The sequence below is a fragment of the Neolamprologus multifasciatus genome, chromosome 5, assembly GCF_963576455.1.
Source record: "Neolamprologus multifasciatus chromosome 5, fNeoMul1.2, whole genome shotgun sequence".
Lineage (NCBI taxonomy): Eukaryota > Metazoa > Chordata > Actinopteri > Cichliformes > Cichlidae > Neolamprologus > Neolamprologus multifasciatus.
In genome coordinates this window covers 1,258,247-1,402,425 of record NC_140443.1, presented here as the reverse complement: position 1 = coordinate 1,402,425, position 144,179 = coordinate 1,258,247, and the positions used below count along the sequence as shown (strand labels likewise).

The 144,179-nt window shown below is 44.9% G+C and overlaps 1 protein-coding gene and 1 long non-coding RNA gene across 4 annotated transcripts; both read right to left on the bottom strand.

Annotated features, from left to right (window-relative positions):
• Positions 1–50,871: 50,871 nt before the first annotated feature.
• Positions 50,872–100,976, bottom strand: LOC146517749 (uncharacterized). Its single transcript, XR_014874213.1, has 2 exons — positions 93,805–100,976; positions 50,872–50,990 (listed from the first exon to the last, which is right to left on the bottom strand). It is a non-coding gene; the product is annotated as an uncharacterized LOC146517749 (long non-coding RNA).
• On the bottom strand, positions 56,649–115,319 carry dag1 (dystroglycan 1). Of its 3 annotated transcripts, none has more exons than XM_085160393.1 (4): positions 114,795–115,319; positions 82,473–83,158; positions 60,792–61,253; positions 56,649–60,601 (listed from the first exon to the last, which is right to left on the bottom strand). In XM_085160393.1, the coding sequence occupies exons 2-4, from the start codon at positions 82,878–82,880 to the stop codon at positions 58,760–58,762; spliced, it is 2,712 nt and encodes a 903-aa protein (XP_085016519.1). In that variant the 5' UTR covers positions 82,881–83,158; positions 114,795–115,319; the 3' UTR covers positions 56,649–58,759. The 3 variants fall into 3 exon arrangements, with proteins under 3 accessions (XP_085016519.1, XP_085016521.1, XP_085016520.1); XM_085160395.1 differs by lacking the exon at positions 114,795–115,319 and adding an exon at positions 85,340–93,153; XM_085160394.1 differs by lacking the exon at positions 114,795–115,319 and adding an exon at positions 85,432–93,153.
• Positions 115,320–144,179: the final 28,860 nt, after the last annotated feature.

Sequence of the window (144,179 nt, the reverse complement as noted above, 5' to 3'; positions counted from 1 at the left end):
GCGTGGCGTTAATGTATGCCGAGGCCTGATGCAGAATACGGAGTTTCCAGGATGGTTTGAATGGAACGTGGAGGAAGTGCGAGGGGATGGGGAGCGTGGGGGTGATGGTGCACAGCCCAGAGTTGACTTCAGGGGAAAGAGAGCTTGTTCCTGGGAAGCAACGGAGCACATCTAAGAAAGCGCAGCGTGTGTTTGCACAGCGGTCTGTGTACCTCGCCGAAATCTCTTCCTCTCCATCTCCGTCCCCGCTGGCCTCTGGACGTGCCGGCGTCTATCAAAGACGAACCGTCAAAGGCTTTGAAAGATTTTCCACTCTGTCTTTTTCTGCCGCCTCCTTTTGAATCAATGGGCGTCGTGTCTCAGAGACAGTCGGTCAACAAATGCAGATGATGTAAAGGGAGCGATGGGGCAGAAAAGAGAGAGAGTGCAGGTTTAAAAAGATAGTGCACTGCAACATTTGGCAAGATGTCTGAAAGTAGGCCGTCTCTTTGCCAGAAATATTAAATAAGATCAACTTTAAGTGGATTTTAATTCAGAGGATAAAGTTCAGACGTTCAGCTTTGAGTCGAAGGGTTTAACAGAAGTAGTGCATGAACTTTTTTGTGTTTTTATACAAAATGAATTCAGTTCAGTAGTCTCCTGTAAGGTACAGTAGACCCCACGATGTTACAGAGATTATGTCCACATGAGTTTGTTCCTCTGTTATTAGACGATACATGAAGCAGATCAACGATGTGGAGCTGATTCCAAGCAAGCAAAGGAGGCTGGAAAACCAAAATAAACCAACGAGTGAGCAGAAACTTTGGAACGCAGCAGCTCAAAGCCCGAAAGACCGGAGAAGACAGCTGAAGTGCACGATGACAACGTTTGTACTGTGGTTCAGAAAAACGGCTTCACAAAGGAAACTGCAAACACGACTCAGCAGTTACTCGAGGCCCAGAAATGTGAGATGCAAGACACCCAAAGCAAGCAGCAGCTGGAGGTGCTGCAGTAACGACCTGCAGAGCATCTCTGGGAGGAAACAGCATCTGTCCATGAGCTCCAGACTTCATCACGGACTGCAAAGGATTTTACTTCACTTTGTCCAAATATGTTTGAACCTCTGAAAGTGGAAATAAAGTGGAAAAATCCTCAAAGTGTGCATTTTAATCACATTTTGATTGATCTGAAGTCCACTGTGTTGGTTTACGGGGGAAGAATTACCCCAAAAATGATATTGGACCCAACTGTAGATGATTTTTATGAAAAAAGATCGAACAACTACAAAAGCTGTGAGGTTTGAAGAGCAAAATAGAAGGTTTAGCGGGAGAAGGGGAATTTAATTGAGCCAAAGGAGCGAAAGGTGCTGGACGGTGGTGAAAAGAACAGATGTGCGAGGCTGTAACGTTATTTTCAGGCTCTGATTTTTAGTCCTGAGACGGCTGAGCTGAAGCTCCCCTCAGGCTTCATCGTTTCATTTTAGCAATTCCCTTCCAGCAGTTAATACAATTTAACAAACATTTAACCAGCTTTTCTTTTCTAACCGCGTTCATTTCCAAAGGAACCTTTAACTTAAACTTTAGCTGCATAAATTAATCGGACGTTAATCTCCTGTCTGCGTGCAGACGTCTCTGATCTGTGAGATTAAAGCAGAGATCATCTCTGAGGTTCGGGGAGTCAATTTAACACAAACATTAAAACCACTGGCGTGAGAGCGAAATCATATTAAAATGGAAAATCTGAAGCTGATTAATGGATGGAAGGTGTTTCTTCCTGGAAATTAGACGGGACATCAGGGAGCGTTTTTCTGATCATTTTCCGTATTTGATCTTTAATCAGGAGAAAACGTGTAATCCTCGAAGCGTTCGAGGCCTCAAAGAAACGAGCGAAGAGCTTAGCCCACAGCTCCGGATGCTTTGAATGCTTTTTAAGCACCGCTTAATTATTTGTACTGGATATAGTACAGCTGTCATTTTATACTCGGGTGTTGTAGACTAGTGGAAGTCTCCAACATGTCAGAAACCTTTACGGCTCTGACTCGACAACGATTTGAAAATGTTCAGGAGAAAAAATCTGCCAGACTTTCAGAAAAGCTGAAGAGTTGTTGCTCCAGAAACTGAGCAGAAAGTCATTAAATATAAAGACCTGGTGGCTCAAGACTTCTGCACACAGCAGCATAATAATTAGAAAAACAGAAACTAAATAAACTGAAATGAGCCATCCAAATTGTGAGTCATAACAGGAAATAAGATTTTACCTCCTCGCTGCTGGACGCTGAGCAGCCAAATGACCCGGGTTTGCATCATTTAGGACATCATGTCTTACCCTCTTTTTCTGCTTCCTCTCTTACAGTGGCAATAAAGTGCTATTCTATTCTATTCTTTTCTATTTTATTCTATACTCCACTTGCTCCTTAGATTTTGGCACTGAAAAACACTTGGTAGGTAAAGAAAGGTTGGCTGATGCTCACTTGCATCACAGCACCTTAGCTGTAAGTAGGGATGGGTACCGGTATCCGGTACCATGATGGCATCAGTTCTGACATAAACGGTAGTAACCAGACCGAAAAGCAGCGCACATTTTGGTGCTTTATTTTCCTGAGATGTCATACACTTTAGATTCTAGCCAATCATTTTACGTTTCCGAGGATAGTAGGCGGGTCCAGGTACGTACGTTCTTTTAGAGCAGAGCTACAGATTAAAAATGCCCAAGGTGAAGCGGTCACAGTCTGGCTGTACTTCACAGCAAAAGATGCAAACTCAGCAGCTGCAACAAGTGCTTTAAGCTGATACTGTGATACTGTCAAAGGAGGTAACACCTCGAATCTGATGAAACACCTGGCGACGCATAGCATTTTTTTAAAAGCCGAGAAATGCGCCGTATCTGATAGCTTGCTGCGAGACCTCACACCGAGCACATCTACTGCGGGTGTGGTGCCTGTTATCGACCCGGAGTTAGTAACATCCCCCAAAAACCCGAAGAGGAGAGTCCTGGCCCCTAGCCCTGCCAGTGTAGCAGAAATGATGAGGATGATGATGCAGCAGCAGCCGTTCTTCTCTGCGTGAGTAGCTTAATGTTGTTCGTGTGTAATTTACGTTGAGTAGGCTAACCACGTTATTACATTAATGCATGTAAGGTGAACTAGCAAACATCATCATAGCTACATGCGGCTGTCTTCTTGTTTGATGGCAGATACTCCCTTCACCCTGGACAAAAAGGCTAAAATGACCAAAGAAAAAGTGGGAAACAGTTAAACATGAGAGGTTTTTGGACAAAGTTTGTGTTCTTTAAGCACCGTTTAAGCACCGGCACCGTTTAAAAAGTCACCGGTATCGGATAAAACCTAAACGATACCCATCCCTAGCTGTAAGTTAGCCACACCAGAGGGAAACACACAGTTTGCACTGGGGGTGAGAATGAGCTGAAGCTGAACAGACTTCCAGGATCTGGACAATTACTGACATATAAACCAACACAGAGCAAACATCCGGTTTATTCTACTTCAGGAAAATCAGAGCAAAGAATGAAAGAAGGAAAAAACGGCGCGCTAAGTTAACCGACATGTTAAACAGCAAACGCCGAGTTCACTTTAAAATTCTCCTGATGAATAATTCATTCGCCTCTCACCAGAAAGAGCGCTTCCTTCCTGTAAAGAGTGAATGCATCAGATTCTGTATCGATATACTCTTTTGGTGCGCTTCATTGTGAATCAGCCTTTACATCAGCTTCTTATGCAACCACCTTTTGTGCTGCTCTATTAAACTCAGATGAACACATTTCCTCATCTTTTCTGCCAGTTCCTGTGTGTGTGTGTGTGTGTGTAATTAGTCTGGTATAGGGGTTATCAAACGGGCGCCTCCCAACACAGATGTTTCGTTAAATTAAACCCACGGCACCTCCACGAGAGCGGCGCAGTAAATTCTGATAAAACCGCATCGCTGCCACTTAACTGCACTGAGACTGCAGCACTTGGACTCTCTGTGCGCTGTAGTGTCATTATGGTTCATTAGTCGTACTAAGGAGGAACTGCAGTGTTATGGTAAAGTAAGTGTTGTACAGCCTCATTAATATTGCTCTGCTTTCACTGTCCCCTGTATGAGCTTTAATAAAGGAGACTCATAAATATACATAGGATAGTGTCTTCCAACAAACAGATATATTCTCATAAACTTGTGTATTTTTAATGCATTAATAATAAGAGCAGGTTTGTGGTTTTTGGGAGCGACCATGTTCCCCCACCATATTTGAACAGAGCAGAGCTCGCCTCAGTATCACTGTCTCACTGTCATCAGTCAGACGTGAGCTTCTCTGCTTCACTGACTTCTCTCAGACTCCTCCAGAGTGATGAAGGTGGGCGCTCGTCACCCAGCTGAGGTAAACAGTGAACTGATAGCTGCAGCTGTTAAAGCTAAAACATGTTTGTCCCATAGCAGCCACCGTAGGACCACACAAAACAGCTGATTCCATTCTGCTGTAACTGTAACATTAAAAGATGATTTGGTTACATTTTTTCAAATTTTCTTGCTTTTCTCTGTTGATTGTCACTTTGCTTTCATGTGTTATTGTTTCTCTTCTTCCTATGAGTATAATCCATGTCCCAGCTTTAATTTCAGTGCAGTACTGCGGATATTGCACACAATCGATTTGCTTTGACCTAAGAACAAACACCCAGAGAAAATAACTGTTACTAGGCCGACTCGCCGTTAGCAAAGCTGCATTTCTGCTGACGTCCCCCCACAGACTAGGAACCCTTAGAGGACCGCGCTCCAAATGAAAGTCTAGGAAAACTATTTCATCCCCTCAGAACAGATTCAGCTGGAAGCTGTAAAGTCCCGACAGCTGAACAGACACATCTTCAGCACAGACACAAATTTAGCTGCCAGAAACACCTGAGAGGAGGAAACTGACGTCCACTGATGGTCGCTGCTGCTGCTGAGCAGGACCGCATTAGCACAGCTTGGCCTCCTGCAGTGATGCTGTAATGGAAACACATGTCGTCGCGGCACGGCTCGGCACGGCTCAGTGTGGCGTGGCTAAACCAGACCGACCTGGGCAGGCTGGAAATCCTTTTTATGACAGCTGGTCAGCTGCTCGCTGCACGCCTACATTTATTGTACAAGCATGAGAGTTGTTGATCTTCATATCTAACCTTTGATGAGAAAACAATTGAGTCTGTTCTCCTTTAAAATGTTTTCAGGTTTTCAAGGTCTGGTTTGTAACTTAAGTATATTTCAGTGATCAGAAATAATAGAGGAAAAAACACTTCCATCGTTCAATCTGGGATCCGGTCAGCTTAGAGACTGACATGCAACGCACGACATGCTGATTATTTTAATAATCCAGTAATCTGATAAGAAATACCTTTGTCATATTAATCAGCAATAATAAATATTCAAAAGCAAACAAACACATCTTTCAAAATAAACTGCTCACTGGTTTCCATTTGAGAAACTGGTTCTACCTGCAAACAGCATCTGTCGAAAAAAAACGAAACTAAAACCTTTGATTGTATTTGAAAATTAGATTTTTTATATTTAACAATATATAAATAGTCTCAGGTCCAGTCAAAGGTCAAAGTCAGTGTAGATTACATATATATCTTATTTTATTTAAGGCATAAAAACTTCCTGACATTATTACGAGACCAGTCTTTGCACTGCTGAAAACATTAATTATTATTGATAATAATTTACTGTCCAAACCAACAACCCTCAGATTAGAGTGGCTCACAGTTTATTGGCTTGTAAAAAAAACTTAATGCCGTGTAATTAAAATAATATTGATTTATTTGAAAGGTTGGAATCAAATATTCAAACACGGGACGTCCAGAATTACATCCTCATGCTTTATGGACTGTGGTGGAGCTCCAAAGGCTACATTTTCCAAAGTGTGACAGTGTTGAGTTTTCCCACCGTGACTGTGGAAAAACGACATCGTTGAACCTGGGACAGAATATTTGTTTGAGCTCCTGCATCCTCCATCCTCATTCTTGTATTTTCAAAATAAACTGATAAACAGAAAATATGCAACTATATGTTTTTAATTTCTTGGGTCCATTTAATAATTGTAGCTGTAATGTGATTACTGAATTTAGTAACCTGACAGGTTACATTTCTGCATTTAAAAAAGGTGTGATTGCAATAATGTGTTACGTCCAACACCGATCCAGAGTTGTGCTTGAGTGGGAAAATGTGCCGACCTCAGCCGAGCAACCACGCGCTGACTGTCGTGGTGATTTTTCAGAAATGTCTCTGAAATGTCATTTTTCACCTCAGGTCTGCGGCGATGTCAGAAAGAAAGTTTAGAGAAATCAATGCTGCTTTTCCAGCAGCCAGCCTGCAACACGAGCATCAACTTTGGCAATTCACCTTGAAAAGCACACAGGTGTGTGTGTGTGTGTGTGTGTGTGTGTGTGTGTGTGTGTGTGTGTGTGTGTGTGTGTGTGTGTGTGTGTGTAGAAGGCTTGATGCCAAACAACAAAGCACCAGAGTGAGATTCAGGGTCAGAGAGACAGGACGGGTCCTGCTCTCCTCTGAGAGTAAAGACAGAAAGCTGGACAGACAGATGGAGACGGACGGGGAGCAGGCGAGGTAACAGGGTTGGAGGCTGAACAGGCAAAAATGAGCAACCTATCTCCTCTGCAACAGCTGTCTAACATCTGCTGCGTGCCAATCAGAGCGCTGGGAACACGAGAGCTGCAGAGCAGACGAGGAGAAAGTGGGAGAGAAGAGAAGAAGAATGCTTGAATTTGCCTGATGGGAATGTGAGTGGGTTGGAGAGTCGGAGAGAGATGGGAGAGAAGCAGGATGCATGAGAGTGATGGCAGAGAAGTGAATGAGTGGAGGTGGAAGAGAAGGGATATTTGAATGAGAAGAGAGAGAGAGAGGAATACATTATTGAGAGCACTGCAAAGAGAGAGAGAGAAGACTCTGATGAGAGGATAAGTCTCCAGAGCAGTCAACTTAATTAAAGAGTTTCTTTTTTTTCTGGCAGACTGACACTGAACACCGGTGGATGAGGCGAGAGGAGTGAAGTGAGGGGAAATGGGCAGGAGGCCTAGAAAGACTTAAAAAAGTTAGCAAAAGTGAAAAATACTGAGGCAAAAACAAAGTTTCCCCTCAGATGAAAGGTGCAGGTGAAAAATGGTCCTGGAAACATATCTGCACATCTCATGTAGGAAGGAGGAGTTACAGAGAGGGAGGAGTTACAGAGAGGGAGGAGGAGTTACGGAGAGGGAGGAGGGGTTACAGACAGGAAGGAGGGGTTACAGAGAGGGAGGAGGAGTTACGGGGAGGGGGAGGAGTTACAGACAGGAAGGAGGGGCTACAGAGAGGAGGGAGGAGTTACAGAGAGGAAGGAGGAGTTACAGAGAGGGAGGGAGGAGTTACAGAGAGGAAAGAGTTTACAGAGAGGGAGGAGGAGTTACAGAGAGGGAGGAGGAGTTACAGGCAGGAGGGAGGAGTTACAGACAGGAGGGAGGAGTTACAGACAGGAGGGAGGAGTTACAGAGAGGAGGGAGGAGTTACAGAGAGGAAGGAGGAGTTACAGACAGGAGGGAGGAGTTACAGAGAGGAAGGAGGAGTTACAGAGAGGAAGGAGGAGTTACAGGAGGAGGGAGGGGTTACAGAGAGGAAGGAGGAGTTACAGACAGGAGGGAGGAGTTACAGAGAGGAAGGAGGAGTTACAGAGAGGAAGGAGGGGTTACAGAGAGGGAGGAGTTACAGGCAGGAGGGAGGAGTTACAGAGAGGAAGGAGGAGTTACAGACAGGAGGGAGGAGGAGTTACAGAGAGGGAGGAGGAGTTACAGAGAGGGAGGAGTTACAGGCAGGAGGGAGGAGTTACAGAGAGGAAGGAGGAGTTACAGACAGGAGGGAGGAGGAGTTACAGAGAGGGAGGAGTTACAGGCAGGAGGGAGGAGTTACAGACAGGAGGGAGGAGTTACAGAGAGGAAGGAGGAGTTACAGAGAGGAGGGAGGAGTTACAGAGAGGAAGGAGTCGACGTGTCGAACACCTGGACACAGTTTCACATCATCATCATCACACACATATCTAATCACCCAATCAAATTGCAGCAACAAGACATGGTTCAGACCCTCTGCTGAAATCCAATCGAGCATCAGACGGTGGAAAAAAGGTGGTTTTAGGTGACCCACCGAGCATCGTTTAAACGCCGCAGCCTCCCTGAGTATTGCTGCTGACCACGCCTCTTCCTTTATCAGCACAGTGTACAATCTCCAACTGACACTGTACTCAGATGACCTCTCAGCACATCTCAGTCCAGGATGTGGTGAAATAAGCCAATCACTGGACGTGATGTCATCATGTCAACATGAATGAACAAATCACATTTTTCTGAGCAGTGAAATCACTGTTTCATTCAGATCAGCGTTACATTTTCTTGTTACGGGAACGTTTGGGAAACACAGTGTTATTTTGATGTCCTGGAGTAACATGTAGTGTAACGTAGAAAGAAAGAAAAGCATTCATTTTTAAAAAGAGGACAGATTTAATTTTTTGAGTAACAACCTCAGCACTGCCTGCTGCTGCATCCCAGGAACGAGCTTCAGGTTGGGGGACAAGTTGTTTGATGCGCTGCCGATCACCATGAACCTCCCTCTTATTTCCTTCAGATGTTAAAGCCCTCCATACTTTCACTGACGCTCTCAGAGGAGAAAGTTAAACGTGTGTGCGAGGACAAACAGTATTTAAATGAGCGCTGTGATCTCTGTGGGTGATGCATAAACCAGGGGAAGAAAAATAAGCATGGCCTCCACCCTCACATACAGACGCCTCCTGTTTGCTCTTCGCTGAGCAAACACTCGGAGAAACTGCTTTTTTTGTCGTGCATATGAAAGGTGATAATCCCTTTAACTGTGACATGATCGGTATTTCCATAAAGATCACGAAACCTCTGCAAAGCAAGCAGTGCTGCAGATTTTTCCCCTTCTGAAGCATCTGGAGGCCAAAGTAAGACAAATGCAGGATGATTTTGCTGCCAGCACAGCGTCTCTCAGGGGTAACGCACCTGCCTGCTCAGTCAATACGGGCTTGGGTATTAAAGATCCAAATCTCCTGCACAATGATTTTCTTCGGCATGTCCAGAGTTTATGATTCATGTTTGTGCTGGTTTTGTCATGACAGTGGAGCCTGCACGTTATGAGGCAGGATTAGTGATTTGTCGAGCAGTCTTGGGCTGCAGTCCATTCACCCTTAATAACCTCTGTTAAAGAAGCGAGCTCTGCCACGGTTACGGCTGAACTGACAGAAGACGCTGCTTTTAGTATAACACGTGAACGTTTCATCAGTTTGATACAGTTTCTGTTGTTCCCAACAATGTAGCTCATAATAATTAAATGCAAGTCTGTTATGATAGATGACAGACCCACTGCTGGGTTTATACACATAAACAAAATCCACCCAGTTTCCACTCAGCAGAAACAAAAAACATTCATTTTTTGCATCTTGTAGTTAGAGTTATCTGAATCATACAAAACATGTTCAAGATAAATTAGTCATATTAGCGCTGATCTCTAAAAACTGCAAGCTTCCCGATGGCCAGCAGGGGGCGCCTCTGGCTGTAAAGAGGTGAGGCGTAACCATCCATAACAAGGCGATTCTGATCCACCTTCATCTGTGACTATCGTCTTTATTAAAGTCCAGGAGAAAGTAGAAAGCTTTACCAAACTCAGCTTTTAGTTTCAATTAAATTTTATTTACATAGCAACAACAGCAGCTTTAACCCTTTAAAGCCGGTCAGAGCTGCACGCTCTGTTTTGCGTAACTATTTTTAAATCCCGGTAGCTCTGCAACCACGTGAGCTAGCGCAATAATTTTTTTTGCATATGAAACCGGAGGAGTTGTACTTACATCTTATGCCATCAGCTTGTCCTCGGTCACAGTTTCCTTCCACATATAGTTTTGCAAAAACTGCATAAAAAGCACTTGCAGCAACAAAAACATAATATTCCAGAAACACGCTTTGCCGATCCGATCAGCTGTTCATAACACTTCCTACGTTGGAATAGACGTCAGCACAAACTATCACATGTCCGCCATGACCTGCCTGAGACCGGAAGTGACGTCATTTTCGCAGAAATGTAGTTTTTTTTTACCATCAGTGCCTTGTAAGCCTATAGTGGTGTTTTTAAAAGTTATGTTTGACTTTATGACTTTCTGTGTCGTTTCTGGGATGCTTAGGACTCATATTGCACTGCTGGAAATAGTTTATTTTGATGCATATGCTGCTTTTTTGCAAATTTGCATTATAATATTTATTTTCGTTTTTCCTGCAGTGTATAAAAATTGGTGTATTTCATAAATAAAACTATGAAGACACTTAAAATAAATTTCCTGTGGTGGGAAACTATTTTGTGCAACTTTTTTGTATTTACAGTTTTGAGGGATAAGCCTCTTAAATTTCTCTAACTAGAAATATATGTTAAAAAACAAAAACAATTTTCAATTTTTTTGTAGTTTATTGCACTTTGTTGCAATTTATGTAATTACTATGCACTTAATGCAGACATATTATTAAAATCTGGGCTGTAATGGTTGTATTGATGTATAGCAACTTGAAATGCTCCCAAAAATGGCTCCACAGCATGTAAAAATATAATATAAGCTCTGGCGGACTTGGTTCTATGGCAGGTCTTAAAGGGTTAAGGCACTTTATATTGAGACCCTATATGCAGAGAAAAGCCCAACAACCGGTTGGGTTGAGGGGAGAAAGACAGGACAAAGACGCTGCTGAAGAGAGCCCGAGATTGATAATAATTTTTATAATAATTATTCATTCAAAAACAAAACTCAGATTTGTGTCACTCAGCATCAGAGCCAGGCTATGCTAAATTTCTTTGGGGTCAGTGGCCGAGTTCCTCCACTAAATAAAAATCAAGCTGGGAGGCAGCTCTGTCGCAGGGTGGAGGCGTTCCAGCTACATCAGGGAGGCACAAGTTCGCCACCGCTGTCTGGACCTGCTCCAGAACATGACCTGCAGGTGACTTGGGCCAAACTTAATGCAGCTCTGTTCATTGCAGCGTTTGATCAGCATCATAAGCTATTTTTAGACGGATATTTCCTATTTAGTCTCTGTTTTGCTGGGTTTGTTTGTTTTCAGGTGCTTCTTCCATCTGCTTTTTTGATGAGGTCAAAGCTTTTGCAGCCTGAGGGTTGAAACGTGGGGTTTATGCAGGAAAATGAGTGTTTGAGTTACAGGCTGTAGTTTAAGAGTTCAGGGGCTTCATCCTGTCCCTGATCAGTCTTAGACTTTAGTGTCTTAGTGTTCAGTTTAGTAAACTGTTCTGTCCCAGATTGATGTGTTTTAGTGCTCAAACTGAAATCTATCATTTTTAAACTGTGTCCTCACTGCTTCTCCTTGTGTGGAGCAGTACAGCTGAGAAAACTTCTCCTCCACCCTGTTGATCACTTTCTGGGAGTTTGGAAAATTAAAGAGGACCAATGAGAAGTCGTCAATTCTCCGGTTTGAAATTACTCTCATTTAATCCACTTTTCTGAGAGATTTTACCTACATCAGCTTTTAATGAATATTTGAGAGGAAAAAAGCGTTTCACTCAAAATCGAATAACCTAAATGAAGCCATAAATCTGAATAACCGTTTTGGTGACTCTGGGGGCCTCACAGTTGCTAGACTGGCACATTGTTCCTTTTAATTGGAGTAACTCCAGATTTTAATTAGCCAAAGTCTTGCTAGGCTTGCACAAAGTCTCTCACCTATGAGTCTAATTACACCATGTCTCGCTCCAGGCAGTGTTCAACTTAAATACAGATTACGATGGGGGGGGGGGGGGGGGGGGGGGGGGGGGGTTAACAAATAGTTCCCAGATCGTTTTGGCATAAAACTCTGAAAAAACTGTGTTGAAATCATCTGTGACTGCAGGAGTGATGCAGTCTGATCGCACATAGGGAGCAAAGGGAGCAGGAGCCGATGAGCGATGGGAGGTTCGGCACCCGGAAGTTTGCTCCTGAAATGCTTGAATGTCAAATAATTTATCATAAGAATAATAATGGTAATAACATTAACGTGTATCCGTAAAATCAAGGGAACAAAAGGATAACAAATGTAGTTTAAAAGTAAAAACAAAACAAACATTTTTTATGTTTTGCTGCCTCAGGACGATGCCCACATGCTGCAGTCAGAAAACTGCATCTCCTGGTTATTTAAAGCAGTGAGCTGTGGTAACACGGTGACACAGACAAAGATGGAGCGAGTGTGTGGTGGCAACCCCGAATCCCAGCAGAAAACCAGTCACACTGAAAACACAGCAGCTTAGCTGGGTGATGCAGTATTATGGTGTAAATGATTCTCAAATATTATCATTTTGCCAAAGTTTCCTTCAGTACTTGTTAAAAGAACTTTGTGGGCACCAAAAGTCGTTGATCCGGAGACCAGAATCAGAAGGTTTGGGGCAGCTCGGCTGTAACCGGCGACTGTTGAGCTGTCTGGATTCATCTGTCTCATTAGTCCGAGCCGGGGACTATGGGCTGCTTTCCAGTTGCGTCACATGACTGTCCACATGGCGTGTCGGCACCTACAGCAGCAGAAAGCCATCATACGGAGGCTTCCCTGAAACATTAAGTATAAATACACGTTTGTGGCTGTGACGTAGCGTCCTCGTCACTCATTTTAACAGTTCTGCCAGTGCATATGTTCACAAAAGTATAAATTACTCTCAACCAGCTGAGCTCCGTCAACTCTGAATACACAAGCAACACAGAGCCGAACACACAATGGCACGAGCCAAAGAGTGTGTTGGTAATTACAAAGTGATACAGGCTTGTAGAAAATGTCAGATAAGGTGGGCTTTATCACATCTGTTATTAATTGGATTTTATTTGAGCATAAAAGCTCTGTCTGTAACCTTGAGCACTTTCATTTCAGTCTTATTTGAGTGGAAGTGACAGAAAATGTAAAAGTTATGAAATGTTTCCATAAAATAAAAGTGTGAAAAATAACTATAGATGCAATCAGTTACTCAAAAATCTGAATAAGACAAAAATAAATAAATCATAGTCGGTAGAGTAAGCTGCAGTCGCTCTTTCTCTGATGATGAGATTTACAGTGGCCGAGCTTACTTCCTCAGGTACATGGATCCAGCAGCTCTGACTGCAGATCCTTCAGTTTTCCTCTGCTACCCTGCCATGTGCTGCTCTGTCGATCAAACCCACATTCTTTGCAGCCAGCTGGGTACGATCCAAAGGGAAACTGGCTGATGGAATCTGTGGCGTGGGTGTGGTTTCTGGCCGGCTGCAGAGGAGGGGTGACGCAGCGAGCTCCCGGGGCGGCGCAGGGACGGGGCGAACAGGTGTGCTGGGATTGAATGTGATTGTGACTCTTTACATGTTCACACTGACAGTCGGAGTGGGACTGTCTGTGTCCCATTGTGAAACCAGTAAAACCAGTAAAACCGAATGTCAAAATAAAGAAGTGCCGTCAGCACATCCAACTCCACAGAATCCAACAAGCATCTCAGTGCCTCGCTCTTTCTGTAACACATATGATGCACCATTCAACACATTTGCCTCGGATCATTTGGACAGTTGAAGAGGTCCCAGTCACACGGACCCAGAGACTGGTCAGCAACCATCTGGAAACCACTGGTCACTGTGGGAAAAGGAGTGTTCTGCAGCTGCAGGTCACTGGTGGACATTGTTGGCAGTTATTAAGAAGAAAGAAAGTGTACTTTATTGATCCCTGTGGGGAAATTCCTCTCTGCATTTAACCCATTCACTCAGTGAAGCAGTGGGCAGCCATTGGGCGCCCAGGGAGCAGTGTACCTTACTCAGGGGTACCTGAGGGTAGCTGTTCAGGGGAATCGAACCCCTGACCTTCCGATCATGGGGCCACCACTCTACCTACTGAGCTATTCCTGCTCAGTCGCTTAATCATTTCGCGGTGGAAGAGTGGAAGACCACTCACCTTCAAACTAAAAGCTGTCCCTTTTGCTTGTAGCAGTAAGATGCAACTTTTACTTTGAAGGTGAATGTTTTCCATTTTCATACAGTTTTAAAGTTTTACGCAGCTCAGAGCATGTAAACTGTGGGTGACCATGGCAACCTGCTAGCAATCAAAGCAATAGCAAGGTTGGTGGTGCAGCACAATCTTTGCAACTAATTTCACCCAGCAACAATTCGCCTGCTGGTCCGGGAGTACACATTTCCTTAGCGATGGGTGGTTGCCAGGGGTCATCAGCTGGTGTCCGGGCCTGTAACTGAGGCCAAAACTTTTACTGAGGGATTTTATAAAAGCAGTCAAGCTGCGAGCGCCCCACAGGTGCACGAGGAGATGACTTTGAAGTAAAGATCAGTGAAATTTATGGTTTTAGGCGAGGTTCAGGGAACTTTTCATGTGACTCAGTTGAATCTACATCAGCCTGATGGTTTTTAACTACTTACTTATTAATGCTCAGTCTGCACGAGCTGCAGTTTTTGGTGGAGTCAGCTAAAATACAGGTAAACATGGACACGCTATTTTTGTTTTTTCTCTTAGCCTGACCTTTAAATGCCATAAACATTTGGAAAGTCTTCACACTACCTGGTGATATATAACCACCCCATAAATATTGTCTTGCTGTAACCAATATCACATTCTGCCCCCCAGAGATATATCCAGCGCACGCTGCAGCAAACAGAGCTACGAAATCCTTATTTACAGCCTCGTCTTAAACTCTATTTCATTATTGCTGTCACAGATATTTAGATTGTGAAGCAGACATATTTATGGACCACAAAACTAGGTGTGGAAACAATCTGTGGAATTGCTATTCGGAGCACATTTGCAGATGTACTTGATTATCCGACCACAGAGCACGTCGTTCTAAAAGCTGCCTCCCCTCCCGATTGCCTCGTATTTGGCGTGACTGTTGAGCTGCGTAGTGATAACCTTTGCATTACTAAGTGGCTACTTCCTGAAAGTAGTTCCACGTGTTACGAGCCTTGGGGACACATTCAGACAGCATTCATACCAACGAGCTCCTCCTCGTTTCCATCAAGGTCATCGAGGCCAAAGACTAAACCGCGCTGTCCCTGAAGTTTTCTGTTGACGAGTTCTTGCAGGGCTGGGGGCATTCGGGGAGTTTTTCGACGACACGCCAGCCTCTCTTGATGCCGTGCCAGCATCGCTTAGACCCAGCCTGGCTGTGACATTCCTCCTGGCAGAGAGACTGTGACTCGGGCAAGATTTTCAAACATTTTTCAAAGCCCCAATGAGCAGAATTATGGCTAATTAGTCACCAGGCTGCCATGGTTTATTAGGAGTGACAATGGCACATCTATAGCTGACAGCGCATGTCTCTCGCCCTCCATCTCTCTGTACATCTCTTGCTTGCGGCCGTCAGCGGTGTCGTTACAGGAATGGAAGACATTATTGAAATAAATAATTCAGCATCGCATCTGTTATCTATTCACAGTAAACATTTCTGTCATCAGCACTGAGACGTGTGTGGCTCATCTGTCAGCACCTTTGACAGTCTCATAATTTTGTGCTGAGTGTACAGCAGCGCCAGCCACTGCTACGAGTACGTTTCTCTGCATTCCCGCTCCACAGAGCTTGTTTAGCTCACCGCGTTAAGCCGCGCTTGATGCGCCAAAGCGACGACGACTCTCAGAAAGTTCTCAACAACTCACAAAGTGAACAGGAATGAGGTCCGGTGTATCTCTGCCAGGCAAAGCTACCATCTGATAAATTAACTACGGCTATGCAGAGGCAGGTGACAGCAGTTTGGGGCTGTAGTTTAATGGCTCACCGTAAAAATCAAAGTGATTTCAGCAGCATCACCAGAGTGATGCTCGGACTTTATTTCAAAGAATTCCATGTTTTACGTGGCCGTCAGGATGTGCACTTTCCTTGTCTCCCTCACTCCTCTGTGCCTCTCTTATTCCTCACTATCCTTCTCCAGGCCCTTATAAAAACCATATTAGCTGGATGTCAGCAGCAGCACCAGCCTTTGGCGACATGCACGGGGCTAAGGGACCTTAATTAAGAGACCCATTTATGGCTCCTCATGCCGGAATGGCAAAGCTGCAGCTTTCAGTTTTGACACAGCTCTGCCTGTCTGTTTGAGTGGCTGCCTGTCTCTCCCCATCTGTCTTCTCTTGCCATATTGTTCTTGAGGGCCTGCCTGACCTTATGAGAGGCTGTAATGAGGAGGAGAGCGAGGCTTACACTGAATGATATACTGTGGCAGGATAAGAGTCGTACTGAGCTTTGAAAGAGAAACTCTCATGCCAGTAAAACTGTGGCAGCGTGAATAGTTATGATGTGAAAATGGCATCGGTGACTGCAGGAAACTGTTTAGCATAAACTCGGCGTGGTGGCACGTTGGCTGAAGGAAGGCTCACTAAGACATGACGTGACCTTAAGAGTTGGGAGTTCGCCTTGTAATCGGAAGGTTGCTGGTTCGAGCCCCGGCTCCGACAGTCTCGGTCGTTGTGTCCTTGGGCAAGACACTTCACCCGTTGCCTACTGGTGGCAACACTGGTGGCGCCAGTGTCCGGCAGCCTCGCCTCTGTCAGTACGCCCCAGGGTGGCTGTGGTTACAATGTAGCTGCCATCACCAGTGCGTGAATGGGTGGATGACTGGTTGTGTAAAGCGCTTTGGGCGCTATACAAACACAGGCCATTTACCATTTACGTAAAACATTCTTAGTAAAGCGTTAGGCTAAAGTTGGGTGGCTGTAGCTCAGGAGGTAGAGCAGGTCACCTACTGATTGGAAGGTTGGAGGCTCCTCCAGTCTGCATGCCAAGTATCCTTGGGCAAGATACTAACCCCAAGTTGCTCTCCGATGCATCCATCGGAGTGTGAATGTAGTTAGAAAGCACTACGTATCGAGGTAGTGCTTGTGTGACTGGGTGAATGTGCATGTTGTATAGAGCGCTTTGAGTACTCCGGGAGAGTAGAAAAGCGCTATATAAGAGTCAGTCCATTTACCATTTAAAGTTGCTAAACCAGTTAAACAAATAGAGCTTACATCAGGTCACAAGGCCTCAGTTTCACAGTTTCACTACTGCTTAGTGAGACCAAAGGTTTGTGTACCATATAAGTCTTTGCAAACAGTTTCATCGAGAGACTGCCAGCAACCACTTTCCTATCGGTTGGAAAGTGGTTGAACTAATTGATCTAATTAATTCTTATGCTGAATTTCCTGGAGGAACTCACCCTAGGGATGAATAAAGTTCTATCTAATCTAATCTAATCCAATCTAATTGCCATGTGACACAGACCTGGATAAGCAGAAGAAAATGGACTGATGGTTAAAACCCACGCAGGTTCAAAGGGATACATACAGGCTAAAACGTGTACATATAACTGCACTAGTGTTTGGTTAAATGGCCCTTAGCAAGTTGCACCTCAAAAAGCTTCTGACTGGATATTTGAATTATATTAAATATTATATATATTGCATTTGTCTCTAACCATCAGGAACCCTCACGTTAACTTTTATCGAGTGGAAGAAAGTTAGCCTTCATCCTCCAGCTTCACTGTGTTTATGCTAACACAGCTGTGTCGCTAGCAATCACGTAGCACATCATTATACACCAGCTAGCTCAACTTCAGTAACCCTACAAACGTCACTGCTGTTTAGTTTTCTGTTTTCATTTATGTTGGAAGTGATAGCAGAGCTGTACGTTTGAATGCTTCAGAAATCTCTCAGTCAGAACATGCTATATCATGCTTAGGTGGAAGCTAGCAAGCTAACTTCCTGCTAACTTAATACATTTTGTTTTCATGGATGCCTGGAAGTTAAACTTGATTGTTGCACCTGGTAAAGCAGAAACGCTGCTCATTTTATTAAAGATGAAAGAATTTAGACAGTTTTTAACTCTCAGTGATGCTGCAGTGTTCGTTTGACTTTGGGACCTGAAGCAGAGTTTGGACCCGGAAACAGCTAATGACGTCAGCCTTAAAGGCCAGATAGGTGTTCACTATGGCAAAGTCGTTTAGGTTTCTTGATGAAATTATCTCTATTGTCTCTTAAGCTCGGAAACAGGAAATAAAACAGTGTGTGTTCACTGCGAGCGGTCTATCAAAGGGGAACTTCTCTTTCATCCCCATACGTGGAGTCATAGCATTTGATCTCTACATTATTTATTCCTTTAGTTCAGGTGTAAATGAACAAAGACTGCAGCCTCGTATGTAAGGTGACAAATAATACATGAGCTACAAAAGAGGCAAGTCACATCATTTTTTTCTTTCGGTTGCGTTTTAGTTAAGAATTTAGGAGCTGCAGAAATAAATGCATATATATATATATATATATATATATATATGGGAAGCGGAGGCACTGGGGCTTCTTGTGCTATATTGGCATTCATGTATGTATACAAATCATCACGTGTCACGTTTTGATTCATGGGGTGAACACTGTCCACAGGCGGCAACGGTGCAGACTACCCAAACATGCACACACGCCCGAGGACGTGACGTGCAGTCTATGAATTATACAAATACCATAAAGTCAGAAACATTTGAATAATCGAGCGTGCCCGATATCCTTTTGTGGACCCGTGTGAGCAGGTAACAGTGAGCAGAATCTATGATATGGATCATAAAATGTTACCGTCACCGGTTTTAATAACGCACCGTCTGACATTTAATTATGATGCTGAAAGGATTTATGTGGCGTGGAGCACACGCTGCGGAGCGTCTTCTTCGTCTTCCAATGCTCGAGAGCCGGACCGGGCCGCACGACAACAGCAGGACATTCAGATAACCACACTTCCAGTTTGTTTCCTGACATTATTAAATCTGCCATTATTCCATAGGAACGCGCCCAGCAGTCGGCATCGCTGCTCTCTCATATCCTTAAATGAATTCTACATCAGTGTAATTGAAACTCGGGAGCACGCGTGGCGGTAACGCTCGGCACACCCAAAGGGTGGCTTGGATTTTTATCAGGGAACAAACACTGCGCTTACTCACAGTCAGAAACGGGCAGAGACAAGGTGGGCAAGTTTAGGAAAACAAATTAGCGCGGAATCACAAATGCACTTAAAGAGGAATTTCACTGAATTTCAACATCCACATGTTTTATTCAGCACGCCTTGGGGCAGTTTAGCTTGTTTATGTGAGCATGTATTATATTACTGCACCCCATAGGAGCAGATAATGATAAGGAAACAGAAGAGCTGTGGAATTACAAAGTGTGGTAAGGAAGCCCTGACTACACGATGACTAGTGCTCAAGTCGAGGGAATCTGTAATGAAAACGAGCGTAGACCTGTCACGAGGTGGTTGGTGTTTGAAAGATGTTTCATATCAGATTATAAAAACACTTGATGTCACGTACTGTTTAGCCCTCTGTAGAGGGGAGCGTGTACCGGCACAGTTACGACCCAGCTTCCTCGACTGCACCGCACCTCCTCCATCCCGCCCTCTGACAGTTCGCTCCTTATCACCTCCTCTTCCTTTGCCGCACTTATCCAGTCTTTCATATGTGAAGCAAACTACAACTAAATTATGTGGCAAACATGCTATCACAGCGCCTTCATCTCCCTGATAATATGTAATTTGGTCTATTTTCTGTAAATACAGGCGTGCCTTGAAAGTTGTCTTCCTCGTTGGTGTGTCCACAAAACGTTTGGACATTGATCTGTTTCATTTTGGTGTTTCCCACAGATTTAGTTTGTATTTGTGCCGAGGGAGGGGAGATATATGCATGTGCATGTAAATGCTTTCCAGAATGATTTAAGTATTAAAATATTGATTTATTGTGATTAACAACAGAGCAATAAAGAAGCTGTTTACAGGAGCTCTTGTGAAGCGATCCTCGCTTTCTCTGCAGCCTTGGTAGTTTTGGATGTGCATGTTTGTCTGTGCATAGTAGAGGTCTGTGAAGGTTTATTGTTTATGACTATGCCCTTGCTAAAATGATTTTTGCGTGGGTTCATTTCTGCACTGCTCTCATTAACAACAGGTGGGCAGCTCTGCAGGATTTGGCCATTTGGTCTTTGCAAATGGAAATAATGCACATGTTTATTAGCATATCGAGCAGTGACGTGAGACCCAACAACAAGCGGTCACTCGAGACAGATGTTAATGCCAGGACACGAGACCTGCTGAAGACTGCGGTATGTCTTTAAAGCAGGCAGCAGCCTGAGCGCGCAGAGCAGTAAAACGAGCAAATTTTATTCTTAATTTCGGGCAGTGGAAATACAGGTTTGCATTAAATATTTAACATGTTGGTTTAGAATCAGATGTTTATAAATGTGTAAATGTGTTGTTAGTGTTTAGTTTTAGGAACATTTTTGTGTTTTGGCAGATTTTATCTTTATTTTGAGGGTTAAACAGGATTTATAATAGAAGATGATGTCCACAGCGGTGTGCTCTTTTTCTGCTAAAAGGTTGGGCATTATTAAATCAAAGGGGTCCGCCACAGGAAAGTTAACAAACAGGCTCTTCTCATAAAGAAGGGCCAGCTGAGATAAGCTGAGTAAAGACCCTCGACTCCGAGAGACACCTTATGCATGATAGCATTCGGTACTGCGGCATGAAAAACCACACCAGGGCCTACCCAGAGATCTCTTGCCACAGTTAAGGTCCGACAAGGACTCGCAGGTCTTGCAGTGAAACCGAGCTGCAACCTGCAGGACTGAAAAGTGCAGCCGACACTGAAAACTGCAGTTCCTCTGACGTCCAGCAGAGGCTCCAGCAGTGAGTCAGTCCCCACAGACTCCCATGTTAAAATGTCAGACAGCAACTCACCTTTTTAAATTAGTAGTGAGCCTTAAAGTTTGCATTTTAAGGTGTGGCATCTTTAACTGACAGGTGGGAGGAGGTGGCTGTAGCTGCAGTGAGCCCCTGTACTGCTTGTGCTGTTAGAGCCTTTTTAAAGCCATTATCTGACCCATAATGTGTTTGCTGTGAGCTTCAACAGACTCAGAAGTCTGAGTCAGAGTTTCTTGCATAGTGAAATTTAAGGATTTTGATTTGATGCAGCAAAAACGCTAATTAGGCTAGAAAATAAGAGTTTAATAGAAGTGGGTGACATAATCTTTTATAAAGCACGAGTCTTTATTAACACAGACATGCACATGCACAGTTCACTTCTCACCTGGAGACTAACAGCTTTTTATTTTATGATTAAGACTTTTTTTTAAATCAAATAAATACCCTCACAAGTTCCTTAAGAGAGAGAGAGAGAGAGAGAGAGTGAGAGTGTGTGTGTGTGAGAGAGAGACAGAGACCGATAATAATGAGGAGGCCCTGTGCATGCTGCCGTCACACCTTGAGACTCACCACAGTTTCAGACATTCATCAATAAGCCATTTTTCTCAGCTCCAGTGTCGTTTGTCTGGATGTCAGAAACCAATAGGAATCCATTATATTGAGCACCACCCTGATTTCAGTTGGACAGTCGCCTCTGACAGTGACCAATTGAGCTCTGAGATACAGTCTCTGCGGTCCAATACAGTTCAAGGAGAACGGAGGGAGATCGGGATTCTAAATCACTAATAAACTCTTTAGCAGATCCTCTTCTGCATCCTCGCCGTGGAGTCTCTCTCGTACCTACTTTATACTTTATATCAAGATAAGTGTGACATTTAGTCTCTCTGTAGTCCCATGCTAGTGATGGTTCTGCTCATAGGGTCCCCCATAAGATGGAGAGATTTTCTGGATATGTGTCATTATGCCCGTTTCAGTTTGTCTTCCAGTGTGGCTGGTTTTATTTAGAGACGTAAATAATTTGGCCTAATGTTATTCCCCCCTCACCATAAGTGTGAATCCTCCAGATCCCAAAGGTTTTTTCTTCTCTTTACCTTTTCTGCAGAGTCAGAACCAGCTGTGAGGAGGGTTAGGCGACTTGCTCCATCGTCCAATCATCTGATCGTTCCCCTGTGGCATCGCCAATGACTGATGGCATCACCGCTGGGTGGCAGAGACGGCTAACGCGCCCCCACTATGGCAGCGCTGTCCACCTTCTTTAATGCAGAATGTGGTTCTAACGCAAAAGAAATAATGGTTTTAGGTCAAAACATTCATTGGCTCTTTATTTTGGTAAAACTTTGACCTATAATTCTACTATATTCTACTCAATTTCATAATTCTGAGTGTCATTTTTGTGTGGAGGTGCGACATAAAAGTAGAGCAAAGAAGATTCAGTTTATTATGAACCTCTGCGTTGATTAGAGAAGTGTCCTCAGTAACTTTGACATCACTGTCCATCAGCACAACCCGAGTCACGAGGAACTCGCATCTCCATTTCTCTAGTCCTGATGGACCATCGTCGCCACGACAACAGAAACTAGGAGGTCGGTTTGTGGTTCGGGTGAATTGGGTGTCAGCCTCTCTTTGGTTTGTAAAAAGGCAAAAGGCCCAACGTTCGACGTTTGTGGATACAGACTGTAGAAGTTATGGTACAGTTGTGTTTAACACATAGTCCAAAAAACAAAAGGCAAAATCAACATCCTCGAGAAGTAATCGTACAGAGAACTCGTGGAGGAAGATCTAAGATACACTGGAAAGCAACGTGGGACGACTCAACCAACGCAACAGGAGACTGAGGCAATAAATATCAAACGTAATGCAGCTAGAGGAAACGGGCGGGGAACACAGAGGGAACAAATCAGTGACGACAAGACAAGGGAACCAGAACTCACGGAGAACAGGAAACAACTGAATGCCAAAATAAAACAGGAAGTAACTAAATGATACAACAGAATCAATCAAATTCACACACCTAAGTCTGCTCCCTGTGACCTATGACCTTGGTGAACACTCTCCTCAAGCGTTTATGGTCTCAGCTGCTGATTTGAAGTCTCATTGAAGACAGGCCGAGGTCTATTTTGCAGTAACGTCATTAAATACTTGATCTAAGTTTGTGTAGCATCCAAAGAAAGAGGTTTTAAAAAGTTTAACACACTTTATCGCACTTACAGTAACATAACGATAATGATTTCTCCACTCAACCTCATCATCACTTCATCTGTTGCACCTCTCCGCTCTATGAACAGAAACCAAGCAAAACACTAGCGTGGCCATGAAGGTCCTCGGTAAAAGTAAGCAGCCAGACCGTCCATGTCCTGTTGGCAAATGTCAGACAGCACAGAGACGCATAAAAGAAGGAATCGAAAATAGCACAAACATTTTTCTCAGGATGTGTCACATTTTTCTGTTGAGTTGTTGTTGTCCCGTCTTTTTCATCATAGCTGTGTTTGGATCCTGGAATGTGAACATTTTCATTATTATTTTGGTTATTAACGCAGCCTGCGGCTGACTTTGGAAACCTGGTTTTCCAGAGTCAGCACAACATGTTTTTCCATCAGCATTAAAATCTGAAATATTTTAATTACACTTAAAAAACAAATACTGACTAATTTTTCTTTAAAATACAACTAAACAGACGACAGCACATTTTGTTAAACTTGTGGCTTGGTCATTAAAAACACACTGAAATATTTATAAAACTACTCCAACAGCTGCAGTTTCTCACTACATGTAAAAATCAAAGTGTAGCTCAGCAACAAGCTTGCCACACTCATTCTGTTATTCTATTAAGCTGCACAGTTCAGCTGCCCTAAAAAACCAATATCACCACAGGAAACTGACACGAACAGAAATAAAATACCTCCAACAGGATATAATCTGCATATAATCGACATAAAAGTGTTAAAACACACAAAATCTTTGATCTGAGCTTTAATTTTACTGCCCTGCGGGCGACACAGGTCACGTGATTCAGACATGACGTGTGGTCAGGATAAAATCAGCACGTGACTGCAGGGACTTACACTCTGCATTCACGATTTGTTTCCTGGCTGCTTAAAAATGTTTCATGTATGAAGCTGAGAGACTTCACCTGGTTGCACAGATGTGTCAGTGAGATGGCTCAACAAAGCCAAAAACAGACCTCCCACAGGAGAGGTGCACCATGTGACTCCCTCCCCCAGGACAGGGTCCAGCATGGGCCACGGTAACCCTGTCCAGGACAGGTATCATGGTCTGTTGGTCTGTCCAGACTAGAGATCGTCAGAACTATGCTTAGTCTGGGTCATCACCCTCCCAGCTCTTGATATCATGATCCACTTGCACACGAACCCCTAAACCTCATTAAGGCAGTGATTCTTGGTGGAGCTCAGAGCGTCACAAGGAGATAACGGTGACTACAACACCTGGACCTCCGCAGGTGGAGGCTGTCTCTGGATACCCTGGAGAGATTACATCTTCGAGCTTGTCTGGAATCACCTCGGTGTCCCACCAGAAGCCCCCCCGGGGGGAAATGTAACTGGGGGAGTGGGGATATACTATACTCTGTATAGAGTCCTTCCCCTGTGGCCTGGACTGGGATGAGTGGCTAATGATGGATGGATGAATCGTTAGATCAATCTTTTTAAAGCCCCCAGGCTACCTTTGAAGAACAGTTTGCTTTATTAGCCCTTGACAGGCTGCCGATGACTACGTGGGTCATTGCATATGGTAAACATATTTAATCTAACACTTCAAATGTCCTTTAGAAAAAATACTTTAAGGAGGAATGCCTTTGGATTGAGGTTTCTGCTTTTTACATCCAGGTACAGAAGCACCTTAAATGTGATGGTTGTTTGTGAGCAGACCAAACATTTGATGAAAGGGAAGCTTCACGTGGCAGCTGCAGGAAGCTGGTCTGTTCCCTCTCTACCTTCAGGTTATTTCAGCCGAGGAGCTATCTGAGCACCTCTTCAGCGACGCGTCCTTTACAGCGCTCTTGATGAAAATGAATGGGGCTGCTTTATTTGTGAAGAGCTGTTGTCGGATCTGCTGAAGCCCACACAGCGATGGAGCCACAGCAGTTCTAACTAATGAGTGAAGTCAGGCCCACCGGAGCCTGTAAGCGCTCCCCAGGCTTCTGTGCTCGTATGTAATTTGCGCTGTAAACATCTCCACATTTCTCTCGACCTTTAACACTCCAGCTGGGCTAAGGAAAGTCCTGCCAAGGAAAAACCGTCATCCTGCCAGCTAAATTCTGCCTTTCAAATATCTGAACGAGTTCTCTGAAGCGATATTTTCAGTTGCTTGAATTGCTAAGTGAGGGAACTGCAGTGTTAAATGATAAATATGTTTTTATCTCACATATTTAACAGAGAACATATGTATACAGAGAGGTTTTGTATAAGATTTCTAAAAACAGATTTAACTTCAGTTGATAAATGGTAGATTTATTCTTTAGCCTCTTCATTTTAATATCTTTACCAAACATGTTGAAAGGTCACGTTGTTCTTCAGAGTGATAAACTAAACATGAGACGATGTAGATGAATCCTTCTGTCACTCATGGACAGGATATTAACAAACCAGCAGCTGTGAAGTCACGCGAGGCCTGCAGTTTTTTCTTCGTCATGTTTGTTCGGTTGTTTTGTCATTGAACCCAGTTTCTTTTCACTCAGGTCTGACAGAAACGTTACAGCGGCCACGTTTTATTGTCCGTTTTACTCAAAAATGAAACAATAATTTAAACGTTAATGTTAATTTGAACATTTTATAAACTAAACATGAGACGATGTAGATGAATCCTTCTTTCACTCATGGACAGGATATTAACAAACCAGCAGCTGTGAAGTCACGCGAGGCAGTTTTTTCTTCCTCATGTTTGTTTGGTTGTTTTGTCATTCAACTCAGTTTCTTTTCACTCAGGTCTGACAGAAACTTTACAGCGGCCACGTTTTATCGTCCGTTTTACTTAAAAATTAAACAATAATTTAAATGGTGAACATTTGATAGACTAAACAGGACTTCAGACTGGAGACTGGGAACAGAAAGTGGTTAAGAACCACGATCATTTTTTCACAGATGTGTCAGGAATCTCGTAGCTGGATGATCATGTCCGATGCGGGACCTTTTTTTCTGCCTTTTTCTTTTGAGTCGTGTTTTTGTTTTTGAGTGCAGGCCCAGAACTGCAGCACAAACACTGGTTGCACAGATTGAATCTGAACAAACGTGATGAAACAGCGGAGGCAGACAGAGCTGAGAGCACGGGGCTGTATAAAGAGAAGAGTGCAGCGATGATGGGGTTTGGTGCTGAATGAGGTAACATGTTGACATTGTAATACATTTTTCTGATGCTGGTTTTCTCTTTTGACAGATATTGTTTCTTGACTGTGCTATTTTACACCCCCTCCCTCGGGTGCAGCCTTTTCCATTTCTTCCTCTCCACCCCTCCTTTCCTCCGCCCCTCCTCTGCCATCTCTTAACCCATGGGAGGGAAGGACGAATGAAAGACTTGGAAAGAGTAAAAAGCAGCTCAACTTTCTTTTGTTCTGCAGCTGGGATCCACTGCAATTGTTGCTACTCTAACTCTGCTTTCCAGTACATTTGGCTCTGCTCTTCCTCTTCCTCCTCCTCTCATCTGCCCCTTCTGCCCTGCTGCAATATGGCAAATCTTTTCCCTCTAAAATAATTTTCCTCACCTCCTATCCTTCCTCCTCTGCTCCCCTTCCAGTCTCATTTTGCCTCTTTCTGGTTCGACCCCTCTGATCCCGAACCCGCAGGGGGCTAACGCAACCTTTGATAACGGCTCCTCTCTGTTTGACACGACTCCTCGGGGGAACGAATGTACCCAGATGGAGGAAGAGCGAGCAGATGAAGAAGAAGAGGGGGGACAGTTGGATTCCACTGATACTTTAAACGCCACTGTCTTTGAAACAGATGACTTGGTCTGTATATCTCGCTGCCCCAGGCAATAAATGCAGCAACATGAGACATAGGTCACGCTGCTGTAAGTGGCGGTATGTGCTCAGAGGACACGAACACAGAAAAGCTTGCCATATGAGAGAGAAGATGGACTGTTTTTCTTGCCTTTACAATTTACCTCACATCGGGGCCTTAATATTAAACCAGCATTTCCGTGCAAAAGTCACGTTCAGCTCTAAGAAGCTTTACTGAACTGGTGCATTTGTAGCTTTGGCCTCAGCAGGACTTGTAAAGGTGATCCGGCACGTCAGATTTAAGATGTGAAGTCATAAGAGTTTCCTGGAATAATGTGATGTCCGCAGTGGAAACATTTACAGGAACACATTTCTATTTTTTCTATTTTTCAGGCAGACACGGCGTGATCAGATTATTCTCAGAGCAGATCCATAGAAATCAAATCGTACTTAAAGAAGGTCATCTTCTCGTGCACCTCTGGATCATTTTCAACACAGGTGCTTTCTTAGAGTCTTTAAAGCTGTTGCTGGGTCACCACTTTGCACTTCAGGAGTTTAGCTGCTTAGAGCCATGCAGCATTAAAGCTGTGATTGAAAAGCTTCCTGAATGCTCCTGTAACAGTCTAAAATGTGGCTCCTCTCACACTCGGGTTCATTTTCTCGTGCACCTCTGGACAGTTATCATCACGACTTCTATTGTTTGAGTCCCGTCCTCTCCCCTCCTCCTTGCAGGGAATCAGATCTGCTGAACATATCAGCAGCTGAAAGATTGTGTTTGCGTAGCCAGGAAACTCCTGTGTTTTCACTGCATGTTGAATATTTCAACATTAATGGTGCCCAGCTCCTAAGGCCACGTCCTGCAGGATAACAGGCTTGGCTGGAACGATGCACTGTAAACACTCCTATAGAATAACTGAAAGAGCGCAGAGAGATGACCAACATCAAACGGGACAAAACACAAACTATCAGAAGGAAAACAAAAGTTTGACATGCTGTAGAGAAACATGCACACAGCCGGAGTGAAAGGACAGAGAGGAAGGAGAAACAGTGCATCATGGGAATCCCCCAGCAGCCTACGTCTATTGCAGCATAACTAAGTGAGGATTCAGGGTCACCTGGTCCAGCCCTAACTATATGCTTTAGCAAAAAGGAAAGTTTGAAGCCTAATCTTGAAAGTAGAGATAGTGTCTGTCTCCTGAATCCAAACTGGAAGCTGGTTCCACAGAAGAGGGGCCTGAAAACTGAAGGCTCTGCCTCCCATTCTACTTTTAAATACTCTAGGAACAACAAGTAGGCCTGCAGAGCGAGAGCGAAGTGCTCTAATAGGGTGATATGGTACTACAAGGTCATTAAGATAAGATGGGGCCTGATTATTTAAGACCTTGTATGTGAGGAGCAGGATTTTGAATTCTGGATTTAACAGGAAGCCAAAACAGGAGAAATCTGCTCTCTCTTTCTAGTCCCTGTCAGGACTCTTGCTGCAGCATTTTGGATTAGCTGAAGGCTTTTCAGGGAGTTTTTAGGACTTCCTGATAATAATGAATTACAGTCGTCCAGCCTGGAAGTAATAAATGCGTGAACTAGTTTTTCAGCGTCACTCTGAGACAGGATATTTCTAACTTTAGAGATATTGATCAGATGACCTGTCCTGATCATTTCCTGTTAAAAAATAACTGCAAGGTTCTTCACAGTTTAAAAAGTCTACATCTTAAAGGCTAACTGCAAAGTGCTTCCGTTTGCGAATCCCACACAGATGTGACATCATGAAGGGTAAAAATAAACACCAGAGCTACAGGAACACTGGATCGTCTCTTAGCTCATTGCTATTCTGCCACTAAAATCCACCCTCAACAGCCTCTTATCCTTTCGAGCATCTATAGGCTGCCACGGATGCCAAAGTGAATCCAGCTTTAAGCAGAGACACAATAATACTGAGTGTTTGATGGATGTCTGAAATATCGCAGCACTTTAACTCAAGTGTGCTGTTGCATGACAGACCATCAGTCAGTGCTTTTAGCGTGAACACGTGAAGAAACTCTGAGAAGCATTTTACTCTGCTGGACGAGAAGTTAGATGCTTCAAATGAATTACAAACAGGACACGTTTCTAAAGGTCAGCATTGCCAGATAACACAATTACTTTCATGACACCAGCCAACAAACTGACCTCAGGTCAATGTTGGACTAGCACCCCTGTCCTGTCCTTGAAACATAACTTTTTTTATCTCATGCAGTGTTGCTGTGTGGAAAGGAAGCACGAAGAGTTTGTTTGCATCGATGCACAGGACCCGTACGTCTCAGAGTCGAGGCTAGGGATCGGTATCGTTTAGGTTTTATCCGATACCGGTGCCAAACCGGTACTTTTGAAACGGTGCCGGTGCTTAAACGGTGCTCAAACCGGTGCTTAAAGAATGAAGAACACAAACTTTGTCCAAAAAACCTCTCATGTTCAGCTGTTTTTTTTGTAAAAAGATAACAATGTTAGCCTTTTCTGCAGCTATGGGGCATATATGGTATCACTCTTGGCTGGAAGCAGCTTAAACAATGGAAAAAACACAAACTTTGTCCAAAAACCTCTCATGTTTAACTGTTTTCCACTTTTTCTTTGGTCATTTTAGCCTTTTTGTCCAGGGTGAAGGGAGTATCTGCCATCAAACAAGAAGACAGCTGCATGTAGCTATGATGGTGTTTGCTAGTTCACCTTATTGCATTAATGTAATAACGTGGTTAGCCTACTCAACGAACAACATTAAGCTACTCACGCAGAGAAGAACGGCTGCTGCTGAATCATCATCCTCATCATTTCTGCTACACTGGCAGGGCTAGGGGCCAGGACTCTCCTCTTCGGGTTTTTGGGGGATGTTGCTAACTCCGGGTCCAATAACAGGCACCACACCCGCAGTAGATGTGCTCGATGTGAGGTCTTGCAGCAAGCTATCAAATACGGTGCATTTCTCGGCTTTTAAAAAAAACGCTATGCGTCGCCAGGTGTTTCATCAGATTTGAGGTGTTACCTCCTTTGACAGTATCACAGTATCAGCTTAAAGCACTTGTTGCAGCTGCTGAGTTTGCATCTTTTGCTGTGAAGTACAGCCAGACTTTGACCGCTTCGCCTTGGGCATTTTTAATCTGTAGCTCTGCTCTAAAAGAACGTACGTACCTGGACCCGCCTACTATCCTCGGAAACGTAAAATGATTGGCTGGAATCCAAAGTATATCACAGCTCAGGAAAAAAAAAAAAAGCACCGAAATAAAGCACCGAAATGTGCGCTGCTTTTCGGTCTGGTTAGAACCGGTGCCATCATGGCACCGGATACCGGATACCCATCCCTAGTCGAAGCTAAACTGGACAAGCTCGCAGGTATTCGAGGTTTCCTCCTTTACATTCTATATATGGATTCTATCTGATCTATTCTATTAATGGATCGGTCACAGAGGATATTTATGGCCTTTATATGTAACAGTGAGTCACTTAATGACAGCTGTGCTCCCTTAAACAGCTGATTCAAAAACAGTCAAAGATGACTGTTAAGAAGGAAACAGAATGCAACGTTCTCCAGATCTTTTAAATGCTTAATTTGTTGAAAACTATCAGCTCGTTTTTAATTTGATGCCAGCGGCATGTTTCAAGAAAGCTGGGCATGTTTCCCACCGAGTGCTTCACCTCTTCTTTTAACAGCGCGCTGTAAGAACTGAAGAGGATGATTGCTGTAGTTTTAAAAGCTTCAGGCGCTCTTTTGGCATATTTTTTTCTTCATAATGGCACAAATCTTTTTAATGGGTGACAGGTCTGGATTGCTGTGAGGTCAGTTTGACATCTCGACTCTTCTACGAAACAGCCGAGCTGTCGGAATATGAAGCTGAATGTACTTTGTCTTGTGAGACCTCCCCTGAAAAGAACATCGAGGTCTGATTTCATTTTGACCCATTCCACATTTCTTTGCACTTTCATGACCATTTTTCATCTCTGTGTCCATTTCTGGATTTCTCTACTCGTACTGGCCTAGAAACTGTTGGGTGACTCCCTGGAAATCACTGCTCATCGGGGAAAAATATCTGTGTATTTGTTGAGTGATGGATTTTTTTCCTGAAAAAGTCGGCATCTTCCATGCAAACTGTTTGTAATACCCTCTTTGAGATTTTGGAGAATTCATCCAGTCAGCCAATACACATTTTCCCTAGTTACCGGATGTTGCCAGGGCGTTGCCCCCAGCCTCTAGGCCTGTGTGGCCGAGGCGTCATGCTCTGTGATGTGAATGATTTACTGGCAGACAACCCCCCCACCCCCACTCTTATATATAATAATTCAATAATTACTTCCTCCAAACCATCGTGTCTTTTAGACCCCATTCCTACAAAACTGCTCAAAGAAGTCCTGCCATTAATTAATTCTTCGATCTTATATATGATCAACCTATCTCTAATAATCGGCTATGTACCACAGGCCTTCAAGCTGGCTGTAGTTAAACCTTTACTCAAAAAGCATCTCTAGACCCAGCAGTCTTAGCTAATTATAGGCCAATCTCCAACCTTCCTTTCATATCAAAAATCCTTGAAAGAGTAGTTGTCAAACAGCTAACAGATCATCTGCAGAGGAATGGTTTATTTGAAGAGTTTCAGTCAGGTTTCAGAGCTCATCACAGCACAGAAACAGCTTTAGTGAAGGTTACAAATGATCTTCTTATGGCCTCTGACAGTGGACTCATCTCTGTGCTTGTCCTGCTAGACCTCAGTGCAGCGTTCGATACTGTTGACCATAATATCCTATTAGAGCGATTAGAACATGCTGTAGGTATTACAGGTACTGCACTGCAGTGGTTTGTATCATATCTATCTAATAGACTCCAGTTTGTGCATGTAAATGGAGAGTCCTCTTCACACACTGAGGTTAATTATGGAGTTCCACAGGGTTCAGTGCTAGGACCAATTCTGTTTACATTATACATGTCAAAGGAGCTTGCAAAGAAAAGCGTCTGGACTTCTTTAGGTTACTTGAAGACGTTTCACCTTCATCCGAGAAGCTTCTTCAGTTCTAAGGTCAAATGGTGGAGAGTCCCAGATATAAACCTAGTGGGAGTTTCCCCCCACAGAGGGACAAAAGGACCCCCTGATGATCCTCTAATCGCCTGAGCCAAGGTGTGGAACTGGGTGTGGGTCCCAATCAGCCAGAGTTTCGTGTGAGTTCATTGTGAAACCTGGCCCCACCTTATCATGCGAATTCCTGAGGTCAGATGTCCCAGGATGTGAGTGGGCGTTAAGGCGTCTGGGAAGGGATCTCAAAACTGGATTATAGATGGCAGAGAGTTGGTGTCGTAAACCACCGCCTCTGTTCAAAGATGGTCGCTCACAGTGGACATAGATGGCTTCTTTCACTCCTCTTTCAAACCATCTGTCCTCTCTGTCCAAAATGTGAACATTGGCATCCTCGAAAGAGTGACCTTTGACCTTAAGATGCAGATGGACAGCTGAGTCTTGTCCTGTGGAGGTCGCTCTTCTGTGTTGTGCCATGCGCTTGTGAAGTGGCTGTTTGGTCTCTCCAATGTAGAGGTCTGGGCATTCCTCGCTGCACTGTACGGCATACACCACATTGTTAAGTCTGTGTTTTGGCGTTTTGTCTTTTGGGTGAACCAGTTTTTGTCTGAGTGTGTTGCTGGGTCTGAAGTACACCGGGATGTCATGCTTGGAGAAAACCCTCCTGAGTTTCTCTGATACACCGGCTACATAGGGGATGACAATGTTGTTGCGCCTGTCCTTCTTATCCTCCGTTTTGAGATCCCTTCCCAGACGCCTTAACGCCCACTCACACCCTGGGCCATCTGACCTCAGGAATTCGCATGATAAGGTGGGGCCAGGTTTCACAATGAGCTCACACGAAACTCTGGCTGATTGGGACCCACACCCAGTTCCACACCTTGGCTCAGGCGATTAGAGGATCATCAGGGGGTCCTTTTGTCCCTCTGTGGGGGACACTCCCACCAGGGTTATATCTGGGACTCTCCACCATTTGACCTTAGAACTGAAGAAGCCTCTCGGATGAAGGTGAAACGTCTTCAAGTAACCTAAAGAAGTCCAGACGCTTTTCTTTGCAAGCTCCTTTGACTACGATGACCTGGATGACTGAGAACCTTCACAGACATACATTATACATGCTTCCCTTAGGCAGCATCATTAGAAGACATAGCATACATTTACACTGCTATGCAGATGACACCCAGCTCTATCTGTCCATGAAGCCAGATAACACACACCAATGAGTTAAACTGCAGGAATGTCTTAAAGACATAAAGACCTGGATGGCCGCTAACTTTCTGCTTCTTAATTCAGATCAAACTGAGGTCATTGTACTCGGCGCTGAAAAGCTTAGAAATATGGTATCTAAGCAGATTCTTAATCTGGATGGCATTACCTTGGCCTCCAGTAACACTGTGAGGAACCTTGGAGTCATTTTTGACCAGGACATGTCCTTCAACGCACATATTAAACAAATATGTAAGGCTGCTTTCTTCCATTTGTGCAACATCTCTAAAGTTAGAAATATCCTGTCTCAGAGTGACGCTGAAAAACTAGTTCATGCATTTATTACTTCCAGGCTGGACGACTGATGTCTCAAGCTCTCTCAGCGTGGTTGGTTTCTGTTGGCTTGTGGGCTGCAAAATTTAAAGTTTTCACCAGCGTCCCTCCCTCTGTGACACGTGTGGTACAGCAAGCGCTCAGTTTGAAAGGCCAGACTCATCTTATTGTCTGAGGATTTAATTCCAATCAGACATGATCATTACTGTTGTCTTGGTTTCTCCCACACCTCATGGGACTGGGAGGAAGTGTACACACAGATTCAAGGGTACACACACAAGTGCAGCGGTCTTGACTGGCACATGCAGCAAAAACAGTTAATGTCTCACACACACATTTGGCTGAGGAAACGCACACTTTCACCCGACTGGCAGAGAAATGTGTTGCTTGGCATTCTGCAAATGTCAGAAGGACAGTGTTCACAAATGCAGCCAGGCACCTGGGAGATTACATTTTATCAACATACAAATGAGCACTGCTTCATAGTAAACCGGGCACGGTGACAGAATACTAACCATGGCTGAGATGATAGTAAAATGGCTGTGACATTGAATTGTGGTTCCCCTGTGTGGAGTGTGTGTGTGTGTGTCCATGCACCTTGCTGTGTGTGTTTGCCTTTGCGATTCCCTCTGCAGCGTTGTGTGCACTGTGTATGTGTGTGTATGTGTGTGTGTGTGGTGGACGTTTGTCGCCTGCAGTGTTGCTGAATTTGAAAGGAGAATAATCAAATATGGAGACACTGATGCTCACTTGTATTTATTTTATCTGCAGACCAGAGACTTGAGATTAAGCTCAAATGGCTGCAGGACAAAACATGTTATTAACCTAATCTGTAAATGCAGCAGCGTAGCATAACTAGCCAGCATCAGCACAGCATCAGTCCTACTGCAGAGTGTGCAGAGGTAATCATCTGAAGCACCCAAAATTTATGTTAAATATATTCCAGGTTATTTCTAAGAGATTTATGTTGCTTTTTACAGATAAATAGTGATTTTGCATAAATCATTTCTGAGCATCTGTCCTGGAGACTTTATTAAGTACGCCTGTGAAATCTGATGCAATCCCTTTGTCACAGCAGTCTGGCGAGGAAGGAGCGGCTAGCAGGTCCAGCGAGCGTGTGGTGTGGAGGTTAGCCGGATAACTCAAACCCAGTCAGTTAAATCAAACAACAGACCTTTATTCGTCGTCAGCAAAATAAGACCATACGAGCCAGGTCTCCACTGCTCTACTCTGTCCGTACATACATGTGCGGGGATCTGTAGTCGCCGGCGCCAGCCCGTTACAACGGTAAGGTTTCTCCTGAGAACATAACATGAGCTGCATGTAATGACTCACACAGCCACTAGGAGTCTCCCCCCAACTACTACAATAGTAGGGCAACCACCCCCTAGTGGTGCTATAACACAATAAGGGTTGTTACACATTACAACAGCTCTATCTTCTGATTTTATGAACCTTCCACATTTTCTGTTTGCAAATCACATTACGGTACAGGATTTTTTTAGACCAGTAACATTACTTGGTGATCATAAAATCTAAGATTTGAATGATATATTTTTTTCTTTCAGATGCATGAAACATCAAGAGATTCCCTAAAAGTGGAGAGAGAGTGGGCCCAGAATACAGGCCTCTGCAGGCAGAAGTAAACTCACCTTTAGTTATGATGGAAAAAGACTGACTTCCACAGGAGACGCTGATGAAGAGACTGTGCATAAGGAACTAACATAATCAAACACAAAGCAAGAACTAGAAATTAATAATAAAAAAGCCCAGAGTCCAGAGTGCCCTCTTATCGACAAACTATGCAATGTCCACATTCATAACTGGGTTAAAGGGGGTTTCCCTGTCGTTTTGTTACTTTGCCATTCATCAGTGTTAAAAATGCAGATAAAGAGCTCATATTTACTGATATACTGGTCTCATCAGTGTGTTGGTGGGGCTCTAATCTACATTAACCATTAACATAAAAAACATGGATAACCTTTGATGTCTAAACTCTGCACCTGCAGCATTGCTTTATTGTTTTTGGAGCAAGAACTGACGTATTTAGACAAGACAGAGGAGTGTTGATTCATCAGCTAATTCCAGCTAGCTTTATTAGCAAGCTATGTCTAAAGACTGTAAGGGAGCCTCACGCAGACATTCAGAGAGCAACGTGCTCTATCTGGCCTTTAAGTCTGATGTCATTAGCCATTTCTGGGTCCAAACTCTGCTTCAGGTCCCAAACGAACACTGCGGCATCACTCAGAGTTACAAATTCTTTCATGTTTAATAAAATGATCAGCGTTGCTGCTTTACCAGGTGTAACAATGAAGTTTAACATCCAGGTATCCATCAAAAAAGAATTTATGAAGTGTAACGGAGTTAGAAGTTAGCAGGAAGTTAGCTCGCTAGCTTCCATCTAAGCATGATATAGCATGCTCTGACTGAGAGATTTCTGAAGCATTCAAACGTACAGTTCTGTTATCACTTCCAACATAAATGAAGACAGAAAACTAAACAGCAGTGATGTTTGTAAGGTTACTAAAGTTGAGCTAGCTGCTATATAATGATGTGCTACGTGATTGCTAGCAACACAGCTATGTTAGCATAAGCTGGAGGATGAATGCTAACTTTTTTCCACTCGATAAAAGTTAACGTGAGGGTTCCTGATGGTTAGAGACAAATGTAATCGCATGGCAGGATGCTGTAAACGGACCAAACTTCAGTCAGGAGAACAACTGAGATAATCCATCCACAATACGAGGTTAGTCATTCATATACTGCTGCATGGGCTGGCCAGCAGGCCAACTAATCCGGTCTTTGAGTGATGTCACATAAAGACCAGACTGGGGTCGACAAGGTGTGATTATTCAAGACCTCGTATGTGAGGAGAAGGATTTTGAATTTAATTCTGGATTTAACAAAGAGCCAAAGAAGAGAAGGGAGTACTCAAGAGTCTCTGAGGATTGTGTACTGCCGGACGTGGAATTCTCCTCCTCTTTGAGGGGTTCACCAAAAACTTCTTTATGCAAGTGAAATCCTGCCTTCAAGTTTTAATTTTCATTAATGCACTTGATTAAATGGACCAATATGTTTAATTATGTAAGATGATTTTAGGTCAGTTATCTGTTGTTCTTGGGAGACGAGTCTGAAATACTGGATTTTTCAGTGATAGATGCTAAACGAATGAACATTAACATTAATCAAGGTAGCATAATTGATTTTCTCAACCTGCAGATCCATCCTGAGACCGACACAGGGAGCAGGAGATATGAAATGTTGATGGCTGATTGATTCTGATTGTTCTGACACTGAAAGTTTAGACTTTTTCATAAACTCGTTGATCCAAACGGACACCTATGTCAGAGCTCTCAGCTTAATGGACTCCAGGTATTGATTTGAAGTCGAAAACGTTGACCTCTGTATTTAAGGTCTCCACTCTGGTGGTTGAACAATGAAGTTAGAGGTTGATTGGCCTTTCACTGACTTTAACTTTCTCAGAGTGCAGTCAGGATACTTGGAGAGAGCAATGAGCATACTAAAGCGTCTGATCTCGTGTACTGCTGCTGATGGTGTTCAGTTCAGTGAACTAACATCACGTTAATCGTGACTCTTTCCTTGTGAAAGTCACGGCGTCCCCATTATAATCAGTTACTTTATAACTCTTAGGGAACCGGGTTTTGATTGGTGATTGTATCACAGAGTGTAAAAGTTGGACATTACTGTCATGACGTTGGCCGTCCTGTTATAAATCCTCAAGCACGGCCTTTTTCCAGTTCGATGAGAGGTGAAACATCAGCGATGCTTAAGGCTACCACGACCTTGGTACCATGAGAGGATGAAAATAAGGACCAAGAACATTTCTACTAAAGACCAGCTGGTCACGGGAAGAAGGCCAAACAGAAGTTGAAAGAATGAGGTAGGAAGCAGTGAGGAAGATTTAATACTAATAATATTTACTCAGTGAATATCAGAGGATATGAAAACGTATTGATGTCTGTAGCGATGATTGTAGCATGTGATCTCAGAGGGTTTTTTGTTGTGAGCCACAACATCAGCTTAAGTCTCCACACAGCTCATGAATCAGATGAGATATTGATGTTGAAATATGCCCGAGCTATTTCACAGGTATCAATATGAGATTTATTCATTTCTATTGTACACTTGAGATATCTATCTGTATGTATGCGCTCTTTATTTTCCCATCAATATGCTAAGGATTATGGCTGCATATAGTGCTGTCTAATCATTTGATTTCAAAGAAGAGCAGCTTATACAACCGAGGACAGAGAGAGAGGCGCAGAGGAGTTCCTTCATCTTAAATCCACTTTCTTTACCTCCTGTGTGATATATATGATGCATGGCCACCACAGAGTCACAGAGGGCGAGCATCGTGGATGGATGGCTGGATGTAGCTGCAGTGGGTTCTTTTTCAGCACTAAACAAACATTTTACCTTGTCAAGCATGGAGAAAAGGCTTATCTGTGTTTCTACACAGACTGTATCACATACTTTGTCAGTTTATTAGGTACACGGCTAAAACAGGAACAGCCTGAGGCTACAAGTTTGAAGAACTCCCTTCATCCCATCCCTGAAATGAGCCCTTGGGTGCAAAAGGATATCTGAATCTGACTTAGTCTGAAATATCTTTTGAGTCTTTCGAACAGCTGTCGAGTATCAGGGTGTTCTCTGTTTTCTTTTTAAATTGATATATTTGTGAAAGTATGAAACTAAACGCCCTGTCTTGTAAAGAATCCTTCCAAACATCCCAGACATTCCACCACAGATTACAGATTACATGACCCAAAATGTAGTTTGCAACATATTCTGTTAATGTCTTGATGCATTCTCAATCATCCAGGGAAGTATATCTCCAAAAAGTTGATTCTGTTCATCTGGACGTAGCGTTTTGTGGGAGAAACGTTTCGTCACTCATCCAAGTGACGTCTTCAGTCTCAGCTGACTGCAGGTTTCCCCAATCTTATAAACAGGACATTTGCATAATAACTGAAACCAGCCGACTGAAGGAACAGTGGGCTGGGAGGTCAGTTCCTTGCATAATTAAGATTAAGGAACTGACCTCCCTACTGTTTAAAAGATTGGGGAAACCTGCAGTCAGCTGAGACTGAAGAAGTCACTTGGATGAGTGACGAAACGTTTCTCCCACAAAACGCTACGTCAACTTTTTGGACATATTCTGTGAAGTTACTCAATGTGAGTAACGTATTCTGAATACCTTGGATTACTTGATATGTTGTGATGCCTTTTAAAACTATATTTGTACGATTGCTGTGAGATTTATTACTATTACTGAAGGTTACTCACCACCGAGCTAACATTGTTAGCTGGTGTTAGCTGAGGTTAGTTCATAGACTGCTTTCAGAGCTGCACATGATTATTTGCAGCTAGCAGGTTGTTAATGCTATCCATCAAGTCTAACAGTCTGCAGTCTATGAACTAACCTCAGCTAACAGTGTTAGATTGCTGTGTGATTATTAATAGTAATAAATCACACAGCAATAGTACATCAAAGATACTGAAGTGGCACAGTTAGCTAACACAACTGAAACATGCTAGTTGCAGTAGGTTAACATACATTTTTAAAAAATAATTTACATCCAGATGTTTCTTTAGGTTTGAGTCTTTTGACGCTGAGAGCAGCTAGGCAGCAGCATTGAATGGTCAGATTTGGGTGCCTTTCTTCTTTAAAAGTGAAGTGGTGCCAAGTAAGAAATGCATTCCTGTGCACTGTTGGCTCTGTTGTGCTGACTCCGGGTCCATTGTGTAAGTGACAGCACTAACAGTGGGAGACTGACAGACGTGGTGAAGAGAAAGATTTCTGCTTTCCTACAGTCGGCCATGACTTGAGTTTTTGGCACATCTGCATTTTGAACGAGTTACTATTATTTTGTGTCTTCGTACTAATTAACAGGAATCTCTGTGTGTGTCACTGTAGCCTAGCTATGTGCCTTGCTAGCCTATGCTAACAATTTAGCACTTTGACCTTCTCTTCCAAATATGTTTACTTCTGACCAGAAAAAACATGACAAACAAAACATGGAAGTTTGAAAATGTGAAGTGTTAGCTTTATTTTTATTTTATTTCACAGTGGAGTCAGGTCTGGATAGGAAGCCACGTGTTGCTCTTCTGTTTTTGTTTTCAAATGGAGGTTGGCACTAGGGTTGCAGCGGCTTCGCTCATGCACGATTTATTTGAAGTTTGGACGCACAGGGGTGAACATCTCCTGCCCTGATAGCAGCTGGGGGAGTACTATCCTCCGCGTCAAAAAGTCGTCATAAATAAGTCTCCAATAACACCAGAAAAAGTTGCCAGATTTGTTGATAGTCGCTTTTTAGAAAAAAAGTCTGAAGGGGGTCTGAAAACTCGCTAAATATAGCGACAAAGTCGCTACGTTGGCAACACTGGACAGCACACTTACGCACGAGTATGACAATTCAGATTACCGCTTATCTCATTGGTTCAGGAAAAGTCGCTTGCGGAGAAGATACCGGAAGACAACAGATCGCCACAACAAGACGCATGGCCAACAGGGAAACAAACGCCGACACTGTGGTGCAAGTCTCGGACGACAGCACACTTTCGACCAGCAGTGTTTGTACCCCTCCAAGAAAAATAAAAAGGCTGCAAAAATACAGGGAGGAATGGGAAAAGGAAAACACCTGGCTGGAAAAAGTGCGGGATAACACCTATAAAGCGCACTGCACTGTGTGCCGGCGCACTTTTTCCATAGACCATGGTGGACTGACTGACCTCAAGCAGCATCCTTCTAGTGGTGGGCAGATGGAGAACATGAGGGACGTGAAAGCTCGGGGAACCCTTGACCAATTTGTTGTCCACCAGGCCACGGCAGGAGCAGATATGGTATGTAACCCTGGAGAAACCATGGGGTCAAATTGGACCCCATGGTTTCCCTAGTAAACCAATGGAGTCGGATCTGACCCCATGGGTTCTCCAGGGTTAACCTTAACCAGAGGGTTTAAAAAAAACAATGTTTACCCCTGGAGAACCCATGGTGTCAAATTCTACCCCATGGGTTCTCCAGGGTTAATATGGGCGTGTGCAATGAATATATTGAAATTATATTGAAAACATACATATATATGACCATACCCATTTCTTACAAGTTGCATGTGTAATTTATACTTTAAAGGCAGTTGATAAACTACACAAACTATACAGATATACTGTAAAATATATATATTTCTATTTTACAGGTGGCTGCTGCAGAGATGGCCCTTATCTACCACGGTTTAAGTTATAACTCAGCTGACTGTGCACTCAAACTGACTGTACAAACGCTGAATGACTCCAGTTTTGCCAAGAAGATGTCCTGTGGGAGGACGAAAGCTGAAGCATTAGTCACAGATGTCCTGTCTGCAAAGGCAATAGAAGAGGTGATCAAAAAATTGAAAAGTGGTGCAACTCCACTCCCATTCTCTCTTCACACTGATTCTTCAAATAAGGGAAATCGGAAGATGTTTCCCTTGGCCTTGCAGTTTTTCACACCAGAGGCTGGAGTTGTCAACAAGATATTGGATTTTGTTGAAAATCCAGATGAGTCTGCAGAGGGAATAGTAAAAATAATACAAAGCTCTCCTGAAAACGTGGGGCTATCCTTAGATCAGGTTTCTGCATTCAGTGCTGACAATGCAAATGTAAATTATGGCATCCACAACTCAGTCTTCACAAAGTTGAGAGAGACCAACAGTGAGATCCTTCGTGGCAACTGCCATGCACATATTGTTCATAACACTGTGAAAAAAGCCCTGGACAAGCTCTCTGTGGAAACTCTTGTCCTGAAGATATACAGCTTCCTTTCCCCCTCTGCCAAAAGAAGAGAGTCCCTGAAGGAGTTCTGTGAATTTTGTGACATTGAATTCCATGATATCCGAGCTGTATGACGAGCTGTCACTCAACCCTGCAATCATCCGCCTGCTGCAGAACTGGGACCCACTGAAGTCATATCTCATCAGCATTGGTGAGGAATGTCCAAGGCGCCTGAAGGAATTGCTGGAGTTGAGGGAGAGGCAGACATTGTGGAAGTCTACCTCCTCTTCTGTAATAATGTCATGTGTCTGTTTGAAGAAGTGGTGGAAAAACTGGAGAAGAAACTAACCACGTCTGTTGACCTCTATTCCATTATGGAGCGTTTCCTGAAAAGACTTATTCAGAGAAGCGATGATGGGTTCTGATGATGATGGTACCTAACAAGGCTCTCTCGCCATCTGATGCTGATGGTGCCAGGCAGGAGTTTACAGCCTTCCTACACACTGCCATCAGTTATGTCCGGAAGTGGTTTGACTTTTCAGAAGAAAACTGGTTTTTCCACCTGCAGCCCATCTCTTGGCACCCGGGAAGATTTCCTTTGATGACATGGAGAAGATCATTGAGTGACTTCAACTGGTTGGCAGGTAAGAAGAAAACATTTGCCAGTGAAATGATGTTTTAATATTATTGATGGCTAGAAACAAATAACTACAATTGATAGATAACATATATAAATAAAACCATAATCATTAACTTTGTTTGGAGTGTGTATACACAAACATGCAATTTTTATACACTATTTTACAAATTCAAACAGTTCATATACTTAGTGTAAGGATGGATAAATACATAATAAATAAACTATACTTGTATTGTTTAAATGCTGTACAATGTTATAAACATATATAATAATTTTTTTTCCATTTATTTACCATGTGCCACTTAGGACTCAGGTCAACTTCTCATCTCTATTGGCAGGTTAAACAGCTCTTTGGATGAGCTTTATGAAGAGTGTTTCGCTGCCTTCTGGAGCACTTCAGCAAAGAACATCAGGAGTCCAAGGGAACAGCAGCTGACCTGCCCAATATCCAGGCTGTTGGATCCTTTGTACTCAGCATCCCAACTTCCACTGGGTTTGAGGAGAGGATTTCTCTCCTATGAAGAATAAGTGGATGTGCGGAACAAATGTTCTACTGAATTAGTTAGAAGTGAGCTCATTGTCAGTCTAGCTTATGATATTTCTTGTTCAGAGTTTTACTCTGCAGTACTGAACGACAAACAACTCCTAACTGCAGCAAGAGCTAAAAAAAATACATGGCTACAATATGGCTTTGAGCTTTTGAGTTCCTGAGTTTGTTCTTTTTTTACTTCAACTTTCGGCTACAGTCGAGGCCTTTGAGGCACAAATATGGTGTTTACAGGTGTTCCACAGACTTTCTGTTTGCACTTTTCTAATTGCACTAAATGTGCACTGTTGTTTTTATTTCTTTTATTTTCTATTAATTTATATAATTTTAAGGTAAGGAGGACAGAGTTCTTTTGGTATAACTGTGTGTTTATTGAGTTTTAAACTTTACACTGACACCAAGATTAAACAAACAAACAACCAAAACAACCAAAAACAAACAACCAAAACAACCAAAAACAAACAACCAAAACAACAAAAAACAAAACAACAACAAAAAACAAACAACCAAAACAACCACAAAAAACAAACAACCAAAACAACCAAAAACAAACAACCAAAACAACCAAAAACAAACAACCAAAACAACCAAAAACAAACAACCAAAACAACAAAAAACAAACAACAAAAACAAACAAAAAAACAACCAAAAGCAAACAACCAAAACAACCAAAAACAAACAACCAAAACAACAAAAAACAAACAACCAAAACAACAACAAAAACAAACAAAAAACAACAACAACATAGCAGAACAAAACAAAACAGACAAAACAAAACAAAGAGACAGGCAACCCGACTCATGAATACAAAGAAATAAGTGGAAAATCCAGACATTTTGATTATGAGATTAACAACACATATATGTAGAATAGCAGTGATCTGCTTGCATTATACCAAGGCCCGTGAGAAAATAGCAGAAATATCCAAACCAACATACGCCATAAATGGGTCCCATATTTTATGAAACTTTTTGTCCCTACTATGCTTGCATGTTAGGAAATCTAGTGACACATATTCCAATACCGTCCGATGCCATTGAGTCTTAGACGAGGCCGTGTCCGTGATCCAGTTCAAGAGGACACATTTCCTTGCACTGAATGTTAACAGTTCATAGAGCTGCTTTCCAAACTTCCCCCTAATTTTGTTGTTTGCCACTCCAAGTAGCATACACAGTGGATTGCATTCAGTGTCAGTGGTGAAGATCTTATCCAGTTCACACTTTATGAGGAATCAGAATTGTTGTATTTTCCGGCAGGACCATAGACAGTGCGTGAGGTTTCCCACCTCTATTTTACATTTAGGGCACAGCGGAGAAAGGTCTGAATTGTATTTATGGCGTTGAGAAGGTGGTATGTGAGCTCTGTGTAGGATTTTAATTTGGATTGCCTTAACTTTATTACAGACGCTCAGAGATTTAGCATTCTCCCAAACTTTGCCCCATACTTCGTCACTGATCTCTATATTTAATTCCTTTTCCCAAAAAAAGGACAGAGTTCTTTTAAAGAAAGATTTACTTATATTCTCAAAAGTTAAGCATGACAGGCTTCTGTTTAAGAAAGAGACGTGTTTTATTGTGTTAATGTTGTCATTTTACGCTAAAAATAAATGGCTAAATGATCATTTGTTTCCCATGTGTTCATATCACAAAGAATATGCATCTACTTAAATCAACTTCAAGTCAAATGGTTAAAAAATAATTTCACACACAAAAAAAAAGACCTAAAAAATTCACCACACTGGCAAGTGTAAGGGTGAAGACAATCGGGTCGCCTAGCCCGGTCCACGAGGTGTCCCTTATTTATTTTTCAGGGAGTTGGCAACCCTAGTTGGAAAGTCGACCACTACCCAGCAGCGGTAAAAACAACAGATGTGAGATCAATTTTGTTTTAATGCTAAACGAGGTCGAGCCACACTCTGAAACAGCTGGGCTGCCGATAGAAACGTCTACGCTGTGAAGGAAAGCAGCGGGATGAGCAGCTTACATTCAGACAAATTCTAAATCTAAACTTTTCACTTTATTATTCAGCAGCGATATGGTGGGAAACACGGCCAACGCAACTGAAGAGGTCATGGTGAGGAGGAGGAGGATGAAGGTCCGGCTGAACAAACTAATGATACAGCTGACATCTCCAGGACAATCACTGCCGTCACCTAAAATATAATGAAATATAATCATTATACTTGTCTTCTGTAAATCACCACCTTATCGTGGTGGAGGGGTTTGTGTGGGATGATGATGTCAAAGGGGGTTTGCCCCCTCCCAAGGCAAACAGATTCAGACAGCCCCATCAAAGGAAATGTTTCCTCTGTATTGTTGTAGGATTTTAACCTATGAAGCACGTTGAGGCAACTACTGTTGTAGCTGATTGGAGACGCTTGAAACACATCACTCAGGAGGTGTCAGAGGTTGACGTGCTTCCTTTTGATGTGGAGGAGGAGCAGCTGTCCGCTCGTAACAAAGTCTCTAAAGATCAGATTTAAAATGAGTTATTTTCTAAGTTGTCTGTAATGTGTAGACTGAGGACTGGTTCATCCTTCATAGGTCAGACTGAAGTGCTTCAACAAACAAAACGTTATAAATGTGTTTAACCCTTTAAAGCCGGTCAGAGCAGCACGCTCTGTTTTGCGTAACTATTTTTAAATCCCGGTAGCTCTGCAACCACGTGAGCTAGCGCAATAATTTGTTTTGCATATGAAACCGGAGCAGTTGTACTTACATCTTATGCCATCAGCTTGTCCTCGGTCACAGTTTCCTTCCACATACAGCTTTGCAAAAACTGCATAAAAAGCACTTGCAGCAACAAAAACATAATATTCCAGAAACACGCTTTGCCGATCCGATCAGCTGTTCGTAACACTTCCTACGTCCATCAGCGTGAACTATCGCATGTCCGCCATGTCCTGGCCGAAACCGGAAGTGACGTCATTTTCGCGGAAATGTAGGGGTTTTTTTTGTTTTTGTTTTTTTTTACCATCAGGGCCTCATGAGCCTATACTGGTGTTTTTAAAAGTTATGTTTGACTTTATGACTTTCTGTGTCGTTTCTGGGATGCTTAGGACTCATATTGCACTGCTGGAAATAGTTTATTTTGATGCATATGCTGCTTTTTTGCAAATTTGCATTATAATATTTATTTTTGTTTTTCCCACAGTGTATAAAAATTGGTGTATTTCAAAAATAAAACTATGAAGACACTCAAAATAAATTTCCTGTGGTGGGAAACTATTTTGTGCAACTTTTTTGTATTTACAGTTTTGAGGGATAAGCCTCTTAAATTTCTCTAACTAGAAATATATGTTAAAAAACGATTAACGACGAAAAAACGATTTTCAATTTTTTTGTAGTTTATTGCACTTTTTTGCAATTTATGTAATTACTATGCACTTAATGCAGACATATTATTAAAATTTAGGCTGTAATGGTTGTATTAATGTATAGCAACTTGAAATGCTCCCAAAAATGGCTCCACAGCATGTAAACATATAGTATAAGCTCTGACTTGGTTCTATGGTAGGTCTCAAAGGGTTAAAGGGGTAAAAAAACGCAAGTTTGCTAAACTAAACAGCTATGTTATTATAATAACTTTATTTTAATTTGAATATGGCCAAAGAGCAAAGAAGAAATGTGCAAACTTGGTTCAGGCTGTAAGGACACAGTCACTTATGATGTAAAATATTTCAGCAGCAGCACAAACTGCAGCCTCCAGAGAGGCGTCCACACGGAGCCGGCAGCTCTCTAAACGTCGGCATTCATTTTAGCGAGGAGCGCCAAACAAACCGGCAACTGAGAGTATGCTCCTGATGTGTTGTGGAAAAGTGGTGCAAAGAAAAGACACATTTTCCTTGTCAACCAAAACATATCACGTCTTCTATAGTTATGTGTAATTCTCAAAATGGGTCATCCACACACACACACACACACACACACACACACACACACGCACACACACACACACACACACTCAGAATGATGGGTTTGAAGAGGACGGGGAGGAACTTGTCAGCAGCATTTCAGAGCAAAAAAAAAGAAGAAAACGGCAGACAGGAGCTCATTATGTGATTTACCAAAGCAATGGAGGGGTGGTGGGGGCCGCAGCATAGAAAGGAGGGCGGGGGGTTCTATTCACACCCTTCTGTTGGATGATGCAAGGCCAAGAACACTCAGCGTGACAAGACGCGTGAATGGAAAGGAGTTTAAAGCAGAATGTGTTCCATTAGAATAGCTGGGAACGAGGCGAGCGCGGCGCCTCTGAGAGCGTCTGTCCACACATCACACGGAGATGGACAGATCTGGATCGCTGGGCACACAAACAGCCACAGGTACAGCTCAGTAATGAGGAAAACTGTCTCTAAATGTAATCCGTTCCCTGCACTGTCTGTTGCATGATCACCACACAGCTGCACAGCTTCCAAACAAACATGAGGGTGTGCGAGCCGTGTCATTAAAACGCAGTGAAAGTGGCCTCGTCGAACCAGAATCTTCTGACGAAGCTTATGAATACATTCAGTAAGGAATATTCAGACGAGAGACACGTGTCTGTCTGCATTCTTATCCTCTCTTATCATGACTACCTTCTAACTACCTAAGAAAACATCACCAAACACTAGGGAAAACAAGTGCAAGTCACTTCCTTTGACTTCACAAAACATGTCAGAAAAGTTAGCAAAAATGCTAATGCTAAGCTAGCCCATGCTAAGCTACCACCACAGGAAACAGTAGGGACTCACTTCCCTTTACTTCAGGAAGCACCTCAGAAAACTTAGCAAAAATGCTAGTGCTAAGCTAGCACATTGCTAAGCTACCACAACAGGAAACAGTAGGGACTCACTTCCCTTTACTCCAGGAAGCACGTCAGAGAAGCTAGCAAAAATGCTAATGCTAAGCTAGCCCAATGCTAAGCTAGCCCAATTATAGCGATGAGAGAACAGCAAAGCATCATCTCCACCACCAGCAGTGGTGTCTAGACTCTGCTTTACTTCCTGTTAATGCTGGCGCTCCTCTCTGCTATGTAGTTTTATCTGAATCTGATCAGCAGGTCACTACTCAAACACTCTGCTTCAGTAAGTGATGTTAAGTTCTTCCACGTGAGCTCTGCTTAATGAAATGCAGCTGGTTAAGCAGCTCCAGACGACCAGTTCTAGCCACCATGCCACTCACTGTGCATGAAAGATGGATGGACTCTGAGACTGCAGTGCCTCACTTCCTTATCCACTGCTGTCATCAAATTGACTTTGGTTCTATCAGTCTGAAGTCGGTCTCCTATGACTCCGAGACTGAACGGGGTCAAGCTGGCTGTTTGTGATAAACCAGCAAAAATCGCAAATGCTTTGCTTCCTAACATTAAGAGTCCAGCTCTGAAACAGACAGTGAGGCAAGCAGGACGATAGTGTTACTGCAAAATGACAAATGCACCTGAAAACCTTGGTTGATTGCAATATAACCAGAATACAAACATCCATCCATCTTCTTCCACTTATCCAGGGCTGGGTGACGGGGGAAGCAGCCTAAGGAGAGAAGCCCAGACCTCCCTCTCCCCAGCCACCTCCTCAACTATCTGGGGGAACACCAAGGTGTTCCCAGGTCAGTCGAGACATATATCCTCTCCAGCGTCTCCTTGTTCTGCCCCGGGGTCTCCTCCTGGTGGGACATGCCCAAAACACCTCACCCAAAAACATCAAACCACCTCAACTGGCTCCTTTTCATGTGGAGGAGCAGCTGCTCTACTCTGAGCCCCTCCCAGATGGCCAAACTCCTCACCATATCTAAGGGAAAGGACAGCCACCCTTCGGAGGAAGCTCATTTCTGCCTCTAGTATCCACGATCTCGTTCTTTCGGTCACTACCCACAGCTCGCTCAGGATAGGGACATAGATCCCTACGCTGGTTATTGAATACAAACAGCTGAGCCAAATCCTCTGTAACCTGGCACATCATGGCCAAAAACTCTCTGAGAAGAATGATGCAACACCCTGAAAGTGAGCTGCAGCACAGTGGTCAACACCATCCAGCAGTTTAACAGGACAGCTTCCAGTCAGAACAAACCTCGCCGTGGTCGACATCAGTGCACATGCTCAGCGTCATATCCAGAGGTTGTCTTTTGAAAGCAGGTGTATGGGTGCTGCCAGCATTGCTGCAGAGGTTGAAGGGGGGGGGTCAGCCTGTCAGTGCTCACACCATACGCCCCACACTGCATCACATGGCTGTCGTCCCAGAAGGAAGCTTCTTCTAAAGATAATACACTACGGATACACATTACGTGTGGTCTGATGAGGCCAACATAAACTTATTTGGTTCAGATGGTGTCAGGGGTGTGTGGTGGCAACCAGGTGAGGAGTACAAAGACAAGTGTGTCTTGCCTACAGTCAGGCATGGTGGGGGGATGTCATTGTTTGGGGCTGCATGAGTGCTGCTGTCACTGGGGAGCTACAATTAACTTAGGGAACCATGAAAGCCACCATGTGACATACTGAAGCAGAGCATGATCCCCTTCACAAACCAGGCTACAGGATTCCAGCATGATAACCCCAAACACACCTCCAAAAAGACCAGTGCCTTGTTAAATCTACTGAGGGTAAAGGTACGTGACTGCACACGCATGTCTCCAGACTTAAACCCTATTGAGCATCTGTGGGGCATCCTCAAATGGAAGGTGGAGGAGCGCGAGGTCTAACATCCACCAGCTCCATGATGTCATCGTGGAGGAGTCTTCACGTCTTAAAACCCACTTTTATTCTTTGGCTTTTAACCTCAGTGAGACTTCGTTTCTCTTTTAACTGAAGTAAATATTTAATTAATTATTTTACTTTTCTTTCATTTGGTTTTTATTTATATCTAATGTAATTTTATTTTACAGTTCCAACGTGCAACACTTTCTGTCAGCTGTGGTTGTTTTAAAGACCTTTATAAATAAAGGTGATGATGATGATGATGATGATGAGTGGAGGAGGATTCCAGTGGCACCCTCTGAAGCTCTGGTGACGTCTGTGCCCAACAGATTTAAGGCAGTGTTGGAAAATAATGGTGGCCACCAGAGATGGGCAGTAAAAAGTAATCTGATTACTTTTTTCAAGTAACGAGTAAAGTAAGGGATTACTATTGCAAAAACGGTAATTAGATTACCGTTACTTTCCCGTAGGAACGCTGCGTTACTAAAACCGTGATTTTTTTGCGAGAATGTCTCATGACAGTGACGTAAGCGAGTGCGACGTTCGTGACAACAGCTGTGTGCAGATCAACAATGGATCATATATCGAGTGCAGAGAGAGTATGAGCGTGCAGCGTTTAAAGCGTGGAAGTACTGACCTTACTTTGAGTTTGATTCCATAAAAAGTGACACAAACATTAGTGTCCGTTGTGCGTGGGAAGAAAACTTCTTTTTACAGCGAAAAAAACCCCTAAACTTCCGACCAAGCACCGAGTAGCTACGACGTAATGGGAAACTCACAGAGAAACTCGCGGATTCTTCCACTGACCGCTGCACACCTGCACCAGGGTAACCCTCCGCCTACCCCACTCCTGCTTTACAGGTGAAAATAGAGCAACAGGACCGCTAGTCTTTTGACTTTATTTATTTTCTGCTGTGTTTTACTTGCATCTATTTGAAAGAGTGAGTGTAAACACACAAAAAAATATTTTATTTTATGTGCTGGAATGTGCAGAAAATAGGTTTAAATGTTAAACTAATTTCCATCACAACAAATAATGATGGATTATGTAGAAAAAGTAGAATTGGGCTGAAAGATCTATCGCTTTATCACCTATTCAGGTTGTAAATCGTGTTTTTAAAAAGTAACCAAGTAACTAAGTAACTAAGTAATTAATTACTTTTAAAAATAAGTAATCAGTAAAGTAACGTGATTACTTTTGGGGGAAGTAATCAGTAATTAGTTACTGATTACTTTTTTTAAGTAACTTGAGCAACACTGGTGGCCACACAACATACTGAGACGTGGGCACAGTTGGGACATTTTCACTCGCTTTTGTTGCCAGCAGTTTAGACATTAATGGCTGTATGCTGAGTTATTTTGAGGTGACAGCATATTTACACTGTTGTACGAGCTGCATACTCACTACATTACATTGTATCAAAGTGTCATCTCTTCAGTGTTGTCCCAGGAAAAGATATAACAAAATATTTACAAAAATGTGACGGGTGTACTCACTTTTGTGAGATACTGTATGTAAGCATCTTATTTAACACAATCGTCTCATGTTTGAATAACTTTAATAGTGTTAATTTAATCAGTTGTTTAAGTTGCTACCAGAGCAAATCATCTGTGTGTAACAATGTCCACTATTGAATGCAATAAATCCAACATGTTCTTTTTCTCAGTGAATTCCCAGTTAACCTAAGCCCACATGAACTCTCATTCTGATTAGCTCGCCTGAGTTTTTCCTCATGTTTTACCATCGACCTTACTGAATCTATACCACGTGCTGTCATTATTTGCTGTGGTTTAATTTGGCTTCAAAACTCAGTGCAGTTAACAGGAACAGAACCAGCGTTCTTACTCTACCTGTGTGGCTTCTCTCCAGGTACTCCAACTTCATCCCACAGTTCAACTACACGTGTGTAGGTTACCACTGGAACATGAACACTTGAAGTACTGTATACAATTAGTATTACTCTGGTTCAGTGACATCTATGGGAGAAAATCAATGATGGCAATCAAGTTAAAGGGGGGGCCAGTGCAGCATATGCCCCTGTCTCCCCACACAGATATATGTCCATGTTTATTCAATTCAATTCAATTTTATTTATATAGCGCCAAATCACAACAAAAGTCGCCTCAAGGCGCTTCATAGATACAATGAAAAACCCAACAATCATATGACCCCTTATGAGCAAGCACTTTGGCGACAGTGGGAAGGAAAAACTCCCTTTTAACAGGAAGAAACCTCCAGCAGAACCAGGCTCAGGGAGGGGCGGGGCCATCTGCTGTGATTGGTTGGGGTGAGAGAAGAAAGACAGGATAAAGACATGCTGTGGAAGAGAGACTTAATAACAGGTTAATAACAGATATGATTCAATGCAGAGAGGTCTGTTAACACACAGTCGCTGTGTCCCATTTCAGGGTCTGCACGCTTGAAATACGCATTTTAAGTGCGGTTACGTCACCGCCACGCGACGACGGCTGTCCCAATTCGAAGTGTACTTGAAATGCATACTCCAAATGCGCCGTCGATTTCCCCAAATATCAAGCATGGTCCGGTGCACGCTTCGTGGTCCCATATATCCCACAATTCATAGCGCGGCGGTGGGTGTGGATAATTTTGCCGCAAAATACGGCAGAAGGGAGCGGCCGAAAAGTGAACTGTCAAAAGTAAGTACTGAATATGACGTCACTTATTCATGTGCGAATGTTTAATAATGAAGAACATTAAAACATTGCTGTTGGTCACATGTGGCAAAGTCATGTGACACTAGTGATGTTTGTACTTTCAGCGTTAACTTGGTTTTAAAGCCTCTACTTCTAAATATACATATAGTCGACCTTAATCTTACAGAGAATCTGATGATTTTATGATTTTATGGACAATTAAAGTCAGTCATATATCCACAAATACAACAAGCTGAAAGTCAGTGATATATATATATATATATATATATATATATATATATATATATATATATATATATATATATATATATCAATCATAATAATCTGACAATACTATAATATTGGCCATATTATATTTACATTACCATAGTGAGATGACTTTAGTCTCATGAACAACATTAACTAATTATTATTTACTAGCTAATCTTAAATGACTGTTCAGTACAGAAATGAAGCCCTTGAATCATGTTTTACAGTCCTGTGGTCTCAGCCTCAGATACTCAACTAATCAAAGTGATGTCAGAACAAAAACCTGGCCAACAAAACAATTTTCTCCTTCATTTCTGTCAAACAAAGCTGTATGTAACGTGTCTCGCGGTTAGTATCATGGTTGCTAGGCAACCTGAACAGCGCGACGAAGCATATACCGTCCCATTTCACAAGCCTCTCACTTCCGCACTTCTCGTACTTATAGTACGCACCGTACGTAGTACGCGTAGTGCGCGTACTTCAAGCGTGCAGACCCTGAAATGGGACACAGCCAGTGAGTGAGAAAGGTGACTGGAAAGGAAAAACCCAATGCATCATGGGAATCCCCCGGCAGCCTACGTCTATTGCAGCATAACTAAGGGAGGATTCAGGGTCACCTGGTCCTGCCCTAACTATATGCTTTAGCAAAAAGGAAAGTTTGAAGCCTAATCTTGAAAGTAGAGATAGTGTCTGTCTCCTGAATCCAAACTGGAAGCTGGTTCCACAGAAGAGGGGCCTGAAAACTGAAGGCTCTGCCTCCCATTCTACTTTTAAATACTCTAGAAACAACAAGTAGGCCTGCAGAGCGAGAGCGAAGTGCTCTAATAGGGTGATATGGTACTACAAGGTCATTAAGATAAGATGGGGCCTGATTATTTAAGACCTTGTATGTGAGGAGCAGGATTTTGAATTCAATTCTGGATTATCTGTTCAGTAAGATGCTTCGCAGGTCAGACTGTCTCTAAATCTCACAGGGTGCTACTATCTTCGTTTTAAATTATTCAAGTCGTTAATCCTTTCTTTTCCATTTCTAAAATAAACTTCACAAATAGAAGAAAAAATAACTTCCTCAATAATAAAAAGTAGAAACTGCTAAAAATACGATGGAGTGGTGCTGCTCTCGTATTTTTAGCAGTTTTTTAGTTCCTTAGAACTCACCACCACTATTATTTATTCAGAACTAATTTGGTATTTATTTACTTGTCATGCACCTGAGAGAAAGACCATCCTAATTTATGAATATTTTCTTGCTCTTATTTTGAAAATCCCTGCTGACCCATCTTCCTGGTTTGTTTCCATGACAGCTGGTTGACCGTCAGTGAAGTGGCGGTCCTCGACATCATCTGTTCTGGAGGATGGAGGCCCACTCCAACCAGAACCTGCAGCAGGTGGAGGCCTGGTTGACGAGCAGCGACCACGTTTGCTGTTCGCTGTCTGAGCTGGTGTGAAACCAGAGGACGAGGGACTCACTGGAGAAGAAGCAGAGCATTGCTTCATCGACTGAGCCTGCTCATGTTTGCACGGTATGACACTATACTGGTACCAGTGTGCACATTTAGCCGCTAACACACTAATGCACCTCTGCAGTCGTCTATTCAGCCTGCGTTAAGTATCTGTTTGTGGTTTGCACATCAGCGAATGACCTCGGGGACTCAAACGCTTCTGCTAAGCGGGTCAGGCTGTAATGAAGGAGCATGTCATCGTGGACGGTCCTCATGACCGCACGGGTAATAGCCAGGCTGCAGCAGACCAGCTGAATTGTTTTCTGAATGACTTTTCCTGGGATTGATTGTCAATTTATTTCCAATTTAAAGTCCTGATCCTCAGCTGCACAGTTTCCACCCACCTATCAGACTCCATGCACCCCCCTCCCCACCACACACACCTTTAATAGAGACCCAGTGCACTCGACTGCATTCAGCCGGCCTGTGTGGCCAACGAGAGTTTTAATCAACCTTCCCTGCAGAAGAAGTGTGATAGTGAAGCCTTTGTGGCTGCGGCTATAATGTTCCCTCAAACAAAGCCCTGAAAAACTGTCAAAAGCTACAATCTTGTACCTTTTATGAGACCGTTCAATTACTGACAAAAAGAGATTCAGTCAGCTGAAATTACATCTCATAAAGTCTGTCACAACTCCAGAGAAAACTAATCATGTATCAGAAGGCTGACTCAAGCAAAAACGCCTTTCCCCTGCTCCGTTCTGTCCGATCCAGTTTTACCTGCTGGGAAATTTTCCCCGTGCTGTTAACGGTTTCTTGTCAAACCAGGGTGTGCTTTTTGTGATGTAGATGAAATCTGAAAATGATATAAAAGATACATCCTTCAGATCAGACTAGAGTGTTAAAAGAAGCCTAAACTATGCACGTAAAAGAAATGGAAATCATACGATGTGTTTAGGGAAAGTGACAGTAATGCACATGCTGATCTCAAAGCTGAGGAAAGGGCCGTTAAATGCTTTCTGAATGGGTTCATGGTCCCTTCTTGCACGTTTACAGGTTTAACTTCCTGTGTTTGTGAGCAGAGGGAGCTCGTAGTCTGGGAGCGTTTCCTCCTGAAGTCAGTCTGAGCTCCTCGACACGTAAAGCTAAAAAGCATCGCGAGGGTGTGCCTCAGACGTTTCAGTTATTAAAAATGATCAAGTTTTCTGCCCTTCACCGTTTCTGTGTGACATCTGTCACGTCCGGCCACGCTGTGAATTTAATTAAAAGCGTCTCTAATTATAAAACTTGTCCTGAGCACCGTTGCACTTCTTATCATAAATCCAGCTGCAGCTCAGCTGTAACAAAACTATTTATGACACAAATGACGTCGCTTTAAATGAAGGTGAGGATGTCTCTCTCTCTTTTTACCTGCTGCCTCGCCACCTCAGCTCTGGTAGGAGGTGCTAAGACATGAGGAAATAAGACAGGTGCTTGGTGTTGTCCCGGCGGGAAGACTGACGGTGCTTCTGGAGAGTCGTTTGTGAAAGTCGATTAAATTAAAACCCGCACAGTTCTGCTGATATGACAGTTCATTATATACAAGTAAATGATCTGAATATTGTTGCTTTTCTCTTTAGCGTTACAGCTACAACACTGGACTAAATTCAGTTTTTTCAGGGCCTCTGGCCTGCAGGAGTCACGGCAGTACCACAGATCAGTGTCGTGCACCTGAACTCTATTTTATAACGTACTGTAAACGTCACACTCTTGTTTCTCCTCCAATCAGAATCAGTATTAACTAGAAAAATTTGCATTTCCTGCGAAAATGCTGTGTGGATGCCTTAACGCTGAAGATGTCTGCTGAAAAAAGCTGAAAAAGTTGAAAAGTTGCAAAAAGTTGTCTGGCGGTGAAGAAACTGAAAATTCTACTGAAAAGGGGTAGAGAAGCAGAAAATGTTTGCTGAAAAGTGGTGAAAAGCAAAAAATTCTACTGAAAAGGGGTAAAGAAGCTGAAATTTGTACTGAAAAGAAATTTTGCCATGAGCAGGATTCAAACCCGGCCCTCCTGTTCTGAAGGCGGCTGGTCATCTCAACTGAGCCAAACTCATTCTCTCAAGAAAAGAGATGGAGAGACTTACAATTCTGCTGAAATTAGCAGAAGCTGCTGAGAATTATGCTGATAAGAGGTGAAATGGTTGAAAATTTTGCAGAAAAGTGGTTTTTGCTGAAAACATCTGAAAGAACTGGAATTTGTCCTGAAAATGGGTGAAAAAGCTAAAATCTGTGCCGAAAAGAGTTAAAAAAGTTCAACTGTGAACTGAAAATATTGTTGCCATAAGCGGGATTTGAACCCTGGCCTCCCACTCTGAGAACGGCTGCTCATCTCACTGAGCTAAAACACAGCTCAACCGGGCAAGGGAAACTAGTGACCCCACTGATAATGTGGCAGAAATGGGCAAAAATATTGCATAAAAAATTCAATATCTCAAAGTATAGAAGTTATGAGCACCAAAAGTCATAGCAATAATTAGCAGAAAGAGCAGAATTTTTCAAAGTTTGAACGGTGCAAATAGCATGAAAACTGAGGGAGTAGTTAAGCGGCAAAAAACGTACAGAAGCAACCAGAATAATAAAGAATAAAGAGAAACAGGAACTCCATAGTGGCCTTTGAGGGCATCCACACAATGAGCAGTGTACGACCTATGCCGACGTCTTCAGAGGGGTGTAACTACAAAGCGTAGCAGGAAAACAGGTGTGAGCACAGTTTTAAAGATGCTTTGCAGCAGGTTGGGATCAGTGAGCAGGTAAAATCAGGGGCACCTTTGTGACACTTTAGCCCACTAACCTTGTAGTTGTGCTCAGATGAATGTGTAAGGGTTGTTTAGGTCCAGATCTTCCCCTTTGTGTAATTTTTACCTGTGAAATGTCCAAATGGAAAGGCCAGCTTGCAGAGCTTGTTGAGCTTGTAGAGATGCAGTCTAACCCGTTTCTGAGACTGTGCTGGTCTACTTGAACTGAAGCCAGTAGCCTTTCACACTTCTTTCCTCACCCAGTGAGGTCTGAGTCTTCACCTTGACCCCGATCCTCGGGGCTGTCGTGAAACCTCTTCGCCGTCTCGTTGGTCATCAGAGATACTGCAGCTAAAGAGCCGTCAATTTCACCCTTTTTATGACCATGCTGCTCATTTTAATTCAAAGGTCGAGAGTCTTGTCATATATGCACGCACCGAGCCACCTCGCGGGTTGCCTCAATCAAACCCAGATCAATCCCCCGTTAATCTTTGTCATCAGTGCGACCCGTTTATCCATTTCAGCATCTATGGACGTCCCGGGAATACATCGATCATCGCTTCCCCTACCTCCAAATTAAACTCTGTCGTGAATTATCGCAGAGGGACAACAGAGCTGGCAAATTGTTTACATCTAATCAATATTCCAAGTAATCAATGCAAATTATCTGTATGCAGCGTGTGGAAAGACAGAGTGAGCTGAGAGACTGTTTTCACAGCGTAGCCTTTTTAATGGGAAGAGCTTTCAAACGGAATTGTCCAACTAGTCATTCAATGGCAGAATAATTTAGTACAAAAAGGACAGCGGTACAACCGTTCCAGTGAGTCCAAAGACCGTAGATGGTTGCCAGGCAGCGAGCTGTCTAGGGAGGTAAAACCTCTTGTGGACTTCAGACGGATTGATTTATCAATTCAAGGCTAAGTGGAGCAGTAGAAAAGTGACAGTGACCAAAAATCTCATCCATAAACATCAGTCGGGGTGGGATCGGGAGAAAATATTTTCCCGGCAGAAATGAGTTAAATCAGAATGAAGAAAGGGGGGATTTTGCTTTTGTTTAAGGTACCACTTGGTTTTATTATTACAATGCACACTCCAAAAGCAAAAAATAAAAGCCTTGGCATCTGCACACCCGACAACATCACGACCGTACGAGTCACTCGAGCCTGCGTCGACCCGTTGCTGGGTCGACCGCAGCGTACATTATTATTGCAAAGGGTCACTTTCAGTTGAACTCATCATCAAACAGAAGGACATAAAGAAATAAAAATTGTGAATACATAAAATATGGATCATTCAATTCTCGAATAGTGGGAAATACACTTTAAATGCAAACACACACAGAGTAAAATAAAACGTTAAAACATGTGACCCATGACAAAAAAATAATACATAACTGAACCAATAATTGAACTTCTAAGCTAAGATTTTACAAATCACAGAAGACTAATCTTGAATCGTTTTCTCGTTTTAATCATTAATCGATTTGAGGCTGTATCAAAAACTCTCGTAAAAAGAAAATTAAAACGTGATCTTATCGTTTCGGTGACTAATCGCATCCGCATCTCGGCCTCCGTCGTCTCCTCCGTGAAATCGAAAATGGGATTATCTGTACAGTCCCGCGTGGGGTTGCCACGCAGCGTTCCTCGTCCGAGCGGAGAGAAGAACTGCCTCGTTACATAAAAAAATAATTCTCCCTGGTCCAAAATAAATTGCAGGGATGTTCTTCCTGTTACTATACAACGTGGAGGTGTGTACAAAAGGGCAAGAGTTGTGTTGCTACATTTAATAATTGATCTCCAAATCTCGTCAAACTGTCAACTAAATTTCCTTGTTGCTTCCATCTGATTGAGTCTGTCGGCTGAACTGAAGGGAGGACGGTTCATGTTTGAATTGTGATATCGGTGTTTCATATATATATATGAACAGGAATAGAAAGCTCCTGCAGGTTATTTTAGTGAGGCAGTCCTTTTCTTCCACATTTCTTCGACCTCCAAAAAAATATAACAATCTATCATAACGTCTTCCAGATATACAGTGAAACTCAAAACCAACGAAACAAAAATTATTATTCTTCTCTAAATCTTTTTAGGCTACCTTGTTATTCTCATCTTTACTACACATTGTGAATAAGGATAAAAACAGACAACTAGTGTTAAAAGGCAAACCGTATTGAATCTGAATAAACACGCCCGCTCATTCAAACACACTCACACACACACTTCGGCCTCCTATTGTCTTGTGTCGTCTGCAGGGCTGAATTGAGATCCACGCGATAGCTTTTCTCATATTCGAAGGATCTGTCTCCCTTTATTAAAAATGCGAGCTGTCGCCTGCAGCGGTCTGATGACAGGACGCCGTCTTCTCGCATTATTTAAAAGCCAGGCAGAAGAAGAGTTAGGCAAACACTTCAGTCCAGAGGAAAAAGAAAAAAGAATCTTGGGCTAAAAGGTGAAAAATAATCCAGTATCCAAACTCGGGAGAAAAGAAAATGCTGGGACGGGAGCGCACGTCTCCCAGTTGTTGCTTCAGACCAGCTGGTCGAACCCAAAGCCAGCGTGATGAGAATTTGCTCGTCTTAGGCCACTGTAGTAGGTGGGCTACCACGAAAACAGTAGTCCCTCCCTGTGCACTGTAAAGCCCACCCAAATCATTGCGCCCCGACCCATCCCAAACCAAAGTCGCTTGAAGCCTTTTTGTACTATAGCACCTCTTGTCATCACTCCCTGCAAATGTCCAGACAGACGAACACCAGAAAGGAAACTGTCAGAGTTCCTCAGGCATCCTCACCCTCCGCCCTATCAGGGGAGGGTTAATCAAGTCTTAGGGCGGCACATAAGGAGGTGGAGATCTGTAGGGAGTTATGTTCTTCGGACGGGAGCCCTTGCCCTCCATAGGAGTGGTGAAGGGAGGAGGCGGTTGGTAGGGAGGCGCGTTGGGGTCGTCATCTTGCAGAGCCGTGTACTCCCCCAGAAGCTCCTGATTTAGGGGAGTGGTTTCTGGCGTGGCCATGTTGGGGTATTCAGGGGGTGGAAGTGGGGGCTTCTCTTCCTGGAGAATCAAGGGCATACTGGAGGACGGAGGTGGCTTGGAATCATCAAGTTCGTCTGCAAAGATAATCGGCACACCTTTCTTAATGAAGGTGGCCTGGTCCTCGATGGTAAGCTTGCCCTTTCGTTTCTTTCTATAGCAGATCATTGCAATAATTCCTGCTATTAGCAATATTGCTGCCACCACCACAGCAGGAATGACCGTGTGGAGGTAGACGTCATCCGCGCTATCCTGGCTTGATCCCACAGCTGGAGTGACAGCTGGAGGTTCTGGGATATCGATGTCTCCTGGTGGGATGAAGGAATACATACGGCAGCTTGCCCTCCCCTTCACCTTGACGTCCAGTGGTTTGAATTCAGGGTCCATTATGTGCTTAAAGCTCTGTGAGGGTCTTCCGTCAGAATTGGCCAGCGTCCTGCTCATGACTAAGATCTGCTCCTTTGGACATGGATGCTGAGGCAGGCTGGTGTTCGTCCACTCCACCACAATGGACCCTTTGGTGATGTTCCTTAGACTCACCGTGCTGCTGTTGCGGTCCCCGAGGACATATGCCAGCTTTTTAACCAGGAGGATCTTCTTGTGGATGTTGTTCGTTACAGACCGTGGCTCACCCTCCAATCGTGCCGTAAATATAACGGGGGTTTTGTCATTGGTTGGCCAGCGGTTTACGCGTACCTCAAAAGCATCAATTGCATTGAGGTCACCTTTGTCAGCTGCCTGCATGAAGTATTCATGTTTTCCCACATGCTGGACATCAGGCAGTCCATAGAGCAGTTGGCTGGTGGTGTTGAACTGGATCCAGGAGTCCTCTGGAACTATTTCATTATGGTTTTGTCGAAGGGTTAATCGCAGCTTATCTGTCGTTCCATCCTCTTTGTCAAAGAATGTATCGGATGGGATCTTGACTTCGAAATAAGTGCCCACCAATGCATTGACCTGGTCGATGGGGTTCCTTAACTCGGGCTTTTCGTTGAATGGATCTGGAACGGCACGTGATGTGGTGGTCATAGGAGACTTTGTTGTGGGGGTCTTTGGCGTTCTGAATGCTGGTGTGGTTGTCTTCTGCTTCCTTCCTGGTTTCCTGGTAGGTTTTCTGGTGGATGTGGGTGTGGAGGCTGTGGCTGGTGTGGCGGTGGGTTGTACGTAGGTAGGCCTGGTCATGCTCGGCTGGATAGCAATGCTGCTGGTGGACTCCATGACCTTCGTTGGCTGGGAAGGTCCCGTAGTCGGAGTGTGAGCAATAGGGTCACGTACTCTAAAAGTAGGCTTTCCCGGAAGTGGGACGGGACCTCTCACGGGAGGGGCAGAGCTTTCAGTCGGTGCAGCAATAGAGGGAGAGGAGAGGGTTGGGATAATTCGCACTGGTGGCTCCACTGCAGTTGTTGGAGGAGGCACAACCAGAATAGGCGTCGGAGTGTTGTTTAGTTGTCGTCTCACTCGTTTGGGGACATGAGGTTTCTTGTTAGCGATGTGCCAGCCCACCACGGGGTAACCCAGCTTGGCTGACATTGTGCCTTCCTTTGCAGGACCCTGGACGCTGTTGATATCTGGGACTGTGCTCTGGTCCAGCGAGCAGCCGAGCTTCCAGGACAACAGAGCGCCGTTCTCCACCACCTGGAGAGACATCAGAAATGTTGATTAGATGTTTACCAGTTCAACCCATTGGTGACTATTAGAATTATTTATAAGTAGCTGCACAAGGTAACTAATTTTGTTCTATAAGAAGCCCTTCAAATTGACACAAACTGCTCAGAAAAGAGCTTTGAGGGTTACTGCTAGTAGAGTGAAATGACTATTCACTCACCTTTTTGGCATTCCCAGGTCCAGCCATAAACGCAGACATGTCAAACAGCCTGTTGTTGACCACAGGGAGCATCTTCATGTACTGAAGCCCAACACCAGAGAAGCTCCTCATGTTATCCAGAAGCTCTACCCTCTGCTCTGAGCTCATCTTTGTCAAATCAGCATCCAGGATCACCGTCAGCACTGTGACCGGTTCCTCGTTCCCACACATGAACTGTTGGACGTCATTTTCAGTGGACGCCTGGTTAGACGTCAGCTGAGCTGAATCTGAATCCAGGTAATCTTCAGGGTGCACTGCGATGGAAAACACCTCTGAAGAAGACGAGGATTTAGTGTGGTTGGAGATGGACACGGTGATGTAGTGAACACCTTTATCCTCTTCCAAAGGTAGACCTTGCAAGATTCTGCTGCTGGCATCCCAGTGCAGCCATTCTGGGAGCGAGTCCTTACCCATCTCTGTAATCTGGAAGACAGAAGAGGGGAAAAAAAGAGCCAGATAATTATATATATTAGCTAGCTTAACGGTTTTAACATGTAGCTACAAAATATCCAAAAAACTGGGTTGGAAGGGGAGTTGGAGATGAACTATGATGTGGTTTGGTTTAGGCCAGGGGTGGGCAACATTTTAGATGATCCAACACAGATGATTTAAATGGCTAAATGACCTCCTCAACATGTCTTGAAGTTCTCCAGAGGCCTGGTCAACTAATCATCTGATTCAAGTGTGTTGACCCAGGGTGAGATCTAAAACCTGCAGGACACCGGCCCTCGAGCCCTGGAGTTGGACACCCCAGGTTTAGGCTCTAATCAAACATGATTTCTGGTCAGCATTGACAGTAGTCTATCAGAAGACAGGTATGAAAGTTTTGGGACCTCTCTACTTCAATTTTGCAACGAACCCGATGTAAACGTAGCTTCTTTGTGTAAATCTGAAACGGCCCCTCGGTGCTCGTGCCGCTAGCAGTCAACCACAAATGTCGATGCTCAAATATAAATCATAGTTTGTCATCAGCGTCTGCGGCGGCATTAACATAACCCCTACGTCAACCATAAATCCAGTTTAAGCCTTCCTCCTTCGGCGCATATGGACACACTCAACAGAATTGTAATTTAAACCAGACTAAAATTAAAATAACTCGGCCAATTACACGGCTGGGGACGCCCACATGGCAGGAGGCTGATGGAGAGAAATGGATCGCAGGGGACTGACAATGCATCCGTGCACATAAATTCAAAAACAAGAGCGAATGCATCCTGCGCCGCCTCCCCGCCCCCGACCCTCCACCAGCCCCTACAAGTTAATTCTGCGGCTAATAAATCCTGGTTGATAAATTATGTAGAGGCAACGCTCCCTAGACACATCATTAATGCTCTAACCAGCACACAGGCGTCGCCGGGGGAAAACACACACAAACACAAACACACACAGCCATGCAAACAGTCGAACACACACAGAAGCCTATTTTCCATGAGAGGTGCAGCGCATGTGGCCACCTCAACAAAAATCAAAAGCATGCCAGCAGCTGGACTTCTACCAGTTACCCCCTCGTGGACAACAAGTCTTCTAAATACCCCCCGTTCACGCCCCCTGCTGGATAAGCGCCCTCAAGCCTTCTCTGGGAAACTCTTGGATCTCGTCCTTTTTTCCAGAAGCAGAGGAAACAGCAAAGGGCCATAGTGGAAATAAGTTGTTCCAACCATTTTATTTATATATCTTCCTGCCTTTTCGTTGTAGCCTTGCCTGCTTTTCTCATCCTCAGTTTCCCGTCTACTTCCCTCTACTTCCCTTTCTTTCTGCATCGCCATGCTCTCCTCTTTAGTCCCGCCTTCCTTTTTCTGCCATCATTTCAAAGTGTCACGATTAAAATCTGATGCTCCTTTTCCCCGCCGCCAGATAAAAGCTCATTTCTGGATGTCACGATTCAGCTCGAAAATTATTACTGCAGGAAAACAAATTATAGATACAGTTCTGTCCACATAATTATAGATTACAGAAAAGCAGACAGGGCCCATTATAACCAACACTTGAGCTTCGTAACATAGGCTGTTTGAAACCAGCAGCCTTCTGCGACGCTGCGCGGCGAGCAGCAGAGGCGGCAAAAACATCAGAGAACGGGTCAACGGCTGGAAATCAAGAAACAAAAACCTTCAGCTTCCTCGGCTGATTGAATTTGGCACAAAGTGTTCTCCAAAGACAGAACTTTAAACCAAGCGCCTGCAAATTAAATCACAAAGAGACGACGAAGGACACGCGAACTGTCGGGCAGCCATCTCCTCCAACTCGTCTCTAATTAGCAGGTAAATTGCTTAATTTGTGTCCGAATAGCAGAAGGATGATCGCTTACTTAAGAGTTGCTAATTAAATATGAGTGTGAGGAAAAAACACGGGTGATCATTTCACTTATCGAGGCCTATATCAGGAAAACCTCACTGCTGTGCTGTGTTAGTACCGTACGGGAACCCCAGTAACACCAAACTGGGCCCAACTGGCACCACAATAAACATATCACCCTTTACACAGACATTCAAACAAATAATATTCAATAAACCTCATTTTAATTTATTCAATTACTATATTTTTATGATCTCATTTCTTATTCTGCAGGGATGTAACCCCCTGGTGGGCTGTGAAGGTCCTGCAGGTTAAAAAAAGCATAAAATCAAATGATAATCTTTGGTTTAATTCTTATATCATTCAGTAGGACAACATCCATTGGGACTCATTCGTCTATTAAAACCTTCCTTTGGACTTCAGTTTTCAATTTTGAAAAGAAGTTGAAAGACTGAAGCATGAATGTGAAGTTTAAAAATGATTTATTCTTCATTTTGGGGGTGCGTTTGATCCCGAATTCACTGAAGAGATTTAAATTTGAAAAGTAAAGCTGCTGATGAATCAAATTCAAGAAATGAATGAAAGGAAACACAAAGGGAAAAGTTCATTTTCCTCTCGTGTGATGATCAGAGCCGTGATTACAGGTTCGGGTCGGCTGCAGAACATTTTTACATTCTTCACATGATCCGAACAAGCAGTCAAATAAAAATGGAGCGATTCACGGACTCGTGTGTAGCTTTTTCTGGCAGTTTCCTGTTATTTTTGGACATTTCACAAATAAAAGGAGTAAATTCATCTCCACTTTAGTTTATTGTGGATCTCAGTTCTGAGGACTTTCCTTCCTATATACATTTTTATATGCAGGAAAAATCCTGGTGAAATATAAAAATCTCCTGCTGCTTGCTACCAGGCATCCACCACAGGGTGAAGACATGTCGGGAGAACGTGACGAGGGCGGAGCAGAAAATAAAAGATGACAATGAGAGGTGGTGCTGAATGATAAGCTGCAGGCCAGCTGTTCCCGTTAGCTGTGTGGATACAAACGGCAGACGAAGCTAGTCAAACCTGATGTTTCCTTTTACCAAAAAACCTTAAAAACCCATCTTCCTGACCCGAATGACACTAAAACGGCAGCGGCACAGGCCCGACTCCAGCTGTGATTGGGTAAGCGCATCCCCTCCACTGCACTTCCCCAAAGCTGCTCTCCGAGGCAGCGTTCCTGGCTCGGCGTACGTTAAAACAGGACACAACAGCGCCGTTTTAACTCCTACGTGAACCCAGCAGAGAGCCTGGAGTTTCCTGCTTCCCTAAAAGAACATGAAAAATACATCAAATCCTCTCAAAATGTCAAGAAAAATATTTCATATCTCCTGGCACACGTCTGTGGCGCAGAGGAGTTTGATGTTTGGCCCTAAAGGTTATTGTGCGCTCTCACGGGCTCCTCTGGCTTCCCTTCTTCCTCCCGTTCAGCACGCTGGCGAGGTTACAGCCCAAGCCCCTCTGAACCAGCCGGGAAACTTTGGGAGGATTGGTCTGGAGGAGAATGGAGGGCGCTAAACCACTTTGTGGGACGTTATTAAAGGTGAAGGCGAAGAGGACGGACGTACCGAAGCAGCGAGCGGGATGAGAACCTTTCAGAGCTTCGGTTAAATGCTCGAGGACGTTACAGCAGAGAGAGCATCCAAAAAGACTTAATGCTTAATGATGACGTTGGTGCTTTATGGCCGATTCAAAGACCGAATCACTGACATGCAGACAGAGGTGTGGATGCCCCCTCCCAACTTAAAAGACTTAATTAAAACCAAATACGTGATAATCTCAAAGTTGGGACTTGTTTCATCGTCTTTGAAACAAGTCCCAACTTTGTGGCTGACACATGCGTCAGCCACAAAGCCACCGTGACTATCAGCTGCAACAAACTAGGCAGAAAATGTATTTGAAGTCTGTGTGAGCGACAGCCGTGAAACACGAGCAGACGTTATCGCATATCAGCAGCATCATCCTCGCTTTCCTGCGCGTCGCTGGGCTCGCTCTGCAGGCTCAGCTTCCTCATTCAGAGTCGGAGACGCAGCCTGGACACAAAGTCAGAGACGGATCGCAGAGTATTCGCAGCGTGTCTGACGTACAGAGGGCACGAGCTTTATTTTGAAATACCCCCTCTGACCTCTGGCACATAGGCGTGGACGCTAGTAGGCTCTTTAACGAAGCACTTCTAGTTGAGCGCAGCGTCTCTGCCTGAGCGTAAACAAAGGTTTTCATGTCCTCTCTGACCAAAAGGACCCTCGCTGCTAGCATCACAGTTGCTACGCTACAGGAGCAGCGCTTTTATAGACCGTCCCACCCGGTTCTGGCTTGTGAAGGTGTGGCCTGCATTAGCCACGCCCTGGATTTGGACACAGGTAACACGTTAAGGATCTCAGGTGGTGTGACACATAATTAACTTCCCTTCTGTCCTCACTCTCTTCACACCCGGCGCTCTAATGACCTGATAATATGGCACATAGATGCACCGCCTTTATGAAACACACACACACACACACACACACACTTTTGTTACCTCGAGAAAAATGCAATCACAGAGCTCTTTCAAAGAAGAGAGGCAGATAGACCGAGATAGTGACAAAGACAGGAAGCAGGAATGAGAGAAAGAAAGAAACGAGAGGTCAGGCAAGAATAATGAGAGAAAATGAGGGAGTGATCTCCTAAACATGGACATATTACGAGGAGGCGTCGAGTCTCGCAGCAAAAAGAAAGCAGCTCATTGTCGCAGCGAGAGGCGAACGCCAAGAAAGGAGTCCATTGTTACGGCGGACCTGGTGACAGCTCCACAGATAAGCCTCATATTTGAGAGGAGGACGAGGATGAGGAGGTGCAGCGGGAGCACGGTGATGCGATATGATGACTTCAGAGCGAGATGAAGGAGGAATGATGGAGGAGCAGAGGAGTGTAAGGAATTGCAAAGAGGGGAGAAGTGGAGCGAGGTGAGAGGCTCAGCGTGGGGCGAGTGAGAAAGGTTGCATTCAGAGAGCAGGGGGGTGGGGGGGCTGCAGGAAACCCAACCTGCAGAGGGAGAGAGAGCAAGATGGGAATGGCTGCCTGGCACAGTCGAAGGTTTCCAGTGGAAAATATGAAGACGGACGGACGAGCTATGGGGGGAGGGGGGGGGGCTTCAGCTGGCCAACAGGCAGGCGGATGTTTATGGGGGGAAATCCATCTCAGAGCCTATTTTCTGCTGTTAAAAATTCGAGGCCCCGTCCACAGCAGGCACGTGGTGCAGTCAAGGAATTGGAAATGTATGAGCAGCGAGGGCCGCGAGCTGTCCAACTCCCAAATGTCAGCCTGATCGCAAAAAACAACCAAGTTTTTAAAATGGAAAAGTTCTGAGATCGGAAAATGGGTTTAAAGGCAGTTCGATACGAACGCCGCTCTCCAAATTCACTACGGAGACCACTCAAGCCATTTTCACACAGGTCACTGTGGGCTTTTCCCCCACAGTCCTTTTGTCACGCGGCACAGGAAACACATTCTGCACTCCTGGAAATACTCTGTTTGTTATCGGTGACGGGGTCTGACGAGGCGCCGCTCGGGAGCTGCGACTGAATCCGAGACACACGCGGACGTTGAGCCAGGCTGAGCCCAGCATCTGCACAGCATCTGCACAGCACGCACCTCCGTCTGACACCTCGAAGGCTTCGGCCTCTACGGCAGCACGGCAGTAAAGACGTCCAACAACAGCAGGAGGTCATGCTGGGAGCGAGGACTGAACCCTGGACTTTTACCCAGTAGGCAACAGGTTTGTATTTGGGACCGTTTACCTGGAATGACTCTAACACAGCGCTCAAGTCCTTTCTATCCACCAATGACACGCATTCATACTCTGACGGATGCAACTTGGGGTTAGTAATATTGTCCAAGGACATTCGACATGTAGATTGGAGCAGCCGTGGATCAAACCACCAACCTGCTCTACCTCTGCGACAGTATTTTAGCAATAATTTGGTTTCCTGGAACCGTTTATTAAGTGTCAAAAACAACCTGCTGTGAGCACGCACTTGTACTCTAAGTCTGAGCCTCAGTTAAGCTGAGAACACCATCGTCTTTGGCGTTTTTCATCAATGGAACTGCTTCTTCCTGGTAAAAGGACCTTTTTCCTTCCCACTTTCGCCAAGTGCTTGATTGTAGGAGTTTCCCCTGTATGATTGTAGGATCCTTACCTTACAATAAACAGCGCTATGAGGCAACAGTTCTCGTGTTTTGGTGTTATTAGAAATAACCGAACCGAACTGATTTTCTAAGCGCTCATTCACAGGACGGTTACCTGCACAAACATGTGATCAGTACTGGAATTCCTGCTGGCGGATTCGGACGAACACTGAAAATCATACAGAACGCACTCATGGAAAACACAGATTTACACACAGCTACAGAGGTAAGTTAGACACAGTGCTGGTTTGTAATCTGCTGAAAGCTTTAACCCTTTAAGACCTACCATAGAACCAAGTCCGCCAGAGCTTATATTTTTACATGCTGTGGAGCCATTTTTGGGAGCATTTCAAGTTGCTATACATCAATACAACCATTACAGCCTACATTTTAATAATATGTCTGCATTAAGTGCATAGTAATTACATAAATTGCAAAAAAGTGCAATAAACTACAAAAAAATTGAAAATCGTTTTTGTTTTTTTAACATATATTTCTAGTTAGAGAAATTTAAGAGGCTTATCCCTCAAAACTGTAAATACAAAAAAGTTGCACAAAATAGTTTCCCACCACAGGAAATTTATTTTGAGTGTCTTCATGGTTTTATTTTTTAAATACACCAATTTTTATATACTGCAGGAAAAACGAAAATAAATATTATAATGCAAATTTGCAATAAAGCAGCATATGCATCAAAATAAACTATTTCCAGCAGTGCAATATGAGTCCTAAGCATCCCAGAAACCACACAGAAAGTCATAAAGTCAAAGATAACCTTTAAAAACACCAGTATAGGCTCATAAGGCCCTGATGGTAAAAAACTACATTTCCGCAAAATGACGTCACTTCCAGTTTCGGGCAGGTCATGGCGGACATGTGAAAGTTCGCACTGACGTCTATTCCAACGTAGGAAGTGTTATGAACAGCTGATCGGATCGGCAAAGCGTGTTTCTGGAATATTATGTTTTTGTTGCTGCAAGTGCTTTTTATGCAGTTTTTGCAAAGTTATATGTGGAAGGAAACTGTGACCGAGGACAAGCTGATGGCATAAGATGTAAGTACAACTCCTCCGGTTTCATATGCAAAAAAAATTATTGCGCTAGCTCACGTGGTTGCAGAGCTACCGGGATTTAAAAATAGTCACGCAAAACAGAGCGTGCCCGTTTTAAAGGGTTAAGGTATCAAACATGATTTTCCTTTCTCAGTATAACTAAAAAAAGTGTTAATGTCGGCACTTCTCCAATAACAGCTGCCATCTGCAATTATTATATATTATAAATACCTGCATTATAAACTAAAATTGAATGAATACATCCTCAAATATAAAAATATCCACCCAGAACTCTGCATGTTTGTGGAAGGTGGGTTTACTTCATGGTCATGAAGTCAAACAGGGGTGTAGATTCCCACAGATGAAACACGTTCCAGGAAAAATATACTCTTCCTATTAATAGGCTCTATTTCAGGATCAATGTGGGATCCACAGGAATCAGCGGCATCAGGAAGACATTACGGGCTGTGGGAGTTTAAGAAGTCATTAAAATGTTTGCGACTGCTGCGTACAAGTTTGCAGTTACGCGCACACGTGTGTGCACGTCACACACACTCACAACCGCACGCACGCGCCTATTATAAAGTCGTTAAAGTATGACGATGAAGGGGCTCTGGGCTACAAAACCTGTGCTGAAGTATGCGCTCTTTATATCGCACACACTGTGGAAAACCCGGCCGCCAAGGCCTGCGGCACGCTCGCAAAGCTCTCCTCCTGTGTCTCTCTATCCCTCTCTCTCTTCTTGCCGTTACAATAACGAGCCAACAGAAGCCGGCCATTGTGGGTTTCCAGCTGTGTGGGTGAGAGATTCAAAGGGAGGGGAGAGAAAGATGTGCGAGCATCAGCTGCTCCTGCAGGAGGAGAAAAGACGAGTGTGAAGCGGCCGAGAAAAAAGGTTGCAGGAGAGCGTGTGTCGTGTTATGACAAGGACGAGCGAGGAGCCGAGCACGCAGCTTGCGGCCTTTGCAGAGAGCGTCCGAGGAGCAGGCTCGACTTAGCAAACGCGACGGAGCCGAGCTTCCTGCCGCGCTACAGCGGACGCACGAAAAATGAAACTGTGTAAACAAAGCCAGCCGAGACAGATGTGTGTGTGAGAGCAGAGAAGCTGAGCTGGAAGGGCAAAGAAAGTGAAAGACTGCGTGCACACACACACACACACACACACACACACACACACACACACACACACACACACACACACACGCTGCATATATGTGCATGCACGTGTACTGTGTGCTAAAACAATAAACGTGTGTGTTTGTTATCTCTGTCTCAGCGTGTGGCTCATTTTTCGCAGACTCTCACTTTCAGCTCTGACTAATGCTGCAGCCCCACCACACCACAATTACTCACACACACACACACACACACACACACACACACACACACACCAGTAGAAAATGTTCCACTATCTCTTTACTCTCAGCCTCACGAGGACAGCAGAGCACAGGAGTACACACACACCTACACACACACCCACATCTTCATCTTCCTCTGCAGCGCTCGAACACAAATACCTCAGAATAGAGACTGGCCTAAATATCTGTGAGCCGATGAAACAGATCTGCTCTCCAAAGCCGTCCTCTAAAATGACACGGTACCTCCGTCTCCACAATTCTCTCCATCTTTGTCTCTTAAATGTATTTTCTCCCCGTTATCTTTCCTGGAAGCTCACCTTTCCTCACCTTGCATCTTGTAAACTCTTCCCGTTCATTACTGAACTCGAGCCGTCTTATTCTGTTTACTGATGACACAAAGTTTTTCCATTTTTAACTGAAAAAAGTTGCCAAACACAAAGCAAACACCTGGGGTGGAGGTGGGTTGCAAAGTGGCTTGTAGAAGCACGCTGAAGCGGCTTAAATGGCCACATTTGCTGAACGTGTACGCTCGTCTCGCCGTTGAATTATGTCAGCGGCTGGGATTTACGGCATCAGATGGAAAAATATGTCTAAAAAATGACATAAAATCTCAAAAAGCAGCAAAAGAGAAAACTCTCACTCAAAAGAGAAAACTCAAAAGAGAAAACTCTCACTCAAAAGAGAAGACTCAGTCCTGAGTGAGCAAGAGACTCAGCAGTGATTCACAGTGAAGAGTAAACTAAAGACAGCGCCGTGGGCCAAATAAGAACGCTGTTAAATCCTTTGTGACACAGCTACAATGGAGAGAAAAATGGACAATTAAGCACACGTCACCCAAAGTTACGCTCCCATCATTTCTTCTGAGACGTGAATAAAAGGAGCTCAACCACAATTCGATTTGCTCTTCTGTTTGACGGACTCGGCCGTCTTCATCGGGAGACCCGACAGAGCGAGCGCGTCCTTAAAGACGACGGACTCGGCCGCGGCCTCGCTTGTCCCCAGGTCAGCAATTACGCCCTTTTTCTTTGGTGAATAAAACATTAGCCCTCTATATCCGGCTAACGAGCTTTAGTGCCGACACCAGCCATTAAATTTGAAACGCGGCGCTCGGGGATAATGAGAGACACGGTATAGAGCGTCCTTCTTTTGAAGCGGCGGCGACGCTGAACGCTGCAGCCTGAAGAGGAGACAGAAATAAAATCGGTTTGAGATGAGAGGAACGACACGGACGGCCTCCTTCCAAGTCGAGATTTCAGCCTGTTTATATTAACACCGTTGGAAGAGCGAGAGCGAACGGAGCACACGGGGGACTTGGATACCGAAATCTGGGGTATTTGTAGCCTTAACAATTGGCTGCCAAGTGTTTTCAGTGCGAGTCGACCACAGAAATGTTTGGTTTGCCCAGTTTAAGCCGATGAAGCATCTAAAAGTTTTACCTTGCTGCCTTTAGGGGCCACAGTGGATGTGGTTAAACTGTTACCACTAATTAAACTGACTTCTCTACCTGCCTGTAGTCCACAGATGTCTTCATCATGTTCTTACCCCAAACCCTAATTATATCGGGGCCCTCTAGTGGTCGCGCAAATGGGTGCAAGGTTCTAGTGTGTTATTATGTAAGGGGGCGGGATTCACCACCAACTGCATATACAGCGGTCCCTCGTTTATCGTGGGAGTTACGTTCTAAAAATAGCTCACAATAGGTGAAATCCGCGAAGTAGCAGCTTTATTTTTTACAAGTATTGTAGATGTTTTAAAAACCCCTCACTACACACTTTATGCACTTTTCTCATACAGGCATGAACCTTCGTAGAAAAATAAGTCCAGTATTATCGAATGAAAGCAAAGATCAAACCCTGTTTTCAGGTCCAGAACATTTAAATAGAGCAGCTGATAGAGACTCAACATTAATGAATCACTAATGAATCGATGGAAGTAGAGGAAGCAAGAAGAATGGGTTGAGTAAGGTTTGCCTTAACTGACTGTTTGTTTCGCTTAATGCGCCTTATATTGCGCTGCACCTTAAAAAATATGATAACTTCTACTATCTTTAGCTTTAACTTTTTGTGCGATGGTTAGCATCTTCCTACCGCAGATGCCTTTCATGGTACAACACGTTTCGTTGACATTGTTGATTGTTGGTGAGAAAACTTACAAACATACAGTGCAGCACGTCAGAGTCACACTGCTAGCATCGAAGATTTATGTAAATTTGACAAGCTGAACGTGTTCTGGACTGTACAGGAGATCGATTGACAATGGAAAAACAAAAGCATGCAAAATTGCACCAAAACAAAATCAGCGAAACAGTGACACCATGAAAGGTGAACCGCGTTATAGCGAGGGACCACTGTAATATATGCACAGCCACCCATTGGTCAGTGACGTCTGGCATTTGTTTCCAAATTGACCTCGATGTTGTTAAATGAGACATATTTCTACACCCTGCTGGGTTTTATTACTATGACCTTCTAACATACAGAGACAACTGTCTCTTATAGTCTTATGTGTAAATATGCTGGATATTTTTAATGGACTTTCAGATTTAGATGTACTGACTTTATTTACATTGTCAGTCTGACGGCCAGTAAATCCAGTAAATTCATTATGTTTGTCAGGTGCACTGACTGGTGTCAAGTGGCTTTTCTGTTCTATTCTATTGTATTCTATTAAAAGGAATAGTACACCAATTTAGGGCTGCTCAATTAATCGAATTTTAATCTCGATTACGATCTGGGCTTTCAACGATCATTAAAAATGACTGAGCCGATTATTAGCCCCTCCCTCGTGCTTTACTCTCGCGCTGCTCCATGTGGCGAATCGAGTGCACCTCTCTGCATTTCGAACACGTGTCACAACAATTAAGAGCAGCGGTCTCCAACCTTTTTTGCGCCACGGACCAGTTTATGCCCGACAATATTTTCATGGACCGGCCTTTAAGGTGTCGCGGATAAATACAACAAAATAAAACTAGTACCGGTACCGAAAAAAAGAAAATTTATTCATAGCACACGTGAAAAGACCCAGGAAAACCGAGTTAACGATAAAAACGATAACAAAATAACGCTGAAAACTGATAAAAACCCTGAAAACTATACATTTCACACCTGAGCCTCAACTCTCGCGGCCCGGTACCAAACGACTCACGGACCGGTACCGGTCCAAGGCCCGGGGGTTGGGGACCGCTGATTAAGAGGACCGAGGGAAGCTCGGAGAGCTGAGCAGAAGTTATTTGGAGAGGAGAGTGACTGCTGTTGGTTGAAAAGAGGTAAAAAACTTCAGTGGTGTGGAAACATTATGGGTTCAGTCAGACGTGGATCAAGTAGACACAGTGTGTAAACTTTGCTACAGTGTCGTAGCTGCACCACAGAGCAACACTGCAAAGTTCACTAAACATAGATGTTTACATTTTTCATTTATTTCTTATATTGCAAACATTTGCACTGTTATCAGTATTTGCACTATTTTATATTATTTTTGACAATCTTTAAAGTCATTATTCAACACATTGTTATTGTTAAATAAATATCGTCAAATAATCGAGATCTCAATTTCAGTGAAAATAATCGTGATTATCATTTTGCCATAATCGAGCAGCCCTACACTGATTGGTTCTCCCTCACTGTGGATGGTTTGGGTTTAAACCTCAGGCCCAGCAGATCTGCTCTTCTAATCTAATTTCCGCTATTATTTCTTTTTTTCGGCAAAGCAGCCAAACCACAAAAACGGTGATAAAAGCCGACAGAGGCTGCATGTTGTGGAGGAAGCTGCCTGCTGACAGTGAACATGGGAGTGATTTCAGCTGACTGAAAGGGCTGATAGCGTGTCACGAGGACTCTCTCCTGATTGGGTTGCAGGCACCACAGTGATCTCTGCCCAACAGTCGGGCCGATGCCCGACTGTTCAAACATTGATTGTGCACAGTGAAGCATCACTACTGCTTTGACTTATTAAGGCAGTCAACACACAATCTAAGACCGCAGCGTCTAAAAATAAACTGTAACTTTCACACACCAAATATGGCTCGCCTCACCGAGCCTGGCAAACCAATGAAAGCAGCCCACCGCGCTCCAGCTCCACTCCCCCTTTGGGCGACAACCAAGCATGCAGGAGGATCCCGGCCAGTCCAGAAGCCGTGGTCGCCTGGCTACGGAGGGACACACCAAAACAACGTTGCCGGGAGGCATTTTTTCAGCAGCACGAGCAACATTTACTTTCAGAAACGAAACCACTGAAACGAGCTCCATCGTTCTCTGCCGTGCTTTTCTTTGGGAGGTTAGGGAGTCAAACGGTGGCTGTTTGGCAGTAATTATGTGTGCTAAAGGTCAACAGAAATCACGCCCTGAAACCCAACACTGACATGAAGGCATCAATGTGAGCAGCAGAGATGCAGCTTGACACTACGAGCAGGAGAGTCCCAGGATGTGAGGCGCACAAACCCTCGTTTTAAACTGAGAGCCATCAAATTGTGAATGAATTTGTGGGAGCTTATAATTTGGAACATATGAATCAAGAAGCCTCGCCTGCTGTATGTTTAATTACATAGCAACATGGCCACCGCCGTCCCGGTGCCAGGAAACCCATCGCACCGTGCTAGCTTACAGCTAGGGTGACTCATATGTTCTGGTGTGTTTTTATCTTTGGGTCGCCTCCTCCCTCCTGCTCTCTTAATACCAGTTTTCCACTGCTATCCTGCCAGCTAACAGCTCCGGAGCTACAGGGGCTCGCAATGTAAGCATGTCTGTAAATAAAGACTGCAGGACGAGCAGAGAGGCCCGCCACAAAGAGTGACAACGCTGCCATTATCAGAGGAGAGCCTCGAGAGTCCAAATGAAAAGTTTTTGTGAGTAAAGAGACGTGGAAGCAAATGGGAAGAGGGGAAATAACAGAATGACGGCTGCGGTTTTAAAACCCATCGAAAAGAAAATGCAGAGGGAGTCTGGCAATAAAATTACAGAGAAGGGAAAGAAAGAGAAATAATTTTTGCTGGTGCTTGTGTTGCAAGCTAATCTGCAGTAGCTGAAATGGGAGACAGATTGCTGATGTGGAAGAAGAAAAGATGAAGCGCAGAAAAGAAAGGGAGTTCCCTTCAGTCGTGGGCAGAGAGCGGCGGAAATTTAACAAGAAAAAGAGACGGCGAATGACAGAGGGGGGTGGCAGGGGGACGAGATCTAATTGAGAGGAGGGAAAAGGATACAGCGGGGAGGAGAAGAGAAAGTTTTCCCACCAAAATGCCCCCGAGGGAGCCGCCGTTAACAACAACAAGCCACTGTCTCCGTTCATCAGGAGGGGAGTGATCCAAACAGCGAGTCGATGTGTTCTGACAACCGCACGCACGCAGCCGCTTCCTCCCTGCGTGCAAACACACAGCAACGCGCAGCCGCAAATATGCATGTGTCTACAAGTGTGTGGCCACTTATTCTGCTGTATGTGTGCAGGAAACTTGAAGATTTGGCTGTTTAGATATGGATCCACTACTCCGTGTCATCGGGAAGAAGCGCGCCCGACTCAAATTCAGCCTACAGCAGCACGGCGAGCCCAAGGAGGCGCCAAGAAGATGACAAGACAGGCCTAAAGGTGTGCACATATGTGGACGTCACATAAATGAATATCCTCATATGTGGCGGCGCGGTGGTTAGCACTGTTGCCGCACAGCAAGAAGGTCCTGAGTTCAATCCCACCATCAGGTCTTTCTGTGTGGAGTTTGCATGTTCTCCCCGTGTTTGCGTGGGTTCCCTCCGGGTACTCCGGCTTCCTCCCACCGTCCAAAGACATGCAGCTTGTGGGGATAGGTTAATTGGAAAATCCAAATTGTCACTAGGTATGAATGTGCGAGTGAATGTGAGTGCGAATGGTTGTCTGTCCCTGTGTGTTGGCCTTGTGACAGACTGGCGACCTGTCCAGGGTGTACCCCGCCTCTCGCCCTATGACAGCTGGGATAGGCTCCAGCACCCCCCGCGACCCTGAAAAGGATAAGCGGAAGCGAATGGATGGATTGTTTTTATATTCATCAATCACCCCAAACATCAAAGAGAAATTAAAAATGCATGCCGTGGAAGAGTTCGGGTCTTAGGAAGTCAACATTAAGAGGTCTACGTTATCCTAACAGAGCACTTCGCTCTCGCTCTGCAGGCCTACTTGTTGTTCCTAGAGTATTTAAAAGTAGAATGGGAGGCAGAACCTTCAGTTTTCAGGCCCCTCTTCTGTGGAACCAGCTTCCAGTTTGGATTCAGGAGACAGACACTATCTCTACTTTCAAGATTAGGCTTCAAACTTTTGATAAAGGGCTGATCAGGTGATGCTGAATCAGCCACTGGCAACAAAAGACTCCAAATCTTCCCACCGTTGCCAACTAACCAGATCTTTTTGGACAGCAGCTCCACGTGGTAACAGCCGCTCCCTACAGCCAGCAGAACCATGTTGAGCCCATAACTGTGTCGTCTGTTGGAAACGTTGGTTCATGCTATAACAGTACAAAGTGTATAATCATATAGTGTAGTATTAAGTGGACACTGAAAAACAAAGGCATTAGACTTCGTGTCCTTCAGTGGTAGAAAGCTGTAGACTCTCGCCCACGAAAAAGTGGATAACAGGGGACCATCATTTACTGAGACGCTGTTGTTTAGACTAGAATGGCGTAGCCGGTAATAAAACTGTTAAGCGTGCGTCACCATTTTGAGATCCATGGCACTGTGTCATGCAGGACGCGTCACCCTTCTAGAAGTATTGTGTAAGAGAATAAAAGTTTGAAATGGTCTCCTGAGCAGTGTTTTGTCTTCCATCGGATGCGTCTGAGGAATCAAAAGAACTTGGTGAAGTGTTGATATTCAACAGAAGCCCGACCGTTTGGTGTACAGTCTGCGTTTCCTTGGCAGCACAGTCAACAGCAGAACTATCAGGCGGTGCAGAGGCTGATATGAATGCACTGGCCTTCGGTGCAAACCATAACTTGGTGTGGTTTAAAAACTGCTGCTATGACAATAAAATTTCAATTAAAGGAAGGGACCAAAGGGGCTTCGGTGCTGTGATTGGGCAACAGTCAAAGGTGCAGGAGGTGGATGGGGAAAGCAAGGTGGATGCATCTCTGCTTCGACTCCAGATCCAGATAAATGGTAGAAAAATACAGACTTCTGACGAGCGTCACCTGCTAAACCATCCATCTGACTAGAGTAGTTCTAGTAACACTGAATAAGATATTTCCAACACTGTCCACACTGAGCATGTGTCGGAGTGATTCACTCTCTCTTTCTCCAGCTCACACCTCCTCCTCCTCCTCTGGCTGTGAGCTCAGATCTTTCAAGCAGAGCAAAACCAGCGTTTTACCAAATAAACTGTTTGTTATCCAGAGTTTTGCTTTGAGGCGCTTTTACATGGAGGACAAAGGCGCAGGGAGTGGAGGCGTGTTGGAGGGAGGGTGGGGGTCCTTCCACAAAGTAATTATGAAAGGGTTAGCTGTGAGTATCTGTCTTTAATCTTCATGCACAATCACAGCATTGAGATAACAGAGCAGCACGCAGCATCTGCTCACAGGCAAACAGATAAATACCCACATAGGCTTCTTTCGTTTTCCGAGAACCGAAGCACAAAAGAATTTTCAGCTAGCGTCAGTTATTTCCTGGAATAAAAAAAGGAAAAGCGGGTAAGCATGCTTTGCCTGCCAGCGAGCCCATCAGCCAATCAGCTAATTACGCTGGTAATTGCAGTAATGAGGCAATGGAGAGTGCTCATCTGCTGGCCAGAAACCCCAAACTTCCAGCCACTTCCATTAATAACAGCAGCGAGAACCACAGCAGGGTCGAGTCCCAGCAGCACCTGCACGCAGACGCCACAATCGCAAAGGTTCTGGCTCTCCGGCCGCTCTGAATGATAACATCCAAAATAAGAAATGTAAGAGCTCCTCTTCCACCTGTTTGGGCACTCTGCAGTTTGCACACATCGTCCAAACCTTTTCATCTAATCCAAAAGCTTTCAAATCGCTCCACTCTGGCAAGGTTAACCTGCCACAAATCTGCCCAGAGTGGAGAGCAGAGCAGAAGTCTGTCTACTTTCCTGAACTCATCTCAGGCACAAAAACATTTGTCTAATAACTCGCCAACGACAGCTTCAGAGCCGCTCGCTGCTGCTTGCTTTCAGACCAAAGACTTCTAGGACCTCCCTGATGGTACAACCTGCTGGAGAGCTCCCCAACAACTGCTGTTTATGCTATAAGCAGCTGGAAACCAGCGTAGCAACAGATACAGCTGAAATAACAAGACTGACGATGTGCATTTGTTGCACGAGTTGGAAAAACAGTTTAGCACGGCAGCTGGTCCGAGGAGGAGGAAGGGCAGCAATTTAATGATGTGCATGTTTGAGCTTCATACCTGCAGAGGCGGGATGAAGTTGTCTTAGATGCTCCCTTATTCACACAATGGCAGATTTTAGCCCAAATGGTCGTCCAGACGCAACACCAAAGGGATCTGCGTGTCTTCCTTGTTAGCTAACTGTGTACATCGCCTTCAATCATTTGTCAGTTTCCTAAATCAGCCACTAAAAACGTAAGAACCTCTGCTCTAAATGAATCTTCAGAGAAAGCTTGTAAAGCTGCATTTTTTCCGTTTCATAATGACACAGTGTAAGAAAGAGCATTGAAATCCATTAACCAATGCATCAGATCAGTACTGGCCCATTCAGTTTATCACCTAATAACTCACCGCGACCCTTCGATGAAGAAACGGTGTCGTATTAACCTCAAAAAGGATTCAGAAATGTGTTTAGGCAGCTGCAGCAGCACGGGAAAATGCTACGGCTCTCTATCACTGGATATAAATAACGTGCACTTGTAAAGGTTTATACTGTATTTCAGATTTCTTAAATCACCCTGCGACCTCTTTAAAACCTCCTCTGAGGCTGTCCTGCCCACCCGGCTGAGAGCCCTCATCTCTACGCGGTATGAATGGCTAAATGGCGATGCATTCACTGATGGGGCCCCGACTGCTCAGCTAAAGGTGAATGGGCAGGCGAGGCTGTCACGGAGCTGGAGACCTCTCAAACTCCATTTGAGAGGTCTCCAGTTGCACCCATTAGTATGAGTGCAACGGCAAGCACAAAAATTGATTTGGCCTTTCGCTCCACAACCTTCAGCGCCGACCTTAGAAATACCTGAGGAGGGGGGCTAACATCTGAGGAGGAGGGGGTGGCGGGGAAAAAGTGTTGAAATTTGTAATTGAGGACAGAGCAGCAGCGGGGAAGGGAGGCGAAGGGCTGAAATTAGAAATGGAGGGGGAGGTAAACAAACTTTGTTAGAGTCGTGGGGATTTCTTGGCTCGGCTAAAAGTCTGAGGACGCAGGACGAAGGACGAAGGACAGACTCCTTCACGAGGGCGCTTCGGCAGGCCGGCACATCTCGTGCTCCACATCTAATCTGTGACCTTTTATTTGCAGGATTTTACAGAAGCTGCAGCTTCTAAGGTCAGGATGTCTTTTTCTTCCTCTCCTCCCATCTCTCCGTTCTTCTTTGCTTATACTTCTTCCATTTTTTGGCTTATTTGCCCACGCTGTCTGCTCCTATTGGCTCTAATAGAGGCCCAAAGCTTCCAGTGTGACAGATATAATCAGGTTTGGAAGAACAGCTTTCGCCTGCGGGACAAATGGAGGGAGAAGGGGTGGGAGCGAGGAGACAGAAGAGCTGGAAATTGTGATGGGAAGTGTGAGAGGAAGATGAGTAGAATGATTAAAAAACAGAAGGCACGTCAGGGCAGAAGAAGGAGACGAAGAGGAAGGAAAGGTGAGGCTGAAACGGAAAGCACCGACTCCCAAACTCACGTTAGATTAGAAGGAAAAAGCCAACCTCATAAACCAGGGGACTGACCCAGCGGGTTTATTTCAGCTGTCACATGAAATCTGCGTCATATTCCCTTAAACTTCCAGACAGAACGCACGCGGCGCCCGTTTTCTTCAGAGCCACATCGAGTTCAGCAAACGGCCTAGATCGCTCATGCGTAAGCTGTAAAAGAACATTAACGCTAATGAAACACTAAACAGAAGCTCCCACCGAGTATGAAATAAACTGCTTAGAATTCAGAATCATTCACATCGCTCCCAAAATTCACCTCTGACATTTTTGTGCCGCATGTGCAGGAAAACATCTTTCCGAAGTCGAGTTTCACTGAGGCGCTTTAAAGTAAATTAGCGTGCCGCTCGTTGCTGCGGGAGCTTGATTGATATGATCTGATGTGACTTGACAGGGGTGGAAGAAAGGGGAGGCTGAGGGAGGAAGGATGTGCAGGGCAGAGATGGGACTTAAAAGCAATGGAGATACGAAGGCAGGGGGAGGGGAGGGGGGTGAGCAACAGGATATGAAAGGCTGAAAGGTGATAGGGAGAGGAGGGAAGTTTAAAAGCGATAATTAGGGAGAAGAAGAAAGATGGAGAGGGGCGGAGGAACAGCAGGAAGGTGATGAAGAGAAGAATGGACGGCATGAAGGAAATAAAGATTTAGCCCAGAGAGATGACGAGGAGGGAAGGAGGGATGGGAAGCTGAGGGAGATGGCGTCAAGCGTGAGAAAGAGGGGAGAAAGTCTGGAAGAATTATGGAAGGGTGGAGGAGAGAAGGAGATGAAGAAGGAGGCAGGAGGTAAGGAAGATAAATGGAAAAGAGAGAGGAGGCCAACGCTGCACTCAGATATGAGGCCACATATTATAGAAAATTGGCTATTGTGCAAAATGCGGTGCAATTAACAAAAAGGGCATTTTGCTGTGAATGGCCTCAGAAATGTGGCGCCTCGGGACAGGTTCTGAGCAACGGCACACGCGTGCTTCATTTCCCTGACATATTTTTTACTGATTGTTCTTCAGAGTTCATCTGCAGTTGGCCTACTCGCTCAGCACGAAGCGTTTGTAACCAGCGCCCACCCAGAGGCGGTCCGGTTTTTGTGTCTGCATATGCTGAAGGTTTGGGGCAGAGTCTTAGGCATCGACCGGCATCATCAGAAGGGCGTGTGATGGGGCTCAACTCCCCCTGCAAAACGATCCCAAACATCCAGACAGAGCCATAAAGAAGGCCAAGACGTCCTGCAACAGGTGCTCATGCCCTCACACTGCAGCGTTGACATTCCCCCACTCCCACTCACAGAATGGATATGAAAGTGTGTTCAACTGTCCAGCTCGCTGAAGAGCAGTCCAGCCATCAGCAGAGTGGTTTTCACCTGTTCTCTCCATTTGGGCTCCACCTGTTAGAGACACAATCTCCTACTGTTGTCTTTCACACGTGAGAAGCAGCAACATCACTATGTGAGGATCAGATCCTCCGACACCATCCAGAGTCCACATGTGAAAACAGCCTGAGAGATGCCAAACCCACGAGGGAGGATGCTGAAGAACCTCACTGAATGTAAACACACGTTCAAACACTCTTCTACCTTATAAGCACAATTATTCCTTTTTGCTAAAGCATATAGTTAGGGCTGGATCAGGTGACCCTGAATCCTCCCTTAGTTATGCTGCAATAGACATAGGCTGCCGGGGGATTCCCATGATGCACTGGGTGTTTCTTCTTCACTCACTATGTATTAACAGACCTCTCTGTATTGAATCATATCTGTTATTAACCTCTGTCTCTCCTCCACAGCATGTCTTTATCCTGTCTTCCTTCTCTTACACCAACCAATCACAGCAGATGGCCCCGCCCCTCCCTGAGCCTGGTTCTGCTGGAGGTTTCTTCCTGTTAAAAGGGAGTTTTTCCTTCCCACTGTCGCCAAAGTGCTGCTCATAGGGGGTCATATGATTGTTGGGTTTTTCTCTGTAGGGTCTACCTTACAATATAAAGCGCCTTGAGGCGACTGTTGTTGTGATTTGGTGCTGTGTAAATAAAACTGAATTTCATTTCCTTTAAATGACTGAAGCTGATCCCCTCCACTGTGTCAACATCACAGTATCGCTTCTTGTGAGGTCTTTCAGTGGCGTCTGATTTATGCTGAACTATATTTAGTTTTGACAGACGAGGTTAAGGCTGCACCTTTCAAAAAAATCTCCAAAACTTGGAAACACGACACGGTCACTTAAAAGCGACAGCATGCCGGCGAAATAAGAGCCGGACATGGTCTTATTCATCTCATACTTCACTCACAGAAGTCTTTCAATTGTGCAGCTTATAACCAGAAACCCTTCAGCAGCTACCGCTGTCACCGTGCAGCAGGGTGGAGGGAATGGACTGGAAGTGGGCCAGAAGCCATTTTCCAGTAGCTTCCCACCAAGAGGAATCCAGCAATCTTCAAATTCGTACAAGAACCTCAAAGCACGTCAACACAAACACTTCAGGAGGTGGCGTCCTTTCAGACCACAGCTTTTGCTTTTCTTGTTGAGCTCTCCTGTATTTGACAACTGTTGTGATGTAATCCAGCGAGACTCGTCGCTGCTGCAGAAGAAATCTGTCCGACTCCCTGACGAAGGCACGTGCACGCAAATGCATCCGGACTTCCTTCAACCACCAGGATGAATGTATTCTAATTGTTATTTAAATGAGAGTCCCTCTGAGTCTTTGGATTTTTAAACTCCCCAAAGCTTTTTGGCATCTGATACTCTGGTGGCGTTGTTCTCCTGTGAGCGCCGTTTTGCTTGTTTTGCTTGTATTCCTCTAGTTTCTATTCTGAGCTTCTACTTTAAACCCGAACACAGGATTTTAATAAGCTCATAATTAAGACCAGAATGTATTTAAAGTCAGACGTCTTGGCGCATTTAATCAAACGTGTGTTGTGCGACTCACCTTGATGATATCACCCAGGTAGACATCCTCCATCTTGTTTGGCACCTTCATCCGGAAAATCCGACCCACCACCGCTGCAGAGTCGGGGAAGGCCGTGGGCGTAGCCGCGTTTTGCTGATTTGCTGCCGTTTCGCCAACGTCCGCCGCCGCGACGCCCTCCGTCACTTCCTGGAAGTCCTGCAAAAGCGAGGAGTGCATGGAGGCCTCGAGCTCGCCTCGGCCTCCGTCGAACCTCTCGCTTTCTCCGCCCGCTTCTATCAACACCATGCCGCCGAGCACGTCGATGTCCAGCTCCGCGGCCGCGGCCACGGCGAGCAGCACGCCCAGCAGCACGACTCTAGTCCTGGGTAGTCTCACGTCGAGGCCGTTGCTCAGCCCGAGCCGGCCCGAACTTTGTTTATCGCGCATTCTTCACCTTTCGTCGAACCGTCGCTGATGCAGAAAATAAAATAAAGAGGAGGATGTCCGAGTGGGAGGGCGGGGGGCTCAGGGGAAGCATGCACCCCCGACAGATAGAGCAAATCCCTCTTTACAAATCTCCCTCCCTCTCCAGCGCCAAGGAAGAATCTTCTCTTTCTTCTGTTCCTCCTCCTCTTCTTCACTCGGCTTTATTCCTGCTCCTCTCCGGCTTTTGTGCTCGCCCCTCAGAGGGTTACGAGTCCCATTGTGCCGAGCACCTTCGAGATCTGTGAGGAAACACAAGAAAGGCACAGTTAGACGAGCGGTTTGAACCCGAACAGGCCGAACTCAAACTCACTCCATCAAAAGTCAATCTCACGACGAGTTCGGCACCTTAAACCGATTTGTGCGACGCAAATCTCATTGCTGATAGAAATCCATCACGGACTGCACGGAGGGTGTAAGGAGGAATAATATTATCAATGCTGGGGAGTAATCTGATTAGTTCTTACAGACACACACACACTTGAATCACTCATTGCTGAGTTATCCAACGAGTCGAGTCAGGAGAACGAAAGCGCTGAGAGAAAGGAGGGAGAGGAGGAGAAACCAAGAGGGGGAGGTGAAGGTGATATACGGTGGGACCTTGGATTAGCCAACAATGCCAAACCAGTCAAAGCCTTCTTGGAATTGCTAATGAATGCATGCCTTCTCTATTGTGTGCAGGGTCAGACTGAGTGTGTGTGTAGGTGTGTGTGTGTCCATTGTGAGCGAGGAGGGTGAACTCAGAGGTTGTTATTCATACAGCTCTTTCATGGCGGAGAGGATCCCCTCCTGAGCAAGTGTGTGTGTGTGTGTGTGTGACAACACAAATGATTTCCCCCGACTGCTTTCATTAGACAGAAAGAAGGCGAGAATGAGAAAGAGGGACCCCCCGCCGTGACTCCACTTTGCCCCGTAGCAGATGCCCGCTGGAGAGAGTGAAATCACCGCAGGACTTCCCCGGCAACAACAACACCCGGCCTCCCAGGTAGCTTTTCAACCAGCTCAAAGGACCCTTTGTTGTCGCCGCCTCGCCCTCGGCGTGCATCACCTTTGGACAAAACTTTGTTTTTAATCAGGAGCGCCACGGTGTCGTTCCCCCCGCTGCTCGAGCTTTTCTGCGACGAGTCAACATCCGGAGCGAGAGAAGGAAAAATCGCTGGAATTTCGACATTTGCTTTGTCAGAGTCGAGTTGCTTTTTCTACTTTTAAATGTTTTCGTTTCCACTGAAGCTCCTTGGAATTACTTCTGGAGCGTTAAAGTTTTACTGAGGCTTCTTGAAAGTAGTCCAAGATGGCCACCGTGGATACCCCCCCCCCCCCCCTCGCTTTCACATAGGGTCCCTTCAACTGCAGCACCAGAGGCAACATCCCTCCCGCCTCCTCTTCCTCCTTATTGCTTTTCTGTGCTGTTCAATCTGTCATCGGTTTCTCTTCGTCTGATTGCCTTCGCTGCTTTTCTGTTTCTGGATGTTTTTTGTTTTACATTTTGTCCTCGCACGCCTTTCTTCATCTCAAACACTTCCTGTCCTCCCTCCAGAGCATTAAGCTATGCCACGCCTTTTCTCACATCTCCAAAACCTTCAAGGCCATTCTTCTTCTTCTTCTTTTCCCTCCTGGCGCTCACTCACCTATCAAAAACACAGCCTTTCTATTCATCGCACGACAATGGGGCTGACGATGGCGGGGGAGCGTCGCTGTGAAAGCGCCGGCGAGCTGGATGAAGAGAAGCTGTCAGCGCACAGAAAGAGAGGCACGGAGACACGAAGGGCACAGAGAGAAGTCTTTGACAGAAAGCTGCCATTACCTCAACACCTACAACACCGCCCCCCAAACATGCTCCACACACCTCCTGGCGTTGTGGCACAGGTGGGCAGGAAGGTGGGCAGCTCTTGGTTTCAGCATCTCGGGTTTAACCTGGTGCTTCCTGATTGGTCGAAACCATCAAAGAGAAGCCTCCCCTCCACATCATCTATATGTTTTATTTACTCCAAATAACCATGTAACTTGAACCAGGGTTCGTCGGGGTCGACCGAACCGGAGATGGTGTCGCTCCAGCGCTTGCTGCGTGCTTTCATAAATCAGAGTTCAACACGAAAGCCTTTCTGTGTCTTTCTGTAAGCTGCTGATTTTCCTGAAAACAGAACAACGAATCCTGAAGGTGAATTTATTTCCTTGTAAAACCACAGCAGCTGCAGGATGTAAAGAAATGAGGCAACGCTGTGCAAAACCAGCCAAACTAATGCAAGCGTAATGACAGCCGGCTGCTGAGGAACGCGGGCGTATCTCTAAGAGGGATGTCAAAGTAAATCCACTTTTAAAAAGCAAACGTGGAACCGACACTACAAGCCCAAAGCCCAGACATTTATCCAGAAACGTTTCAGGGTTTTTCCTGCAGTCGATGAGGTTTTCGGTGTAATATTTACCCGACGTGCCGACCTGGAGGTCCGGAGACGATGATCAGAATATCAAAGCACACGTTTTTAAACTAACTGCAATAAAACAAACACTCATTTACCGAAACGTAGCCCGACATCCGGCCCGCCGCTGCTCAGGGGCCAGAATAAGCATCCAGACGTGGCTCCATCTCCCACCATTATAAATAAACGGCTAACCGGACACTTGCTGCTGCTCCTCTGAGCGGCAGTGACAGTCGTGGGGGGGTAACAGAGTACGAGGGTGAGGACTGGTGAGGGGTGGGATGCAGAACTAAAAGCAGAGCGGGAGTGGGATGTTTGAGAGGTCTGGCAGATGATTCATCATCGGTTTGAGAACAAAATGTGAAAAGCTGCCAGTAAAGTCTAAACTTGGAGAGCCCGACGTTAATAAAAAGGTGGGTGTCCCTCCCCGCTCTTCTTCCTCATGCTGCCCCGATTGGGCAGAGACGGCTTGAGTCTAACCACAAAATATCTGACGTCATCACCTCTTACGAGGACACGGCTCCTGTGCTGCTCTGTCTGATAAACAAGGACGTCACTGGACCGAGCTGCCTTCAAACTCCTCGTCACTGATTACTGGACGTTTAAGGTCCAGATCAGGGAGAAGCTTTTATCTCTAAGAGGAGGTGGGGTAGTACTTTCAGTACTACCTATTAGCTCCAAACAGAGCCTGCAGGTTCTCAGACAATCTGCCTTTGGAAACCAGGTCGGTCGAGTCTGGCGCTTCTTTCACATCAAACGTCCTGATTTCACCCGATCTTCACTTCCTGTAACTTTTATCACAGCTTATTGTTTTATTTTGAAACTCAGACGAAGCACTTTGGAACGTGGATCTTGGAAAGTGCTTTCAAAATAAAGTCAGTGGCTCCTGTAACCACGGCTACACACACAGATGTGCTATTTTCGTCTTTCAGATTTACTTGAAGCTGTTCTTTGAGGTGTGGAGGGAACTTGGTGAGGATGTTATGTGGATCGCTTGATGCCGTTTGTGTCTCCGGGTCACGGCCATGCTTTGGCGTGCCCACGGTAACAGCCGGAGGTCTCAAACTGTCTTCTTCATTGGAATCCCAAAGCTTCTGTTTTGCACATTTTACGACATCTATTGTGTTTGAGTTTGTTTTCCCACCAGTGTCGGCGCCAGGATGGTCGCAGCGTCATTGCATGTTAAGGTTATGGCTGGGTGGGAGGGTTAAAAATGAAAGAACTGAAAATAAGAGCCACTGATTTAACTTAAGATGTGAACCTGCACCGGTTGTCTTCATACTGTCCTCATTAATCAAACCGACTTTGGTCCGTCTCTGGTGGCTCGTACTTTGAATCGCCTCCAAACATGAAGTCTTAACGTGGAGCAGCGCCTGTCTGAACCTGAGAGGACATTCCTTCGTTGGAAATCCTCGGAGCAACCAATGAGCACACAGAAACGCCACACAGGGGCCAATTAGAGGAAAGGCATCCCTCTGTGGCAGCTAATCGGAGAGCCGGGCGTCTTAGCTGCGGTGAAACATTAGCACTTCAGTGGCACTTTAAATTCTTCCCGTCTCTTCCTCATTCTACATCCATTTGCCTCCCCCCCTCCTTCCCGTCACCTTTCAGTCCCACAAAGTCACAGCTGATGCCTCTATTATTAGCACAGACAGGACGAGAGCAGCGTGACAAACAGAACGAGAGGGAGAGCCTCTAAAAACGGTCACCTTCCTGAGGAAGCTCCCAGACTGACAGGTGACACCGACGCCATTGCGAGACGCAAATATTCCCACCATTCAACGCCCCCCGCCTCTACATCCCACTGATACAACAAACCGAGGGGCGGATAGAGCTCCCTCGGGACGAGACTACAGGTTATGTTTGCGCCCGGCGAAACTCAGGATTACGGCGTGGTTTACCTTTACAATGAGATTTGGATATTTAGCACGGAGATTAGGCACATTTCAGCTATTTAAGCGCTTCTTTCATCCAGCCGGATCTGCAGCGTGTAAACAGAGGCAGCTTATTCTTCCGGTGTGAGGATGTAAGGAGTCCACATTGTTCTGTTACAGCGTGGGGGAGGAAGAGAGGGGGACGCGTGTGTCTTTGTGATAATTTAGGCCTAATTATTGGCGACTTATGGATGAGTTTCAAAAGCAGAAGCATCGAGAGCCAAACGGGGACCTCGGTGACTCAACAATCTGCACTTCCTCTAAAATCTGCTGTAAAAAGCATTCAGATTAATCCACGTTCCCACTCGTAATTACATTTGTAATTAGCTTGGCTCCAACTGGAACAAGAGGAAGAAGCTCCAGCTACAGAATAATAGAAATGCAAATCCACCCTCCGAGCCGCTTCGCCATTAGCTGCTGCTAAAGGCGAGCCGATGGGCCATCTGCGAGAACATAAGGCGGCGAGGAGTGCGTCTGTGTGCAGTGCCAGCGCTGACCAGCTCGGCCTGAAAATTCTCCCAACAAACCCACAAGACCAACAGGAAGTGTGAGAAAACAAACTTCCACAGCAAGTCTGAGAAACTGCATTCAAAACTCCATCAGCAGGAGGTCGGGTGGATGACGGGTGTACAAAACAGAACCAGAGACTCGTAGCTACGTCCAAATCATGGAAAGCAAGAGGCCACCTGAACCCTCAGAATCACCTGAGTATCAATAACATTAGCATCTTTATTTAATTCACGGTTCACACGTATTAATTTATCCAGCATTTATACAGCCTCGTGACTTTTTAAGTAGTTTCAAACATCCTCGGCACAGTTTTGCTCGGCGGTGAGCGTCTGTATCATGGGGTCGGTCGATGTTTGAATAAGCTCCACCCAGGAGCAGAAACCCACCGGGTTCTAGAGGTGGGAATCACCATACATCCCACGATACGATATTATCACAATACTTAACACACGATACGATATTATTGCAATGTTTAAAAATATTTTGCGATATTCAGATTCTGTACATAAAGGTAAACTTTATCAATATTCATTTCTCTAATATCAAAGTCTCACACTCAGTCTTTCTCTCATTTCAGTTTGATTGTTGACAAACTGAACGGTTTGTATTACAGTCTAGTCCAACTTAACTGAATCAACCATCTGGTACAATTATAGCTATTCTGAACTATGCAGTTTATGAAAACTATGCAGCCCCTTCAGCAACTGAAGAATTTGAAAGTAAATTAAAACAAAATATAATTTTACATTCAATAAAAAAGTTTTAAACTTAATTAAAATAAAACATGTCTTAAATTAAAATAAGTAAACTGTCATGTTTATTGCTGCCAAAAACAAGTTAAACACATTTGGACAGTGAAGGAATGTCAGGATTCTTGCTCAGAAAAAGGATCAACATGCTCTGAAGTCAGAGCACAAAAACCTTTTTGTAACAAAATATCGATTTCTGCTGTTCCTGTATCCATACATTATTAGCAAACAAAATATCACCATACTACACAGTATCCATTTTTTCCCCCACCCCTACCGGGTTCCCCGGATCCTTGACCCATTTCTCATAATTCACTGGAGAAAACTTCACAAAATTGCATTGTGGGTAAACCTTCATTAGCATGTGGTGAACAACTTACGAACAGATGAATGGTGCTCTGTAGGAGAAGATCCTGGTACAGCTGTGCTTAACTCTATCAAAACCCTCACGTACCGTAGTCATAATTTATTGTGTTTGCATGATATTTTGGACTTGATCAATCCATTCAGGTCCTAAACTCAAGTTTTTAAAATCCCTCATACTTTAATGCTAAAGCAAAGAAATAACACAAAAAACTATGAAGGTGAAGCTTTGCATGGCTACATTAAAAAAATTAAAGTTACTGTATGAAACAATCAGCTGATGGGGAAATTGTTCAGATTTATATGGAGTGACCCGAATGTCAAAGGTCAATGCTGCAAGCTAGAACAGACCTGCATTATTCCAAATGGCCAGCAGGGGGCGACACTGCTGGTTGCAAAAAGTTGTCATTGCATAAACGTCTATGAGAAAAGTTTAACAACACTTTCCTGATGAGTTTACTGTCTCAGCTGAGAGCTTTGTACGGTGGCCCTGAGAGGCCAAATGGACTGCAACTCAAGAAAACACCAGAAATAAGAAAAACACCACAAAACACAACAGAAACAGGAAAAAAAGAAAACAGAAATAGGAAAAACAGATTTCCAAAAGCACAAGGTAAGTGTTTCTAGGGAGGCAATAACCCGACGGAGCAGTTGCAGGAACCAAAATATGCTCGGTGTGTTTTAATGTCATGGTTCATGTAATACTGATGACAGATTTTTAGGCTAACCGTCAGGCTAACACACTGACCTCTCATGTTTGTTTTTTTTGTTTCTTTCTTTGTTTAAAATCACAAAACCGATCCTCCACTTATTTTAAGTGACTCCCAACGCAGTTCCTGCTTATTTATTAAATATTACCATATTTTGGTTGTGCTTTTGGAAATCATTTTTTTCCTGTTTCCGTTGTGTTTTGTGTGCTTTTGCAGCGTTTTTCTTACTGCTGGTGTTTTCTTCAGTTTCAGCCCATTTGACCTCTCAGGGCCACTGTAGTTTTGGGTCTTTTGTTGAAACATGGAAGTCACACTTAGAGTAAAAGAAAAAGCCAAAACGCTGAGTACAGACTTCAGTGTTCAGTAAAAAAACCCAAAGTTCAGTTTAATGTGCCTGAAGACAAAGAAATGAGAAAACATTCCAGTGTCTGCAGCTCCAATCCCACAGAGTTGGTTTCCTTTAAAAATCTTTTATGGTGATTTCATGTTGTTGTTGTTGTTAAATGAGTTGTGTGTGCAGAGTTTAAGAAAACAGATGTTAGAGGTTAAAAAGTACTTAAGAAATGATTACACATGATAAAGCAGCTTTACCAAAGATCCCCCAACTGCTCCACCGAGAGCTGCGAATGAATTAAACGTATTAATTCCACAATAAATAAATAAGTTTGTGTCATGACACAGAGGAGATCAGAGCGGAGCTGTGGGAGTCAGAGCGCCGTTTCAACAAGCAAACAAGCGGATTTTTAAAAACACCGAATTCTGAGAAATGAGAAGAACAAGCACAAATCCAACCGACAGGAATAACAACTCCCCACGGAAATTTCCGGCCGCTCCTCGGCTGAATGTCCACGTGTGACAGACAGTTGGAAGCAGATGTGAACCTGCCTCATAAAACAAGAGTTCTGAGAGCGAGCGGGAACAACAGGACAGAAGGACAAGGAAACAGCGGGCGGCGGGCGGGGCCAGACGCGAACGCGAGCCAACCTGAAGCCAGCGCCGCTGCATCCAGTGTGCAGATGTCTGCACAGATGTGCATGCATATGTAAAAGAAACTGGAGCCGGTAACATGAAATTGATGTGTCGTTCGTGGGTTTAGTGGAAACTGCAGCTGAAGCAGAATTTACAGCTTCATGAAGGACGTCGTACAAAAAAACAGCACAGCCGAGGGAGGGGCCGCTTTTCCGGACCTCCCAGGTCTCCACAAACACACCCAGGGAACCTCTGGAGTTACGTGGGCGGGCAACCTGCAGCGTGCGGAGCGCCATTTATTATCTCCAACAACAAGATCCTCCTACGTTGACGATAGGCGGTGGATGATCCTGTCAAAACATCCGCCTTCTGGTCTCATCAGAACAGAAATGAAACCTCAGCGTGACCTTCGCCCGGATGAAAGGACCACGCCGGCTTCCTCTGAGAATCTGCTCCATATGATGCAGAGGGCCGTCCCCCGCCCGTCGCCCATCCCTCCGAGGTCTCGGCGCTTCAACTTCGTCAAAATGAGGATTTAATTTGAGGCGAAGCTGGAAATAAATAAATAACTGAGAAGGAACCCAGCGGGAAGAATCCTGGGAATTCTTTTGCGAACGCAGCCAAACACACGTCCACTTTGATTAGAGTCGTGTTTTTGCAACGCCGGAGCATCAGCGCTTTCGCTCGCCCGCTTACAAAGCTCATAGGCTTTGGATGGAGAGAGAGAGCGTGTGTGTGATGAGGCTAACGGCTCATAAAGGGAAGATGCGGCAATGCTTTGCACATCTCCGTAAACTAATTATAACAGTGCAATGGCTGCAAAATGGAATATGAAAGAATTAACAATCAGTGAGAAAGACGAGCAGAGTGGGAAATATAATCATTGTTAAAGAATGTGTAGGAGGAAGAGTAATTACATTTCACTCCCATTACACCTCTGCAGTTGTGTTTCCTCTCTTGTTAACATTCGGCTGTTTCTGCTGCGATTCTGAAGCAGATCCATTCTGCTGTCCTGCCTGCTCCTGCTGGATGTTCATATCTGACACCAACAAAGTTTCTAATAATTAACTCGACGTATGAGCAGCCCAAAGGTGGATTTGAGCCATTTTCACACATAAACTTGCGTATTTAGGATATTTTGGGAAACCGTCCACGTCACGCTGCAGGAAGCACGATCTGATATCCTCGTGTTGGTGTTGTTCCCAGATCATCATACTAAAGGTTGTTCCAGGATCAACATTGCAAGTGACCAATCAGAATGTTGTGATGTCATACTTTTGCGACTTCGGGAAAAACCGGCGTAAAACAAAAAACTGTACTTAAGCTGCGAGAAACCGCCTTTGTCCGCCGATCAACGGACCCTAACCCTGACCCTTTAATAAACGCTAAGCAGAATTGATATTGTCCTTGCAACATTGGAATTTCATAAATACACGAATGGGTTGGTGCGCAAAAGAATAACGTCACAATAATGTGATTGGTCACTTGCAATGTTGAACCTGGAACAACATTTTCATGATGATCTGGGAACAACACCAACACGACGATATCAGATCATCCCTGCAGGAAACACTGCATGTGGTTCAGGTGAGGGAGCTACTTGGACAGAGCTCAGCTGGGTCGCTTTAGCAACACGGTGAAGTTAAAGTCCAAACATCTGATCAGACATGTTCACGGCTCCAACTTCAGCAGTGGCACAAATTTCAGTTTCAGATCTGAAGCGACAGAGTGAACAACAATCAGCATTTCAATGTTTTACGTGTTTGTACAACTTTTACAGGCAAATAAATCGAAGAGTCGGGATCGCTCCTGCAGATCTCGCCTCCCTGCTTTTACACGTGCAAACTAATCTGGATCTGGAGCGGCACCGACTGCGAAACCTAACTGTGAAAAGACTCAGGACTGCAGTGCAACATGTGATAACAGCTATGGAGAAGGAAGCTCGACTGATCCACGAGGGGGAAACAAAATCTGATGCAGGTCAGACGGACAAGAAATCCTCGGAGAACTTCAGAGGATGAGGATCATTTTAACTTCATTAAAGCTGAAACAGGAAATAAAACCTGAATGTTCAGGAGCTCGTGTGTGTGTGTGTGTGTGTGTGTGTGTGTGTGTGTGTGTGTGTGTGTGTGTGTGTGTGAGAGATCCTGGTCATGCTGAGACCACCAGCAAAGAGCTGAGATACGCCGACAGCTCTGTGTGTGAGAGAGACAGCTGGCTACTGTTGCTAGCTTGACTGAAAATGACAGCTGGGTAACACAAGACTTTATATATGCCACACACACACACACACACACACACACACACACACACACACACACACACACACACACACACACACAGCCTGACTAATCTGCACTCTTTAATCCGAGGGCATGCTTCAATCCATGAACTTTCCCTCCCAGGTGCCATCCAGCTCGCTCCGAACGCGCGGGGCTTTCTTTCCCTTCAACAGCTCTGGCACGAGTAAACAAGCCAACGGCGACTATTTTTAGCTTAAAGTGAGTCAGAGGTTAAAGGAAGCCGTGCGGAGGCTCTCCTTCTTCTTCTTCACTGTTAAACAAACTCCAGGAACAGCCGACTTTACATACCGCTGCACTACGGTGGACCGGCTGTCTGACCTTCACTCGTCATTCAGAAAAACAATCCACTCAGCTGTTTTAGTCGGATGAATAATCGCGTCGCTTTATGTTTCTGAGATGAATCACGTTACAGGAGAAGGTTCTGGAAAAGAGAAAAGTCGTCGTGCAGTCGTCGGATTAATGCGTCCAAAAGTCTGAGGAAAACTGATTTAAGGAGAGCTGTGACTTATGAATTTAGTGCAACCTTTAGAGGGAGTCATTCATCCAGGGCTGAGTAAACGTCTCAGGCTGCTCTTCTACAAGAAAACAGAGGCAAACAGCACACGGCGCAGCAGGTCTTAATTTGCTCGAATTTGCCAAACGATCTGTTTTTCAGAGGAATCATACAGACTGCACCATTAAAGTAATAACGAACAAACTTTCCTGCTGCACGCAGACTAAACAAAAGCACTCGCTGGACGCACGACGCCTTCTGGAGGCGGGGCTTTTACTGCAGAGGGACGACGGCTCTGCAGGTCAGCGACAACAACCTCGTTTTCTTTGGTTTCTACGGATCAGACGTTAAACAGCTGATGTCATCTAACATCTATTTTCAATTCAAATCACAACACAGAGAAAAACCCAACAATCACATGACCCCCTATAAACAAGCACTTTGGCGACAGTGGGAAGGAAAAACTCCCTTTTAACAGGAAGAAACCTCCGGCTGAGGGTCAGGATCTGCAGAGAAACGATGTGATGCTCGAGATATTTGCACTGAAGTTTACTTTGAGAAAGTCAAAGAAATTAATTTGTGATCACTATTAATAAGATCTTCTTGCTCTTATTTTGAAAGTTCAGTGGCTGAAGAAGAAGAAGAAACCTCCGGCTGAGGGTCAGGAGCTGCAGAGAAACGATGGGAGGCAACAAACAAAATGATTAAAAAACGTGTGATGCTCGAGATATTTGCACTGAAGTTTACTTTGAGAAAGTCAAAGAAAAGAGCTTCTTGCTCTTATTTTGAAAGTTCAGTGGCTGTCAGCTAGTTAAACCTGGTGACCAGCTAAGGGAGGTATTAACATATTTACCTGTAAACATACTTTGATGTACGAGGCTCTACTTTCTTTCTGGGTTAGTTAAAGCGGGTCAGGTACACGGTGGACTCCCAAACTGACGAGCCCTCGGGTGCTTCACGCCTCTGACAGGCTCCATTTAGCTCCGCACTGCAAACACGTCTCCTTCCTCCTCCACAAACATAAAACGGGCCCAATCTGGGTCAGCTGTGAGCAGGTACACGCCTGACGATACAGCTCTCGCTTCCACACACGCCGCAGTGACCTTCTTACTGCAGCAGCCACGGCGTTTCCTGTGCGTACGCCGTCGGTTTCCGCTCACACAGCATGTTTGTGTGGTTACCTGCATCAGTGTGCGATGAGTTTGCAGTGATAGGAATCTCCTCCCATCCCCAGCTGATGCAGGTCATCAATTCTCATCTCCGTGCCTGTCCTATCTGGCTTCCACTGCCGAGTTATAAATACACAGGCAACAGCGCAGACAGCCAGCCTGCTGCATACACGCTCATGTAAACCCCCGGGCTGTTCCCCTCCTCTCTCTTTATTTACACAAGTATTATTAGCCAAGCGTGCCGTGCATCGTTACTTACAGAACGAGCTGCACGCTTTTGCACCGAGAGACAATATAAAAATCTGCTTTTATTACCACACAGACCTGCAAACGCAGTGTCACTTTATATCAACAGATCTTTGACACTCCTATTATTACTCTTCTGCACTTCCCATAATGCCGTAGGGCATGCACAGAGGCAGAATGATGTTTCTGCAGCTTAACTCCTCCCCTTTTCTTTGTCTGTGGTTACATTATGTTAAATTGGCAACAATAACAGCTTCTGCTAGCAGCTCCTGTTTGCAGAGTTAAGGAGGTCACTTGGAAAGAGTTCTTTGCCAACAGCCGCTGATAGGTGAAGGACAAAGCATCGGCTCTCTTGTTGCATTGCAGCACCTTTGTGGGATACACATAAATACCAGGACCACGTTACAGATACCTGCTCAGTAACATCCAAAAATATGAATTTTCTTCACCAAAACTGGAGCTCAGATCCTGTTAGTACAGTGACCTCACAGCAGCCATATTATTGGTCAGATGATGTCATCAAAAATGCTCCAACAGCACAAACACAGACCAGAGGACCAGTTCAGGCGAAGCTAGCAGACCACCTGTGTCACCGTCCACCTGTAGGTCAAAGATGCCCATAAATACCAATTTATTCATTCAACCATGGATGGATGAACCAATCCGTGCCACAAACAACCCAAAGGATCAGAAATTAGAGTTGAGCTCAAATGTTTCAGTCGCCCAGCATCACACCAGCAACTGACACAACAACAGAAGACGACAACAACTTTATCCCATATTTGGGGAGTTGTTTCACTGAATATTCATGGAGACCTGAATAAACTGGAAAAACTGCTAAAAGTCAAACTGGTAACAGAAGCTTTAATATGAAGGTGGCCTCGATGTGCAAACATAACATAAGCTGTTAATGATCAGAGTGATTCAATTCAATTCAATTTTATTTATATAGCGCCAAATCACAACAAAAGTTGCCTCAAGGCGCTTCATAGATACAGAGAAAAACCCAACAATCATATGACCCCCTATGAGCAGCACTTTGGCGACAGTGGGAAGGAAAAACTCCCTTTTAACAGGAAGAAACCTCCAGCAGAACCAGGCTCAGGGAGGGGCGGGGCCATCTGCTGTGATTGGTTGGGGTGAGCGTATAAAGACAGGATAAAGACATGCTGTGGAAGAGAGACAGAGGTTAATAACAGATATGATTCAATGCAGAGAGGTCTGTTAATACATAGTGAGTGAGAAAGGTGACTGGAAAGGAAAAACTCAATGCATCATGGGAATCCCCCGGCAGCCTACATCTATTGCAGCATAACTAAGGGAGGATTCAGGGTCACCTGGTCCAGCCCTAACTATATGCTTTAGCAAAAAGGAAAGTTTGAAGCCTAATCTTGAAAGTAGAGATAGTGTCTGTCTCCTGAATCCAAACTGGAAGCTGGTTCCACAGAAGAGGGGCCTGAAAACTGAAGGCTCTGCCTCCCATTCTACTTTTAAATACTCTAGGAACAACAAGTAGGCCTGCAGAGCGAGAGCGAAGTGCTCTAATAGGGTGATATGGTACTACAAGGTCATTAAGATAAGATGGGGCCTGATTATGTGAGTGATGGAGACGAGCCAACATGCAGATGGCTTACCCAACAGAGCCTCCACCAAAGCTCGTGGAAATGAAGAGCTAAAATTATTACAATAACTATTTGATATGACTTGAATGTATAATCCTCTTTTTCTTATTTTTAAAGCTGCAAGCCAGCTAGCACCACTCCTTCCCATCATGCTTCCCTGTGTTCAGGTCACCGTTCGGTGCCATCCAGCTGTTTCAAGTCTCTCGTCCAACTCCAGCTCCACCGTCTTGGACTGCAGTGGACAACATTAGTCTCGTTCTGCTGTGCAGCCAAATCGAACCAGAACCTCTAACAGGTGGAGACTTGTTTCTGCTAGGAGAAGTCGCCAGCGCTCCCAGCAGCAGTCCAAGATGGTGGAGCTGGAGTTCATCCACCAAATGAGGAACTTATTCACAATATTTATTGGGAAACAAAGACAGCAAGCACATTTATCCAACCACCCAACCCTCCCGCCTCTGCGGCCCAGCGGGTTAGAGCTCGTTCGGTTTCTAGACAACATGAAGGAGGTGTTTTTAATGTTTCAGTGTATCCCAGAGAAATGTGAGTTGTGTCCAAAAACAACGAGAAATCAATCAAAAATCGACTTTTCTGTCAATCAAAGGCAGCAGGTCGTGATCAATAACATTTATTCATTTGTTCAATCTGCTGGAAGCTTTCGAGCAACTCATTCACTCCATCAGCCTGTCAGCGTGTTCCTGAGTCACTCACGAGTGCAGCTTGTTGTACTCTCGGCGACACGGCCAGAGCGCCGCTCGCTCGCCCGCTAACTCACATTTCTGCCAGCCGGTAATTTTTAATTTTTTTTCCAAAGGACATAATTCACTGCAGCCAGACGGTATCTTCGTCCACCTCCCTTCCCCTCGCTCGCTCCACGGTCACTGCAGACGTCTCAGCTTCGAGGCCCCATTCTTTATCTCCATGATAATAGCGGGCCACGGCTGATAGCCTTACAGCCCGAGCAATGTGACCTCCAACTGGCTGGCAGGGTTTTAAAGGCACCACGTTGTGGATTTTTATTTTTTCGCCAGGTTAAAGATGCCCCCCGTCTACTAAATTTATCTCAGCCCAATGGAGCGAGAGCCAGCTGATATTTATCACTCCATTTTTGTTTTTCCTCTCAGCGCCGGATGTTACGGACGCTACGCCGCGGACGAACTTGGGTAAATGTCGTGAGGAATCAAACCTGAAATCCCTCTAAACGACGAGAACACGCCATCGGCGCTGATACATCCATGACTGCACGCCGCTGACAGGTTAGAGGAGGTGTGAGAGCACAGCTCATCTCTGAAAACACCCGAATATTAACGAGGAAAAGAAAGACGGACTTGCAACACAAAGGCTCAAAACTCGGACGTGCAGGTAAAAACTAAAAAGAGACAATTCAAGGTTGGTAATTTGGTTATTCTGCTCTCCTGTCTCTACTTTGGTCTTTGGATCACATCAACAACTTCGGTCTTTGTGCAGCTTCTGTGTGAAGTGGAAAAAAAGCCTCTTTGATGCTAATCAGTCAATTAAAATGTGATCTTCTCTGCAGACTTTCGGCGTGCTTTGATTTAAGAGCACTGTGCCGCAGAAGGTTCTGTGAAGGTGACGTTGCACTTTTGTTATCAAAGAAATAAAAAGTAATAAGCGCCCACAAACAGGAGAAACTGATAACATTAAAGGGAAGGACGCGGAGAAGGCAGCGCCTGGCACTAACTGAGAGGTTGAAGGCTCGAGCCTGAACATCAGGAGATTTAGATGCTCCGCAGAAAAAAGGGTTTGTAATGGCAGCAGCTGAAGGCCTGACCGACTGACGTGGAGAAGATGGAATAACAGTAAAACACGAAGAAAGAGTCAAAACAAGAAACTCCAAAGAGCCGCAGAGTCTTAAATTAAATCACTGCATCTCCTGTACCAAAGGAAGAACGTGGGAGCAGGTCTATCAACGTCAATGCTTTCACATTCATTACTGGGCGAGTTTCCCGTCACACACTGGGTTAATCTACTGTGACGTCCTGAGCTTCCTGAGGGAGAACAGCAGGAAATGACTGAACTGATGTGTGCCAGAATCCACGTCGTTAGTTTTTTTGGCCACATTAAAACAATCGGAGCTCACCGGCCGCTCGATTCACCAGATCTGTCATTTCTGCCCAAAAGTAATGACCGAGTTGAAGGATCTGCCCATTGCAGAGGCACAAAAGGACTTTAAATGCTCCATGTGCTTGAGGACAGACTTTGAGACCAAAGGTTCGACTAACACTATGAATCCTCGTCTGTCTTTCGAATCATTTAAAGACCCCGAGCTCAAGCTCACCGATTCTTTACCGCAGGTTGGAACCTTTGCTCGAGTTCGAGCTCAAACATAGCGGCGACGGCCGAGCAGCCGGGCTCTCGAACGATGACTTCCTCAGTTCAAAGACATACGAGCTGGAGCCAGCTGCAATTTGCAGTCATTTGACTTAATTTTTTGGGCGGTGCTCTTTCTTTTTAAGCTTTGAATGATAAGAAAGTAGTTTTCTAAAACCTCAGCAGTTTGTTCAGGATGTAAAGGATGCTCGGCATGTTTGCTGGCAGACTAAATGCAGAGGTCTCACATTTCAGACACACGAGGTCGTGTCAAATACCTGCTGCTCAAACACAGCCAAAGTTTCTAATAATGACGTCACCTTCAGACAGATTAGCAGTTTTTTTCTACGCTTGGCTCTGCATGATGTCATCAAGGATGGATATTTGCATGTTTACAAGGTCAGACAGAGGATGAACTGATTGGCTGAATGACCAGGACGGGATAAAGAAGGATTATGTTGAACTATGAATCATGCAAAGTTGCTCTAGAAGAGTCCAAGAAGAAAACACGGAGGTGGAAATGAGTAATTTTAAAATGAGAGTAAATGTGCAGTCGGTGGGTTTGAAATCTGTGCCTTCATTTTGTTTGATCCCCCCCGTCCCCTCGTGTATTTACTTCAGGTGTTTGTGTTTGCAGATTGCCACGTGAGCAACAAAATGAAGCCTTTTTAAATCCAATCCAACTGAGCTGTATGCGTCTCTTTTTAATAAAAGGGAAAACCTAATTTCACAAAGAGTTTCTTAACTGTAGGTGACGGCTGCCTGCAGCTTGAAGAAAACAAGTCATAAAACTGCAGAGTGCTTCATAAAACAACGACGTTCACGCTGGCTTCATTCAAAGTCGGCAATTTGTGCCGTCTGCAAAGTTATTGGAGTGTAATTTGGGTTCAGTTACTTATAGTGTGACAGTTTGGAGGATCTGAGATATGAAGCTCGGCTTTCTTTAAGTCCTCTGCACACACGGGGCACGTATCGAGGATTTCACGCCAACCATTTGACTTTGTTTTATGCAAAATCCAGAAAATGAACATTTAGATAATGGCTAAAAATTTATGATTACGAGCGAAGGCACAAAAATGACAGTAAAACCTCCAAAAAACACACCAGCAATCACCTGGGACATTTCTGGAACCTTCAAAGTGCTTTAAGATCTCAGGAGAAACTAAACTTGAAGGCGCTCTGCCGTCATCTGCTCCGCGTTTAAGTCCTGAGACATCAGGTGGATATACGGCAGAGCTCCTCTTTAAGTTCACCTCAAACCAGGTGTTGAGCCTCTGCAGAGCCGGGCCTGTAATCAGCACAGCTCGGCTGGAATGATATGAATTCTGTTTGAACGTTCAGGATGAGCTCCACAACCCTGCACAGTGAAGCATGCAAACCCCCCCTCAAAGAAACCACGCAGACTTTTAAACGTTCTGCTTGTTTGTATGAACCCTTGCTTTTTGCTTGCCGTACTTAGCAGATATGTATGCATGAATAAAGTTCTGGCTCTTGGAGCAGATCTAATTTTACCAAGTGGAAAGAAAACTAATCAGCATCTGTTTTGCCCTCTTTAATTTAAAAGTAAAGACAAAGACGGGCTGCTGGGCTGCGCCGTGTTTGTTCGTAGAGCAGGAAGAGACGGCGAGGATTTTCTCTGAAGTGCAGTAATTCAACCGGAGCGTCCTCTCTCGACTCGTTGTTATTCTGAGATGCTAACACCCTCACTAGCACGGCCAATACATCCATTGTTTGCTCTGCGCTATCGGGATGTACAGGACTGCACTTCAAGAGACCCACTTCAGCCGGCAGAGAGAGAGAGGGGGAGTCATTAGGGCAGGAGCGAGCAGCTATCTCTGCATGCAGCAGTACGTCTGCTGCCGGCAATCCCTCCACACAGACAGCCGATTGTTGGATGTACAACATTCGCTGCTGTACGTGACGCTAAATATCACCGTTATCCTGAGGTCTGAACAGACTCTCACACTCATGTTTCTCCTCTCCAGTTTTATCCTTACCGGCTCCATCCCCCCAGCAACAGCTGTCGTTTACCTCAGTATAGGAATACCATCCCAGGATAATATTCCTGGGATGGTATGAGAGGGACTTTTTTGGGTTGTGAGTATCCACCACTGGTGACGCCAGGATATAGAGCTGGGCAATATAAGATTTTTCATATCACAATATGTTTTTTTCATTTCAGGCGATAACGATATATATCATGATATATATCACGATATATATCATGATATATATCACGATATATATTGTGATATATATCCTATCAACAAATATTGTTATTTGGCTTATATCGTGATATATATCGTGATATATATATCGTGATATATATATCACGATATATATCACGATATATATCACAATATATATCGTGATATATATCACGATATATATCACGATATAAGCCAAATAACAATATTTGTAAGATTTAAATGTGCCGTTGCTCACAAGTAAAATGTGAAATAATCAGCAGCTTGTTTTGGTTTAAATATTTATTTCCCATAATAAGTTCAACAGGGTAGATGTACTTAAGGAACATGAGACTTTTTCAGATAAATAAAGGCAAATATTGCAAACTACACAAAAGGCAGCCGCTAAAGCGTTTAAGTTTCAAAACAGAACAAACAAAACTACTAAATTGTCAATTCCACTTAGAAACAAAATATTAATTCTAGAAATAAATCTTAGTTTGTTTTACAGAAGAACAGACACAATTGACTAACTTTTGTCGATATCAAATAAACTGAGAACTAAAAGGAAATTCTCGATCTCTCCTTGTTGTATAGCTGAGCTTTTCAAACAGTTTTAACAGTTACTTTAGTCGACAAAAGCCGGATGACGATTTAGCGCTTCCAGTCAGAGATTGAGCATGCACCGCTTTATATTATTTCCAGACTTGCTTTCGGCACAATTTCCAGTGCGGCTACTCTGTTTTTGTCAGACTTGAAATAGCAGAAATACCTTCACACTACGGAGCTTCTGTGGCTCTTCCGTTCAACAATCTCTCCGGCGTTGGAACCATCATCTGTTTTCTCTTCGCTAACCTTCGGTCACGCTCTCGGTTGATTTTTCTCTAGTCGGCACACTCATTTCCTCCATTACCCGGGCGGCACGGCGGCTGGCTGCTTCCCAAACAAATACACATGTGCGGTACGTAACAAGTCACGTGACGTGACGCTGCGGCTGTGATTGGTTCGGCTCTGCGCTACTTAATTTGGATTGGCTGTTCTTCTTTTTTTTTAAGAGGACAAGAGCGGTGAGGTCTATCGCAATAGTTTAATTTTTCTATCGAGAAAAAGTTATTTCGCAGTACACATCGTTATCGTTCTATCGCCCAGCTCTACCAGGACACAAAAACATTGAGTCTGAACCTGACGCAGAAGCCGGATGGGCCCGGTTCTGCTCATTTCCTGCTTTGCGTTTTTATTCTTGGACTCTCCTAGAGCAGCTTTGCATGAGTCACCACTCAAAATAATCCTTCTTTGGTTTATACTGAGTGTCAGTGCAGGCGTTTTAGCTCCACCTCTTTCAGTCAACTTTCTTCTTGTAGGTGTGTAGAAGGAAACAGGTGAAATTTGAATTCATAAGTACAGATAACTCTTAAAATTCAGAGCAATCCTTTTAGATAAGACATCGTTAACTTGAGCAGTAAAGCGTAAACAATGGACCAAGAAATGTGACAGTCGAGACCTCTGTGTTATGAGCAAACAGAGTGTTTAAACTCTGAATGATTAATAAGTGCCACGATAACTTCACATACTCGAGTGGGACACTCCTTCCCAAATACGACTGGCTCCGTCTCCGATTCTCTGAACTGGAGGAAACCAAAAGGACGATGAGAAACATCTCATCCTGAACAAAGGTCGTGACTTCAGGCAATTAAAAACAAGTTGAGAAGATGCAGATTGACAGTAAAGGCACCATTTAATACCAACATCACATCACATGATGGAGAACAGGTTTCATAAACCCAACCTTACAGACAAAGAGAGACCATAACATCTACAAGCAGCTGGACCGCCCTCATTTCCTGTCGTCAGCAGAGATCATCATCCTGAAGCTAACCTTTGCGCTCGATGTGTACAAATCAAGCGCAACTCTTTCCTTTACAGTTTTCTAACTTTCTAAAAGCTCCGACGTGTTGTTTGGTTCACTTTGATTCAAGATGAATAAAAGAGTCTTCGGGTTGCGTCGTCTCGGACTCCGTGCCTCAATTTCGACCACATCAAGCAGCAGACAGAAGTCATCATCATCCTGAACTTTATTCAGGCCTCAACAAATGTGAGAACCCAATAAACCGAGACGTCAGCCCCGGTTTATCCCGCCGCCGGCCGCATCTTCAGACATATTTGAGTTTGAACTCCTGCAAAGGTTTCAGCCTCCAATAAAAGTCTTCAGATGATTCTTAGATCTGATAAACTGCTTTAAACTTTCTCTGAAAGTCGGCAAGATGTGAGGCGTCGATAAGACTCCGCCGCCACATCGCGAACAGCGGGGAGTTTGGGTGTGAGCTCCACCTGCAGTCTGTTTGCCCTTGAAGGCGATCGGCCAATCAGAGTCCAACGCTCTGAAGCGGCAGCGACGTCAACAATACCGTCCTCCTGAGGTCCGCAGCGCCGGAAGGATGCTCAAAGGCAATAATCTGCTCCCTCGTGTAATTTTCCTCGACTCACCCATCCTCCTGCTGTCACCACCTCCACCCATCCTCCACCTCTGTGCTCATTTTCTCTGCCGCTCTCACGCCACGGCTTTCCATTAACCCCATTTCTCTCGCCGTCTCACCCTCCGCCGTGCCTTTCTGCAGTCCTAATAAATCAGCTCATCCCATTACTACATCCACTGTCATTCCCAAATTCCTCCTCCCTCCCCGCCCCCCGCCAACAAACACGCCGAGCGCGTGCACCGCCACCGCGGCGTCTCCAGGACGTGAATCATCAGAGCGAGGTGGCAGACGGCAGCGCTCGTCCCCTGAATGACTGCCTGTCATAAAAGACAGATTGACGGATGAATGGGTGGAGAGAATAAACAGCTTGATGGGTGGATGAGTGTGTGGATAGACGGGAGGGTGGGTGGATGAAAAGGAGGGCGAATAACTGGATGAATGGGTGAGTCATGACATCCTGATCCGTTACACAAATCTGCAAATAGGCTCGGAGATGAGCATTCATCCGCCGTGACACATTTCATGTTTACTTCCTGCTGCAGAAATGCGAAGCACTCCTTTAACAGAGCTGGAAGCTTCTGGATGTATCTGAAACTCAATGTCTCCGCAGTCGCCGCCAAATTTGTGTTTATCACACAAGTGGATTATCCAGGAAATATCAGGCAGCGGTGGCGGCGTTCACTGGCGGAGACGCGCAAAAGCAGATTGTAAAGAATCGACGAACCTGATAAAGTTAAAACAATTTAGCCAAAAATATTACTGATGAACTTTGAAGCCATTCAGTCACTGGTTTCAGACCAACACCTGGTCTTCATCACAGGCTGCCGCCGTGTCACGCACATGTGACGGTGGAACTGCGATGGACGCCGATGTGCAACATCGAGGGTTCGCCTTCCTGGTTAATCCATCCACAGGTCCTGGTCTGCCCTTAGGGTCCCAGTTGGACATCCCCGAAACGACCCCCATGGGAGGTCCTGCTGACCCCCCACAGCTGGATCTGTTTGATGTGGAGGAGGAGCCTCCTCACCTCAGAGGCTGAGCCCAGACGCCCTGCAGAGGAAGCTCAAGCTTCTAACTTCGACCTTCTGCTTTTGGCGTGGCACCGCCGTGCACCTCTCATTGTTCAGATGCATATTTTAAAGCTTTTAGGGGGGCGCAGAGAGCCGACAGCAGTGTGGTCACACCTGTTGGGGTGCAGACTGACACCACAGTCCAGATGTTTAATACAATCTGTGGAAACGTTAGGAATTACCCATCACGCCTGTGACGTGAGTTTACCGTTTTATCTTTTAGTTATAATCTTTGTGTTTGATACCCATCAGTAGAAAAGCTGGTGGCTTTCCTCACATCAGCCTCATTTGTGAATATTAAAGATGTTTAATGCGCACTAATGACTGCAGCCTGCACTGCTGTCGTTTGTGCAGCCGAGCTGAGAGCTTTTGTTCTCCGAGTGTTTTTAACTCCGGTATTGTTGCCAAGAATAAATCTGACTTTACTGTGATTGTTGATCAGAGAGAAGAAGCCATCATCAGGATCTGAGGAGCTTAATCTGATTATCTGAGAGAAATAATTGAGTCTCAAGCATAATAACCATTAACTGCAGCACTAACGCACTAATAGCAATAATGCTGAAGTGATTATTAAGAACAACCAGCAACAGATTTTTTCAGTTTTCTCTGCTGAGAGTTGAACATTTCCAGGAGTTTGTAGCCAATTAACTGACATGTTCATCCAAACGTCGCTGCAACTGAAGAATTGATCACAGAACACGCAAACAGACGTTTAAATGCTGCGTCTTTCTTCTCCTCCTGCAAGAATGCATCTCTGCAGTCTGCAGTCTTTACTCCTGCGTGTGTGCATGCATGTATGCAAGTGTGCACACATTTGAATTCACGCCAGTAAACTAGAAGTGGGAATCACCATACATCCCACGATACGATATTATTGCAATTTTTTAAAAATATTTTGCGATATTCAGATTCTGTACATAAAGGTAAACTTTATCAATCATCATTTTCTCTAATATCAAAGTCTCACACTCAGTCTTTCTCTCATTTCAGTTTGATTGTTGACAAACTGAACGGTTTGTATTACAGTCTAGTCCAACTTAACTGAATCAACCATCTGGTACAATTATAGCTATTCTGAACTATGCAGTTTATGAAAACTATGCAGCCCCTTCAGCAACTGAAGAATTTGAAAGTAAATTAAAACAAAATATAATTTTACATGAAATAAAAAAGTTTTAAACTTAATTAAAATAAAACATGTCTTAAATTAAAATAAGTAAACTGTCATGTTTATTAAACACATTTGGACAGTGAAGGAATGTCAGGATTCTTGCTCAGAAAAAGGATCAACATGCTCTGAAGTCAGAGCACAAAAACCTTTTTGTAACAAAGTATCGATTTCTGCTGTCCCTGTATCCATACATTATTAGAAACAAAATATCACCATGCTACACAGTATCCATTTTTTCCCCACCCCTACAGTAAAGTCACCTATTCAGAAACCAACTGCACAAAACACACACACACACACACACACACACACAGACACACACACACACACACACACACACACACACACACACACACACACACACACACACACACACACACACACACACAGACACACACAGAGGGGCAGGTGTGAAGCCGGCCGGGTGGTGTTTGACTGTTAGATTTAACATGTCAGCTTCTCTCACGTCTCATTTCCTCGGCCGGCTGTATTTGTCTGTCGCTGATGCTTTAAAAGCTCCGGGCCAGGTGGAAGGGCCGAGCTGTCTGCCTGAGTCAACAACACACACACGCACACACACACACACACACCTTTTAAACTAAAGCCAAAATTTGAGGTGTAATCAGACTAATTTAATTGAAGTCGGCGACCTCGATGAAGGGAAACGGTCGCGCTGAGAGTCGCGTTGTGTCATTAGCTCATCATTAATCATGCATCAGTGTGTAATCAGCATCTTGCTGCTGTAACTCGCAGAGGTGGAGCTCATTTCTAAATCTTTATTCGGGGATGGAGCTAATGATCGTTTCCATTATGGATGACTCTCCTGGTTGTTTGATCAATGAATCCCTGATCGGTGTGGAGCAACACGCCACAGTCAGAGCTCGGCGTGTCGCTCTGATGTTGTTTTTAAAATCAAACCCCCCCCAAAAAAAGAGAAATTGTGCGACTAGACGTTTGTTTCCCATCTCAAGAAAAAAGAAAAGAGCTGACATTTTAAAAGCAGGCCAGCTCCTTTTGTGTCCAAAATATTAATTTTGTGCAGCTTTCATATTAATACAAAAAAAGCTCTGAGAGGGAGCACAGCAGAAAAAAAAGAGCAGCATAAATCCATCAGAGGAAATGTGTTTCCACCGCCGGAGACAAATGTGAAAAATGCTGCTTTTCCTCTTCATGTGTCATTTCTTTGCTTCCCGAGTCTCTTTCACTTCCACACTTGCACCACACTCATTAATTTTTAATAATAAAGCATGCAAATCGTCTCCAAAGCAGCAGCACATGCCTGATAACAGGCTCTTTTTTAACACGCGAGATAAGCAAACAAGCGCTTATCTTCTTTTATTTCGGCGCATTGCTATCACAGACATCGTCAACAAAGTAAAACAGTTCATTCAAACATTTGTGTCTGTTTGGCACTTTTATGCCCCCCCAGCTAACGGGCAGCACTCCATGGCGGAAGCTGGATTCCTGAAGCAACGTGTCCACACATGTGAGTCTGTTTCCAGCACCTCGCTAAGATCTACTGCACGTCATGAAACCGCAGCCTGAGAATGGAAACCTGACCGATGTCGCTCCAAGAAACAGAAAATCTGAAGATCAGCGGCAGAGAAGAAGAAACGCTTTTATTAAACTCAACTTTCATCGTTGGACAGCAGTGCTGGGGAAACATCCACCAGGTGGCGTCCCATCCATGGTTGGGTTACAATCCCCTGTTTTCACTGATGTTTTCCAGCCTGAATGAGAAACTCTGACGTCTCACTGATGCTCTGTGATCAGGGCGAGTGGACAGACCACAAACTACACTAAACTTCTCACGTTTCCCATGAAAGTGTTTCTGACGGTTTCATCTGAAATGGAACATCTTCTACTTTCTGAACACGTGCTGATTTAGCATGAGGCTAAAACCAGACCGAACACCTGAAAATCGCGATCTCGATTCATACTTATGTGCGATCTCATTTCCAAATGACAACGATTTAAAAAAAAGAAAAAAAAGACGACGATTGTACCACATTTTGATCCGGGACGTACTCTGCATGAAAACAAGCGCTCACTCTTCCTGCTCAACAAGTGACGAGGGCGGAGCCTTATACCACGTGATACAGAAGCTAGCTGCTAAAATTAGCAGGAAAAAACAACGGAGAGCACGTCAGGGATGACGAGAAAGTGACAGGAGAAAATCCGTCCCGGTCAACCACCCAAACATCAATAACGGGAACCTTATACAGCGCTTCCCTATACCCGTCGAACTCCCGCAGGCACAAAGAAATTACGGAGGCTATCACTTATCACCTGACCAAAGATATGGCTCCATCAACACTGTGCAAAACGAGGGATTTAGGAAAATGATCAACACGCTAGACAAACGCTACACAGTGCCGTCCCGCAACTATTTTTCTATTGTTGCGCTACCTGCTCTATACACGCAGTGTCGAGCAACGGTGGAGACGCAATTTCAAGCAGTACAACATTTTGCGGCAACGACAAAACGTGAGACATTTGTTGTTTTTATGTTTATTTATTGTTTTTTTGTTCAGTCTCAACTGTTACGAAGTTGATGTGCAGTTAATAAGTGCAATAAATATTTATACTGGAAAAGAAAATCGTGAGAGAATCGTGATCTCAATTCTAAGCAAAAAAATCGTGATTCTCATTTTATGCAAAATCGTGCAGCCCTAACTGGAAGCTTCTGTTTGGACGACAAACTGTATCTCAAATATTACACATAGTGGGTGTTAACCACAGAGTGCTGAGTTTATGAGTGTAGACTGTATATAGTAAACATGTGTGGACTGTATAAAGTCATATTCTGAATGTTGATTTGTAAATACTGGAATATAAAATAAGGGGCGGGAACAGAAAAAGTGTAAACTTCTGCTAAACATTGTGTATTTCATGAAAACTCGATGTTTTTAAGTTAAGTTAAGTTTTCAGTTATGTTTACATGTTGGAAATAAAATTATTCCATCCATCCTATGAAAGGATTGGACGCTCCAGATGGGTCAGCACTGAGGGAAGACAGGAAGTGACCCACAAATATTCAATATCACATAAATTCTGAGTCCATGTGCATCTGTCCAGTTAATATTGAAGCATTAACCTTTGACCTGTGTGGGCTAAAGGTCCGCATCTCCCACACTCTTCTTTCTTTATGGATTTAAAAACTGCTCAACATGAACGCGCTGTGAAACTGTCCGGTATCTCATGTAAACTGGTGTTTCCTGTTGACATCCACATACACGATGATCCTCGCAGCCTTTAAGACTTCTCATCAGTTTGGAGAAAAACAGCAAATCTATCGAGTTTCAGACTTTATTTCTTCTGCTCTGTGAAACAAAAAGCAGCCCCAACCCCAGCCGGGTCGAGCTGATGGTTACAAAACGCTTGGCCCAGCAAATCAAACGGCACCACCCAGGCTCCGGTCGCTCTATCTGCTCGCCGCTGGAAGCATTTCAGCTAATCAGACTCCATCTCGACGGTGAAAATCACGCAGCAGCGTGCGGCCGCTGTGTCGACACCGATTTCGAATCACAATTAGGTCCTCTCCCGGCACCGAGGGTTCTGGCACGGCGGAGGAATTCCTCCATGGTTGACCGGACAACTTGGAGCGCCATTTGGCTCCGTGTCCAGAAGGCTAACCAGCCAAAACAGGGGGGCTAATAAAAGCGCCCACTGATAAGCAGTTAATGCTCCAGAACTAATTACTGAACTGCCACCCTGTTTTCTCTCCTCCCAAATCAGAAGTGTGACACAGCACACACGGGGAGGGGGGATATCTGCTGCTGCCACGGCAACCGGGCAAACAGAAGGAAGTAAGGAGCTGATTCTGACCTCTGATGTTCATGAGGCACGTCGGCAGCTGATCCAAACGCTCCACAGGTACGAGCGCCGAGGCGGCACTACAAGATCGACCTCTGCCCCCTGCTGAGCTCTAAAACGGATCCATATCAGCAACTACAGCCCCGAGCGCCGCGCTGAGCATCGCTCAATGACCGGCTCTGCTTTCCTCTGCAGCAGCAGCCGACGTCAGATTTGCAAGAAGCTGCCACCGTGCATCCGCAGAGCCGCACGTGCACGTGACAACCAGGCTTCAGGGGACAATTTACTCACCTGTGGACGTCTGCCACTCATTTACAACTAAAGCTCTGAAAGATAAGGCTCATCGATTCCACGCCACGCTTTGCTTTGTTTGCAAAACTGCAAATCGACCGAAAGCAAATAAGAAAAGCAGGAAATTAACGTGAGCTGTGGCAGATCGTGGGGGGGGGGACGCAGGGCTTAAGTGAAGCTGCAGTAACAAACAAGATCGTCACCAGCCAAGTGTGACCTGACTACGATGTGAGGTCGTAGTCAGGTCCAACCCCGAGGTGGTGGCTGTAGCGTGGGAGGAGGGGTGGCCGCCCCAAGTGAAGGACTTTAAGCATCTACAGCATCTCTGCTGTAGCAATGCGCCACGGCGAAGCGAGAGCAGAGTGCGAAGGCAGTCCTACGCTGATCTATGAGCACAAGCTTTGGGCAGCTCCTCCCCCTGAGGGGGGCGTCCTCCTCATTTAGGACGGTGGAGGATTCTTCCTGTTGCCAGGTCAACAAGGCCCTCGCTTCAAGCATGTGTGACATTAGTCAGCGAGCATCCGCACAGATGAGCTCGCCGTGGACGGACGAACGAGTTCTCCTGCCACCATCGCCCCACCGCAGCTCCTCTCTGATGATATTAGAGGCATCAGGATCGATTAATCCTGCGAGCAGGAAATAAAATGACTTCCAGCCGAACTCCAGCAACTCCAGTGCTGATTATTTAAAGCTGACAGGTGTTGATTGGGGTGTTGATGCGATTCCGAGCGAGCGTTCGGAAATATCCAAAAGTGTTAAGTCGACTCGAATGGCTGTGAACGTTTACAGTCACCGACACACGTTTTCTCGCTCTGCGGCTGAAATTAACCACAATGATCTTCCGTCCGTGGGAATTTCAGCAGCTGAAGACGGAGGAAACTCCCCGTGAGCCCTGACAGACTGACGGGATCTGCATTGAACGCCGTAAGCCCGATGAAGCGCTTACGCCGGATGAAAGCTGTGACTGTTAATGACAAAGGAAGCAGCTGGAGACGAAGCAGCGGGCCTGTTGGGTTGCAGGCCGGTGTCTGAAACCAGCAGCGCTCGGCCGCTTCGCACCCCTCGATCTGCTCGCCGACCGAAGCCCCGTTGTTATCTCAGGCTAAGAATAGCCCTCGCCGTCCCACGCCTCCTAAAGCCCGCGAGGCTCTTTAAACATCTCATGACCGTTTTATTTTCGAGTTCTGACAAACGCGCGTCGACAAGTGGTGTTCGAGTCGTGGCGAGAGCGTGACTCACAGCGACAGAAGGGGAGTCAGCTGTGGGCACAGGAACACTCGGGATGCCTCATCCCCCTATTTTAGCCCACGAGAGCTCAGGAGGAGGGAACGCGCCTAAAGGATCTCAAGCTCATCTCCGACGTGATAGAGCGGGCTTATTCCACAGCGTGCAAGCGTTTTCTTTAGCTTCAACCCAAAGCTTCAAAAATAGAAAAATTTCCTTCTCGTAACCCAAAAGTTTGAAAAGCAGGGAGCCAAAGATTAGACTCATCATCCTGTAGATGCACAAGGCTTTTCATAACACGAGAACTCGATCCTATTTTGGATGATATTGATTTCAGAGATGGGGACTCGCTCAGACAGAAGAAACGCTGCGAGAGGAGGAAGGGGAGGAAGGGGAGTGTGGCCGACTCTGTTTGGCTGAACCACTGCTGCTGTCAGATTTACAGAAACAAAGACGAAAAGCCTGCGAGGTTTATCTTTGCATAAACGTCCCGTGCACCGCCGCGCCGGGCAGCTGCGACGCAGGAGGGGGTCGTAAAGCAGTCAGGAGCTCCTGCAGTGGACGACTTATAAATAAAAATAAGAGATGGCCCCACTCAGAGCTGTTATGAAGGAGAAGCTATCCAGAGAGGCTGAAGCGGCTGTAAACATGTTTATTCCCCCTGTAAAGTCGGACGTTTTCACACGGGAGGCCACGGAGACGGGCTCGCTGCAGGAGAGCGTTAGAGGAACTGCGGTTTGCACACCGCCTTCATTTCTCTGCTCCAGAGGTTGCCCCTTGGTCTGAAGTTACTCAGCACATTAGTGCTTATGTAAGCATTGTGGGGGGGGGGGGGGGGTAGAGCCCCAAACTCAAAGTGGAATTCCAGGGTTTCCTTTCCAAACCTCACAGACTGGCCAGCAGGCTTTGTTTCAGTGGGCCAGCCCACAGCAGGCCAACCACGAAGCTGCCCCACATCTATCAGACTCATCATCGAGCAGCTCCGAGAGGTCATTCAAGCCCAAAGAGCGTCTGTAACAAAGGCTGGGGGGCAAACGCTCGCCCTTACGGGTCAGCGCAGAGACAATGTGACGAGGAGCAGCCGGAGAGCAGGAAGGCATCTTTCCCCCGATGCTGACAGAGACGTCAAGACGTTTCTCACCTCGCCGTGCCGCTGCAGCTCTCCGACAGACCGATGACGGCTCAGAGTGCGAGTGGCGTCTCATCAGAAGATGAGATGAGGTTATTTACTTCAGCTGCCGGAGCACTGATCTGCTCTTTAGAGCTCGGGGACAGTTTGGCCTTTTTTCATGTGAACATCTGACTGCGTTTGAAACAACTCAGCACCAGGAGTCCACATCTGGACCTGACAAGCAGCAGGTCACTGGTCAGCATCTACGACCTCTTTTAAAGTTAAACCAAACCCGACAGCAGCCGAATCACTGATAACCCAACCCCAGCAACTCCCCTCCTACAGGAGCAACACGGGCAAGCAGCCACACCCCCACAGGAAAACTGCTGACATCAGCTTCCTGTAGATAAACATGCCTGTGGCGCTCCTGTGAGCCAGAAACAGTCTGGGGTGCGAATCCCAAACAACCAGAGCCCAGGACCAAAGGAACGACGTTACTCCCACACGGGCATCACCCCGCCCTCCCTCAGCTCTCCTGGGGAGACGCGGAGGCGTTCTCAGGCCAGAAACACGGGAACTCCACCCTTCGAAGGTGGAGAACCACGGCCAGCTTCTGCATCTTCACAGATACGTCCACGTTTCTACTACTTCATCTTCATGTTTGAAAGAGGAAACAAATCAAGTATTAAACCTGATGAAGTCATGACACACAGCACCCCCCCCCCCCTCCCTGTAGTGTGGCGGTGCTACAGAAATCCAACTGAAGCCTTTCCACAGAGAAAACGTTCAATATTCCCACTTTTCTTTGTCCAGTACGATGGTGAGCAGCTGTTAAACTGCTAAACAAAACAAGACATTTAAAAATGTGACTGAGCTCAGTCAGCATCTAACAGACACACGAGCAGGCTGAAAGGCTGCCATCACCCACAGTCAGGCCCACCGCAGAACCCATCACCCACTCACATCATTGCATTTTGTTTACTAGCATGGCGACGTGTCAGTGAACGCCTCGTTTTTGTGTATCGACGTCTGAAACATGTATCTGATCATCGCCTAATAAGACGACTTTCATCCACAGTGTCCACAAAACGGCCTCACGTGGAAGGAAAGCAGCAAACGATGGGCACACACACACTTTCACAGCTGGACGTCAGAGTCAGCACACACACACACACACACACAGAGTGAACAAATTAACAGTCCGGTGTAGAAACACACACACTCATCGCCACCATGACGCTGATCAGCTCGGGCTCTCAGACGGAAACAAACATTGTTCTCAGTGTGAAGGATTAAAGTCAGCATGTGTACAAAACACACCACACACACACACACACACACACACACACACACACACACACACACAGTGTGCTCAGCTGCAGCTCTGCTGATTTACGTCACTGAAGCCTCGACAGAATAGAAGAGAACAGGATCCATGGTGATGTACTGAGGAGGTATTGATCTACTTCCATTGGTGGTAATAGGAAAACAGGTGGACCTCCAGGCCTGCTCCTGCTTCAGACAGAGAGTAATAGCACCCACGGGACGCTCAAAACCCCCCAAATTACCCATTACCGAACAGCACAGCCCCTTCATTTATTTAGGGCCCGTGAAGCAGAGGGGCCACATTACTTTGAAGAAAAAACCATGAAGAAAGCTGAGAGTGAAGAAGTTGAACAGATAACTGGAGCAGATCAGAGGTCAGCAGGATCAGCAGAGTGTCTGAAATGAACCCGCTGTGCACGGAGCGCAGAGCCCGCGCCGCTCGGGGTCCAGCAGCAGCGCGCGGACGCGCTCCTGCTCCGCTGGCGTGAAGCAGCCAATCACGTCCTGTGGTTAAAACCTCTGCACGCAATTCACGAAAACCGCAGCTACTGATCAGCTCGGACCAGAAGACCGTTCACCGGTGAGAAAATGACGTCATGGAAGCGCCACTTTTTAGATATAAAGCGAAAATATTCAGTTTTCAGGAGGAAATTTCTGCTTTCATAAGGACGTGAATATTAACAGACTGATTGATGAGTCCAGCAACACTGAACCGGAGCAGTGTGTGAGCCCCCCTCACTCCCCCTCCCCCCGCCGTCCCCCGGTCAGAGGAGACGTCCCCGCGCCGCGGCAGACTGTCAAACGTCTCCATGGCGAAGAGGACGTGAGAGGAATGATGAAGAGTCGGGCGAAAACACCCTGCGGTGCGCACCTTCCTCACCTCTCCCCCCGCTGCTCACCCCGCAGTCCCGAGGAGCTGCTGATGAGGTGGAGGTTTGCGTCCACGCCGCCCGGCACGTTTTCACGCGCCTGGTGCACTTCGGCCAACTTCCAGCCCAGCAGAGAGAGAGAGAGAACCCGGGGAGGGTGCAGGGGAGCCCGGGGGAGCCGGCGGGTCAGCGAGCCGCTCAGCCTCCGTCCGAGTGTCCGAGGAACGCTGCGCCTGACTGCCGCGCCGTGTCCGCGTCAGGGGCAGCGTTCCTCACATGACGCCTAAAATGAGCCCGACTGTGACCGAGAGGCGTTTTAGAAAGAGGCGCCCCCCCAACCCCCGAATTAAAAAGCACCTGTTCGGTTCTGAAGCCCGAGCCGCGGACACGGAGGACACGCGGGGCTCCGGGGCGTGCTGGAGCCGACGCGCTCCGAACGCACCGATATTCACACTTAAAAACACCGGAAGCACCGGCGGGAAGCCGAGCCGCCGCGCGGTGACGCACAGAGCCGAGAACACACTGACCGTGAGCGCTGCTGCGGGTCCGGGTCCTCCCGATATTAATCCCGCTTCCCTCTCCGCTGCTGCCGCCGCGGTCACACCGGAGCTGGTGGCGGAGGAGGCGACGGGGAGCTCCGGTTACCTCCTTCCTGTTCACTCCGGAGTGCAGCGGACGAACCGGGCCGTGTGTCGGCGTCAGATCTCCAAAGTTGCACACGAAGCAGAGGCGGATGTCCGTAAAGCTCCGAGTGGAACACCGCCGGAGCTGAGGGAGGCACGGCAGCTGGAAAAATCCGAGGAACCGAGAAGAGCTGAGAGCCACCGGAAAAGCACAAGACGGAAATCGCACCGCTGTGCGCGGAGCTCAGAAGCCGCAGAGCACCAAACCCGGCGGTAGAAGTTCTGCTGCCACCGCGGGTCTCCGAGTCCCGCACTCCCGACGTCCTCCTCACAAATGTCCGCTACCCAGCCTGAAGGATGAATTTCCACCCGGAGGAGGAGGAGTGAAGAGAGAGGGAGGGAGGGCAGTGTCTCGCATTCTCTGAATTACTCCACCCTCCAAGCTGCCCCCACCCTCCCCTCAGCGCCGCCACCTCTCCACCAGTGGCCTGCGCGCGGGGGCAGCACTTATTATTATTATTCTGTGTTTTATAATTAGTTCTTTAGTTTTCAAGCCAAATGTGTGTGTGACACAAATCTACCAGACAAATACACCCGACAGGAACTGGATTTCAAAATAAAATACAGAATATAAAAGTTTGTTTGCATTTCATTTTTCAAACAGTTATTAATCAGTAAAATTACAGATCAGTCAAAGGATGAAGTACAGCATCCAAATAAATTAAGATCTGCGAGTCTAGTGAACTTAATTCAAACATCCAATAGTTAAAAACGTGCGGAAACACATCAAATATAGGACAGAACAAGAAAAAATAGAAATGTACAACAAATAAAGCCACAGTCTGATGTCAGGTGTTCAGGAAGTTCGTTTCACACCACAAAGCGTGGGAGCGCAGACTGAGCCTGCGGAAATGTGCGAGCGCATCTGAAGCGTAACACGGTCCGCTCGTGCTTTTTAAACCAGTGAAAGGATTTTTCAAGTCTGTCCTTTGAAACACAACAAGGCAACACAGTTTTGTGAATGTGCGCGTTGCTGTGGTTGAACCTGCTGAACGCCAACACGTGAGCAAGTTTTCCTCCGTCTAAACTCAGACGCGCAACTATTCCAGGATTTCGGTCCTGATTTGGAGATTCTGGTCTTCAGGTGGACAGACTTCAGTCTTTTGTTTCAGCAGATTTAAGCATTGATAAGTGCACCTGTGTGTCATCAGCAAACATATAAACAGTATCTGAAATCTGAGGTTTGGTTTGTTCAGATTCATCACTGCAGTTCAGTTTCGCTCCAGCTGGTCTCCGGAGAAGATGTTGCTGATTTTACTTTAGTTTTCATTAGTTCATTCATTTGAATTATTATCACACAGAGGTTGTTTGTCAGAGGCTAATATTAAAAAATGCATCTTCACCTTTCCTACTTCTCACCTTCTGCCTACAATCATCGCAGTTCTTCCACCCACTCTTCTTTCTTTCAGTCATCCTTCAAACTGTCGCCCTCTTGATGGCCTATCTCATAATTATGCATCAGTTCCCACACACAGGCGTGTTGTGGGCCTCCCTTCTTGTTGTTTTGCGTTGAGACATCTCGTTTTTCTTCAACATGAACGCTGGAGTCTCTGCAGGAGTCTCACATCCACCACAATCCCAACATGACAATAACTGAAACATTACGATGTTACATAAAGAACATGAAGGGCTTTCTGTTGGTGTTGCAGAAACGATCCTTACTCAGAAAAACCAAGAACAAATTATTAAAACATGTATGTAAAAATATACTCCGTGATGTGGATGAAAAGGCCATGAGTCAATATTAGCAAGTAAACGACACACACTTGCATATATGTTTGTTTGCATTTATTACAGCACCAAAATATACTGAAAGCGCCTGAAGTAAAAGTATATATTATCTAGAATCATGTGCATATTGTTGACTTATAATTATTCATGAATTCATTAAGCTGTTCATCATTTCACTGTTGCAGCTGGAAATAAATCCATGTATGATAAACTGTAGTTGTATTCACAGCGCTGGATTTAGACTTTAAACCGTTAATGAGTGACAGTTTTAAACTAACTCAATCTCTGGCTGCCTCCTGTTGCAGCGCAGCCTCAGGTGAGCTTCCACACTGTTCTCTGTCTTTATCTGTGAAGCGTTCACCCTCTAATCATGAGCAAATAATCTATTTGTTGACTCAACGCCTCCTCCGGTGAGCTGAGATGCTTATGACATTGATCCAGGATGTGAATAATCATCGTGCGGGACCTGTCAATATCTGTGCTCTGCAGTTAAGTCTTAACAGCTCATAATGAACAAGATAATATCTGACATTTAACTTTGACCAGATCCTCTCATATTTTGAATTCTTTTATGTTTCTATTGTATGACAGATCCAGACAATACCCACCTGTCTGATGTTTGTTAACCATTTCTCGTCTCCATTTCCCAAATAAGTCAAACTCTGAGGCACCAAACAGCTAAAAACGCTCCAAGTCCCACTCCAGGAAAATGATCTGATCAGAAATAAATCACACACACTCCGCCAACACTTTGGGTGTAAACAAACACAGAAAACTGAAAAGCAGGTTGGAGAACCCTGACCTCAGCTGACGTAAAGTGATGAGGTAGCTGGTGGCTAGCTGCAGAGCTATGACGTAGCTGGTGGCTAGCTGCAGAGCTATGACGTAGCTAGTGGCTAGCTGACGTAGCTGGTGGCTAGCTGCAGAGCTATGGCGTAGCTGGTGGCTAGCTGCAGAGCTATGACGTAGCTGGTGGCTAGCTGCAGAGCTATGGCGTAGCTGGTGGCTAGCTGCAGAGCTATGGCGTAGCTGGTGGCTAGCTGCAGAGATATGACGTAGCTGGTGGCTAGCTGCAGAGCTATGGCGTAGCTGGTGGCTAGCTGCAGAGCTATGACGTAGCTAGTGGCTAGCTGACGTAGCTGGTGGCTAGCTGCAGAGCTATGGCGTAGCTGGTGGCTAGCTGCAGAGCTATGGCGTAGCTGGTGGCTAGCTGCAGAGATATGGCGTAGCAGGTGGCTAGCTGCAGAGCTATGACGTAGCTGGTGGCTAGCTGCAGAGCTATGACGTAGCTAGTGGCTAGCTGACGTAGCTGGTGGCTAGCTGCAGAGCTATGGCGTAGCTGGTGGCTAGCTGCAGAGATATGACGTAGCTGGTGGCTAGCTGTAGAGATATGACGTAGCTGGTGGCTAGCTGTAGAGCTATGGCGTAGCTGGTGGCTAGCTGCAGAGATATGACGTAGCTGGTGGCTAGCTGCAGAGCTATGGCGTAGCTGGTGGCTAGCTGCATAGCTAAGGCCAGGCTAATAGAAAAGATCAAAAGTTTAAGACCACGTGAAAAATGGCAAAAAAATTTCATATTTTGCATGGTTGGATCTTAACAAGGTTGCGAGTAGAGCTTCAACATGCAACAAGAAGAAATGGGAGTGACACAAAACATTTTTTTGAGCATGCAATTTATTGAAAACAACCGAAGCACATTAGCAGAGGGAACCTGGCGAGAGTGAGGAGGAAGAACTCTCTTTTAACAGGAAGCAACATGCAGCAGATCCAGGCTCTGCTGGTCGGTCGGGGCAAAGAAATGAGAATAAAGCAGCCCTGTGATATCAGAGCTTCTCTGCAGCATAAAGATGATCTGTGCAGATGTTTTCAGAGAGGAAGCTGAGCTGCTTTTCAAAATAAACCTTTAAACTGCGTCTCCGTGGGGCCGGAGGCTTTGTCGCCATGCCTGCATTGCTTGTATTGGCTGTATGGACAGAGTGAAGGCACCTGCAGAGGTTTTATGCGTGTGCCTGCATTTCAGCACTGCGTGAAATGAGGCTGATTGGATATAAAAGCTCAGCTAAGTGTTTTATGAGATCATAAAATCATTTTTTATCCGTAGTAAAAGCCTCGTGTTTGTAGGAGAGGGTCTGAACTGTAACCTCGCACAATGGCGAGGCTTAAAAAACAGACTTTTGCTTGGAGACGTGTAAATGCTAACGCGTTAACGTCTTTAACCCATCGTTTGTCGCATGGCGTTGAGTGCTATCCCGCTAAAGGTGCCGTTAACGAAGCAGAGCTCTGATTGGAAGGTCACTTTCCAAAATCTGAGCCAGCGATGAGGAGAGAAGCGAACGCAGCGCTGCTCAGGGAGCATGCGGTACGTAATGATGCGAGCGTGAAGCAGGGTGGTGATAAATGGACTGCGCCTTCATCTCAAGAGCACTTCAGAGCACTCTCGATGTCTCGCATTATTCTGACGGCACAAACGGCGTTTCATACACCACACGAGGCGCCGAGCGGCGGGAGTAGGCCGAGGCTCACAGAAGCTTCTCCATTTTCTCCTTATCTGATTCAGATTCACACGTGTCAGGAGTCTTCGTAATCAAGTCATAAAATTACTGACGCATCAGCGGCTGATGCATCAGCGGTAGAGAGGATGGTCGTCATTTAAACATCTGCAGCTTCTGGATGTGGAGTCTGTGAGGAAGGCGATGGCAGCCAGAGTCCTGCATGCACCGCAGCCCCAAACCTTTCTACACGTTACGCATGAAGCGTTACATCTGAGGCCATAAAGTCAGACTGTAACCTGTCAGCTCGCATGTGATGCAAAACAGAGCAGAGCAGGTGATCGACCGGTCTAAGACTCTGAACCAAACAGACGGTGATTTTCCAAAAACCCTCCAGCGAGTGTTTGGTGTGGAAACGGCTCATTTCTACCACTTTGGTCCTCAGTCTCAATCTTTCTGTCAGCTCCCACAGCTCATAGACAGAAATGATGGTAGATACATACGTCCTGTCTCTCTTCAACAGACCTGTAGAAGTGAACTGAGTCCATCTGTGACTTGGACCTGGAAAAACAGAAATGGATGGAAGAACAAACCAACGGCGCTGACATTGAGATCAAATTAATGTCTAATTCTTGATTTGATCTCGATGTCGCTGCACCAGTTCTCCATATCCAGTGTTGGGGAGTAACAGAATACATGTACCGCCGTTACGTATTTAAAATACAAAATATGAGTAACTGTATTCCGTTACAGTTACCGTTTAAAAAGGTGGTATTTAGAATACAGTTACTTTGTTGAAATAAATGGATTACACGGCGGTACTTCCCTGTTTCATATTGTGGCGGGTCAGGACTGTTTGGGTTTGTTCGACAGCTACGTTCTGTTGTTCCAGGTGGGTTAGGGTTGCCATGGTTACAGGGTGACACTCTCTCTCTGCGTGTTTCCTGGGTGAGAGAGGCCTTTTTGTTGTTGTTGTGCTAAGCTAATAGACAGAATGCTACAAGTATAGCTCTAAAGAATGTAGCATCATGGGCAGTGTAGTCCGTGCTGCAGGGAGAATGGACTGCCATACACGTTATGTGTCTGTGAGCGAGGGAGGGAGAAAAAGGAAAAGTACGAGCTGTCATCGAGCAGAAACGGGAGCTGGAAGCATGTAAATATAATAATAACCACTGCAGCCAAGAAGAGAGCCTGACGAGCCCAGCTGTAAGTAAGCTATTAAGACTCGACTGTACACCGTGTTCGTGTTTTCCTCTGAAACAATAAGTTCTGTTGGAGCAGCCTTTCAACGCCTCTCTCTGTCTCTGCTAGCAAAGTTGACCCAGACAACAAAGTAAAGCTAGTTTTCAGCTACGAGCCCGACACAGAACCCACCGTATTAGCCAGAGGTCCCTTTACTACGGTTCGGAGCCGCGAACCTTCAGTAACAGTAATAAATCACAGCAATAGTACATTCATGTAGTTGTAAACAGCATGATAATATATTAAGTAATCCAAAGTATTCAGAATACGTTACTCTCATTGAGTAACGTAACGGAATACGTTACAGAATACATTTTGGGACATGTAATCTGTAATCTGTAATGGAATACATTTTAAAAGTAACCTTCCCAACACTGTCCATATCTTGAAGGAAATTCCACATTCACATCAGTCTGGAACGCGAACGTGTTTTCTCCTGTAAAGCTGAAGGAAAGTTTTCTCTCTGCAGTGTTTAAAAGAAAAGCTCTTTGATGGCGTGGTAGGTGAACTGATCTGAGCGCAAGAGTCTGTTGTTGTGCTCGTCTCCTGCACCTGCACAGATGTTATCTTTGTGTCGGTGTTAAGTGGCTGTCTGTCCTTTAGAAAATTGCTTTCATTTAATACGGCTTTGTTCCGTCATTAAATCCACAGCATGAGGTGAGCGTAGGTGTCACTTTTAAGTAATGCATGTTTCATTTCAGAGTGAGTGAGATGTGCAACTTCAATCTGCTCATTAAACGTGCTTCATTTCATTCGTGTTTAATTAGGAGTTAAGTTTTCTCAGATCGGCGAGTAGGAGTGTAAGGCTGAAGCTCACGCTGTCTGCCCTGCGATGACTCAACGATCATATACGAAAGTCTGGAGGTGAAAGGAAAGTTGAGTACGGTATGTGCTTAGCTTCGACGGTGCTCGCAACATCTCCGGACATGAAAGCGTCCACTGAAGTGGAGCTGCGAGGACCGGCGGAGGCAGTTATGAGTGAGGGGGCCGAGGGATGAAACGTATCTGGAAAATTGTTGGTATTTTGTCCGAGAACTAGGCCATCTTTGAGAGCGTTATTATAACTGACAGCAGACATTGTCCCAATTGTGCAGAGACAAAAAATTGTTCCTCTCAGGCTCCGTCAGATAACTGGAAATGTATTGTTAAATGCCACAAACAAGAGAGGCGAAATGGAACAATCGACCAATTCATCGTCAAAAGCAGAAGTTTCTGTGTCACGTGGGGGCAGATGAGTCAGTCAAATACTCACCAATGCAACAAAAAGTAAAAGCACAAAGTGAAAGGATTTTAAGTGGCTATAAAAAGCCTCCTCATTCAGCAAAACACAACTTTACTGCTCGTGTAAAACTGCTGCACTGAGAGCTTTAGGCAGCCGACTGCAGGATCTCACTGTCTTTGGAGTCCTGAGGAAGATGGAGCTGAGGTGATGCTGAGTATCTGCAAGATGACCGAAAAGCAAAGGAAAGAGGAAACCGTTAAAGGAAGTTAGAGGAATATTCGGGCTTTGCTGCTCGGCCGTGGTCAGCATGCACTCTGCCTGCTGCTAGCTTTGTGTTAGCATCACAGACTGTGTACAGAGGAGGTTAGGATTCGTTTTGACCTTCACCTTATTACCCCCTCCCTCTTGTTCCTGCATCATCTTTGTGTCTCCGGTTGGCTCGTGCGAATCTGGTTTGCTCTTATTTATGTCTGAACTCCGTCTGTACCTAATAAATGGAGCGCCGGCCTGCTCGTGCTGAGTGCACAGAGCAAACACTCGCCCCTGGAAGAGGTGTTCATTGCTGCTAACGTCGGGAGACAGGCCATCTTTACCGAGGGGGGTGGTGTTTCAATATTCATGATGGTACATGACAGAAGTGTGGATGAGAGGAGAAGTAGGAGTAAACCAACACCGCGGAGGCATAAAGTGGAGTCGAGAGAGCCGGGGAGGGCTGGGGAGAGCTCTGTAAAGGATATCGAGTCTGACAAAGACAGAGAGCGTATAAGAGCCGGAGCGCGAGGGACCGAGAGAGAAGAAGATCATAGCAAGACCTGCCACAAGTACAAAGAATGAGAGGAGACAGCAGTAAATTGTATTATATTTATACTGCATAGAATAATTATCCTTATCCTGCTTTTCATTACTTCCCTTCTTAAAGCTGTTCAGATTAAACGTTGTCTCCAATAATGTGGGCGGTGCTTTCTACTCCTGGATCAGGATGATGTCAGAAAGAGCTTAAATTCCAAACCCACCTGCTGCCCAAGCTTCCTGTTTGGGAGGGGCAACCAAACAGCAGAAGGTTGGCTTGAAGGGGGAGGAGCTTAAACAGAGAGTTTCACACAAAGAAGGATTATTTTGAATTGAGAATCAAGCAAAGCTGCTCTACAGATTTGTTTGTAGCTGTGCATAATCTTAACCACAGCATGCATTTTCACCTCGCTACAGTACAGAGCGCACTATTTTCTGAATGCTCATCTTCTGAAGCCATCCTCAAAAATCCACAAATGACAGCTCGGCAACATTTGAAGCTCTGTGATTGGACGTTTCTTAACGAGTGACTGAACATGTTTATGCTTTTGATTTCGTACCAAAGGAGCTGCTCTTTCTAATTAAGCTGCTCACGTCTGCAGGATTCAGCCAGGAGATTTTGTGCTCGCCCACCAGTGAACATTGTCTACACACAAAATAAATAACTTGTGTTTTTAGCGAGCTGGCTGTCCACCGTGGCGTCCCCTCGTTTGCAGCTCTGCAGATTGAAGACAAAAACCAGGTTGTCCACAAAGAAACTGAGACGGGGGGAAGAGGTGGGACACGTGGCGCTAAAATCGCACTTATTTAAGCGCACAAACACACTGGAGGGGAGAAGAAGGCAAATCTGCAGATGCTCAGCTCTCCGTCTCAGACTATGAATGCAGGGAAGGCGTCAGGCGAGCCGGGGCCTCGTCCGTGCCGCTGTAGCTAATGAAAAGTGACAACTCCCTTCTCCCGGAAAGCCCTCCTGTTTTGCTAGGCTTCAAATCCGATTTGCTTGCCCTGCCGCCACCAGCACCACCGCCACTTCCCACACCGTCAGCAGTGCTCCCCATCTCTTTCCTCTCAGCCTTCTAATAAAGTGCTCCCCAATTTTGCTGCCAATACTTATTATATTTTAAATATTGTAATTGTCCTGCAGGGAAAGCGGAGAGATGCCTGGCTTTAAACGTGTAATAATGTGAGAAACCGTAGGCGGTGTGTTGCTGCTGAACAGCAGATGTTTGGGGAGAAAAGCCGGCGAGGCAGAGGAACGTGTGACGTTGTAATTTGAGAGATAGCGAGTAAATTGATTATTGAATGGCAGGTATTCAGAGCGTGTCAGATTATCTGATGAGCATGTGATAGGAAAACTTCACAGTGCACTCGATCAATCTACAAGAAAGATAAAGTCTCCATCCTCGGTGGGCGTTTGTAGATCGATGAGGCGAAGCAGCTTTGGTGTCGGCGTATCCTGCGGCTTACAGACGCGCCGCGTACTTTGTTTTTGTTTCATTAATGCTCCGGCGTGTTCGTGCCGCAGCCACATTTATGGAAAACCTTATTTTTAGACTGGGTGCTGGCTGGTTTTGTGTTTTCTTATTGAGGATTTGGATAAATGTGGGCTGTCCTGTGACTAAATAAAAGCAAGGCGACGTCCTCTGTGTGTGAGCGTGCGTTCATATCTTTGTGGGGACCAAATGTTGGAAGTTTACTGCAATTGTGGGGACCAAAATCCCGCTATGGCAGTTTTGGTTTTAGTGTCAGGGTTATGGTTAGGGTTAGGTATTCATTGTTCATGGTTAGGGGCAGCATTATGTCTATTAGGTGTCCCCACAACACCAAGCAGCGAGTCAGTGCAGGATACAGTATGTGGGTTAGGGCGCCGTCCTCCTTGTTAATATTTCATCTCAGCCCTGACAGAGACTCTCCGTAACACGGGGGGATGTGTGTGTCTGTGCAGTTTTGTTTATGTTTTATTGATTTCAGATTGTATTGTTGTGCCTGGTTTTTGAAGCTAATGCCTTTGTGTGTGTGTGTGATGGTGCACGCACACAGAGGAACGTACGCTTCAGGCTTTGTCAGCAGGTCTGACCCTCTGTCGTGTACAGGTAACACAAACAGATCCCAGCGCACTAAATGAGGGACAGACGGGGTGTTTGGGGACATGGGGACACAGTGTGAACTTGAACATTTAGGATGTACAGACCACATATATTACATTTCAGTAAATACAATAAGGATAAAAGGAAGCTTCAGTTTGTCTTGCAGTCCTGTATTCTCTTAGATTTCACTCTTATTTCAGCACTTTTTGTGTTTCAGTTTGTATCTGTAGACGGGTGTACCTTTTTGGAGCCATTATCCACGACAATTTTACAATTTTTACCCAATTATGGGACACATCTACTGTGTCACTGCGCACCACATTCCCCCTGTGCAACTCTGAGAGCAAAAACTATTTCTGAGTCCTGCTGCTTCATTTTCTTCGTGTGCTTCTCTGATAATCAGTGAAATCTGCTACACATGTGACTTTTTGGTGACTTTCCCAGATGAATATGACACAAACTAACCTTTTTCTGATTATAATAAAAAAGGTTTTCCTTCATATGTACTGGAAACTAGTCTTCATATGGGATGTTGGGACCCTGATTGCAGGAGCTAAAGATGAGAGAAGAGGTTCATCAAAGAAAACGTGTTTCTCAGTGTAAGAATTACAAAAACATTCAGAGAAACATTCAGCAATTACAAAGAGTTGGAGATGCAAATCCTAAAATCAACAAAAAGGAGATTTTCTTTGGCTGCTGAGAAACACATTTAAGGTATTTCACCGTGTTTCACACGACTAGCAGCAGGAAGTGCCGTTTACTCTAATCTGACTCCAGATCTGTTCTTTGCCCCATGAACGAGCAATTAAGTCGAGAGAAACTGGACCATAGGTCACTCTCCCTGCAGCTGACCTTACAAACTACATGATGTCTTATAAATATACAGAGTAGGAATTATAACGGCCGTAGGTGGAAGCCTTTTGCACAGCGGCGTTTGGCGGCACATCTCAGCCAAACCGCTTCATCTATTCATTTATTCTTTCAGTGACTCGGCTGCAGGAATCTCCCTCGGCTGCTCACTGTGCTGCGGCCTGATGAAGATTCAAGGATGAAGCTGTTCAGCAAGAGCTGCAAAAACAGAGCAAACTAGCTATTAAACCAGGAAACTGTGTTTATTCCCACTGTTGGAGGTGATAATTGCAGTAATCAGTGCAAACAGTCACAATTTGGGTGTTTGAATGGTTGGAAAATCACTGCGATCAAATTATGACTGATTTTAAGTTGAATACGAAGAAGAGGAAATTGAAATTCGGCTGTAAACACAAGATCTGAGGCATTAGGCTGCTGCGGTAACTGAGGCCAGAGCATCCTGACAATATTACAGTGACCAGAGAATTACCATGTAAGAGAGAGGAGCGCTTTAAAGGGAAAGGAGAGAAATGAAAGCCAAGCTGAGAGGCAGAAACGATTCTGTTAAGTTCGAGATAAGAGCATATTGTAGCCAGCAGAGGGAGGGAGATACGGGAGAGGGGATATGATTCAGTGGGGACAAGGGGACGTGATGCACTTCTCCAACAGATGAGTTTTCAGCCTGTGCTGGAAGATAAGTGATGCTGGAGCTGGCCTGGAGGTGTCACAGTGCAGCTCAGATGCTCTGAAACGCTACAGTGGAAACAAAATCAGGGGATTTTCCACCGCAAGATAAAAGGTCATTACTCCCGGCAGCCGATTGACGATTTGTCAAGTTACACAGGTCATCGATAATCCCGCGGCGCGGCCTCGTCAGCTATCGTGACCCTTCATCAGCACGCCACGCAAACAAAGATGAAGCTCACAGAGATTTGTCTCAGTTCGTTAAAACGTTAAATAATGTCACGTCGTTTTTGGTTGACGGTGGCGACTAATGAGCGAATAACTCACGACACAATCGGCTTCAAAGAGAAGCTTCTTACAGACGCAATAAAATGATAATCCTGAAACTAATGTCACAAGATCGAGCTCCAGCAAATGTCCTTAAAGCTGCAGTGGACGGCACAAGTCATCTTTAAGCCTTTCCTCCTCAGTGTCTCAGCTGATTATTACGACCGCTGCAATAAAACAACTCAGACACAAACAACAAAATCAATTCAAGGTTATGAATTCTAAAAATATTCACTCGTTTTCAAGAATATCGAATAAAGTCAAACAGTTCGGTCTGGGTTTGAAAAAATCTCCAATTTTTCTGGCACAACTCCACCTACTTCCTCCACTTCCTGTATCTCACTGCACCTGTGTATAGTGACAAGCATTCTATTCTATTCTATTCTATTCTATTCCAAGGTTAGTGTGACACTTAAAACAGTCTCAGACATTTGGTATTTTCTTACTGAATCTTTACAAAACAAAGCACTCACACACTTCCTGTTTTACTGCTGAGACTCTTATTTTGGTGAAGCTCTTCAGTTACATCTTTGTTTTTTTATGATTTTGTCTTTTAATAAAACTGACGGACATTTTATTTGTTTTTTTGGAAACATTTTCTCGTCCAGGAAAGCACAAAATTATTTTCTAATAAAACTGGTCAGATTTTGAGCTGGTCTCTGTCCCACTTTGCTCTGTCAGCTGGTCTCTGTCAGCTGGTCTCTGTCCCACTTTGCTCTGTCAGCTGGTCTCTGTCCCAGATTGCTCTGTCAGCTGGTCTCTGTCCCACTTTGCTCTGTCAGCTGGTCTCTGTCAGCTGGTCTCTGTCCCAGTTTGCTCTGTCAGCTGGTCTGTGTCCCACTTTGCTCTGTCAGCTGGTCTCTGTCCCAGATTGCTCTGTCAGCTGGTCTCTGTCCCACTTTGCTCTGTCAGCTGGTCTCTGTCAGCTGGTCTCTGTCCCAGATTGCTCTGTCAGCTGGTCTCTGTCCCACTTTGCTCTGTCAGCTGGTCTCTGTCAGCTGGTCTCTGTCCCAGTTTGCTCTGTCAGCTGGTCTGTGTCCCACTTTGCTCTGTCAGCTGGTCTGTGTCCCACTTTGCTCTGTCAGCTGGTCTCTGTCCCAGTTTGCTCTGTCAGGTCCGCCTGGTGTCAAATTTTGAAGCAGTTTAGCTTCATTTTTCAGTTTGCAGGTTATAGCTGCAGAAAAGAAAAGAAAACTGAAAGAAAAAACAAAGAATAGGTAGGATTTTTTAAAATATGCATTACTGAAAGTCCTCCTCCTCCTGCCACTCAGACAAAATCTCTGAGGATTGTTTAAAGCACCTTGTTGAATCTAAGTCAGGAAGACTGAAGGCACCTCTGCAGGCAAAAGAGGGTCCAACCCACACCTAGAATGTGTACCTAATAAAGTGTCTGGGGACTGCACACACCATAATACTTATTATATGGTCATTTTTTATGTTGATGCTCTGTGTTGGTAAACAAGAACGTGCACGTGCGTGTACATGTTTTGCGTATGCACCAGTGATCAAGCAGAAAGATTATGGCTCTCATGAGCTTCGGTCCAAACACACATTTATGATTTACTGCATGTGAGACATTTGTCCCGTTTGCTGTTACATCACAGATGTGGAGAACGGCGAGCTGAGAGAGCGGATCTGCAGCCATCACCAAGGACACGGCCGCCTCTTTAAACGGCTCATATTAAGACTCGGATCAATAAAAGTGTGTCTGTTGTTGTGTCTTTATATTTGTCTCATTTAGATGTTTCAGGATGTACATGCATGTACACACACGCTAGCTGTAGATTAACAGCTTGTAACTTTGTAATAAAACGATCTCGTTCTGCGTCTCCAAAGTTTGTCTTTTTGCACATTTTTGGCATTCAGTGACAGACTGCAAGTAATTGCAGTAACCAACAGTTTGCACAGATGTTAGCCATGCAACACCTCTGACCTCCGGGCGACCGCTTTCAAAGTGCTCGTGTTGGTCACCGGGTGGGAGGCAGCTCGTCTCCAAAGTTGCTTTGAGGACGGAAACTGATCAGCCCTGCTCAGAAACATTTCAAATGCAACAACCACGGCTGTCCGGCGTGACCCAGGGCTAGTATATTCATCCATTAACGCTTTGCATGAATCAAACAGGCAGCGGGAGATTGTTTTAAAGAAGACTCGATTCATCTCAACATCCGTTTCTCCCTCCAAAGCCGCCCTCGTAGTTTTATGGTTCCCCTTCAGCTATGCAATAGCGAAACGATTAAATATTCATGCTGCGAAACAAAAGCATGTTTACATGGTGAGAAATAACACGGAGTCATGTTTGTTCATCTCTTTTAGCTTAAACATTAACAATAACAACAAATAAAATATTAAACGAGAAATACAGATACAGCTGATACAGACATTTATCAAAGCAATAATCCCACTTCATGGTTTAAGAACACAAAAACTGACTTTTGTAAGCAAAAGATCCAAGTTTGGATTAAAAGGAAAAGCCTGAAAATATCCTGTTAAAGAGAGTCTGTTCACAGACCTCTGTTAAGTAACGCTGGCTCTTTGCGTTAGCTACATGCAGACCCCCCAACAGAGGCTGGAAATACCCAGATTAAATCATCTATTCTCTGCTGGGACTCCTGTTGCAGCATGTTGGACGAACTGAAAGCTTTTCCGGAAGCTTTTAGGACAACCTGATAATAAAGGAATTATAACAACCCACTCTGAACTGCCTCTGACATTCCAAAGTTAAACCGAGGGATCACGCCCACCACCACAGCTGTGCTTGTCCTTACCTGTCTTCACATCAGCATCCACAACACAAATACCTGCCTGCGGGTTTAAAATGGCTTCGAGAACAAAAATGGGAATTCAGTGACTCTCTCTCCTCCACTTCTGTCTTTGCAGAGAGCTGAAGGAATGCCAGCATGTGCCGAGGAACGACTGATTTCCAGCTGGGGTGTGAGCAGCGATGCCAGGCTGTCTGGGAATTATCTTGTAAAAGTGATGAGTATCTAACAGTGGTCTTTGGAAACAAACGGGGGTCTCGTGGCCTAATTAGCAAATTAAAGAGCCAGAGATCAAGCAGGGCTTTGACGGATGACACCGCGGCTGTAGATGTCACCGGTTAATGCCCCCGACTTGGCCCTCAGCTCCCAGCAGGCTCAAACACACACACACACACACACACACACACACACACACACACACACACACACACACACACACACACACACACACACACACACAGTCTCTGAGGTAACTCTGCACTCATGCAAACACACCGAGGCATTCGAGTGCCACGGATCCATAAATAGAAGGAATCCTGAACACACACACACACACACACACACACACACACACACACACACACACACACACACACACACACACACCTGTTGCAGGATCAATAACTATCTATAGATACAATCGGCTCCTAGTTCCTAACCTAATCACTGCCCTCACAGAGACTAGTGCAGGCTGTGTGCTCGTGCACAACCACACACACGTTGGAGAAAACTCTTTCGATTTCTTGAGTTTGCATGTTTTAAGACTTAGGACTCATGAACTGGTCATAAAAATACTCTTGACATGAACGTGCAGGTTTCGTGGTCGCTGTCGGGACAGGTTTATGTTAAAGTATGTAAACTGACCACGAGGCTGCACCCGTGTGCTCCTGACACCCTCCCTTTGACCTCAGGCCACCCAGGCCAGGTCAGTGAAGGCATCCAATTACAGATGAACGTGCAAAGTCACGCCATTGATCCGCTCTTCCCACCGAGGAGGGGTCCTATCTAAAATCAGCCCCTCAGGCAACGTTGGCTGCAGGAATGTGCAAACAGAAGACGTCTGCTTTGGAACTTCAGGGCGCACATCGATCAGCCCGACGGAGAGGGACACGTGGGCGGGAGAGTAACAGTGACGCAGGCGACGTCGTTGACCTGCTCCGTCATTAGGTGTGGAAGTTAATGAGGTGAGATCGTTGCGAGCATGTGGTAAGAGCGCCGGTGCAGCTTTCACCACACTCCCAGAGCTGCTCTTTAAACATCTGGGAGTAAAAGAAGAATCCAGTTGTGTCTTTGCTCCCGACAAACTGTTAGAAATGATTTAGCAATTACAAAACTGGCGTTTGAATCTTTAATGTTGATCTGATCTGCAAACAGCTTCCAAACCACCACCTCATTTCACTCTGCTCAGGTGTTTGTGACGGTTTATGCCTGAGTGTGAAGACCAGAAGATTGATGTGGCTTCCAGTGCAGTTACTCGTTACTCACACTGATCATTTGAAGCTCGCTATTCTTAGTTAACGTTCCTGTTTAAACTTGGCCACACATTATTTTATCCTGTAGTTTGCAAACATTAATTATCGCGTGTTTGTTCATGTTTTGCACTTTTACAGATTATGTAACATCTTGGTTAAAAGTTATTTGTTTTAACTGTTAGTTGTCTACTTCGTTGAATTCACCTAAAGGAGGAAGTGCAGCTTCACTTCCTGTATTTATAGCTTCCTGTTTAGTCTGAGGTCACAGGAAGGCACCAGGGGCAGAAGGGGGAGAATTTAATAAAGTCAGTTTTAGCATTGTTTGTTGAGAAATGGATGTGTCATGGTCCTGGGTCAGTCACCCAGTGTTGTGAGTTTCTTGTGCCTCTGAGTTTTTTGTATTATGTTCTTAGTTCACTTGGTTGTCCCAGCTTATTCTTTAGTGTCTTTGTTTGGTTTTCTTGTATTCTGTTTAGTTCTCTGAGTATTTAGTAGCTCCCCTCTGTGTCTCTTTGTTGTTGGTGTTGTCTGTGTTTCTTAGTTGCTCTGTCTCCCCTAGTCTAGTTTGCGTCTTCCTGTTTTACTTTGAAGGTCTGTGTCTCATGTGAGTGTATCCTACTTTGCTCCCTGTCTCGTCAGTTCTGATTTCCCCCAGCTGTGCTCTCCTTCTGTGTCTCATTCCCCTCGTTACTTCCCAGTGTATTTAAACCCCGTGTTTCTCTGAGTCCGTGTCGCGTCGTCCCTCTTGCTGTGTGGATCTCCCTGTGTCTCCCTTGTGAGTTTAGTTTGTGAGTTTAGTTTGAGTTTCCAGTTTAGTTTACTTTGTACGCCTTTCTCCCGCCAGCAAATAAAGCTGAGTTCTTTGTGTTTAAGCCTCGTGCCTGAGTGTCTGCATTTTGGGTCCAACTCCTGCCTGCCGCACAGCGATACATGACAGGATGTTTTGTTGTGATATGTATCGACGACACCTTGAAATGTTTGTATTGCTCATAAAGATCAAATGATCTTGCTGAACGGAATATTCCAGAGAAGAAATAGCTGAGCGCACGTCACCTTCATTTTTGTTGGTTTAAGTTCAGTTTTGTGTATTTGCACCGAACTTTGGAGTTTTTTGATTTTTGTAAATATTTTTTTGGTAAATAAATCGTTGCTACAGTGGACAGCATCTGTCTCCTGCCTTTGGTCTATCTCACACACCCTGATGTGTGAAGTCGTACTGACGACCAGAGATGGGCAGTAATCCGATTACTTTTTTAAAGTAACGAGTAAGGTAAGGGATTACTATTGCAAAAACGGTAATCAGATTACCGTTACTTTCCCGTAGGAACGCTGCGTTACTGCGTTACTAAAACCGTGATTTTTTTGCGAGAATGTCTCATGACAGTGACGTAAGCGAGTGCGACGTTCGTGACAACAGCTGTGTGCAGATCAACAATGGATCATATATCGAGTGCAGAGAGAGTATGAGCGTGCAGCGTTTAAAGCGTGGAAGTACTGACCTTACTTTGAGTTTGATTCCATAAAAAGTGACAAAAACATTAGTGTCCGTTGTGCGTGGGAAGAAAACTTCTTTTTACAGCGAAAAAAAACCCCTAAACTTCCAAACAAGCACCGAGTAGCTACGACGTAATGGGAAACTCACAGAGAAACTCACGGATTCTTCCACTGACCGCTGCACACCTGCACCAGGGTAACCCTCCGCCTACCCCACTCCTGCTTTACAGGTGAAAATAGAGCAACAGGACCGCTAGTCTTTGACTTTATTTATTTTCTGCTGTGTTTTACTTTTTACTTTGAAAGACTGAGTGTAAACACAAAAAATATTTATTTTATGTGCTGGAATGTGCAGAAAATAGGTTTAAATATTAAACTAATTTCTGATAATTAAATTTTTGCTTGATGCATAAAGTTAAAAGATTAAAACTAATAAAACAAGTTTTAAAAAGAGACTTTTCCATTTGATTACATTTTGTATGATGATTATGCAGAAAAAGTAGAATTGGGCTGAAAGATCTATCACTTTATCACCTATTCAGGTTGGAAATCGTGTTTTTAAAAAGTAACTAAGTAACTAAGTAATTAATTACTTTTGAAAATAAGTAATCAGTAAAGTAACGGGATTACTTTTTTTTGGGAAGTAATCAGTAATTAGTTACTGATTACTTTTTTCAAGTAACTTGACCAACACAGTCTGAAAAGAATTTGAGCGACGTGTTTTTTAATGCATCGCATTAACATTAAACACAACGTACTGATTCAATCCTTCCAAACAAAGTCTGAGGCTCACACAGGTCGCAGGAGTCTGCTGCGAGGTCACCGGGAGAGCGTTGGTTGTAAAGTCTGTGAGAAACGGCGTGTGTTTGAGTTTTACAGTCGTCGCCAACATCAGGTACATCATCGTGTATCCGTTGTTGTGTCTGTCACACGGTTTAACACAGACATGCACGGATGCTGCTGCGCACGCCGCGCTGAGGTCATAATGTCGCACTGCTGAGCTGCATGTTGCCATCAGTCAAAATCCAAGGAAGTTTAAAGCAGCAGCTCTGCTAATGCAGTTTCTCTCATTATGAGTCATCAGAGCAGGATTTGCTGGTTTGCAGGTGAATGTGGTTCTTGTGTTGCTCCTCTGATGGTAACAACACAGCCAATGAGACGAGACGAGGGAGCGATGGAAAACCTCGCGCTGTCTCAGTGGCCTCACAGAGCCTGAAGCAGGGTTCATGTAGAAAGTAATATCTGGTGACCCAGTTACAATGAAGACAGACAATAACAAAGATGCTCTGAGATTCTTCGCTGTGGGCGGAGGAAACATCCAGGATCCATCCGTTTCTTCGTGCGACTTTATCGCGTGCATCATTCGCTGTGTCGTTAATCCTGGTGCAGTCGGCGTGCTGTGTGCTAATCAGCCCTTTCTCCGGAGTTTTAATAGACTTAGGCTAATGTGTCACACTGCGACATCCACGTCTGTGACCTGAAGTCTTCCACTTTCTCTCACCTGTTCTCACTGCAAGCGGCAACGTGTGAAATTACCTAATTCGCTTTTAAAGCCGAATGTCTGCTTTTATGGATCCTCTCACTACACAGCATTTTCCAGAGGGGCATTTCAACGAGCCGCAGGACCGTGTGTGTGCTGCAGGTCACGGGGTTGTGTTTACTCTGCACATGTGCATGCAGATTAAACACTCCGTCTTTCTTCCGTCTGTGGCAGAGAAGCAGAAGAAGGAGAAATGTGAACCGTGGAGGCTGCGACGACCATCGTTGCATTAATGCAAATAATATTTACACGCAGTGCATCAGCACGAGAGCTGAAGGAAAGGATTTTAATAGCTAAAAGTTTTCAATTTAATGCTCCACAGAATGCAGTGAATGAATGGATTATTTGCACACATGCCGAGTGTGAGTCGACTCCTACAGAGGGACTTTCCAGAGTTACGGAGGGGCTGAATGAAGCTTTCTCACCCGGGGAAGTAAACAGAGGCTGAGCTGGCTTCATGATCCAACCTGCCCTGCTGAGAGTGTCTCTGGCACTTTTTAGATTTCTCAGCTGTCAGTAACTCATCAGCATTTCTCTCTGTTTCCTTTCAGCAAAGAATCAGCGGCCAACCGAGAAAATACTTCAAAACTTCCTACTGCTATCAAACTCATAGCTGAATAGTCATTTATTGATACAATACAATCCCGATCAGAAGTTTAAGACCACTTGAAAAATCCTATTTTGCATGGTTGGATCTTAACAAGGCTCCAAGTAGAGTTTCAACATGCAACAAGAAGAAATGGGAGAGAGACAAAACACGCTTAAACTGAAACAGGCTGTTTTACAGCTGATCAAAAGTTTAGGAGCGCACCTCTGAAAACACCCGTAAACAAATCAGAAATCAAAGATCCAGACATGAACGCTGGAAACCATTAGGACCATCGAGGTTACATTTGTTCTCATCAGAGAATAAAACTTCTTCCATGTCCGGTCATTTCTGTGGCATTCAAGGAGACATGTTACATATTTTAGGGCACGCTTTGGAAATCACAGAAAGGTCATTAATGGGTCATCAGGTATCTCCAACACTGAGGTCAAATCAGTTCTCTCTAGATGACTAATAAAAGGTCTGAAATACTCTGATCTTTTATCCGTGAATCTGTGAATCCCACAGAAACGTGACGCCGGGAACATGATAAGCTGTGACACACAGAGGACGGACGTCTGGAAATGAGCAGGTGCTGATTTTTGTTAGGTGCAGATGCGGCGCTGCGTGTCCTTTGTTTACAGGAGCTGCAGCGAGACAGAAGCTGAAAGCTTAAATGCATCTCTGAAAACAGGAGTCGATAACATGTTGTTGAGAATCGATTTGCGTAACCTTTCACTGGATGTGAGCAGCAGTCAGTAGCCCTCCTCTGCACTCACATCATTCTCCACGCCGCCCTCTTTGCTTTCAGAGCCTCCATTTATTTGTTTCTATATGCAGCCTTTCCCCGGATCGTCCACGTAGTCGTTAACGTTAAAACTCATGCATGCACGGAGCAAACGGGGTCACCCTGCGCGTGCATATTCCTCTGTATAAAACGTTTTTATTGAAGACGGTGGGTGATGAGTCTGTGTGGAGCTGAAAATCAATGCACGCGTGATGAATACTCAGCTGCCGCTTCACTGAATCATTAAGCGGCCCCATCGCATTAGCCACACTGACACTTTATGGATCCACATGTCATTTTAATAACACCACTAATGTCTGTATCATGAGGCCAGTCGTCTTACTTTGGATAGCACTCGCTGCTTGATGTCACTCAGCAGTTTCTGATCGAGCAGTGAGCGAAGGACCGACGACACAGGCTGTCCGCGAGGCTGCTGCTCATGTTTCAGACGGTAAAGAATCACTCAGGATCTGCTGCAACAGAAACCACGTGCACGTGCATGCACGCATCAGAGAGTGAGGTTTAAAGACTGTATAAAAATGATGGACACACAAAGGGTCTTAAACCTGCATTTGCTCTAATGTCCAGCTGGGGGCGACTCCTCTGCTTGTGAAAATGTTGTTGGTCTCAAAGGTTTTATCTTGGTTTAAATCCTCTCAGAGAGGTCGTTCTCTGTTGCTATGGGCAACACTCCTCGGCTTCTGCTCCTCTTTATTGTGGTGTGCCTCAAGGGTCCGTGCTCGGTCCTGCTCTTTTCTCTTTGTACATGTTGCAGTTTTCTTGCCTAGCTTAAAAGAACCAGAAGCGCCGGTGCCCTTAGTCTGAACCAGAGTGCCCTTAGAAACCAGGCTTTTGATGGCGATCTTAACGTGGGCGTTGTTCTTCTCCACATCATATCCTCCGGCAGCCAGAGCCTTCTTCAGGGCAGCTAGTGACACCCCTTTCCTTTCTTTGGAAGCGGTCACTACTTTAAGGATTTGGTCGCTGACGCTAGGGCCGGTCTTCTTGGGCTTAGAAGCCTTTTTCTTCGCCGGTTTAGCGGGAGCGGCGGCTGGCGCTGGTGCTACTTCTGCCATTTTTGCCGGCTTCAGTTAATTCAAAATACAGCTGCGTGTCTTTTAACAGGTACGAGAATCCATGAACACATCACTCCAATTTTAGCCAAACTACATCGTCTCCCTGTTAAATACCGCATAGATTTTAAAATTCTTTCGTTCACTTTTAATATTCTGAATAATTTAGCACCCAGCTATCTTTCTGAACTCCTCCACTCATACAATCCCAACAGAGCACTTAGATCGTCCAACCACAGACTCCTAGCACAACCTAGGACTCGAATGAAGTCGAGAGGAGACCGGGCCTTTGCATCCGTGCCACCTAACCTCCCTGTTCATGTTCGTACTGCTGAGTCGATCCGGTCTTTTAAATCACGTCTTAAAACTTATTTTTGATTCTGTCTAGTTGGCTGGTCCAGCTTGTTGTGTTGTTACCTGTTGTTTGTTGTCCTGTTTTATTGTTTGTTTTAACTGTCTCATGCTTTTACTGACTGTGAAGCACTATGGTCAACACTGTTGTTTTAATATGTGCTCTATAAATACATTTTGATTTGATTTGATTTGAAAAGAAGTCGGACTGTTGTCTATGAGAAAAGGAGCCTTCTGTGCAGCTGACCTCAGTGAACGCTGTCCTGATGAGTTTATGGCCTCAGTCTTGTTATGATTTAATAAACATAATCAATCCAGGACGTGCTCATTGGCTGAAGAGTGTCTCTCTCTGTTTATTGGTCAGATCTGCTCTGGATCAGATACTCTGTGATTCTGAAACCTTCTCAGCCTGAAACCATCCGACCAAAACTCTTTGGACTGTGGACAGACAGATGGCTAGCTGGGCTAATAATCTGATTTAAAACAAAGAACCTCCAGAGATTATTAACCCATCTTTTAAATTTCAAACCCAGCTGATGGAAAATCATAAAGAGCATCATAACGGTGCTTATATAACCGAGCACAATATGAGCACGGGTCAGCATCTTGAAGGCGAACATGACCTTAGTTCATATTTAATACACTCAGGGTTTCAGCCTCAGGTGGCAAAACTCTACCTAATGATGAATCCATGTCCCCACACCTGCAGGCACAGCTCACATTACAGTGAAAGGAGAGAGTCAGCGATCGCCATGACACCCACCATCTCTCTGTCCTGGACAAAAGGAAAAGCTACCAGACAGACGCTGCTCGGCGGGCTTTCTGCAGCTCCATCCGGCTGTTTCCCAAAACTCCCTCGATTCCCAAAGCGAACGAATCCTAGAGGCACCGCTGAGAGTTCAAAACGTTCTCGGTTGTGTTGCTTTCAGTGGGAAGATGTGACTTTTAATTTGAAGGCGAAGCTCTGTTTCAGGTTTGTGTTGTAACTTTGTAAGTTTTACAGTTCGGAGCGTAAAGTGTGTTTGCAGACAAGTTGGCGTTGTCCTTACAAAATACATCATCAACCAGGCAGCGACTCATTTCCCCCTGCCCCCGTTTAATGACATCACGCATCGTCTTGATGTTTTCAAACAGGAAGTGATGAGTGAGGATGGGCTGCACTGCGTAATCCTCCCAGAATGACTAAAATAGAGGAAATGAACTCAACTGTCAGGAGCTGAACCCAAAAATGTTCCCCTCACTGCCACAGATATCGCCCCCTGGTGGCAGGTTTTAGGCTTTCATGAGTTCCCATTAGTTCCCACTTGTGTTCTGATCCGTGATGTTCCCTCACTCATTCTGGCTCAGTCTGATCGTTTGGTCGTGTCTGCTGAACAACAGCCAGCTTTGCCTTGTTTCATGATGAACTGGTAAGTGCATACTGGTTTTTGTCACCATTATACGCCACGCTTTGGTAACTGATTATACACGTGGAGCTTGAACGCTGCATATCGCTGCTCCTTTGCCTGGTGGATCAGAAGCCCAAACACCTTTTGCAGATGTAAGCGCTGCAGTGGATTACCCATCATTCTTAGCGTGTGAGCCTGTGTGGTTCAGTCGAAGCTAACAACACAGTTTTCTTCTAGTTAGCGACGAATGATCCTGCTGTGAGGAAAAACTACGTTAAATAAAGACTAAAGTATTGTCCTCTGAGTCTCACTTCTATCCAGGCTAAATATAACCTGGCATAGTTCTGTTAAAGTATATTTAGGATCTAATGGCACTTTATCAGGTTTCTAATTAGACTGTAAGGTGTGTAATTAGGGTAGGGACTGTGCTGCTTTTTTCTGATAAAGAATGATTTATTTCTAGTTTTTTCTAATGTGAAATAAAGCACAGCTTATTTCCATAAAGTACAGCGTGACAACAACTGTAATCAGCCAGTTTAAAGCAGACATGGCTCAGCTTGGTGGAGGAGCTCACAGAGCCCTGAAACGTGAGGATGGCGTCCAGCTCCACCGCTTTCTGTGCGAGGTCACGGGATGAGAAGCCTCGGAGCAGCTGGTTTCATCTTTAACAATGCCTGCCTTTTTTAAGCTCATTATATTACATTTAAGGTAAACTCTCAAAGTGACTGCAGTTATTCGCTCAGCTGCAGTTAGCATGAAGCTGCCTTTTCTCTGCCTGTCACGTCCGTGTATTTGTCTTTCTGCCCGTCTCTGTTTGTGTATCTCTATTGTCTCTCCTCTCCGACACACACACCACCTTCCCTGCAGGCTGGGCCGGGCGGATCAATGCTCCAAACCCACACTGTGTGTGTGTACACGGCACTGATCAATGGTGATTACCTGCAGCCCTCTGCTCTTTGTAATTGGGGAGTGAGGAATGATTGGCACTGTGCCACGGGCCACTGCCATTAGGAACACACACACACACTCACACACACACACACACATCAATATCGAGCTTACCTGATATAAAATAATTGTTACTCCTAAAAACTGGAGGTGAGCAGAATCTGGACGTCCTCGTTACCCAAAATGTTGTTTTTACTACATTTAGTCGTTTTTATTTTTATGCATGTTTTCTACGCTGATTTGTTGCATTTGAATTTGTTACATTTGAATTTGTTACATTTGAATTTGTTACAATTGAATTTGTTACATTTGAATTTGTTACATTTGAATTTGTTACATTTGAATTTGTTACATTTGAATTTGTTACATCAGGAACAGACAGAAGCTGCTATGTGGCAGCTTTTCAAAATAAAAGTCCACAGTTTCTTAATAGTAGACCGAGAGACTGAGCACATTTGTTCACCTCATCTTACAAGTCTTAATTCTATGGGTTTTAGTTTTTAAATTTTTACTGTTTTTAACTTGTATTGTGTCTTTTACCTGTATTGCTATGTATCACTTTTATTATTATTTGTTTTTATCTTTTTAGTTTAAATAGTTGTACAGCACTTTGTTTGAAAGCGCTTTATAAATAAAGTTATTATTATTATTATTATTATTATTATTATTATTGATACTCTTTAAAAAAAATTAAAATAAATAAAAGCTCTCTGTTCTTTTTCTGAGAGGGGATCATCTCCTCCTATCCCAGCATCCTCCTCCATCACACCAGCCCTCTGCATGTCCTCCTTCACTACATCCACGAGGAGGTGAGCAGAATCTGGACTTCCTCGTTACCTAAAACGTTGTTTTTACTACATTTAGTCGTTTTTATTTTTATGTATGTTTTCTACGCTGATTTGTTGCATTTGAATTTGTTACATTTGAATTTGTTACATCAGGAACAGACAGAAGCTGCTGTGTGGCAGATTTTCAAAATAAAAGTCCACAGTTTCTTAATAGCAGACTGATTAAAAAAAATTAAATAAATAAAAGAGGGGATCATCTCCTCCTATCCCAGCATCCTCCTCCATCACACCAGCCCTCTGCATGTCCTCCTTCACTACATCCATGAGCCTCCTCTGAGCTCGTCTTCTCCTCCATCTTCATCACCCTCCCTCCTCTGCATATGTCCAAACCCTCTCAGCCCCTCCTCTCTGACTCATTTCTGATCCACGCTGCTCAGTGAACATCTGAACATCTTCAGCTCCACCGTCTTTTGCTGCTGTCCCTCTCTTAGTTGTAGGAATTCATCAGCATGCATCAAGATTTTATTCTTTTCAGTATAAAATACAAATTATTGTCTGTTTTCTGTGGTTTTAACCAAAGTTTTTAGCAGCAGCAGCTTCTCATTACTTTTAACAGAGCGTGTCCGATCAGCCTGATGCTGGCTGCTGTCCCGCGGCTCTCATTCAGAATCCATTTGAATCCTTCACTGCTCACTTTTAACCCTGGTTACATGTGCTGATCCTGTCATAGCTGAGACATAAAGACGACCGTACTTTAAGACCTTCAGTTCAGCTTCCTGTGTTTATTCATCAGATCTGCATCGACTGTGAAGAGAAGAGCATCATGTCATCCAGCTCCATCTTTTTATTTTACCAGCACACTGTCCTCCCTCCCAGACGGCCTCTCATTATGAACCATGTGGCAGCTGCAGCACTGTGTGGAGTTACAGACCAAAGGCAGCGATCTGAGGTCACTTACAGCCAATCCTCTTACACTTCCCTCCAATCCCTGTTTAACAACTCGACCGCTTAAGCCTGGGCTACTTAGCGTGAGCGTTCCCTGCCAGTGGACAATGCCACCGACGCTTTTTCCTCCGCAGCGTTGCCTTAATTTGATGACTAATGATGGTGTTTGCTTCAGCTTTCACTTAACTACGCTGCTCAGGCTGCTCGAGCGAGCAGACTTACTGGTCAGCAAAAAGATTCAAATTCAGCAACTAAACAAAAATCTGCCTTTGTTAAACTTTTATGTTTTAAAGTGAAACTTTTCATTAAAAAATAAAAGCTGTGAACGGTTTGACATCCGGGGTAAAAGAGAAAGAAATCAGGAAGCTCCCACCAGTTTGTGTCGGTTCTTTTTAAGTGAGTTTAATCTGTAACCTAAAAAAAAACGAGTGTGTTTGAAGGTGAGCATCACATCAGGGTGACAGCTGAGCCCGACGTAAGAAGCACTTTATCTAAAACGCGTGTTTCAGATTGAGTACGTGGGGATTCGAAGGCCTGGGCAGGTTTTCTAACCACATTAACCTTATTTAGTGTTTTTTAACATCCATCTGGTCACACATCTCGTGCCAGGGTTCAGTCAACGCACGCCAAACAGAAAAGCTCATGACCAAAGACCTAGGAGACCAAAATGGGCAGTAAATGTGCTGTGAGAGTCAGAAAACATACATGCTCTAACCCTACACGGGTCACCTGGCAGATGTTGGGTTTAATTAATAGATATTAAAGATTAATTAAACCCAACATCCTGAGAGCTGATCCAGCTGAGGTGCTGTGAGAGCATCCTCATCCTCATTTGGGGAATGATGAGTGAAGCCAGTGTTGGAGAGCTGCACACATCTTCATTCATTTAGTTACTTCTTGCTCAGTCTTTTGTCATTGTTGCACTTTTCTGTTGTCTTTGTTGTGTTTGTTGTTGCAGTTTTTGCACACTTGCAGTCCTGTGTGTGTCATATGTAGCACCGTGGTCTCAGAGACACACTGTACTGTACGTGCACGTGGTTGGGATGACAATAAAGCCACTTGACTTGACTTGAGATTTATTAAAGTAGTCAAACGATTGATCCTCATCTGAACACAGCTGGTGAATGCAGGACTTTACCAACACAAATACTCGTCTTAGTACCAAATCTCACAGTTACAGTAACTCTACCATCTGTTGGAGTGACTACAGCTGCCTGTGGGTCGAAGAGGCCGCTGAGTGCGAGTGTGGGCATCGTGTGTTAAGCTCCTCACGCCTTTGGACTGATGCCTCAGACTCATTTCCCAGACTGTCAGGAGTTTTTGCCGATATGTAGTCCGGAACGCTTCTTCCCGCGGGTTGAAAGGTAACTGCATCCAATGTGAGGGCATGAGGTGTTTAAAAGTGGCTCTGTAATAAAGCTGCTCCAAAGCAAATTAAATACAGCTAAACTGAGGTAAGCAAGTCTGCATCGTGCCACCAGTTGCTAAATCTGAGTCACACCGAGCGAGAGAGAGACTACGGTTAATCTGGATAACTGCAATCCCTTTTAAGTCCTCTTGTTTATAGGAGAGAGGAGTCACAGCTCCCACAGGCAGCAGTGCTGGCAAGGTTACGCTCAGAATGTAATCTGGCCCAGACGACTGTTTATCTGCCTCAAACTGCAGTCAGAAATGTGATCTATGGGATTACTCTGTGCAAATACGCTCACGAAATCACTTCTCCGCTCGCTCCAAGGTCACTGCTAAGATTCTTACGAGTGCAGTCGACAACATGCAACATTTATCTGGAATAAAAAGGGAGGAGGAGAAAGGCCGATAACATCTCATCTCCCCAGGTGGAGCGGCCGGGCGGAGCTGACCTGCTGGACTCCACAGATCAAACGTGGCTCCTCTTAGATTAATAATAATGTGAACTAATATCGTGAACTCGTGTTGCTCGTGCTTGGGTTAGCGAGGACTTGCTCAGTAATCAGCAGCTTGTTGCTGTCAGCACTGCTTGTTTTTCTCCACTCTTTGAGCCAGCGGCACTGACAACATGCTAAAAAGCCTTTGGCCAGCCCCCAGCAGATCATGTGCTTTGATTCAGAGCAGGAAGCAGATCCCAGTGACTGTGCTGAGTCAAGCAAAGACCACTGTCGCGATTCCAGAGAGAAAAAGGTCCAAGACTTAACGCTAAAGAGCGAATATTAATCTGTGATGTTAACTACATCCAGGTCCACACACCGAAGCACCACTGAGAGTCGAAAACAGTCGTCCTCCCGGCGTTATAATAAAGTTCAACATCCAGGTGTCCATGAAGAAGCAGGTGAGGTTTAGCTGAGTTAGATGTCAGCAGGAAGTGAGCTGACTGGTTCCCAGTAGGACATGATGCATGGATGCTTCTAAACGCAGAATTTCTGTTATTGGTATTTCAACAATTAAAAAAAGTAACAAAACAACTTTTTATAACTGAGAATCAAAATCCAGTTTGACTGTACGAGCACCAGTAAAAGCTGGTTTCCAGTCCTCCCAGCAGCTCTCTACGGTGGCCCCTAGAGACAAAGCACGCAAAAACTCCAAAACACAACGGAAGTGCTCCAGGACGCTAGGGGGCAGTGTTGAGCTTGATTTGCAAAATAAACATTAAGTTTGTTGCAAACACCTGGAGTTGGATACCAGCGGAAAACACCTGCAAGGACAGAACAAACACGCTTTATAAGAAAGTTAATGTGCAAACTGTTGTTTGTTTGATTAGTTTTTAATTACTATGAACGTTTGGTTTATGGTGGAGTCAAATCTGACATTAGCTAACAGTCAGTGTGCTTTGCTCAGAGAGAAGCTCAACACGGCCCCTAGTCAGTGTTGCCAACTCCTCAGTAAGGAAAATCGCTATTGGCTGTCCTAAAAGTCGCTAGAAGTCGCCAAATGATGTCATCGCCTAATTTGCATAATTGGTCATGCTAATGTAATTGTAACCTACGTTGTTGGAGAGAGAAATAACATCGTGGAAGAGACATAAAGTGAGCAAAAAACGTCCTAAATGCATTTAGAGTTTATTTAGAACTATAAATTAAATTTATTTTAGCAATTATTGTTTTTTAATGTCACAATTCCAACCCTGCTCCTTTACCCGGGCTTGGACCGGCAAAAGAGACCTGAAACAGGCACTCTGGTGGAGTTACTTTGTGTGTGTTTATAAGTAGTTTTAAACCTCGTGATCCACAAAACAGCATCACAGTAAAAGAACTGACTGCGTTACAGTCAGTGCGGAGCAGCGGCTTCGCTCATGCGCGATTCATTTGCAGTTTGGACGCACAGGTGTGAACGTCTCCTGCAGCTGGGGGAGGACTATCCTCCGCCCGTGAGCGTTTTGGCACGGGTGAGGTGCCCACGGCAGCACCGCTGCTTGTTGAGAGTAAGAGCAACACGCTCTTTCACGTCAAAAAGTCGTCATAAATAAGTCTCCAATAACACCAGAAAAAGTCGCCAGATTTGTCGCTAGTCGCTTTTTAGAAAAAAGGTCGCTAAGGGGTCTGAAAACTCGCTAAATATAGCGACAAAGTCGCTAAGTTGGCAACACTGCCCCTAGTGTCCTGGAGCACTTCTGTTGTGTTTTGGAGTTTGTACTGTTTTGTCTCTAGGGGCCACCGTAGCTCTCTGATGAACAGATGATAAAACGATGAACTTTCTATATCAGTGC

Excerpts from the sequence above, each read along its gene's own strand:
- dag1 (XM_085160393.1), bottom strand. The coding sequence starts at position 82,880 with ATGCGCGATAAACAAAGTTCGGGCCGGCTCGGGCTGAGCAACGGCCTC. Across the intron at positions 61,254-82,472 it reads ACCTGGGTGATATCATCAAG|ATTACAGAGATGGGTAAGGA; the intron begins GTGAGTCGCACA and ends TCTGTCTTCCAG. Across the intron at positions 60,602-60,791 it reads GACCTGGGAATGCCAAAAAG|GTGGTGGAGAACGGCGCTCT; the intron begins GTGAGTGAATAG and ends ATGTCTCTCCAG.